The sequence below is a fragment of the Zalophus californianus genome, chromosome 7 (genome assembly GCF_009762305.2).
Source record: "Zalophus californianus isolate mZalCal1 chromosome 7, mZalCal1.pri.v2, whole genome shotgun sequence".
Classification (NCBI taxonomy): Eukaryota; Metazoa; Chordata; class Mammalia; order Carnivora; family Otariidae; genus Zalophus; species Zalophus californianus.
The window spans coordinates 122,379,145-122,523,323 of record NC_045601.1 but is presented as its reverse complement, the minus strand read 5'-3'; the positions used below and the strand labels follow the sequence as shown (position 1 = coordinate 122,523,323).

The following is a 144,179-nucleotide window of genomic DNA, read 5'->3' as shown; positions in this document are numbered from 1 at the left end:
TGTATCACGTTGATTGATTTGCGGATGTTGAACCAGCCTTGCAGCCCAGGGATAAATCCCACTTGGTCGTGGTGAATAATCCTTTTAATGTACTGTTGGATCCTATTGGCTAGTATTTTGGTGAGAATTTTTGCATCTATGTTCATCAAGGATATTGGTCTGTAATTCTCCTTTTTGATGGGGTCTTTGTCTGGTTTTGGGATCAAGGTAATGGTGGCCTCATAAAATGAATTTGGAAGTTTTCCTTCCATTTCTATTTTTTGGAACAGTTTCAGGAGAATAGGTATTAATTCTTCTTTAAATGTCTGATTGAATTCCCCTGGGAAGCCATCTGGCCCTGGGATTTTCTTTCTTGGGAGATTTTTGATGACTGCTTCAATTTCCTTAGTGGTTATAGGTCTGTTCAGGTTTTCTATTTCTTCCTGGTTCAGTTTTGGTAGTTGATACATCTCTAGGAATGCACCCATTTCTTCCAGGTTATCTAATTTGCTGGCATAGAGTTGCTCATAATATGTTCTTAGAATTGTGTGTATTTCTTTGGTGTTGGTTGTGATCTCTCCTTTTCATTCATGATTTTGTTGATTTGGGTCATTTCTCTTTTCTTTTTGATCAGTCTGGCCAGGGGTTTATCAATCTTGTTAATTCTTTCAAAGAACCAGCTCCTAGTTTCGTTGATCTGTTCTACTGTTCTTTTGGTTTCTATTTCATTGATTTCTGCTCTGATCTTTATTATTTCTCTTCTCCTGCTGGGTTTAGGCTTTATTTGCTGTTCTTTCTCCAGCTCCTTTAGGTGTAGGGTTAGATTGTGTATTTGAGACCTTTCTTGTTTCTTGAGAAAGGTTTGTATTGCTATATACTTTCTTCTCAGGACTGCCTTTGCTGTATCCCAAAGATTTTGGACAGTTGTGTTTTCATTTTCATTGGTTTCCATGAATTTTTTTAATTCTTCTTTAATTTCCTGGTTGACCCATTCATTCTTTAGTAGGATGCTCTTTAGCCTCCATGTATTTGAGTTCTTTCCGACTTTCCTCTTGTGATTGAGTTCTAGTTTCAAAGAACTGTGGTCTGAAAATATGCAGGGAATGATCCCAATCTTTTGGTACTGGTTGAGACCTGATTTGTGACCTAGGATGTGATCAATTCTGGAGAATGTTCCATGGGCACTAGAGAAGAATGTGTGTTCCGTTGCTTTGGGATGGAATGTTTTGAATATGTCTGTGAAGTCCATTTGGTCCAGTGTGTCATTTAAAGTCTTTATTTCCTTGTTGATCTTTTGCTTAGATGATCTGTCCAATTCAGTCAGGGGGGTGTTAAAGTCCCCCACTATTATTGTATTGTTGTCAATGTTTTCCTTTGCTTTTGTTATTAATTGCCTTATATAATTGGCTGCTCCCATGTTCGGGGCATAGATATTTACAATTGTTAGATCTTCTTGTTGGATAGACCCTTTAAGTAAGATATAGTGTCCTTCTTCATCTCTTATTACAGTCTTTGTTTTAAAATCTAGTTTGTCTGATATAAGGATTGCCACCTCAGCTTTCTTTTGGTGTCCATTAGCATGGTAAATGGTTTTCCGCCCCCTCACTTTCAATCTGGGGGTGTCTTTGGGTCTAAAATGAGTCTCTTGCAGACAGCATATGGATGGGTCTTGTTTTTTAATCCAATCTGATAGCCTGTGTCTTTTTATTGGGGCATTGAGCCCATTTACATTCAGGGTAACTATTGAAAGGTATGAATTTAGTGCCATTGTATTGCCTGTAAGGTGACTGTTACTGTATGTTGTCTGTGTTCCTTTCTGATCTTTGCTGCTTTTAGGCTCTCTCTTTGCTTAGAGAACCCCTTTCAATATTTCTTGGAGGACTGGTTTCATGTTTGCAAATTCCTTTAGTTTTTGTTTGTTCTGGAAGCTTTTTATCTCTCCTTCTATTTTCAATGACAGCCTAGCTGGATATAGTATTCTTGGCTGCATATTTTTCTCGTTTACTGCTCTGAAGATATCTTGCCAGTCCTTTCTGGCCTGCCAGGTCTCTGTGGATAGGTCTGTTGCCAATCTAATGTTTCTACCATTGTAGGTTACATATCTCTTCTCCCGAGCTGCTTTCAGGATTTTCTTTTTGTCTCTGAGACTCGTAAGTTTTACTATTAGATGTCGGGGTGTTGACCTATTATTATTGATTTTGAGAGGGTTTCTCTGTGCCTCCTGGATTTTGATGCCTGTTTCCTTCCTCACATTAGGGAAGTTCTCTGCTATTATTTGCTCCAATATACCTTCTGCCCCTCTCTCTCTTTCTTCTTCTTCTGGGATCCCAATTATTCTAATGTTGTTTCGTCTTATCGAATCACTTATCTCTCGAATTCTGCCCTCGTGATCCTGTAGTTGTTTCTCTCTCTTTTTCTCAGCCTCTTTACTTTCCATCATTTGGTCTTCTATATCACTGATTCTCTCTTCTGCCTCATTTATCCTAGCAGTTAGTGCCCCCATTTTTGATTGCACCTCATCAATAGCCTTTTTGATTTCGACTTGGTTAGATTTTAGTTCTTTTATTTCTCCAGAAAGGGTTTCTCTAATAACTTCCACGCTTTTTGCAAGCCCAGCTAGTATCTTTAAAGTCATGATTCTGAACTCTAGGTCCGACATCGTACTAAAGTCCGTATTGAGTAGGTCCCTGGCTGACGGTACTACCTCTTGTTCTTTTTGCTGAGGTGATTTTTTTCGTCTTGTCATTTTGTCCAGAGGAGAATAGATGAATGAGAGATCAAAATGCTAACAGGTTTACAACGTCCCCAGCAAATATACTGTATACAAATCAGAAAAGTCCTGAAACCAGGGGAAAAGAAAGGGAAAGAAAGAAAAAATAAAGAGAAAAAATAAAGAAAAAAAAAGAAAAACAAAAACAGAACAATACAAAAAAAGCAGAATGTGATCAAATATGATCAGGCTAGTGCATAGATCAGTGCCACACACTAGATTTTGGGCGTATTTTGGTCTGTTAGAAAAAAGTGCCTCCTAAAATTTTAAAGGAAGAAAGACATATATGTACAAAATAAGGGTTGATACAATGAAGGGATGGAAGATGACTGTAAAGATGAAAATTATAAAAGATTTTATAAAAGGACTTGATAAGATAAGAAGTTGTTTGAAAAAAGAAAGAAGATTTAAAAAAAAAAAGAAAAAAGGGAGAGAATGTGATCAGGCAGGAGACTAGAACAGAACCATACACTAGTGATTTAGGGTGTATTTTTATCTGTTAGAAGAGACTGTATCTCAAAATTTTAAAGAGAGAACAACTTATATATATATGCCAAAAATAAGGGTAACTACTATGAAGGGATAAAATATGACTCTAAAAATGAAAAATAATGTTTTTTTTTAAAAAAAATTGATAAGATGTTGGTTGAAAAAGGGAAAAAGAAAAAGAAAAAAAAAAACAGTTAACAAAAATTAACTTTGATGAACTAATGAATCATGGTAAAAAAAAAGCCATGAATTCTATGTGCAGTATTCCCCTAGAGCTGGAGTTCTCCCGTTCTCCTTGATCGGTAAACTTGGTCTTGGCTTGCTGGCTGTTCGTGCTGATCTTCTGGGGGAGGGGCCTGTTGCTGTGGTTTCCAAATGTCTTTGCCGGAGGCGGAATTGCCCCGCCCTTGTTGGTCCGGGCTAAGCAAGCTGCTCGGGTTTGCTCTCAGGAGCTTTTGTTCCCTGCAAGCTCTCCGTACAGCCTTGGAGGACCAGGGCAAAAATGGTGGCCTCCCAATCTCCACCCAGAGGAGCTGAGAACTCGGGGCCCCGCTCCTCAGTGCGCCCCCAGAGAAAAGCAGTCAATCACTCCCATCTCCCTGGTTTCCGGCCGCACTCCGTGCTCACCCGGCCTGTGACCGAGCGTTTGTATCTCTGGCACCCGACCCCGTGTGGAGTCTCCAAACCCAGCAGATCCCTGCGGTGCGTTCCCGCGCCGCTCCTCCCTGGGAAGGAAGGGGAGTCTCCCCGGATCTGCCGCCTGTTGGGTCCCTGCTGGAGGAGCAGTGGCCCGACTCGGCCGTGGATCACAGTCTATGGCAACCCCAAGCTGAGAGCCCGCGCCTCAGCTCCGTCTCTGCAGCCGGCTTCCCCGCTCTGATCCCTGGGAGCTCTGGCGCACTCAGGCTGTCCCGGTCTTTCTGTGACCCCAAGGGTCCTGAGACCCCACTGTCCCGCGAGGGTTCCACCTCTGCTTAGCCACTGGAGCGACGTCCCTCAGTGGAGCTGACTTCTAAAAGTTCCGATTTTGTGCTCCGCGGCTCTAGCACTTGCCAGAAGCGGCCGGTGGAGGCCCCTCCCCCGCCGTCTATCCTCCCGAATATCGCCTCGGATTCACTTCTCCGCACGTCCTACCTTCCAGTAAGTGGTCGCTTCTCTGTTCAGAGAGTTGTTTCTACTCTCCTCTTTGATCTCCTGTTGAGTTCGTAGGTGTTCAGAATGGTTTGATCCCTATTCAGCTGAATTCCTGAGACCAGACAAAATCCAGGTCTCCTACTCCTCCGCCATCTTGCTCCGCCCGAGTTCTAGCAGTTTTGAGGTGGAGTCCTTTGGGTTTTCCACATACAGTATCATATCATCTGCAAAGAGTGAGAGTTTGACTTCTTCTTTGCCAATTTGGATGCCTTTGATTTCTTTTTGTTGTCTGATTGCTGTGGCTAGGACTTCTAATACTATGTTGAATAGCAGTGGTGATAGTGGACATCCCTGCCGTGTTCCTGACCTTAGGAAAAGCTGAGAGCTTTTCCCCATTGAGAATGATATTCACTGTAGGTTTTTCATAGATGGCTTTTAGGATATTGAGGTATGTATCCTCTATCCCTATACTCTGGAGTTTTGATCAAGAAAGGATGCTGTACTTTGTCAAATGCTTTTTCTGCATCTATTGAGAGGATCATATGGTTCTTGTTCTTTCTTTTATTCATGTATTGTATCACATTGATTGATTTGCGGATGTTGAACCAAACTTGCAACCCAGGGATAAATCCCACGTGATCATGGTGAATAATCCTTTTAATGTACTGTTGCATCCTATTGGCTAGTATTTTGGTGAGAATTTTTGCATCCATGTTCATCAAGGATATTGGTCTGTAATTCTCCTTTTTGATGGGGTCTTTGTCTGGTTTTGGGATCAAGGTAATGGTGGCCTCATAAAATGAGTTTGGAAGTTTTCCTTCCATTTCTATTTTTTTGGAACAGTTTCAGGAGAATAGGTATTAATTCTTCTTTAAATGTCTGATAGAATTCCCCTGGGAAGCCATGTGGCCCTGGGCTTTTGTTTCTTGGGAGATTTTTGATGACTGCTTCAATTTCCTTAGTGGTTATAGGTCTGTTCAGGTTTTCTATTTCTTCCTGGTTCAGTTTTGGTAGTTGATACATCTCTAGGAATGCACCCATTTCTTCCAGGTTATCTAATTTGCTGGCATAGAGTTGCTCATAATATGTTCTTATAATTGTTTGTATTTCTTTGGTGTTGGTTTTGATCTCTCCTCTTTCATTCATGATTTTGTTGATTTGGGTCATTTCTCTTTTCTTTTTGATCAGTCTGGCCAGGGGTTTATCAATCTTGTTAATTCTTTCAAAGAACCAGCTCCTAGGTTTGTTGATCTGTTCTACTGTTCTTTTGGTTTCTATTTCATTGATTTCTGCTCTGATCTTTATTATTTCTCTTCTCCTGCTGGGTTTAGGCTTTCTTTGCTGTTTTTTCTCTAGCTCCTTTAGGTGTAGGGTTAGGTTGTGTATTTGAGACCTTGTTCTTGAGAAAGGATTGTATTGCTATATACTTTCCTCTTAGGACTGCCTTTGCTGTATCCCAAAGATTTTGGACAGTTGTGTTTTCATTTTCATTGGTTTCCATGAATTTTTTTAATTCTTCTTTAATTTCCTGGTTGACCCATTCATTCTTTAGTAGGATGCTCTTTAGCCTCCATGTATTTGAGTTCTTTCCGACTTTCCTCTTGTGATTGAGTTCTAGTTTCAAAGAACTGTGGTCTGAAAATATGCAGGGAATGATCCCAATCTTTTGGTACCGGTTGAGACCTGATTTGTGACCTAGGATGTGATCAATTCTGGAGAATGTTCCATGGGCACTAGAGAAGAATGTGTATTCTGTTGCTTTGAGATGGAGTGTTCTGAATATGTCTGTGAAGTCCATTTGGTCCAGTGTTTCATTTAAAGTCTTTATTTCCTTGTTGATCTTTTGCTTAGATGATCTGTCCATTTCAGTCAGGGGGGTGTTAAAGTCCCCCACTATTATTGTATTGTTGTCAATGTGTTTCTTTGCTTTTGTTATTAATTGCCTTATATAATTGGCTGCTCCCATGTTCGGGGCATAGATATTTACAATTGTTAAATCTTCTTGTTGGATAGACCCTTTAAGTAAGATATAGTGTCCTTCTTCATCTCTTATTACAGTCTTTGTTTTAAAATCTAGTTTGTCTGATATAAGGATTGCCACCTCAGCTTTCTTTTGGTGTCCATTAGCATGGTAAATGGTTTTCCACCCCCTCACTTTCAATCTGGGGGTGCCTTTGGGTCTAAAATGAGTCTCTTGCAGACAGCATATGGATGGGTCTTGTTTTTTAATCCAATCTGATAGCCTGTGTCTTTTGATTGGGGCATTGAGCCCATTTACATTCAGGGTAACTATTGAAAGATAGGAATTTAGTGCCATTGTATTGCCTGTAAGGTGACTGTGACTGTATGTTGTCTGTGTTCCTTTCTGATCTTTGCTGCTTTTAGGCTCTCTCTTTGCTTAGAGGACCCCTTTCAATATTTCTTTTAGGGCTCGTTTTGTGTTTGCAAATTCCTTTAGTTTTTGTTTGTCCTGGAAGCTTTTTACCTCTCCTTCTATTTTCAATGACAGCCTTGCTGGATATAGTATTCTTGGCTGCATATTTTTCTCGTTTGGTGCTCTAAAGATATCATGCCAGTCCTTTCTGGCCTGCCAGGTCTCTGTGGATAGGTCTGTTGCCAATCTAATGTTTCTACCATTGTAGGTTACATATCTCTTCTCCCGAGCTGCTTTCAGGATTTTCTCTTTGTCTCTGAGACTCGTAAGTTTTACTATTAGATGTCGGGGTGTTGACCTATTTTTATTGATTTTGAGAGGGGTTCTCTGTGCCTCCTGGATTTTGATGCCTGTTTCCTTCCCCACATTAGGGAAGTTCTCTGCTATAATTTGCTCCAATATACCTTCTGCCCCTCTCTCTCTTTCTTCTTCTTCTGGGATCCCAATTATTCTAATGTTGTTTCGTTTTATGGTGTCACTTATCTCTCAAATTCTGCCCTCGTGATCCTGTAGTTGTTTCTCTCTCTTTTTCTCAGCCTCTTTATTTTCCATCATTTGGTCTTCTATATCACTGATTCTCTCTTCTGCCTCATTTCTCCTAACAGTTAGTGCCCCCATTTTTGATTGCACCTCATTAATAGCCTTTTTAATTTCATCTTGGTTAGATTTTAGTTCTTTTATTTCTCCAGAAAGGGTTTCTCTAATAACTTCCACGCTTTTTTCAAGCCCAGCTAGTATCTTTAAAGTCATGATTCTGAACTCTAGGTCCGACATCATACTAATGTCCGTATTGAGTAGGTCCCTGGCAGACGGTACTACCTCTTGTTCTTTTTGCTGAGGTGATTTTTTTCGTCTTGTCATTTTGTCCAGAGGAGAACAGATAAATGAGAGAAGAAAATGCTAACAGGTTAACAACGTCCCCAGCAAATACACTCTATACAAATCAGAAAAGACCTGAAACCAGGGGAAAAGAAAGGGAAAGAAAGAAAAAAGAAAGAGAAAAAAAAGAAAAAGAAAAAGATAAAAACAAACAAAAACAGAAGAAAACAAAAAAAACCAGAATATGATCAAATATGATCAAGCTAGTGCATAGATCAGTGCCACACATTAGATTTTGGGTGTATTTTGGTCTGTTAGAAGAAAGTGCCTCCTAAAATTTTAAAGGAAGAAAGACTTATATATGTACAAAATAAGGGTTGATACAATGAAGGGATGGAAGATGACTGTAAAGATGAAACTTTAAAAAGTTTTTATAAACGGAATTGATAAGAAGTTGTTTGAAAGAAGAAAGAAGAAGATTTAAAAAAAAGAAAAAAGAAAAGAAAAAAAATGGGAGAGACTGTGATCAGGCAGGAGACTAGAACAAAGCCATACACTAGTGATTTAGGGTATATTTTGATCTATTAGAAGAAACTGTATATCAAAATTTTAAAGAGAGAACAACCTATATATGTATGCCAAAAATAAGGCTAACTACTATGAAGGGATAAAATATGACTCTAAAAATGAAAAATAACAAATTTTTTTTATAAAAGGGATTGATAGGATGTTGGTTGAAAAAGGGAAAAAGAAAAATTCAAACCCCCCCCCAAAAACAGTTAAAAAAAATTAACTTTGAAAAACTAATGAATTATGGTAAAAAAGCCATGAATTCTATGTGCAGTATTCCCCTAGCGCTGGAGTTCTCCCGTTCTCCTTGATCGGTAAACTTGGTCTTGGCTTGCTGGCTGTTCGTGCTGATCTTCTGGGGGAGGGGCCTCTTGCCGTGTTTCCCAAATGTCTTTGCCGGAGGCGGAATTGCCCCGCCCTTGTCCGTCCGGGCTAAGCAAGCTGCTTGGGTTTGCTCTCAGGAGCTTTTGTTCCCTGAAGCTCTCGGTACAGCTTTGGAGGACCAGGGTGAAAATGGCCTCCCACTCTCTGCCGGGAGGAGCTGAGAACTCGGGGCCCCGCTCCTCAGTGCGCCCCCAGAGAAAAGCAGTCAATCACTCCCATCTCCCTGGTTTCCGGCCGCACTCCGTGCTCACCCGACCTGTGACCGAGCGTTTCTATCTCTGGCACCTGACCCCGTGTGGAGTCTCCAAACCCAGCGGATCCCTGCGGTGCGCTCCTGCGCCGCTCCTCCTGGGGGAGGAAGGGGAGTCTCTCCGGATCTGCCGCTTGTTGAGTTCCTGCTGGAGGCACAGTGGCCCGACTGTGCCACAGATTAGGGTTTATGGCAACCCCGAGCTGAGAGCCCACGCCTCGGCTCCGTCTCTGCAGCCGGCTTCCCCGCTCCGATACCTGGGAGCTCTGGCGCACTCAGGCACCCCCGGTCTTTCTGTGACCCCGAGGGTCCTGAAACTACACTGTCCCGTGAGGGTTCCACCCCCTGCTTAGCCACTGGAGCGACATCCCTCAGCGGAGCCGACTTCTAAAAGTTCCGATTTTGTGCTCCGCGGCTCTAGCACTTGCCAGAAGCGGCCGACGGAGGCCCCCTCTCCCGCCGTCTATTCTCCCGAATATCGCCTCGGATTCACTTCTCCGCACGTCCTACCTTCCAGTAAGTGGTCGCTTCTCTGTTCAGAGAGTTGTTGCTGCTCTCTTCTTTGGTCTCCTGTTGAGTTCGTAGGTGTTCAGAATGGTTTGATCCCTATTCAGCTGAATTCCTGAGACCAGATGAAATCCAGGTCTCCTACTCCTCCGCCATCTTGCTCTGCCCCCCCAATCTTTATTCTTAACAGCAAAAAACAAAACAAAACAACAAAAACCCAAACCAAACCAAAACAAAAAACACGTGGAAACAATGTAAATGAGTAGCTGAAGGAATAAACTGTGGTCTATTCACACAGTGAAATACTACCTTGTAATAGAACAGGATGAACTGCTGATGTATGCAACAACATACAAGATTTTCACAAATATTATGTTGAGTGTAAGAAGCCAGACACAAAACAGCACAGACTATGATTTCATTAATTGGAAGCTCAAGAAAAGGTAAGAGCAGGAAAACTATAGTGTTTGAAATTAGAAGAATGGGGGCGCCTGGATGGCTTAGTTCGTTAAGTGTCTGACTTCATGTGAGCTCAGATCATGATCTCAGGATTGTGAGATTGAGCCCCTCATCCAGCTCCATGCTCAGCAGGGAGTCTGCTTGGGATCCTCTTTCTCTCTCCCTCTGCATCCCCTCTAAAATCAGTAAATAAATCTTTAAAAAAAGGAATTAGAAGGATGGTTGTCTCTGGGGTAATTCCCTGAAAAGGGTTATAATGGAAATATTCTATATCTTGATTAGGATGTTAGTTAATTGGGTATGCACATTTCTCAAAACCCACATAACTGTATAGTATTTTAGATCTGTGCATTTCACCATAAGCAAATCTTATCTTAGCTAAAAAAAATGAATGGGAGAGGCTTCCATTTTCAACAATGGCAGCTGGGAAATTCAGGTCAACACCCCTGCTGAAAACAACTAAAGATGCTGAGTAAAATATTTTAAAAAATCTTTAAAGTATCAAAGGTCTGATAAAATAGGCAAAACTTCAAGGGAAATCCAAATCCAGAGACAAGAGGGACCCGCACACAGTATTTCCTCTTGCCCTGAGGGCTTTTGGCAATTCTGCCAAATGTGGGCTTGGATTTTGGTGACCTCACAGGATAAGGATGACAGTAGTCCAGCTTGGGGTCTACCCTAGTGGAGGGGTCTACTACACCTTCCTCCATTAAGCTCGTGCCCCCCAAAGGGCAATACCCTGATGGTGAGAGTGAACTAGAAGTAAATCCAAAGCCATAACTACTCCCGTAGGACCATGGGGAAGATTGCCTTGGCACTGAGCAATAATGTTAAAAGTGTCTGTCTTTGAACCATGACAGATGATGGACTCTGAAAAACAGACTGAGGGTTCTAGAGGGGAGGCGGGTGGGAGGATGGGTTAGCCTGGTGATGGGTATTAAGGAGGGCACGTTCTGCATGGAGCACTGGGTGTTATATGCAAACAATGAATCATGGAACACTACATCAAAAACGAATGATGTAATGTATGGTGATTAACATAACATTAAAAAAAAAAGTGTCTGTCTTTGAGCAGTGTGGCTGCAGGCTCAGCTCTGTGTGATTTTGCAGCCTTGCGGTTTCCTGAGTTGAGCCTCAAGCCGAAAACTTGTTAGGTCCTGGATTTCTGAGAAGTGTGCCCAGGGTTTGGCAGAGGGACAGGGAGACCCTCTCTAGACCTTTCTCTAGAGAAAGAAACACATTTCGAATAACGCATGAGTCAAAGAAGAAGTCAGAATAGAAATAAGAACATATTTTGAGCTCAATGATACAAACATATTACATTTCAAAACCTGAGAGACATACCTAAAACAATAGTTAGAAATAAATTTGTAATCTTAAATGCACGTATTATAACAGAAAGAAGGCTGAAAACCCCATAAGGACTTCTTTTTTTTTTTAAAGAAAAACTGTGGGCTAATCTTACTCAAGAACCATAGATGGAGAAATCTTAAAAACAAAATATTAATACATCTCAGTAAGTAATATATGAAAGATAATAAGGAATAACCAGGTTGAGTTATTCTAGAAACACAAGTTGATTTTAGATTCAATAATTAGATTCAAAAATTAGAAGATTCAATAATGTAAATAACCACATTAATGGATTAAAGGAGAAAACCATGCAATCATCTCAAAAGAAACACAAAAATAGAAGCACTTAATAAAATTTAACATCCATTCATGATTTAAAAACTCTTAGAAAACTAGGAGTAAAAGGGAAGTTTCTTAATATGAAAATGAGAATCCATGAAAATTTTAGAGCAAATATTAATCTCACTGGTAAATGGTAAAACCTTTCCTTTTAAAATCAGGAAGAGAAGCAGGATGTCTGTGAGCATCATTTCTATCAATGTTACATCTATGTTCATGGTTCATGTACATTTCTAATGTTACATGGTTATTGAGTGAGATTGGCCTTCTCCCTGTTTCCAATCCTTAACGCCCTTTATTTCTTTCTCTGACTTTACACACTACTGTCAAGCACAGTATTTAGATTATTTTAAAAATTATTTAAAAATAATTAAATTTAATTAATTAATAGTAATAAAAGACATGAAAAACGACATGGCAGTAAGAAAAAATGATAGCAAATTTAATAAAAAATTAACAAAGATATATGTTCTTGATAAAAGACAAAGGCCAAATGATACATGAAAATGTTCTCAATTCTTCAGGAGACAGAGAAATGCAATATAGGTTAAAAATGATAAATTATTGTATAGCCACTAGATCAGGAAAAAGTAAAGTATTGTTAAAGATATGGAAAAGCAGGAGCATTCTCACAGTGCTGGTGAGAGTCTATATTGGTATATACATTGAAAATATACATCATGCATGCACAATAATATTCATACAAGTCCCAAGCTGAAAATAGCCAAAATGTTCATCAATAGTAGGGTGCATGCATAACTTTCATAATATTTATAGAATGAAATATTGCACAACAATGCAAAATGACAAAGACAGCTATCTCCAATAATATGATGAATCAAAGACAGTTTTAACTGAAAAAAAGATACAAAATAATGCAAATAGTATGAATACATTTACAAACAAATCCAAAACTAGCAAAATAAAACTGTATATTTAGTGTGCACATTATAAGTGGTAAAACTACAAAGAAAATCAAAGAAATTTTTATTTTTATTTTTATTTATTTTTATTTTTATTTTTTTTTCTTTTTAAAGATTTTATTTATTTATTTGAGAGAGAGAGAATGAGAGATAGAGAGCACGAGAGGGAAGAGGGTCAGAGGGAGAAGCAGACTCCCCGCTGAGCAGGGAGCCCGATGTGGGACTCGATCCCGGGACTCCAGGATCATGACCTGAGCCGAAGGCAGTCGCTTAACCAACGGAGCCACCCAGGCGCCCTCAAAGAAATTTTTATAAAAAATTCAAAATAGTGGTTAATTTAAGGGGGAGGACAAGGGAATGGGATTTTGGGACACTAGCAATATTCTAGTTTTGATAGTGGTTTTATGGGAGTTTACAATTATTTCTTAGCTGTACATACAGTTGTATGTCCTTTCTAAATGTGTGTATTCCAATGAAAGAAAAATATATTTCAAGTTAGCGTGACTTCATTTTGCAGCCATAGGCTGGTGAGGCCCTGATGTACAGTAACAATAAGTGATCTTGCACTGTGGTTAAGAAAATTGAGATACTTGGAAGTATTTTTCCTCCTTAGAATTTAACTTTTAAGTTTTTCAACTGGAATCTTTTATTTTTATGAGATTTGGTAATATTAGCAATAATATTACCAATGATAACCATAAAGGCTGACATTTATCAAGTCCCTTTGATGCATCAGCCATTTTTATCTCATTTCCTATATCTGAATGATCCCATAAGGTAAATGTTATCTTCATTTAACAGATGAAAAAAGCTTAGGCTCAGGAAAATGGAGCAACTTTGCTGAGTTCACACAACAAGTAAATCTCAAATGTAAGCCTAAACTGTTTACAAAGCCCATGCTTTACCCACTAGTCTGTTCTCTTTATTAAGGCACTTGTTATTTTAATGGCATTTTTTTCAGGTTAAGAAGAAAATACATGTTTATTTTAGAAAAACTGGTAATTCTTGAAAAGCACAAACATTAATTCCCATCCCCACTCTAGAGTTAAGCATTGTTAATATTTGGTGTAGCAACCTTATCCATTTTCCTAACTGTGTGTCTATCTGTATTACCATTCATCTATATATCTATAGAGCATCGTTTTTTAGTCAAAATTGGAGTCTTATTGCATATACTATTCTATAATCTGTCCCTTTCCTCCTAACTACCACATTCATCTTCTCTCATGTTGTTAAACATTTTTCTACATGGGACTTAATGGAAACATAATATTCTTTTTATAAAAGTACCATATGTATTCAACCAGCTTATACTTAGGTTCTCTTTCAGTGTTTTAAATACAATAAATAATATCATTATATATGAATTCAAAGATAATATTTTGTGTACAACTCTATTTTGGGGGAGGCAAAATTCTTAGGAATGCACTTGAGGGTCAAAGGGTATGGCTGAATTGCCTTTCATAAAGATTAGAAAAATTTACATTCCAACCAGAAGTGTATGACAGTGTCCATCGCTCTATGCCCAGCCAGACTTCATTTACACTGAGGATGTTTCTGTATAAGGCAACTCTACCAACTCCCGTGGTCCTTTCTGTATAATGCCATTTTGCCAGTTCTTATAGTCCTTTTGCACCAAAAAAATATAATAATAATAATTCAATGCTTTTGAGCATACAGCATAAAGCCTAAGAACTTATTAGGAACCATTACATAATAGCCAGATTTATTTTCTACCTAAAAATACAACTTTTACCTTTAGTAGGGAATAACACATCCCTAAAAGTAGGTGAAGTTTTCATCCATCACCTCATCAGCCACTAATACCCTCTCTACTGCAGTATTTTTCCCTATGGAAAATTTCTCCTCTGAACCTTACCCTCTTGGGAAGAGCAGGCCAACATTTGGTCAGAAGAGCGTGACTTGGGCTTTGCACTTCTGTAATTTCATGCCTTGTTGCTATCATAAGCTTCTTCTAACTCCTGAAATTCACTTCTAATTTAGAAGGCAGAAAAGCATACCCAGAATGTAAACATAAATATACCCTTCCTCCAATTCCAAAAACCAAGAAAATGATGATTCATGCTGTAGAATGGAATTTTTAAAAATTGGACATAAACACTCTTAGACTTTGCTTCATTGTTTGGAATAGGTAGTCACATAGTAGCAGGGATTTCACCTTGTAGCAAGCATTTTATTGTGTTTTAAACATTTTTATGGTTAAATAATTAATGGGAGGGAGATATGTATATGGAATGGGGGAAGGGGAAGAAAGTATCCTATGGTGTTGGGTTGGAATTAAAAATGTACAAGTATGAACTCATGATTTTAAAAAAATTATATTTCCTAGCTTTGTCCAAGAAGGAGCTAGAAGCAATGATCCCCCAGTAGCAAAGAACACTCCTTTTGCCCTTGTCTTAATTTCTAAATACATTCTTCTCTAAAAGGAACCAGGGCTCCTTTGAGAAATGGTAGATTCTAGAAATAGAGCTGGGAAGGTACAACATGAACTTTGAACATCTTGTTATGCCGTAAAGTAAGGAAGTACTCAAAAAATAATGGTGGCATGTCAGAAGTACACAGGAGTGTGCTCAAAACTGCTCCCATGGACCAAATCTGGAACAACTTGAGCATCAGAATGAATAATATAGGGAATGTACATTCATTTAAAAAAATCCACCAGTTCGTGGTGATACTAAAAAGCTAAGGGGACCAAGATGGGGATGGAGAGCTCTTCTCTTAAAGATGAATACCAATTAATAAATGTAGAAGAAATGATAGAATTAGAAAATCACTGCTTAAGAATTGCTGTGGTAATAATTGATTCAGGCAAGAATAGATACTAAAATCATAGGGTGATAGATTGTTGGGGAATGGGATATCCATAAATTCACAGAGCTGCTTATTAATTCCAAAAAGAAGAAGGTTAACTTTGCATTGGAGAAAACTTAATCAGATCACCAAATTTCACATGACTGATCATGCTACAAGCTACACCATGTACCGCCTCTTGTAATGTTCTCAAAGACACAACATCACTTCCATGGTTTTCATACCCAGTGGTTTGCCCAGTTCCAAATATGAAGAAACAAGGACGCGATTCAAAATGAGAGATAGTTTGTGAAAAAATAGGTTTGAAGTCTCCAACGACATCAATGTCATGAAGGGTTAAAAAAAAAAAAAAGACTGGGTTATTATTCCCCAAATATATAGAAGTAGACTAAAAAGACTTGCCAACTAAATGTGCTATGTGATTTGTGATTGGATCTTGTTAGGTGAGAAAGTGTCTTTATTCTCAGGAGACACATGTATTTAGGGATAAAGTTTCATGAAGTTTGTAACTTACTCTCAGAAAAGAGAGACAACAAATATAGGAAATGTTAACATTTGGTGAATCTACTTAAAGGGTATATGGGTACTCATTGTTCTATTCATGTAAATTCTCTGTAGGTTTTAAGTTTTAAGAAATAAGTCAGAAGAGGGGCGCCTGGGTGGCTCAGGTGGTCGAGAGTGGGACTCTTGGTTTTGGCTCAGGTCAAGATCTCGAGGTCTTGAGATCAAGCCCCGTGTGACCTCCTCTCTCAGTGGGGAGTCTGCTTGGGATTCTCTCTCTCTCTCTCCCTCTACCCCCCTACCCTGCTCCTGCTTGCATGCACTCTCTCTACATATAAAATAAATAAAAAATCTTTAAAACAAGAAAGAAGTCAGAGGAAAGGAAAAATATTTAACTTGAAATTATATGAAAGTCATATGAGCTTTGGAAATTTATTTATGAATAGTATTTACACAATGTTCTTTGTTCCAATTGAATATCACATGTATTGTTTAATACACAGCATATTTACTCAGTGACATGCACTTACATTTTATAAGAAAGTAAAAAAGGGTATAACTAGATGAACAAATTGTGAAACCATTACAGAAGTAATGAACTAAAACATTATTTAATTTTTCTGAAGAAGATTAATTTTTAAATCGTCCCATATATATTTTTATCTAGGTTTTTAAACTCTCCTGTTTTTTATGTTCATTTTTTATTACACAGATTTCAGCTACTTACTCAAAGTCGCTTGGAAATATTAAGGGTTTAATGTAAATACATCTGGACTTTCTGTAATGTCATTATCCTCCTTGCTCTAAGAATCCTGGCTTGAGTAGAAAATGAGATAGAATTTAGTTTTAAATTGCCATTAATTTTTCTATTAATTACAAATCATGCATTACATAGTATTCATACCACGAGAAGAGAAGAGTGAGATTTTTGACTTTTCCCTGACTCACTGTTCCCTTCCCCTTTTCTTTGGCCCCAGGTGACCCAACAAGTATGGGTATAATTTATGTCCCCTTGGATCCCAGCCTTGGTCACCTGGAAAAGTTGGCCATAAATGTTTAGTAGGGCTTTGTTCTTTTGTTTTCTTTTAACAAGTTTACTTTTTGTTAATCACATTACTAGATTTTCTTTTTTCTTAATTACTTTATTGAAGTAAATTTACATATGAAATTCACCCATTCTAAGTATACAATCCAGTAATGTTTTAGGAAACTTAATGAGTTGCACACTTATCACGACAGAACAGTTTTTTTTAACATTTCTATCACCCCAAAAAGATTTTATTTATAGTTAATCTCTGTTCCTGCTCTCAGCCCCAAGCAAACACTAATCTACTTTTTGTGTCTGCAGATTTGCCTTTTCTGGACATTTCAAACAAATGGAATTATGTATGTGGTCTTTATTTCTGGCTTTTTTCACTTAGCACAATGTTTTTGTTTATCCAAGTTGTAGCAGGGATCAGTACTACATTCCTTTTTGTTACTGGGTAGTATTCCATTTGAATGGATGTATCACATATCTCTTTTTACCAAGTCAATCGATGGAAATTTGTGTTGTTGCCAATTTTTAGCTATTGTGAATAATGCTGCTATGAACATCCATGTACAAAGCTTTGAGTGTTCATGTTTTCATTTCTCTTGGGTAGATATCTAGAGAAAAATTGTTAGGTCACTTGGGAAATCACTTTTTAAGAAACTGCCAAACTGTTTTCCAAAACCTGTACCATTTTACATTTCTACCAACATGTATGATGAGTGTTCCAGTTAGTCATTCCACATCCTCACCAACATTTACTCTTGTCTGTTCTTTTAATTATAGCTCTTCTAGTGGGTATAAAATGTTATTTCATTGTGATTTTATTTTGCATCTCCCTAATGACTGACTTTGAGCATTTTTTCTTGTGCTTTGTAGCCACTCATTTATATATCTTCTTTGATGAGATGTCTTTCAAATCTGTTGTTCATTTTTAAAAGTTAGGTTGTTATTACACTGGTGATTTGTAAGAGTTGGTTGTATATTCAGGATACAAATCCTTTATCAGATGTGTGATTTCATAGTATTTTCTCCAGGTCTGTAGTTTGTCGTTTCATTTTCTTATGCTGTCTTTTGAAGAGCAAATTTTGAATTTCAGTGAAGTGCAATTTATCATTTTTTGCTTTTATAGCTCATTCTCAATGGTTTTTGAAAGGAAGAAAATTCAATAGTTATGTGGCTAATAGGGGCATCTGATCACCAAAGGCAAATGCTGCTTGGTAATTCTGAGAGTATTACCACACTGATGAGAAGAAAAGGTGAAGGTGATATTTCATCCACTGTTCCCAGTACATCCTCTCCTTACCTGACCTCTGAAATGGAGCCATTGGCCTTGAAAAGCCTGGTGTCTAAAATTAATAGTCTTCCCCATCTGACTAAGAAGGCAACAGCTGAGCAACATGAGATCAAGGACCATATTAGTTTAAACAGGGGCTCAAAGTGGCATTTGAGAGAGAGGATACTTCCTTTCAGAGTGGACACTTGTCTTTTCAGAAGACTTATTCTGACTGAGAGAAAAGACCTTTACCAGAGAATTGTGTAGTCATTTTGAACTCTGTAAAACTTCCTTTTATCTGCTGGAAATTACGCTCTGCACTTGAAGTGGTCCAAACCCTAGGATGTCCTCCTATACGTGGTAATTACTCTATTTTAAATAAATGTTATAACCTCTCACATCTCTTCTTTCTATGTTGCCTTAAATAACTAGTTGTGCCAAACTCCAGGCAGAGCTTAACATTTATTATTTCTTTACAAAATTATTATATCTTGGACCTGTTTTCTTTTTAATTTGTTAATTTTTATGTGGCTTCCTGATCCAATGTGAGTACCATCTGCAACTACATATTGTGTATAAGTCATAGTTTGCCTTAGAAATAGCCATGCATCTGCCTCCTTTTTTTAATAATTTTTTTTCAGGGCAATTTGAAAGAATGCTAGTATTGATCTATAACGTACCATAGTTCTAGAACTCTGGTTTCTATTACTTACATTTCAGTGTGTTTGAAGTAAGGTCTTTGTGTGGCTAAGAAGAATTTTGCAGAGCATTGGATTTTTAATAATTTGGAACTTAAGGTTTATATGAATTTTACTATCTGAGTTGAGAGAATGAAAAATGAAGTTTTGTGGAGATAACTGCAGATGATTTTAAATTTGAGAAAAAGCTGGAAGCCGGGGCACCTGGGTGGCTCAGCTGGTTAAGCGACTGCCTTCGGCTCAGGTTATGATCCTGGAGTCCCAGGATCGAACACTGCATTGGGTTCCCTGCTCAGGGGGGAGTCTGCCTCTCCCTCTGACCCTTCGGCCTCTCATGCTCTCTCTCTCTCTCAAATAATTTTTTTTTTTTTTTTTTTTTTTGGTGTGTGTGCGTAAGCTTTATTTCTACGCTCAAACTCTTACAACTTTGAATAACTTAAAAAAATAAAAAAAAAGCTGGAAGCAATTTTCAGAAAATCTCCAGCAGGGGGCCTCAGCAGTCAGCGGTGGGAACCCGCCGCAAATTCCAATCAATCTCTCTCTCCCCAAGCCCCTATCCCATCAAGTGTGTGGACATAAACTATGTGTAGATCTCTAGTATCAGAGCGGTATTATGTGTATTACTTAATTTGGAATGAAAGTATTTCAAAGAAAGCACAAGGATTTGCACTCCTTGATACCTAGCCGTTCATGACAAATCGAAGAAAGCTATCTGGGTATCTTATCTGCGTGAGAGCGCTGTAAGGAAATTTCTTTTTAAAAATAAACACCAAACATTTCTGGTGTAGGCAGAGAAGGGCTCTGGAAATGGGCCATCTGGTGGAGATTACTCCCCATATGGGGACAAAATTCCCCTGGGGGAAGCATGAGAGACCCCCCTCACACAGGAAGGAGCCCTTCCCACTGGGGATGGGAGGAGCAAAACCTGCAATTCCAATTAACCCCAACAGAATTTTATATTCTATATTTAAATTGGCCACTTGATATACATCTTATTTTATGCATTGAGAGATACAGTCACCCAGGGAAACTGAACGTTGCCTTTTACTGTTCACTTTTGTAGGACAAGGTGGGGGAAAAATCCTTTTTTTCTTTCAAAGTTCTAGCATTTGAAACTTGATATTAACATTAGCATTTCTTTTCCTAATTTTGGATCTTCTTTCCAGTTTAAATAGAAGGGACTTCAAAATTCTCACTGGTCATTTTCTCCAGAAGTCAAATACGTGAGTAAGTGATGAGATCTTTGTCCCCCCCCCCCTTTTTTTTACAGTCAAGAGGAAGGCACGCTCAAAGCTCATGATTGCGTCTTAATTTACAAATCAGGGACAGAGGGAGATGAAAACCACACTCCAGACAGTAACTTAATCGGACTCACCACCAAGATGTTAAAAGTGAAGAGGCTGGAAGAAATCAACACATGTTATAACAGTAACAAACTGGAGGAAATGGCCTTCTTCCAGTGCATGGAAAAGGTTGAGAAAGTGAAATGTTTTCTGGAAGAAAGTTCCAGTGAACAGGAATCAAGATCTGGAAAGAATGAGGTAATTATGTGCTAATTTAGTCTTGTAAAAACTATCAGTTCTACTTTATCTGTTCTTACATGAATCAGTAAATGTAACCATTTATCAGACTCGTCAAATTCTATTTTTGTCGCTTGTGTGAAGAATTAAGGAACGTTTATAGATGAGACATTTTTCATTGTGTTTCACTGAGGATTACGCGTTGTAGATTATACAACCGAGTTTGGTAAGTAATTGAGGGGCTTTAAATGTGCGTCTCTACCAGCAGGCTCCTCCTCATTGTGGTTAGTGGCTTAGATGTTATGAAAGGGAACTTCTGGAAACACACATTTCTTGAGAAGGATCATTTGCAAGGATGGATCTGGGTGTGAAATTCAGAGAAGCGCTAAAGAGGGGCATAATCGTTCTGCAGAAGAGTTTCTAATTTCCTCAGGACTTTGAGTTCCTCACAGTGTAGGTGACATAGCTGTTGGCATTGACTGGTCAGAGACAGGGACCAGCAAGCCTTCCCTGAAGGTTATGCCTGGGTCCTTAGTTGTGCATAATGAAACCCTGAGCCTGATTCTGGCTACTTGATCTTTGGCTACTTAACCTCAGCCAAGATGCTGCCTCATCAGAATAATGGGACGATGGCTGTTGAGGAATTTAAGTGTGATAATGTGTATAAAGCACTTAACACAGTATCTGTTCACCATGGTAAACTGTCATCCAATAGCAATCTTCACTTCTCTCTTGACTTAGTCAGTCCCACTCACGGATCCATGGAAGTGCAGCTCCTGGCCCAGGGTTGGCCTCCCAGCATGTTGCCCGTGCCCTTCTTCTAGCATACACAATTGTTTCGAACGTCTGTCACCTAACTCTCGATAGTGCTCTTCAAGGTCGAGACCTTGAATCACTGTACTTGGACTCCCCTGGTAACCAGCACAGAAGAGGTCCCCAAAATGTCTGTGGAATGAACGGATCTGTAGAAGTGAATTCTGCATTCTGGTTGAAGGCTAGGAATGAGTATTTTTAAAGATCAGAGCAGGTGATTCTTACTAGGCAGGATTGGAAACATCCTTCTTTGTCCAACTGCTGTTCTAAAGAGCACTATACGGACAGGAAGGACATTTCTAACGGTGCCCCAGACAATGAGGCAGGGCTAAGTGACCGTCAGTGAGTATGGAATGATAAAATGTGCTGGAGAAAAGAAATGAATTGGGTTGAAACTTAGGTTTCTTGAGACCTCCACTTTTCCAATGAGTTAATATCTTGTTCAGTATACACCAAAAAGAAACTTCTACAGGTGAAATTGATGTAACATATGAAGGACTTCCTCCTTAGGGCTATTAGGATGCAAATGAATAAACAGAAGGATTCCTTTTTCTGTTCATTAACTTCTCTAGGACAGACAAGACAAAACAGTCTTCTTGGATAACTTTGAAATAACCAGCTACTGGTAATAGTTTATATGAATTTGATTATTTTTCCAGGACTGTTTTTCTCTGGGTTCTGTGATATAATTTTTAGAAGTAGGAATTATCTTTGAAGAGGGAGATGGTGCTAAACTGGAACAGGAACATTTTTAGGAAGAATTGTTTTCATGATAAACTGCACCAGAATATCAGAAATCAACTGATTTGGACATTAAATATTTTTGGATATTTTTGAGGGCAAGACTGAGAATGTTGCACCTCAGAAATCCTAAGAGAGCACCCTTTGCACTTGGTCTGATGTCCCGCATATAACCTGGGCCTTCTGGCCTTGATCCTGCAGTCGATGCTGGGCGGAAGATGGAAAGGAGTGACTGGTGGCTCCATATGTCCCATTCAGCTTCTTTGTAAACGGCGAAGGCCCCAGAGATGTCAGCAATAAATTTCCCTGCCTCTCTCTCTCTGGCCCTCTGGAGGATGGATGGAACATGAAGGGGAGACACAGAGCTCTTCTTCTTTGTGTGGCTGCCAAGGCCATGGTACTGGAGGCCCTGGCCGGCCCAGTCAGCGGGTGCCAGGGTAGGCAGCAGGCCTTGGCCGCAGGTGGGTGGAGAAGGGCATTCCAGTAGCTCAGATGTCAGATGCAGACAGAGCTAGACACATGTCTCCATCTTCTGCTGGGGCCACAGTAAATCTTTACAATATCAGGCGTTACTCTCCAGGGACAGTCTAAAAAATGCTTGCTGTAATTTGTCATAAGTGGAGAAAACTTATTCTCCTTTCTCTTTTTAGTCCTTCTCATTCTGAGAAGATTAGCATTGCTCATCACAGTAGAAAATGTCACAGTGGTGCATTGGAAATAATTTACTCTGAATTTCCGATACTCTAGTGATATGGAAGCTTTGTTTGGAGGGCGTGAAGTGCGATTTCTTTCTAGAAGAGTCTTTACTCCCTAGTCCAGGCTGGTAAAACTCAGGTTCTTTTCCTTTTCTTGCTCTTAACCAGCTTTTTTTATTTCACTTATTGTCTCCCCACTAGATTAATTTTAACTATCTTCTTTCTTTCCCTCCACTTTATTTTTTGCTGAATTTGTTAAATGCCACATATTCTACTTTTCTCCTGTGGTTTGTTCACTTTATTTTTCTACTTCCCTTTTTATTCTGTTTTTTTTTAATGACTTTTCTCATTGTCTTATATTCTAGAGGGTGTCCAAAATCACCTGAATAATGTAGAATTTTAAAAACTTTTAGCAGATATGCCATAATAAACCAGGTCTAAGCCTATATAATGTGGTGTTGAAGTAAAGTAAAACACAGAAAAATTAATCTGCTACATACAAGAGATGAGCTCACTAGTGATTGTGTATATACCGTTAACTCATAAATGGTAAATGACTCTCATCACTATAATTAGTATCATTTTTATAGAATCAAATCCAGGTTTTCTTCTTCAGTTAGTTCTTTGTTACCTATATAAATAGCCCCCTGCTATACTTCTCTTAGATATAATTTACTGTTTAACACACACGCACACACACACACACATGCACACACACTTTATTTGTTTAATAAAAGACAAAAGGGCCAGATAAGCAGAGTTCTACTCTCCCATTTGGTTCTGTCTGCCTCCCTTTGCCTACTCCCACTGATGATACAGATACCTACTTTTTATGCCCAAGGTTGTGACGTGAATATCGACAGGACGTGAATAGCATAGAGTGGGTGGGAGCAAAGCGTGGATCTCCCTGTTTTGATTGCAGTTGGTGCGCTTAATCAGAGATGGCATTTCCTGACTAACCACTGTGAAATTGTACCGCCAGTGGTGCTCACAGTGACTTACTTAGATATCGAAATACCATGGCTGAGGGTGGAGGCTTTGCGATTTTTAAAGTTGCATTTCCCTACCCCCATCTCTTTGCTCCTTTGCTCCTAAGGGCAGGAGGAAGCTCGCTGGCGGTGGCCCAGCCAGCAAGGCAGATGCCAGTTTCTGTGGTGCTAAATCGTCCTTGAACTGGGGACAAGCGCATTCAAGTTGGTGTCGCTTGTCGCCAGCGGGTCTGTCTCTGCCCCTACACCTGTTTCAGATCTGTCACGCAGGCCATCCTATTTTTCCTTTTAAAGAGGCAGATTATCTGTGCATCGTGTAGCTGGAAACACAAATTGCAGGACCCTGCGAGAACCCTCTGCCATGGGGCAACGCCTACTCCTCAGAAGCGGGCATGTAACAAGCATGTGCTGGGAAACATGCTTGTGCTAGATCAGGGGAGGGAAGGAGCATATACGCCAAGTGACTTCTGTAGCCGCTCCCGGAGAATGGACTTAGCACTTAGAAGAAAAGACGTCTGGATTGTAGGTAGCGTGTGCCTTATCTCGTCTTCCTTACTCTGGCGTGTGTTCCGGTCGGTGATGACACGGGGAGGTCACAGACAGGCTCCTGCCCCGGAGGACACGCAGGTAGTAACATCACTTTTAACTAAGACAGATTCATTTTACTGTTCTATTTACTGTTCTATTTCCAACTAGGGAGTGGTGCTTGCCAAAGGAGACGGAATGCATGCCCCGTCTTAATCCTTGCCAGAGACTACCCCCTTAGGAGGGTTTGGGATAATAATAGTGGCATGTGGCTCATTTCAACATTCCAAGCACTTGCACCAACTTTCGGGGAACCTCAAAGCAACCGTTTTTGCTGCATGTTAAAGTCAGCGAGCTATTTTTGTTTTGAGAGCAAAATAATGTCAACATCTCTCCATTCCCCTACTACATACATGACTTAATTATGAAAGTAGAATGGCACAAGAGCAAAACTTCTCTGCCCCTTACCATGTCTACGGCGAAGGCAGCATACAAAGAGTGGCCACCTTCCCTGGGGGAGCCAGCTCGCCCCGCCTATATGCTCTTTGTTTGGAACCGTTGCCGGATCATGCCTTTCATGTGACATGGCAGCTATTCCAGGAATGGAATTCAGTCCGGAGAATAGTCCAATTCTGAAAGAAGAGAAATAATTCGGATTCTAAGGATTTTAGCACTTCCCAAGAGAGGGTATTCGTGTCTGGGAAAACAGCTTTTTCTACAGATTTAATTCTTTTATCACTTAGCAGAAGATACATTATTTTCAAGACAGTATAAAAGCCGTTTGGAAAAGAGGACAGAAAGCAGCCCGAATCCCAGGAAGGGGATGTATAGAAGTGTCCCTCCACTTCGTTTCGTTGCCATCCACTTCCGTCTCAGAGCTTTTAGGCTTTTCTCCCCCTGGTGGAACCCCTCCTGTGAAATCTTAACACCACAGATATACTGTATACCTGCTTACATATTATAGGCATATTTGTGCTTTATACATAAAAGGAATGCTTTTTTTTTTTTTTTTTTTACCCCTCCTGAAGAAACAATTTTACCCCCTTGGGGAGGGTGATACTACCCTCATGGAGAATGCATGATTTATAGTTAAAAAAAATTTGTCCCTATACCGGTATGCAGATGCCTTCTTTATATTTATCCAACAAGCAACCAGCCCCTCAGCATCCTGGTGGTGTTGGTGGACTGAAAGCTCCAGGCGTCAGGCTTTCATAATGGCCCTGAGCCTTTCCACGGGACCCCGACACAATCAGTATTTCGGGGACCATTATGTTCACTTTCAGAGGAATTGCCAAACCTTGGAATGGTTTATTATCTGATCTATCTTAGTTGAGGACAAGGTAAAAGAGATGGAGGAAAGATGGATAGACAGGAACAGACTTTTTTTTTTTTAAGTTAGGTCATAAAACATTCTAAGTCTCTTTAGGTCTGACCTAATGTCACCGTTAGGTCTGTGTTTTCAGACTTGGTCAGTGTTGTCCAAGCATTACTCATTTTTGGCTGCTTAACACATCTCCTATGGGAAATACCATGAGGGAAATACCCTTTTCCTATATGGAAAAGAATGAGTTATCCATCCAAGCTCCCAGAATGTAACCCTCATAGTATCTCCCAGTGACAAAGTCAACAAGATACATGCGCTAATTGGGAATGTTGTGGGAATGTATTTCAAAAAGTTTTTGCAACTTTTTAACTGTAAAGAAAATGTCTCATAAGTCAGATTTTTATAACATAGCCTATTGCTTTTTTCCCCCATTGTTAATGGTTATTTAGAAACATGGACAACCTATTGTCTTAGAAATTTCTGCAAGCACAGAAGTTTTAGGAACTGTTTTTTTCTAAGGGCATCAGAGAATCCTACTTGGGATATTAATGTACTCAGTATCTGTAGAACATAAAGCATAATGCTGGCATACAGGTATAGGGATATCCATAGAACATAAAACAATCGAAAGATTTTTTCCAATACATTGGGTACAAATACTTGCCCATGTAAAGTTCTGGGTGTCCTAGACCAAACACACAGAGGAATCATATTGTTTGTGTCATTTCAGGTTCTCAGAATAATTAAAATTATGAGAGTTGTATGTTATTCGGTGTAATATGAGAAAAAAAATCTTATTTTCTCTGAAAGTTAAAGCAATATAGTAAAAATATAAATATTGCAAATCAGGTCTGGCCAGATAAGAAACTGCTTAACATACTTGATAAGGAAATTCACCTAAAACATTATGGTTGTGAAAAGCATATTGAGCTGTTAGTGTTTCTCAGACTTTAGGTTTTCAGGCCACCTTCATGGGTTTTGCTGTATCTGCATACTACTTTAACCCCTGCCAATTAATATTTTCACATATCAAGTTATTTAAAAAATTTTAGCAAAAGCAATGATAGAGTGAAATCATGGTTTTGATATGCTTATTCTAGATTTTCAAAGACACAGTAACACACACACATTTTAAAAATGGTTTATTAGTGTACAACATAAAATCACCCCGAATCCCTAACGATGAGGTGATCCCACGTCAGTCTCTGGACCCCTAGACTAAGGAGGCTATTTCCGGGTCTTTGCCCTGTGCCACTTGGTATTTTCAACTCTATTTCTCATTTTCTGCTCACCGTATAGTGACAATAACAAGGACCAGGGAAACTGGTGATGAGCAGACAGCCGTGGAGAGAAGAGAAATCCAAAGACTTCCCTCGAGATAGCGGGTACACAGAAAACTGATAATAGGTAATGTCTATGTAGAGCTTCTTATGTTCCTGGACCCGTGTTCTCCCTATTGTCGCTCTTGAGGTCCCATTAGAAGGCAGAGCTGAGACAAAAGCATGTGTGTAGATGGTTTTGGAATTAACTTCAGCAAATAGGAGTGAGGGCCTGGGGAGTGTGAAGTAGAGAAGGAAAGAAGCCCCAGTAAGCTCACATTGCCAGGTTGACCACTGCTGGGTAGGATGACCTCAGAACTGTCCACCCAGAGGACTGGGGAGGGGGCAGCGGCGATGCACTGGGTCATCCCCACTGGTCAAGAGCCGTCCCATCGGGTGACTAACCTCTGGCACTTGCAGTTGCATGTAGCTGATCGTCGGTTCCCAGGGGTGTTCCACGCACTTCAACCTCATTTACAACTTTGACTTCAGGAGGAGTGTCTGATTTGCTAGTCCATTGATTAGGTAGGAATGGTATGTGCTCATTTGGATACTGGCACAAACCTGCAGTATAATCCATGGCTCATGGCTTCGTCCACTCAGGGGTTCTGAAAAGGCCAGGTTAGTGTGGCATTTCCATAACGAATGGGACACTAAAGACCTATACAGGCTCTAACAAGGAAGCTGTGACTCAGAGATTAGGGAGCAAGGCACATAGGAGCCTTGGTGCTTAGCTCATCCAAATCCTTCTTTGAAGGGGACTCAAAGTCCAAGAGAGGTAAACTGGACTTGCCCAAGATTCATTACATGGAAGGACTATTCCTACCTAAAATCAGAATTACCCTCCCAACCGTGTTTTCCAGGTTGCTCTTTACGTGTTTTGTTTTATTAGAGCCAAGCTTTTTCACGGAAGGGGTGGGGGGCACTTTGCGTGGTGGCTATGAAGGTTCTGTGTTGGCCATGGCCCGTGGGAACACAGCACAGCAGGTATCCCGGGCAGGCGCTGGCTCAGCTGGCCGGGAGCAGGGCAGCTTTTCGAGTCCTGCAGGCCTGCCTCGAAGGATGGCTGGCTGGCCATCAGCCAGGCCCACTGGCATCTTGCCTTGGCGCCACCTCTTTCTAGGCAGGAGCATCTTGCTTCTTAACTTTCCTGCGCCTCAGGCTCTCCCTCTATGAACAATTCCCCCAAGGCTTCAACTTGGGAGCTGAGAATCTGAGCAGCAAGGAGCCCAGTTAGAAGGCTCAGGTGGTGACAGAGCAGGCGTAATACTGCTGTCAGTGGCCGGGTGTCAGGAAATTTTAAAGCAAGGCAGTGACCGGGCTAGAATGAGGGGTGTGTGAGCCCAACATCTTGTTTGTCTACTAGACCTTTAGCTTCTAGCGTTGTCATTCCAAATGTAAGCAGTGAACAAGGTTGTAAACTTTTTGTATGGTTTGGGGCTTATCTGAACTAACTGGGATGAGGGGTAAGTATAAAAATGAATTATAGAGACAAGATTTTAATTAATAAATGTATTTTTTTCTTGTGTCCTTGAGAAATGACTCTACCTTCTGTGCAATAGAAATGTTTTATAATAGCATTTCCCCACATCCAGCTGTACAATTCTTTTTTTAAAAAAATATTCATTTATTTGAGAGAGAGAGAGAGAGCAGGGGGAGGGGCAAAGGGGAGAAGGAGAGAGAGAGAGAATCTCTGCTTGAGATTCTGAAGGAGAGAGAGATACTCTGCTGAGCAGGTAGCCCCATGCAAGGCTTGATCCCATGACCCTGAGATCATGACCTGAGATGCAATCAAGAGTCAGATGCCTAACTGACTGAGCTCCCCAGGAGCCCCCAGCTGTACAATTCTACATGGAGTTTTCTCTGCTGTTTCTGGAGTGCCAGCATGCAGGTATACCCATGGAGTTGTTAACTGCAGAGTTCTGATGGGGCATAATAATCAACCTCTGACAAGCATTGCGCTATCACTCTATTCCAGAGCATCCGTCATTCCAGGGGCCCACTTCTAGCTTGGATATCTTTGCCTGTAGCATATATTTGGTCTATAGGTTGGTTTCAGATTCTGAAAGGGGTTTTGAGCTCCCTTGGACACTGGAGGATAAGAGAGGAGGAACTAACAGGAGCTGAATATTTTATTTGGAGCTTCTAAGTCTCCTAGAATCTGCTAGAGGCCTTTGCACGCCCCTGAGTCACTCATGCCCCTTCAGTTCTCTGGAGAGGGCTTTAGATAGTATCATAGTGTGGCCTCAGAAAGTGCTCATCACCCGTTCCAGCCTAAACCCTAAGGAAGGTCCCAGCAGCCTTTGGTGTTTTCCCAAATTGTCCAAGAAAGAGAAACAGGGGGATGGAACAAGCAAGGGGAATGCATGATGAATCTACCTTGTTCAGCATGGTCTTTCACTGTAACATCATTCACTAGGCCAGCAGTTCTCGAAGTGAAATCCCTGGACCCCCCTGGGGCACCCTAGGACACTTTCAGAGGTCTGCAAGTTCAAAACTATTTTCATAATAATTCAAATTATTGGCCTTTTCCACTGCATTGACATTTGCACTGATGAACAGGCAATGGTGGGAAACTGCTAACTCCTCAGCACAAAATAAGGCAGTGGCACCAAAGTGTCCTAGTAATTATAGCATATTTCACCACCAGACCCTCGATGTTTTTGTTGTTTTGTTTTTGAAAGAGACCATCTTCCTTAAAAATGTACTTGATGAAACAGGAATGTAAATGTAGTTAATCAGCCTGTATCAAAGTCATTTAGGTCTTTGTGCCCATGCTCTATATTAATCTACTCAGTAAGGAATTACTGAGCTTCCACTGCACGAAGACACACTGTTGATTCTGCTGGGACTGTCCCATAGTCGTCGCAGGATCCGACTCTGGTTTGGAGGGTAGATACTTGAAACCCAAAGACACAAGCTGTCTCACGTATTGATGCTCACTGATGGTGTCAAAAAGAGGAAGACTCTGATGACACAAGATCATGTATTTAAAGGGTAAACATAGGATATGCATTTAGGTTGCAGATGGCTTTTCTCTGTTTAGTGAGCTCCACGTATTAGAGATGTTTTATGTTAGGGTCTCCCTTAAAACCACTTGGCAATCTGTAGTTATAAATAACTACAGATTGATTATATTATAAATATTGACTATAAATAATCAATTAATAATTATAAATAATCAATATAAATATTGATTATATTATAAATAACTACAGATTGTAGATATAAATAACTACAGAAATTTAAAAATGAACAATGACCGGTGTTAGGTTCTACTTTCTTCCCAACCTTCCAGAATAAGCATGTTGAATTAAATAGGATAATACAAGTAAGTTTCTACATTCTTAAGGCTGTGTTTGCATCTGCCTATTTAGGATTTACGCTTTAACTTGGGTCTATTTATTTATTTACTTATTTTATTTAACAAGCATGTAAGTGGCCCTCATTGTGTGCCAGACCCTGTTCTAAACAATTTACAAATAAGAACTCATTTAAACCTTGTAGGCACTTCCCTGATTGGCTCTATGGCTAATACTAATGATTGCTAACATTTATGTTGTTTATTGTGTCCAAGGCACTGGGTTAAGAACTTTTCATACAGCATCTCAGTTAATTCTCAATGTCCAATAAATTTATACCTCCATTCTATAGATAAGTGAGGCTTAATGACATCCGGTACTTGCCCAGAGTTATACAGCTATATACCGTGATATCTCTTGAATGGGTTAGCTTGCCCCATAACATGAAAAGGAAAACTACATTTATTTGAAGAAAATTTAACTGGAATTTATTTATTTTTTTTAAATTAAGCTTGAAGTATTTGGAAAAACAAATCGTCTCTGTTGGATTTTCTAAGGACAGTTTGTATTATCTGCACATTATCTGAAATATAGTTTCCATTTGATGACTGCTCTGCTTGTTTGTTCTATTTCTCTGTGCAAACACAGCCAGAGTGGCCAGATTGAAAGCGGTCCAGTTTCTTTGGCTTGACGGAGAGGCTCTTTTCTGGAACAGCGATGTAACAGTGACCTCTAGTGGGGAGAAGTTGCAAAAGTTACCGTGGCTGGGCAGTGAAGTCACACCACTTTAGGCTAAGCCTTCTGATTGTAGGACCTGTGTCCTGTGGCTGAAGTCAGCCGTCAGCAGGCGTTGGTTCATGAACACAGCAGAAGCTAGGCGAGAATACATTGGAACTAATGATTCTCTCAAACATATAATAAGGCTGGAAAATGATAGGCTAAATTGGCTTACTTTATTGTAATAATACAGTACATCACATACAAAATATGTGTTAATTGGCTGTTTACATGATCGGTAAGGCTTCTGGTCAACAGTAAGCTGTTGGTAGTTAAGTTTTGGGGGAGTCAAAAGTTATATGTGGATTTTCAACTGTGTAGGGCGTCAGCAGCCCCAACCCCACGTTGTTCAAGGGTCAACTGTATTTAAACAGAGAAGGATTTAGTAACTTGGGCTTGATAGAACATGAGAGAAGGCAGAGCCTATTTATTTTATTGGACACATGTTACTGAATATGCCACAGGAGTCAGGCAATGTGTGGGTCGTTCAAGCCTGACACAGATACTTAAAGATTTATGAACTCTCAAATTATAACAATTACTATCGCCGATATGACAAAAGGGGCAGGAGACTCCACTGGTGTCCTGTCCAGGACCTTCATCTCTTGATATTTCAAATGGCGAATGACTAGACCCGACTTACCTAGCTGTTGGGTACCACAAGAGACGCTGCATCATCTACCTCTCGACTCTCCAACCCTGTTCTCTGAGAACCATCCCTGGTCCCAAGCTCAGGAGGCCACACCCAGTTTACTAACAGAGCTATATATTACAGTGAAGTTACTGGGGGATACAGGGAAGAATGGAAAGTCACCAGGCATAATAGCTAACTCTTAAGAAGATAATGACCTCTAATTGAAGCCTATTTCCAATCATTCTATTTTAATACTGTGTGTTTTCATGATCATATCATCTTATGTGGGATTATTAATATTATTCCCCAACACATAACATTGGGAATTCTCAATGCATATTACAATATTAAAGGCTCTGAGAGGTCCCCTGTTAAAACAGCAACAGAACCATTTTAACCAGGCACATGGGAAGCATTCAATAAACGTTAGCTCATATCTGAAACACTATTAGCATTCTAATTTATCCTAAGAGACTTCAAAATTTATCTGACCACTGAACTCTTCTGTTTCCCGAATCATATTCACGTCTCAGGATGCCATAAGATGTACCTTGTGGAATGCTGGTTTAGAGAGGCTCCATTATTGACTCTGGTATCAAGTAGCCCCAGATTCAAATCCCCGTGGGGCCCCTTACCAGCTGTGTGACCTTAGTCATTTAGCCTGAATCTCTGTCCCTGGTTCATCATAACGGGTCAGAATGCCCACCTTGCAGAATAATTGGGAGGGTTAAATTAGCTAATCTACCTGTTAGCAAGTGGCTTGGTGCCTGGCACAGAGATGTGACCCCCCAAATTTAATATCTGTTCCCACTTCTTTATTTTCACCACACCTTACTGCATTCTTTCTCCTCTTCTATGACTTTTGAAATCCTTCCTGTCCTTCAAGGTCAGATTCAAATCCCACCACTGTTGATTCTAATCTGACATCCCGCCTCCTCCCCCCACACCAAGTTTGCCTTAACTACATCATCCTTTGAGTACACCATTTAAATAACGTATGCCATATGTGTGGGTAGTTTTGGTATCCTTTCTGGTAATAATTATTTCACAGGTTGGGTCTCTGCTCCTAAAAAGCTGGGACTCCTTCCCTGTGGGGATCATTCCCCAGATTTCTTCATATCCCTCTTAGCAACTGTGTTAGGCATGTCCATTTTCATTTGTGCTCTAGTTATTACCAACACATTTTAGGAAAAAAATTCATATTTTAAGTCTTTGAAGTGAAGATAATTATTAATATACTATGTCAAATATTTAAACAAAGCAATGAGTAGAATTCCAAATAGCAGAATATTTGGAATGATATTGGTGTTGGACATTTCCCCAAAAAGTTCCAAGAGGATGTGCTTCAATGAAATTTTAATCATTTCTAGACTGGCAGAATCAATTTTGAGAGATCAGTATGACTTGATACACTCCAGCATTCTTCATTTACCCACAGATCAGAGTGTCTGCAATAAGAGAATACCTATAATTCTGGGTGCTTTCTGGCTCCTTCTGAAGAAGGCAATCTGCTTCCTCTTTCTCTCAAGTTGAAATCCATCAACTTGTACTCTGAAATGGCTCTAATAAAATTGAGTGAAAATTGTTTACAATGATATCCGAGGGACATTGCATAGATTCTGAAGCCCCTTTTTGAATTAATTATTCAATAAAGAGTAGGTTAATTTGAATGTAGTTATTATTTTTTTGTTCCTTTTATATAGTCTGATCCTTAACAGTTGCTATTTATGTGTGATGAAGATGGTCATTCGCCACAAACCAGAATCTTATTGTTCAGAGTGTGGCCTGTGACTTGTCAGCATCTCCTGGGAACTTGTTAGAGATACAAACTCTTAGGTCCCACCCAGATCTACTAAATAGGAATGCATTTTAATAAGGTCTCTGGATGATTCACATGCATATGTAAGTCTGAGAAGCACTAGAATATTCGTTACTCCCGCAACTCAAAAACGAAGGGTTAAAGTTTACTGCAAAAAATTGCTGAAAGGAAAATAAATATTTCCTACTGCACTTAAGAATATATGCTTACCTAAGTAATACATATGTATATTACATGTATACACACACCTATATATTCAAGACATAAATGTATACGTGTGTATCCTCCAAAGGGTCTCTCTGCCTGTTTCTTGGGAACCAGGCAACATCCTTTCTTGAACATTTTATGAGAATATTTTCCTTGATAAAATAAATATGTCTAATAATAGTTCTTTCCATTAGATTTCCCAGGCAGACAAAATACGAAGCTTGCATTCCGGCCAGTGAGATTAACTGGGTGAGAGAACTTGTGAAGTGCCAGGAATGGCCTGCTTTCCCTTCGAAGGTCACACTGATCCTCTCAGAGATGGGTGTGGATATCAAGTTCCTGGCCCATTTGAGAGTTTGTAGCCCTCTGATGAGGCTCTGCGTCATGGAAATCCCTTGGTCGGCTTTTGCTGGCAAAGCAACAGGCGGTTTAATTGAAAGCCACGTATGTGCTGAGTAAAGGACTAATCCCTGAGATTCTACCTGGTCCCGGAGTTACTTCTTCTACAGGTGCTTCCTAGCACGTAAGCATCAGCACTTGTGGTGTGAAGGAGCTGGACCCATCGCCTTCCCCTGGCGCCGGTTCTAGGATGGCTTTTGGTTCAGAAGCTCTCAAGGGTCAAGTGGAAAGATCATTGGTATCCGGAGTCTGTGGGTCCATCTGGCCTTTGCCACTCACATTAGATAAGTGACCTTGACTACTTTATGTAACTCTCTGAGAATTTGTTTATCTGGGATGAGAAACACTGTTTGAAGGCAGCATGTCTCAAACTCTCTTGAGGATCACCTAGGGGGCTTGGGGAGTGTACAGATCCCCAGCCACTCGAAAGACAGTGAAGCAGAATCTCCATGAGTGGAGCTTGGGAATCTGTGTTTCTAATCACCTTTCAGGGGATTCTTACGAGAAGTGTGGTTAGCAATGTTCAAGGGAAACCATTTGATTGATAGCCAGCTCACGTCCCTTCTTCTATCCCTAAACTTATTCATATCGGCAGATGCCAATTGGCAACTAAGAAGGTGATGTTGTGTCATTGCTGCAGGTTGGTTAGACTATAAAAATATATGAAACTTTGAACTATCTGGCCTGAGTACTCATCGTCCCTACCTCTTATAGTGAAATTAGTCCTGTGACCACTTGAGTTTCCTTATCTATAGAATGAGCTGGTAATAATACACACAGATGAGATGATTTTTGTTCTGAGTCCATGCTGCATAACTGTCAGTTGATATTATAGAACTTCTTGACCCTGCTGTTGCTTTTTGGTCTCTGCGGATTATGAAAATTGTGGGAAACTATAGTTTTTACATATATATTTCCATTTCCACCATAACTCTTCTTTCTTCATGTCAGCTGCATCAAGACTAAAAGGAGAAATATTTCGTAAGATTAAAAATTTGGTTCTCTCATACCCAGTGAGAGAAGAGAGAATGTTGGCTTCTTTACAGTTGGGTAGAAGATACACTTGCAAGAGAGGATTCACCCAGGATAACACCAACAGATTAAAAATAATCTGAAAAGAAGAAAGATATAATACAAAGATTTAAAGAAGAATTGAGAATCATTTTGCGCGACATGCAAGTAGGTAGGAGGACCTGTCCCTGTTTGAATAATTATAATAAAGTAAGCCTTCCTTGAATGTGTTTGAGACACTGAATAAAATCCAACCCCAGTGTTCTTAGCTCTGAACATATCCACAAATAGATCGAGAGAGCAGTTGGGGACAGAGGGTCAAGGAAGGTTGTCAATGAAAGAATGTTTGGGAGGAACAGCCAAGGTCAGGTGGAGTGAAGCCCGCACCTTCTTCAGTGTGAGGTCACTCTCAGCAGAAATGAAGCACGGTGCAGTCCCTTTGGCCATTACGGCAAAGCCCTCTAGATTTTCAGTTTTACGGCATTGGCAAAAGATTCCACTAGCCTCCCAGAATGTTGAGTTCACCTCATCCCAAGACTCCAGCAGCTTCAGGGTTCACTCCGCATGGCCTGGCACAGAATGGCATTCCCTAGGGTCACTGCGGAGCTGGCCAATGAACTCCGTCAAGACCAGGGTCCAGCTCAGATGGACTCTGGCTGTGTGGGTGGGCCCAGGTGGGACTACTGTCTCCAGAAATGTAAGGAATTGTACTGTCCTGCTCAGGCCAACTGGAAAAGATTTATGAAATGCTTCCCAAGTGCCCAGATACCTGCTAGGATCTATAGAGGAGGCCAAAGAAATGGGATTTACAGTGCCCGTCGTGATTGGCTGTTGGACCTATGTCAATTTCTGTAGCTTGCTGAGTAGGTATTTGAAATATGGCGTTAATAATACTGCTTTCATGCTGGCTGCTGTGCAGAATACATAGACACTGTGTATAAAGCCCTTAGCACTCTGCCTGATACATACTGAGAACTCAGTAAATGGTAGCTCACATTAATATTATTGTTACTGTTGCTCAAGAGGCTTATCATTTAGTCAAGGTTGAAAGGTCTGACTATATGAATCGGGAAGAAAACCAGGCTGGGCCAATTCAAGCGTGGTTCTTGGGGACTGTAATTCTCCAAGTGAAGCCGGCAGGCCAGTCCAGGCCGACCTCCTGCGGGACGGGCCTGCAGACCACTATTGTTTGGGGCTTTCTCTCCTCCCGCTTAGGTTTATGCAGAAATGGAGTCACCTACTCAGATTGCCTGCTGACAACCTCACTACCATGTAGAAGAGAGTACGTCATGGCCATCTACTGTTATGAGTAACCTCTCCTTGCTGCCACTTTCTCTTCTTTACCAATCCCCTTAAAACTCCAATTTCGGAGCCGAATCTCCAAGTTCTTTCGGAATAAAAGATGAACCAGATAAAACGGGCCTGTGAAACCGGAATCGTGGTGTTTGGAGTTAATTCATTTTGCCAGTCTTCACTGGGCACCCCAATGGGTGGGTGCCCGGTGGGTTGGTGAGGGGGTGTGGATGCAGCTGTGAGTGAAAGAAACCATCTCCCCTCCGCCCGCACCACCTCCCAGAGAAGTCAGGCCATTGAAAAGAGCGCTGAGTGCGAAAAGAAGCACAGAGGCTGGGGGGGACTTGACCTAATCTGCAGGTAGCTCATGAAGGCCTCTTTGAGCACATGGTGCTTCAGTTTGCCTCCGCGGGATGAGCAAGAATAGATAGAGCCAGGCAGCATATAGGAGGTGCTCAATAAAGGTGGATCAAATAGGTGAACTAAAGAAGGAGGCGCAGCAGAGAGACATGGAGGGGAGGGGCTGAGTGCCCCTCCAGACCTGCCTAAGCAGAGTCTGGAGAGAGAGGAACCTCGTAGCGTAGCTGGCTCCGGAGTGGAGAGAGCAAAGGGCAGCCTGTTTCCATGCATGTGACAACTACAATTTCCTGCTAGTATTCCTACGATTATTTTGTCGCCCTGAAAAGTCAATTCTGGCAATTCCAGGGCTCATTCCTGGGACTTCTTAGAAATGAAATTATACTTGGTGCCATTTCCCTTCCTTCTGAAATTACTATTGCTATATTTTTAGTATGTTTTAGGGGACTAAAAAGCATTACTTACCTCTAGTTTTCCATATAACCACTTCTGATGACTGCCCCTTTTAAGTACTTTTTTTTTTTTCCAGGCCATTCAGCCTGAATTAACTTTTCTTTAAGAAAAGGTCTTTCGTGGTTTATAAATTTTAATGCAAGATGCTAACTGCCAGGATATTTTTGGACCACAACCAAGGATTTAACCAGCCTCGCTTAACAGATGAAACGAGGCAAGCCTGTATGCACCTGGACACAGTGGCTCTTTCATCGTTCACTTTCAAAGTCATTACACCTCCTGGTTTTAACCTAAGGACGTCAGGAATTTTCTTTTAAAACCTGTTTCCTGGAAATTGGTCTTTGCTGTGCTAATGGATAATTTTTCACTTCATATTTTTTTTTAAGGTGAATAAATTCTATTTTTTTCCTCTTGCAAATAAAAAAAAAAAAAAAAAAACCCCACCAGGGTACGGAGGGGCATGGTAAGAGTCTCTTCTGTATTAAATAGTACAGGCCATCCCTGTCCTGGATTTTTAAATATTTCATTAGCAACAAGGGATTCTTACACTGCCCTATTCATTCCCTATCCCTCCTCAGACACTGGACTGATTATTTTGATTAAAAGTGCTGAGTAAGAGAATGTGGGCTGAAAATTAGCCTCTTCAGCAAACGCCAGAGCCTTTAACCACATAAGGACCTGTTCCTGTGGCTCTTTGGTGTCCTTGGTTTGATGTTGTAATTAAGGAAAACTCTGTTTGTGACACTTACCTCCTCTCGATGTTTCCTCATCCTTTCTCCCCCTGTGCTGGGCAACTCTCCTGGAACAGAGGGTCACTCTGAGCCGGAAAAGTACCTTTGTGCAACATTTTGAAAAGCGTTCCCTCTAAGGCATAGATTTGCGGGAACATCCTTCTACGTGCCCCATGGGCTGACGTCTTGGTCAGCTGACATAACTTATGGGAGAAGAAAAAGGCATCCGTTCCTTAGGCTTAGCCGCGGGAACACACTGGCTTTCAGGCCATTTGCCTCCTGGAAGAGCTTCCTTGTTCAGTGTGTGGATGACTCTCCTGTACCGAGAACTTGCTCTTGGTCTGCTCCCCATTTGTTCTTGTTGAACTGCTAAGAGTTCATTCTTAAGAATGTAAATAATGCATTTGCAAAATCTCAGTGGGTTTCCTGGGAAGGCAGTGCTTTAGGGAGAAGAAAAGCTAGCATTTGCCAAATGCATCTCCATCCGGATGGAGGTAAAAAGTTGTCTTGGGCCCAGTGGTCTTGCGGGGAGAAATTGCTTGAGTAACCCTTCTGGGTTATGTAAATAAGAAAATCATAGAAACCACTGCCTCCCAGATAGGTTTCAACGGGTTCCTTTGTAGTTGGGCAAAAACTCCTCTCCCAATGGTCTTGGTGGGTAAATGCTGAAAAATGCCCCCGAGGAGGAGCCTCCTAGAAAGAAACAAAATGAGACCTTCGCTTTTGTCCCCAAAGTTATTAAAACACATCTGATGAACTAAAGTCTCCAGTCTGGAAAGGATCCAAGGAGGCCTAAAGAGAAACTCCCCTTGGCGGGTGTCTGGCCCACTGCTGTAGTCAGGGGCTAGGGTAGGGTTGCCAAATAAAGTTCAGGACCCCCAGTGAAATTTGAATTTCAGATAAACAGTGCATCATTTTTAGTGTAAGTCTGTTCATGTAACATTTGAGACATACATAAATAACCCTAAATTTACTCATTGCTTATCTGAAATTCAAATTTCTCTGGGCTTCCTGCAGTTTTATTTGCACAGCAATGGGGCGTGGCTCACAAGTAAGGCTGCACAGGACGTGTTTTGTGACGGGGGTTGGGAGCTAAAGACCAGGAACCTCCGGTGTGATTGCAGCTGGTGGACTGGAACGCAGGAGGGAGTGGGAGCACCCAGGACCCATGGCTCCAGGGCGCCCACGGGGACCAGCAAGCAACACCTTCATTGTCGTGCTGGGCACTGTGATGGCTCAGTGGGGACGCAGCGACCGAAGGCAGAGCTGCAGAAACTTGAAACTACGGGCGCCGGGAATGTTTGCCAGCTTCTCCCTCATGGGACTCGGGTGGGGATGGGTGGAGGAGGCCAGAGAGTCCGCTGATTGGGAGGTGGGGGCTTGACAAATTGATTGGAAGATCAAGAAAACGCAGGTGTGAATTTCCAGGTTTTCCAAGCTGTGAAGAGAAGCCCTCTAGCACAGAGGACTTTCGGTTCACAGTGATAACCAGAACAGAAGAGAAATACATCCTGTGATGCCCCAATCCGTTCCCAACCTCAGCCCCAGCGGGAGTCCCAACCTAGCCGGGCATGATGGGAACGGGGCGGGGCAGCGGGGCTTGGGGCAGTGAGCAACATCACAGCTGGAAGAAAATGCGTTGTTGAGCAGGGCCCAGCATGCAGATGGGTAAAACGGGAAGTGGCCCCAGCTAACATGGGAAAATAGGTGGGCTTCAGCCTCGGAGAGCCTGATAGAGGAGCTTGAATCTCCCGAAGGCTGGGCATTATAAAACTCTTATTTTTTTTATTTTTGTTTTAAGATTTTTATTTATCTGACACAGAGAGAGAGAGAGAGAGAGAGAGAGAGCACAAGCAAGGGGAACACCAGAGGGAGAGGGAGAAGCAGACTCCCCGCTGAGCAGGGAGCCCCACGTGGGGCTCGATCCTAGGACCCTGGGATCATGACCTGAGCCCAAGGCAGACGCTTAACAAACTGAGCCACCCAGGCACCCCCAAATTCTTTTATTTTTAAGCTCTTTCTTCAAACATTACATGATTAGATAAGACAGAAACAGCCCCTCCGGAGGTCAAGGCAAACCTTCCACTGTGCAACAAACAGGCAGGTGTCATTGTACCCCATGTGTCTTACGTCCGAAAAATACTTTAAGAAAAACAGGAAGAAACAAAGCATGCATGCTGCCCCGAGACTTGTCCCCCACTGTCTGATGCTACTTGTGAGGATTTTGTGGCACCTGGGTTACCTTTAAAAATCGAGATAGCAGCCCTGCTAATTACTACTCACGCGGTCTTGGAGTCATTACCTCACTCTTCTGTGCCTCGGCTTACTTGTGTGTGGAATGGAAGAAAAATGAGCATTTACAAGGTTGAGGTGGCTTAAATAAGAGCAGGGCCAGGCCATTATGAAGTCCTCAGTAAATGCTAGCTAATAATAGTAATAATTACAAGAAGAAATAAAAGGAGAAGATATGAACCAACCAGGTTACTCTCTCTCTCTTTTTTTTTTTTTTTTAAATTTCTGAGCTCTACCCCAGACCCATAAAATCAGAATTTCTGATCCTTATGTTTAGGAACCACCCCTAGTAATTCGTAGGTATTCTAAACTTTTGAAAACACTATCTTTTGTTGCCTATGAAAAAATGCCTGTCTGTTGGGGGCTTCCCACCCACTTATGGGGGAGGTTGTGTCCCTGAGACTCCGGAGGAGAAGGGGAGCTTTCTAGTGCCTCCCTGTCACCAGCTCTGGGGCAGCCTCTTCCCCTGGCATGCTCCCCACTCTTCTCAATTTCCATTTACCTTTTACCCTGAAAGCCTCCTGGGGCTTCCCTGTGTCTTGCTCCTGCCTTTTGTTCAGACTCTTAGATATAGAATCCCAAGTTTTTGTGTTTGAGGCAGAACGGTGGACCCACTGTATTTGTTTTAAAGGGTAGTAGCAATTGACTTAGATTTAGTTAACAGAGCCAGTTCCCTAAGATTAATAAAGATTGCCAAAGAGACCAGAAACAGCCAATTCTCCAGGCCCTTGGGGTTCCACCCATCTGCCTGTGCCTACGCTCTCTGAAACCACACAGTGGACTTTACTAGGGCCACATTTCAGGTAACGGTATCTGACACATATTTATAATTCCAAAGTATTATATACCACAAAATTGGTCTTTCCTGCTGTAAGGTAATAATCCCGTCTTAAGATATTTACATAGATATTTGTTTCAGCTTGAGTTACCATTTGGTTAATTATATAGTAAAAAAAGCCAAGGGTGTGAGGGCTGCTTTGGTCTGGGGTTCCTTTGAGCCGCTCCTACTTTTCACTAGCTTTCTCATCTCTTGTAATGGCCCTACAACTCTGGGCAGGGCTTCTGTGTCCTCTAAGTTGGAGTGAGTAACTTTCTCAATGGCTAGGGGAGTGCACCAAGGATGGAATTTACTTAAGTGGACACCTAACATTGAGATCTGGTTTCACGAAAACCACTCACCTACAGTCTCCAAACACTTACAACTATTTCCTGGCAAATGGCTATGGCTTTGTGTGCCCAGAGCTCCTTCCTTTCTCTCACCTCCTCCATCTTCTCTGCTTTTTTATTACATCTGTCTGTAACTTGAAACATTGTACTTTTTTGCAATTCTATAGTTGCAGAGTCTCAGTACCATTTTTGGACTTCAACAAGCATTATACATTTCCTAAATACATTGGAGATGCTGATTATTTCTTAGTCTTTTTAGAAATGCTTTAGCGCCTCTCAACTCTGTGAGGCATTTGATAGTATGTACAACCGATAAGGAGAGAAGTCAGCCAAGAGAAAACAGCCCAGCACCAACTTGCTCCTGGGTAAATTCAATGTCAATGTCTTGAAAATGAGACCGGGAATGCTGACCTTGGTATATAAGAATGAACCTTCCAAACACTGAGGTCATTCCATATTGGAACACGATCATGAAGTCATGAGCTTGTAGCTGGATAACTATTTGTCGGGGATATTATAAAAGGGGTTTGAATGAGACACATTCATGTGCCCCTCCAGAATGTAGGATTCTTTGATTGTTTTAATATATTGAATCCTGAGATATGCTGAATTCTGATTTATATTCCCCCCAGATACATAAGATTATTTTAAAAAGTGCTCTGCACGCCAAGATTTAATTCAAAAGATGCTAGGTCTAGCATCCTGCTTAGCTACACAATATATTCTTAATTTTATATATAGTTTTAGTAAGCTTGAGTTGTTTGTGTCATGAGCTTGAACTTAAAAAATTATGTTTCTTAATAGAATATGAGGATTCTTCATGAGGGTTTCCCTGCCAGTCTTAATCATCATCATCAAGACATGAACTAATTTTTCATTTGTCTGCTGCTGTGTTACATACAGTGTTTAGAAAATTAGACCACATTGTGCTTTATATGTTCACCCCATGGTGATGAAATGGATTCCCTGAAGATCTCCAGTAAATAATGAACTGTTGAATAGATTCAAATGTCTTGGATTATTTAGGTCTAATGTCTTGGCCATAAAGGTGTAATGGATGAACTTCTGTAGTGTGAGTTTACTTGGCAAAAGAAAAAAGAGGCTTTCTTCTTTCCTCCACGATTTCCCTTATGGTTCTCAGTGACCCTTCTCACTTTGGTTTCTCAGCACAGGGTGACTAAGATCTTTAGATGCCTTTCTGCTTGGTTTCTTCTCAGCCAGTTCAAAGTCAGAGCACCCCTTCACAGCTCCTATAAATCTGAACCCTCTGGGATTCCTGTTGTTTTTCCTTAACAAATCCCTAACCCAGAGTAAACCCCCGCTGGACCCTCGGGAGCAGGAACATTTGGATGATGATGACTAAGCAGCCACCGGAATGTCCTTGACGTGTCTAGCTCACTAGCACAGGTGCTAGGTGAGAAGGAGAAACATCATTCTTGGCTACAGGGGGACTAAAGGAAGACAAAGTAATCTTTAAGAGCCAGTGTAAGGAATATCAGAAACAGTCAATATAACTTTGTGTAGAAGAGCCCAGAAATAGACAGGCTCCCCTGAGAGCTAGCAAAACTAATGAAAGGTATCTGTTTAGCCAGATATGCCTGGAGCTAGAATTACCCACAGCCCAACCACTTCTACCTGAGCCCTTATTGAGGATGTGAAAAGCCCCAACTTTATGAGGTGTTTTGACTAAGCCATGAATGAAGAGGAAATTTGGAGAAGTGATTCTAAATGAAAGAACAAATGCAGACCCTAGGGTGTCAGTGAGAAAGAAAACTTAAGGTAGCCTAGTGTGAGGGCAGTGACCCAGTTTTATTGAAAGATCTTTGCATCTTTTGTACTTTCAAATATTTGAATGCTGAATTGCTTGAGCAAATTTACTTCACTGCAAGCTTTAAAATACACTCTTTTTGATGCTCTACAGGGATGAGAAAGCTTACCTTTAAAACCTTAGTCATCTTAATAATTATCAGACATCACACAACTTATTTTTTTAATTAGAGAAGTAACAATATGAGAAGTTGGTGTATCATTAAAAAATGTGAATTATTAAATGTAAAAGTGAATTATTAAGGTGATATAACAGGGTCTCAAATTTTCTTGCCAAAATTGGGACAGCTCACTCATAATTAAAATAATTTATATATAAGATACATAAAATATTTTTACATAAAAATCTTTGTATTTTTCATCTAAATTTTTATATTCATTTTACATTCACATAATTTAAAGAGTCATAAAGTTCTATAAAATTTTTGGTGGGAAACAGTGGTCCCTACCCTTATTCCCCACTTCCCCCTCATCAGAGGTAAGCATTTTTATTTGTTTTAGCTGATTCTTTTTGTCATTTACCTCCATATGTCTAAATAACATGTATATGTTGTTTTTCCATTTCATATTTAGGCTTCTTTAATTGAATGCTGTCTAGAAAGATAAGGATTAAGTCTCTTTCATCTCCTGCCTCTACCACACACACACACACACACACACACACACACACACACACACACACCCCTTTTATGTCTGCCTACTCCCCTCATTCTCCCAACATAATTGTAATTTTTGGTTAAATAAATTTTCAGTGCTTCAATTATTGTGATTTTGAAAATTCTATTCATGACTGAGAGCAATGTAGAGCTTCATTGTGTATTTTCATTTCTTGCTCAGCCTTTTCTTTTCGCTAGAGTTACTGGTTGCCTTGATTTTAAAAAAATTTGTTTGTTTAAAAAAATTTTGTCATTAATTCAAAACCAAACTATTAACTGTCTAAATCTTTTCTACAAAATTTCAGATATATTAAGTATTCTATCAACTTTATATTCTTGAAGGAATTTCTCCCAGAGACTTCTGATCAGTCTGAACTTTAATTCATTCTATGCTGGTTGCCCTCTAGGCCGGAAGCATGGTTGATATCCTAGGATTTCTACTCCCCATCAGTGTAGAAAGACCCTGTCTCCTGTCTCCTATATTGGGTATCCTCTGGTAGATATGCTTTGTTTTTCTTTCTTGTTTTACTCCTTTCTTTAGATAGGCCACATCTTCTGGTAGTTTCCTGAGAAGTGATGGAGGGATGTAATATTTTGAGATCTTTCATGTCTGAAAATAACTATTTTACATATGCACTTGGATAATGGTTTATCTGGTATATAATTCTAGACTGGAAATAATTTCTTTTCAGGATTTAGAAGGCATTGTAACTTGTCTTCTAGCTTTCATATTACTATGGAAAGTCCAAATAACTTCAGAATTCAGATCCTTTGTATGTGGCATATTATTTTTCTCTCTAGTAGCTATGAGAGACCCTCTATTTGCCCCTGAAATTTGGAAATTTCATAATGATAGGCCTTGTACAGGTGTTTCATCCATCATGCAGGATGTTTTCTGGGCTCTTACATCTTTTAAACTGGGAAACTTTCTTGGACAATCTCATATTTCCTTGTTCTGGAGTTCCTATTATTTGAATGTTGGGTCTCCTAGTCTAGTTTTCTAAATTTCTTATCTTTTCACTTCATTTTTATTTTATATATCTGGTTGCTCTGCTTTCAGTGATGCTTCTTTATTGTGGAAGTTTTCTGTAAATTTCCTTGTCTACTATCATAGTCTTAATTTCCAAGAACTCTTTTTAATTCTCTGAGTGTTTCTTTTTTTATGAATCCTGTTCTTGTTACATAGATTTAATACATTCTCTTATTTCTCTGAGGATAGTGATGAGTTTTTTAAAAAGTTTTCTTTTCTCCACATAATCTCTGTTTCCTCTAACTGCTTTGTTTCATTAGTTTTAAATCTCTGTTTTTCATGTTAGGGCAGGGATCCCAAAATTTGTCTGCATGTTAGAATCGCCTAGGAAATCTGAAAAAAGTCCAAACTCTAGGCCACATGCCAGACCAATTACACTGCAATTTTTGGGAATAGGACTTAGAGATCAGTATATTTGAAGGTTTCCAGGTGATGTTATGGGGTTTTGTGGGACAATTTAAGTTACTTCTCAATATTTTCCTCTGTTGTCTTAGGATTCAGCTCTCCTGCAGTGCCCAATTGATTACCACTTATCCATCTGCCTCCTGCTTCCAAAAGTCTATTACTGTCATCTCCTTTCATTTTTTTTTAACTATGTGTTTGTGTTTTTGTCATCTCACAAATCCCTTTACTGTTATTTTAATGGGGTTTAAAGAAGGAGCAGAGTGTGGAGTTAGGAAAGAGCACATCGAGGAGGTAAGTTTTGAACTGGAAAGGCCCTATTGATACATTTACAAATATATCAGCTGTGATTTTACTTCACTTAATTTATTAAAAAAAAAACCACCCCAACTTTCATTAAATATGAGAGCACTGACATCACAGTCACACAGTAAAACCTCACGTAGTCAAATTTTGCTAACCTATAATTAGTGATAATGGACTTGGTTAAAGTTTACTTTTGTTCAACTTGGCAAGAGAGGATTTGCTTAAGAAAAATTACCTTTGTTCTACTTGGCAGAGGGAGGATTTGATTAAAAAAATTAGTGTAAACAAGATTGTAGATTAGCAACCTAGGTAAGAAAGAAAATATTCAAGGATATTATTACAACTTACACATAGAAAGACAAACTAGTTCTTCTGATTACAAATGCTGCTTGTCGATGTGAATCTGATACGGCATGTACTTGAACCATACTTTATTAGCTATTAATTTGTTTTACAGAATTAAAAGAACTGGATTAAATTTGCACTTCTTTTTAAACAAATTTCATACTTTTTTTTATAGACTTCTCAGGTACCTGAACTTGGAATTGTTAAGAACTTACTCTAATGAAAATAACAGAAAGACAAACTGTGAAATATAACATGTCATTTATAATTAATAAATCACTAAACACAGGCAAGAAATTCAGGGCTATAAAATACCATGCATTTTCACAGTCAATTAATACTAAATTATGTGGCACATTCAATTTTGTAGCTGGGTGGGAAAAATTACTATATTTAATTGCTTTCAAATTCACAATTTTACCTGTGAAACGGTGGCCCTCTTTTCACACTCTAAGGGACTTTTATAAAAGATGGGGAAATTGCACCTCAGCCTTCCAGTTCACAGGAATGTTGTCTGTTCTGCTTCTTTTAAATACTACCCATTGGTCTTTTCTTCCCACCCTCCATTTTTTTTTTCCTTCCTTCCTTCCTTCCTTCCTTCCTTCCTTCCTTCCTTCCTTCCTTCCTTCCTTCCTTCCATCATTCCTCACTGATATAGACATTCAATGTGCTAATCTTTGTGCATAAAATTGACTGGAGTGTTTTCTCCCATGTGGATGGATGTGACTCAAGGATATAACCCAAGATTTAGCTGCACTTCCTGCCCTTTGAAGAGTCTTCTTTGTGAAGAGTGCTGGCTTTCCCTAAGAAGCCCCAAGAATTTTGCTCAAAATTAGCTTCCCATTTTTGCTCACTCTTTGCTAGTATGATCTGTCTGTAATAGCAAGTCCAAAGTGATGCCAGTGGAATGGTGGAAAGAGAACCCCATCATGAATTTAGAGAACTGGACTTAAAAAGTCACTTAAGGATCTAATGAGATTAGTGACTTCCAACCTTATTAATGTAAAAGAAAAAAGTTCACAGACTCCCTTATAATAGCAGTGATACTTCTGTTATTTCCTGTTGGGAAAATACATGACTGAAGGCTATTTATATTCAGCAGTTCTTTAAAGTAAGTCTGAATTTTACTCACCACACCAGTATAAACAAACATTTGAACAATAGTCCCACATTCAGTCTGTGCTATTATTTAACCACTATATCACTTAGGAATTTTATGTAACTTCTAGACAGAGAGCTCTAGCTATGGTGGATTAAACACATAAAGATTTAGACCCTCACAATAAAGAAGCCCGGAGGTGTTGGTTTATAGCCAAGTTCTCTGAAATTCTCTGGTCTTTTCTGCGTGGTCCCAAGGTGGTTGCTGGAGCTCCTGCCACAAAATCTGCTTTTCTTAAAGCTTGAAGAAGGAGGGGCAATGGAAGGGCAAAAACACTTTTATTGAAAGCTTTTTATTCTTTTGTGTTTATATCTCCATGGCTACCCCATTTGCAAAGGAGGTTGAAGGATGTAGCACATTATGTAATGGCACAGGTGTCTGTTAGAAGGGAAGATGGGAGAAGGCTGTCGGATAGGCAATCTATGACACAGTCAGGCTCCAGACAATGCCAAGGCTGCGTCTGGAATCATGGGCAACAACGGGGTTCTCTGTGTATGTGCTGGAGACCACAGGTAGACATCCAGGATTTCTTCCATCTCTAACACTCTCTGATACTGGCATGCTGGGTTTAAGGCATTTCTCAGAGGATGCAGCAGATAGTGAAAAGAGCACTGAATGCAGAATAAGAAGACATGGATACAAATTCTAACTATTGGCCAGGAGCCTGGGCAAATTGCTTAACTTCTCAGAAGCTCAATTCTTCCCCTACAAGAAGGAAATCAGAATGTTTTCCCATGGAGTCCTTGTGAGGATTGATGGAGACTTAGCGTGGTCTCAAACACGTAGGTGTCCACTCAATGTGACTTTGAGTTGAGGAGTGCAAGGTCATGGTCTAAACTCAGATTTGGGGACAACCAGGGGAATGTGATGATGTGCTGGACTCTGCCTTGAATCCCACTTAATGATGCTGAGGCAGGCCCATCAAGAGGCCATTTCCCAATACGAAACAGTGTGTTGCAAATGACTTGACCCCAGAAGCAGGTGTCAATTGGATTGCAGAGGTGTGAGGCCTGCTCCATCCTGCATGTCTGTGCTCTGGAGGTCTGTGTAGGTATCTGCTTTATATTTCAGGATTTTCATTTTTTATACTAGTTCATTTACAGATGTTTGATCAGGTGTGAACTTCTACCAAGAAGACTATAAAAAAGCAATTTAACAAGTGAGTCTGAAATGCCATATGAAGGGTCAGACTTTACACAAATTACGTACTGGACTTTAAAAATGAACAAAGTTGCTCTTTCTTTTTCATTTCCTTGAGACGCTCCTGGAAGGAAAGTTCAGGAGTTCAAACTGCCTCTTTTGGGCTGCTGTCCAGGCAACCACATCTCCCTGCCCTTTCTCACACTGTTCTCTTTCCCTGAAATGTCCTTTCCCTTCTATTCACTGGCCAAAAAATGATTTATCTTTGACGTCCTGGCTCAAGCAGCATCTTCACTTCAAAGCCTTTGATAACCCAAGACCCAGGCAGAAGAAATCCCTCTTTGTCCTGTGCTGGTGTATTACCTATCTCACATCTTTCCCATAATAACATTAGGAGTTTAGTGAGAGCTTCCCATGTGCCTGGCACTATCCTAAGTGCTTTACATTCAATGCTCATAAAAACGTGATGAGGTAGGAGCTACGATTATCCTATCGCAGATGAAAATGGAGGCACAGAAAGAGTAAGTAGTTTGCCCCAAATCACACAGCTAGAAAATGGCCAACTCAGAATTTGAACCCATGTTCTTAAACAATTACAGCACATACATAATTATTTAATAATGTACTCATCAGTTTCTCTTACTAGATTATAAGAAACTCTCCGTCAGGGGCTCTGTCTTATTCCTCTGAGCGTACCCAACATTTTATCTTGAATGAATGAATGTATATATACACATACTAGCCTGGGGTAGCAAATTCAAACTGTACAGAAAACTTCAAAATGGATAGAAATTACTCTGAGATCCTAATTCAAGTTTCTCTCTTCACAGTAAACATTGTTAATAATTTCTTGTGATTTCTTTTAGAAGTTTTTATATGCATATCAACATATATGCGAATGCTTTAAAGGATTTATCCCAATAGGATCACACTTACACACATTCTGCTCCTTGCTAGTATATACAAGTCTATTTTCAACTTAAAAAAAAACAAACAAAAATAAAAGCCAAAGGGATGATTCATGATATTTTGATTATAATACCTTGAAAACTCCATCAACTTAGGGTCCATAAAAATTGTTGTCATTTAAAATTGTTGATCATAGCACCAAATCCAATTTTTAAAATGTTCTAACCACATGGTAGTAACCTCAAATGGGGAAGAGGAAAAGAAATAAGGAAAGAGATAATTACTGAGCTTAACCAATGCACTTATCAACAGTCCATCCTCAGAATCTTTCATTTTGGTATTCTTCTGCATTTACAAACAGGTATTTATTGGTGGTTTTTTTGAGAAAAGGAACTGGGGAACGGAGAGCTTTGAGTGAGGTATGAAGGCTCAAAAATTCATGGTGGCAGCAGTCTTGGGAGCCTGGGCGGTCGGCTTGCGTAACAAACCATGGGCTCCTGCCTAGCACAGAAAAGGTTCCATAAATCTTGGATTTTTCCAAAGAACTTTAGAGTCACACATGCCCTGAGTTCTTCTACTGTGCAAACATTTCATCTCCTTCTCTGGCAGGGAAAACACCTTCATTTTCCATGTGGTGCAAATATGTACCTCTTTCAGAAATGGAAAGAGAACAAGAATTTCTGCAAAGGTGAACCAGAGAAGAACAAGATATTTGTTTGTGATTTTGATCCTCACCTACGGACTGGACACTTGAAGCAGGACCAGCTCGTTCTTGAAAGTCAGCAGAAAGCTTGGACTCAGATGCCATTTAGGGATGTACTTCTTTCTGCCTCAGCAGATAAAATCTCCTGCGCTTAGGCCTTTAATGTAGCCAGGAAACCTTAACATGGCACTTTTCTCTGTCCACAATTGTCTGGTTAGCCTATTTTCTCTCTACTAAGTTCCCAAACAGCATTACATATATCAGCTTCTATGACTTAAAAAAATTATGGTGAAACATAACATAAAATATACCATCTTAACCATCTTTCAGTGTACACCTCTGTGGCTTCTCACGACATTTACACTTCCATGCAACCATCACCTCCATCCATCTCCAGAACTTTTTCATCTTGCAAAACTGAAGCTTTGTACCCATTGAAGACTAACTCCCCATTCTCCCCTCCTCCAGGCTCTGGTAAACATCCTCCTGTTTTCTCTTTCTATGAATTTGACTCTCCTAGGTACCTTGTATATGTGGAATCATAAACTATTGTCCTTTTCTGATGGGCTTATTTCACTGAGCATGTTTTCAAGGTCTATCCATATTGTAGTCTGTGTCAGAACTTCCTTCCTTTTTAACATTGTATGTATATACTACACTTTGTTTATCCATTCATCTGTCAATAGATCCTTGAGTTGCTTCCACCTTTTGGCTCTTATGAATAATGCTGTGAACATGAATATACAAATATCTCTTTGAGTCTTTGCTTTTAATTATTTTGGTATAAACCCAGAATTGGAATTGCTGGATCATATGATAGTTCCATGTCTGTCTGTCTGTCTGTCTGTCTATCTATCTATCTATCTATCTATCTATCATCTCTCTCTCTCTCTCTCTCTCTCTATTTATGAAACTGCTACATTATTTTCCACAGTAGCTGCACCATTTTACATTCCCACCAACAGTGCCCAAGGGTTCCAATTTCTCCACATCCTCACCCACACTGTTTTTTGTTTGTTTTTGTTTTTGTTTTTGATAGTAGCCATCCTGATGGGTGGTATCTCATGGTGGTTTTAGTTTTTGTTACTTTTCACTCAAAAAAAATCATTCTTCATTCTGGGTTCAGGTGGGAGTGGCCACAACTTATTTGTGATTGAAGAGGAGTGAAAAACACAACGTTCTCTACTGAATAGTAGCTGAGGGAACATTGGCCAGCCTATCCCTGGGCCTAAATATGGAATACGACCTTTAAATGGTGCTGGCTGGGAAACTGCACCACCTGGCCGTGCTGGTCCTTAGTGACCTCCCCAGGGGATTCCTGACAGTTAAAGCATGTCCTGACTCTTGGGGTGGGGAACTCCCCCTCTCTCACGTAATACCAGTGGCAGCTTTGTGCGAACTCTTACGTAAAAGGGAGAGTGTTCTTCCAAGCATCAGGGTCACTCATGGACACTCCTTCTATTTCAGCAGTGGTGACAGTCTAGATGTAGAGACACACAGAAACTTCTCCTTGGCAGTAGAGAGAAGATTCAGAGTGAACACTGTGCAGACACTTGAAAATGCTTGTTTGAGGAAGACTAAATTGAACTAGTGTTTTGGTTGCTTTTCTTTTTCTAAAAACACTTCCATATTTGTCCCTGTATCTTAGCCTCCCAGTAATCTTTGGATCTGGTAGAAAGTAAGCCCCTTTGGCAGAGAAAAACATAGTCTTTGCAATAGTAAATGCCTCCCTCAGGGGCACACAGCTGGTAAGCAGAAATGGGACTAGAACCTAGCACACTGGCTATAGACCAATAATCAATTTTGATGGAGATGATCCCATCAGGGAGTTAACGTTTCATGGATTTGAATAGCCTGCTTTCTTCAGGACTTTTTATGACTCGAAGCATGGTACCCTGCTGAGCAGGGCAGAACAGCTTGTATCTGGCCCTTTTGCCATAAAGTCTTGGTGAGAAAGGCATAGGAGTCTGACTCCATGAAGACAGCATACCTCAGGGGGGCCTTCTTCACCTCAATACTCCTTGAAACCCTTCAGAAATTTGGTTTGCTTAATCCTGCTTTAATTAAGTTTAGAAACCACTACTTATGACTTTCATGATCATTAAAGTCAACTTCTCAAAATATGAATATTATAGACTGATTATTCTAGGTTTTTGTTGTTGCTGCTCCGCTTAGCTCAAGTCAGAGATCGCTTGAGATTTTGTATCACTGATGATATTCTTTGAATAATTGGTGGTTTCCTACTGGATTTTAAATGGCCTGAAGTAGACACACAGGCCTGGGCAGAGGTCATCAGGCTATTTGCAAATATGCAAGCCTCTGCATAAATGGTCCATCCTCTGGAATTTGCTAACTTGAGACCTATGAGACCTACGTGTCCTGGAGAGCACATGGGTACTTATGAACACAGCAGGTGAACACCATTGATAGACAAAACGGAACCAGCTGAGACTTATGGCTTCTTTCCACAGAGGTCATCCATCAGCTCAGGTGGCCCCTAATGAATATGAGCCCCAGAACATGATGAAATTGTTGTTACTGGGAGAGTAGTATCAGTGCTTGAGGGTTTTAGATTACAGTGAGTATTAGTGGGAACATGGTGATGGTTTCTTTAAATAAACCACTTAACAGCAGTCCCTCTTCTGCTTTAAAACAAAGGATGAGAAAAACTTACTTCAAATGGCAGACTCTGATATGTGTTCTGATACGTATTCCCCTGCATAATGTATAACTTTTATTTTTATTGTTTATATTGGTATAGAAGCACCTTTAGTCAAGGATACTATGATTGGAGGGAAGAGCATTAGTGACTGTGAGAAACAAGTATCACTTGTATCTTGCTCTCTGGAATGAAATCCTCAGAGCCTACTTTAAAATTATATACCTTAAAATGTGTCTTATTTTTTTGTATAACCAAAGATACCCAACTTTAAGCATTACTGAAAAACTGTTTAATTAGTGGATAATATTACATGCTGAATGCTTGTCTCAGATGCCATTCCAAACCATCCTTACACCTCCTAGTGCCTCAGATAATGCCGCCCTGTTAAAGCTTATTCATACATGATCATGTTCATCCCACGGGGCTGACACCCCATGGAAGAGCTCATGGAAAACAACCAGAAAATTTTCTTCTTGTGTCATACTAAAACACAGCTTGAAAATAAAAAGAGACTCTTCCCCTCATTTTATCTCATCTGTACTGAGCCATTTGCAAGAGAATTTAATGAAAAATTTGGAAGTAACTGGTAGTTAAGAATATTTAGTATATAGCACCATCTGGGAATGAAGGTAGGGGTTTGCTAACATATTAAAACACTAACAAAAATTTGTAGCTTGCATTCATCAAGAAAATGTCATGCTAAACTCATCCCTTTTTCTCCTGGGTTACTAAACCAGCTGATGTGGGAGTACTGTGATTAAAGATTGATTTCTTTTTTTTAAATTTTTTATTGTTATGTTAATCACCATACATTACATCATTAGTTCTTGATGTAGTGTTCCATGATTCATTGTTTGTGCATAACACCCAGTGCTCCACGCAGAACGTGCCCTCTTTAATACCCATCACCAGGCTAACACATCCTCCCACCCCTCTCCCCTCTAGAACCCTCAGTTTGTTTTTCAGAGTCCATAGTCTCTCATGGTTCATCTCCCCCTCCCACTTACTCCCCTTCATTCTTCCCCTCCTGCTATCTTCTTCTTTTTCTTTTTTCTTAACATATATTGCATTATTTGTTTCAGAAGTACAGATCTGTGATTCAACAGTCTTGCACAATTCACAGCGCTCACCATAGCACATACCCTCCCCAATGTCTATCATCCAGCCACCCCATCCCTCCCACCCCCCACCACTCAGCAACACTCAGTTTGTTTCCTGAGATTAAGAATTCCTCATATCAGTGAGATCATATGATACATGTCTTTCTCTGATTGACTTACTTCACTCAGCATAACACCCTCCAGTTCCATCCACGTCGTTGCAAATGGCAAGATCTCATTCCTTTTGATGGCTGCATAATATTCCATTGTGTATATATACCACATTAAAGATTCATTTCTGCAATTGAGTTTCTTACCATGTCTTGTGGGAAATTCAGAGGCATGTAAACTGGATAACAGAAAGCTGAAGTTGTGGGTAATTAAAACACAAGACTCAATATGTGTTCCTGAATGGATCAATAGGAACCTAGAGCTGTGGTTTTCAGCATGTGCCCTACTGTGGCATGCATGGAGGATGATGGTTGCTATCCTAGACTTGTGTATGTAATTGTGTGCAGGGCTGTGCATAGTGCAGCGGACTGGCCACAGGTCCAGCCTATCCATCCCATTCAAGAAAACACACCTGGAGGGGCGCCTGGGTGCCTCAGTCGTTTAAATGTCTGCCTTCGGCTCAGGTCATGCTCTCAGGGTTATGGGATCAAGTCCCGCATCGGGCTCCCTGCTCAGCAGGGAGCCTGATCTCCCTCTGCCTCTGCCCCTCCCCCTGCTTGTGCTCTCTCTCTCTCTGTGTGTCTATCAAATAAATAAATAAAATCTTTAAAAAAACACACCTGGAGATGAGTTAGTGTAAGATACAGTATTATGAAAGTCAACTTACCACTCTGATTTGGAAAATAAAAGGTTTCCACACCTCGGACATTATTAGTAACAAATTATTTGTGATGCTGCATGATATCAGCTGTGATACTGCAGTACTATAAAATACTCAGCCCTTTGTCCCTTGATCTTATCGTGTTCAACATTTTAAACACTAACTTTAAAAAATATTAAAAAGTGTGCTTTGAATCTCCTAAGGAACCACATGGCTTGCGAGCTTCTACCACCACCAAAACTGAAAGTAGCCTGCAAGAGGGAGGCATCATTCAACCCTGGAATTGGCTTTCATTGCCAGAAAACCTATAGATGAAGGAAGCTTTAAACCAATATTTAAAAGTTTATTTTTAAGAAGGTACTTTTGAAAACTATATTTAAAGAGTTGTTTTCCTATAAGTCTTGCTCCAAATGGACTTTTATTAAATAATGACAGAAATGTCAACATGATCATTTATTATTTAGGTAAATATTTAAAAAAATTATTTCTTATTTTAATGGAATATATGTTCAAGTATGGAAGAATTTATTTCACCTCTGTCAAATCTTAACATGTCCTCAACACACACTGATAAAGTTTGGTGAATGAAACCCTAGTTCACCAAATCTGAAAGAGCAGTCTTGAATGTGGCAACAGAATTCACTTTCCACTAAGATGAACTTTGCAAATTCAAGGGATAGCACCCTAGCAAGCTAACCCTAGGGTTATTGTTCCCAACCCTTGACTGCACATTAGAATCACATAGGTTGCCAGAGAAAATATACAAGACATCAGTTAAAATAGAATTTCAGATAAACAATGAGTGATTTTTTTTTAGTCTAAGAATATTATATGGACTATAGTTATGCTAAAAAAGGTATTTGTTTTTTTTTAATTTTTTTTGTTTTGGCATTTTTTTAAAGATTTTATTAATTTATTTGAGAGAATGAGAGAGAGCACAGAGGAAGAGTGAGAGATGGAGAAGCAGACTCCCTGCTGAGCAGAGAGCTCGATGTGGGGCTCCATCCCAGTACTCTGAGATCATGACCTGAGCTGAAGGCAGATGCCTAACCAATTGAGCCACCCAGGTGCCCCAAAGGTATTTGTTTTCTATCTGAAATTTAAATTTAACTGGGCATCCTATGCTTTCATTTGCTAAATATGACAACTACCAACCTTGAGAAAAATACCAAAGTGTGGGCTCCACTCCAGAGTTTCAGTACAATCGGTCTAGAATGAAGACTCCAGGATTGGTAGTTCAAAGACTTTTCAGATGATTCTATCACGCAGCTATGGGTGGAGGGTCACTGCCCTATAATGCATGTTTTGACTTTGAACCTTGTTCCATGACTTCCAAGTGTAAATTTAACCTCCTTTTCAACGTATCTTATGCCTTATTTGCTGTGGCTCCACAGGCTTGGTGCAAAGTAAGAACCGCTAGGCAGCCTTAACCTCTCTGCCATTCCTTAGATAGGGGAGCTTTTATTTTAGGAATTTCTCTCTATTCAAATATTTGGGAAATGAAATGTCTCTGTGCAGATACTGGGCTCCTTTTGGTATCTCAAACCACTGTATGAAGCTTAAGCTGATCCCGGCCTCAACATAGTTCACAAATGTGTAGGTCACCCTTGTGGGTTCCCTGAATTTTCATAATGAGCCTCCTACACCTGAGTCCCTCCACCAAAATACTCCATCTCCCGAGGATGTGTCAGATATTAGGATTAGGCTCTGCCGGTCCCTGTTTAAATCTTTGGTGGTGTGTGCAAGAGCTGAGTCTAGACCTCAAACCTAGAGGCTGAAGCTGTATCATTAGACCTGAACTCAGTACCCAAGACCTTAATAACCATGGGCAGACCTTTCAAAATTTAGTCTTCTTGATTGGAATTCACGGCAATGTTTCTCTGGATTCCCATTTGTTCTGCTGTGTTCACTTGTTGGATTCCTGTTGCCATTCACGTGCTCAAACACTGGAGCCTGCCATGGCCTTGGATTCTAAGGTGGGTGAGCTTATTTTGTGAACTATGCCCAATGGGAGGATGGAAGGTTCTAGTGTAAGGCCCAGATCTGGCCCTGTCTTGCACTGAGTGGGACCCCATGCTTCACTAGAAGATTAACAAATAGGACACAAGTATCATTGCACTATTGACAGAAATTGGAATAACAGGAAGGCAAGCCAATGTGGGGTATAAAGTGTTGAGTTTTGTTTTAGATATTCAGAGTTCAAAATTCTTATAGCATGTTCAGATATTAAGATCTAGTAATCATTGGGATTATGGGAATAAAGATAATTTTGAGATCATTCATATAGAGTTGAGTTGAAAGGATTGGTGATTCTCCAAGAGGAATAAATCTTAGCTCGGTGTTCAAAGATGTCAAATGTACGAGTAGATGAAAACACCGATAGAGTGTTATGATGACCAGAGTAGGAAGAAATGTCACACGGTTATCAGTTTCTGATTATGCATGAGTAATGAGTACCACTAATGGGATAAGTTCTAAGTGGAAGAAACCAAGGGATCTTCTAAGAGAACAGTAACCATCAGAAATCTGATAGGTACATGGCTTACCAAGAGATGTTAAAGTTTTAAGATATTTTTAAAAGTGCCATATGAGAGTTGCTCATTTAGAAAGAAACCAGATAGTGTTTTCAGGGTTATGTGCTAGGTTGGAAAATATACTGAGGTGTTGAAGCCAGAAGGTGAACCCAGGCCTTCCTATAATATAAAGACTTCAGCACTGAGGGAACCATGTAAGGAGGAAACAAGAACTTGTAGGTGTGAGTTGGAGTACAAAGTCACAAGCCAAAAGATTAAGTGGACTGGAACATATAGTCCTGGGTATAAACAAAACAACAACCCTGGTGAGAAGCTGAGAGCTGCCAGAATCCCTAAGTGTGTTAGGAGTAGCCAATTTACTCGTGGATTCCCTAAGGCTAATGAGACTAATGGCTTAAATCAAAGCAAATATATTTTTTGAGATTGGAGAATTCCTTCTGTTTTGTTAGCAGAGGACATGGAAAGGTGAGCCATGATTTTTTTTCCCACAGCCAAAATTTATGACAATGAAACCTACATTGTATGGCAAGTTTGTGAAGTAGAACTTTGTTAAGTAGAGGTCAACTCTTTCATATCCTCTGAAAAATGATCCACAAAACCATTGAAGGAGAATGTACCAAAATATAATGCTTAAAGGCAAATTTTTTAAAAATGGAGTTTTCATCAAAGAATATAAATCGTAAGCACACACTTCTATTATTTCTCAGCACAACTATGCAAGTATATTTATATACTCACTGTCAACTTTTTCAGGTTCTAGTTTGGAGCTAGCGTTCTTTGATTAGAACTTGAACTTAGAAAGGGAACTTATTTTAACATTATTAGTTATTAAAATGAAACATTATTTAGATATTACGTTGGGGTTAATTCTATCAAAATTCTTATTTTTAAATTTTAATAATGATATTAGATCACCTGGGGGAAAGGTTATGTACAGTCTGCAGACATTAATTTGGTTAAATCAGTATCAATGGAGGCAATATTTAATAAAAATATGGATGATCATGAAATGTATATGAATGGTATGCTATTTCATTAAAATATATATCCACATTGTATAAATAAGCTAGCCTTAGTTATTTAATCACTTGAAAAAAATACAGATTTTAGGATTTTGATTTGAGGATTTTTTGCAGCTGGAGTCTCCATTTTATTGAATGTGGATTTTCATAGGAGTTGTAATTCTCATCTGGTTAATTTTCTTTAAAATTCTAAAGAAAAACTGCATTTGACTTTGACATTTATTGTAACAACTTTTAGTAGAGAAAATGTTGCAGTGATTCTAATTATAAGTAGAATCCATAAAATATACTTAACACTATTATAACATCTACCTGGAACTTACTTATTTTTAAATAACACTACTCTATTAGATAGGAAAAGTTGGTGCCAATATGAGTAATTTTGTGGGGATGAAGAGAAAATGAACAACAGCAAAGTAATAGCATGTGAAGAGCTTTTCATGTTCTGAGTTGACCGATATTGCTAGTAAGTTATATAATTGTGTAAGTGTATTCCACCAGTAATGAGGTCAGTTTGAAAAATATATTGCTTATAACTGAATTAAATCAAAATGAAACATTTTACAGTGATTGTTAAATGCCAAATTGAACTGATCTCATTAAATGTGAAATTCAAGTATATTTAGACTATGGCCTAAATTTTAATACATGAACATAATGAGATATGACCAGAATAGTTGGAAAAAGTTACTTATATATTTTTTCTTTTAGCAGTTTCTCGTTTCACAGTTTAGATTTATTTTCTGGAATTTGGTGAGATAGCTTGGCATGCGAGTATGAAGTATGTAGTCCCTTTCAGTAAATGGAGGAAGAACACACATATATTGGCCTATGCTGTCTTCTACAAGTATTTTGCTCATGATAGTTACTTAGGGCTGTTAGCTTTGAGTGTAAGTCAGTGTTCACAAAGAAGAGAAAGTTCATTAAGCACTCTGAGAGGCGCAGCTGCATGTAGTAAACACAGATGGAGCACACTTTTACTGAGGTTCCTAAATGAAAACAGACTTTAATCCTGTTCCTGGAATACCCACAATTGAACTTTCCATCAGTGATTGTGCATTTCTGCTGCAGAGACCAGATGTCACCTCATCATAGGCGTGTATTTATGTCTTGCTATCTGGGTGTAGTCTAGCATAGTCTCCAGGAGGGTAGAAGCCCAAGTCTGCAATTGTTTTTTGCTTCCAATGGAAACACACGGCATGCATGATAGTGCTCTTCTCTTACCTCACAGAGTTCCAAGTGGGGCTCTTCACAAGCCAAGGAAAGTAAGCCAGCCGCTCCCCATTCTCAGGGGATGTCTAACCTAAGACTAAAGATTCTCTTCAGATAGTTACTGCATGTGCTAAATGAGTTTTCTTAATCCTATCCATCATTATGTCTTATTTGAGAAGGATCTGTTTTTCCTCCAAACAAAAATAGGCACTTTAAAGCTTACTTGACCTAACTATGTACTTCCCACAATAGTACCCCATAACCAAAACATATTTTAAGGCTTAGGCTTATGCCAATACCTAACATAATCTATAGCTCCCTACTTCTTTTAAACATCATAGAAAACTGATATATAATAACAAATAAAATGCCGAGAACTATGTGTACAATCAAAAACTGTATTGTGGTGGGTGGATTTTTAATGAGAGGAAATAAAGATCGAGACTGTATGCCACAATGTCTTATTATGTTTTTAAGGATAAAGGTGCTGTGGGAAAAATCACCAGTAATATCAACAGCCTTCCTCTTAGCAGGAACATTTTAAGCATTACTAAAATCTCCTATAATTAGGTGAAATTGGGTAGAATCTCATTTCTCATCTCCAGTTGCTGATTGGGCTACATGCTGTGAATCTTTTCAAAGAGAAAGGTAAGTGATTCAGCCAGCAAAATCTAGTTTATTTGGGAATAGCAGAGGAATTGCAATTCAGGACAGGCAAACTATGGCAAACCATAGGCAAGTCCAGAGAACAAAGGAGGAAAGTGTCTGTTTATAGAGAAAAGGAAGAATTCGGAGGGGTTGTTTTGGATAAAAGTTCATTGGAGAAAAAGGAATTTGAAGTGGTGGTAGATTCTCATTGGTTGCAGGCATTGGAAGTGGTGGTGGCCGTTCATTGGCTGCAGGTAATGCAGCTTCCCGTCAGCAGGGGAGAGGAATTCTTCCTTTCTCTTGCTGGATTTTGCAAGCTGTGACAGGTGCCATGAGCATGAGAACTGCCCCCTTCATGGTCTCCTGGCTCCAATTTTGTGTTAGGTTTCCTTAACACATTTTCACATTTCCCCCTTTTGATAGAGATCTTTCTTCAAAAACATTGCTGATCGAGAATTGGATCATTTATTCCTTATTAGAATCGTTTTTGTCCTTGGGTGCCAGGAAGGACCTTTTCTGGGTGTCATGTCCCACGCCGGAGGGAAAGTACACAGATTGGAAAACACTGAGGCCACATCTGGATAACAAGCAAGGGTGGGGAGGGAGAGCTTCCAGGCATTTCCCACCTGGTCTATATCTTATCAAGGTTGTAAGTGTTGAAGATCATCTTGAAGCATTGAGTCAGCATCACCCTATTGGGTATGTTGTTTTTATAAAGGTTCAACAGGCAACAGGCACAAAGATTTAAAAATGTTTACACAAAATAAGATGAGGAGCAGAATAATGACCCCAGCTTGTATTATAGTGCTAAACCAGGAGCCCAAACCAGCTAGAGATCAAAGGACCATAGATCATCAGGCGGAACTTTTTCTGGCCAATGTGTTTGTTCCCCAAATACTATGTAATTGGGTTTTTACTCCTCTGGAGGAATTTATCCTTGTGAATAGACACAATTTGTTGCATTGGGATTTATGATGGGGAGAAGTCAAAGCAAGGTACAGGAAAACCTGGTTGTTGAGGTTTGACTCAGTGAGAAATATCTGGAGGGGTGCAAGTATAATTAGGGGTCACATTGGAGATGAAGGGAAAATTTGCTATTGGGAAGGCTAAAGGGTCATGTCCGTCACAGCTAGATCGAGGTTTCTGATGACAGGGCCAACAATCAGAAAGGCTTCTTCCTTTTGCAATGGATTGGGAAATGTAAGCAAGAGTATTCTCTCTCCAGGACAGAGAAGGAGAAACAAAGTGAGAAAAAGCAGAAAGGAGAGAATATACAGGCCTGATCCTGTCATCTTGGGAAAGCTGTCTGCTTCAGTTCCTAAAAATCTTTAATTTGAGGTCACCAGTTGGTGTCCAGGTCCAGTCAGGGCTTGGGGCTTTCTTTAGATGAGACACATTGAACTCCTTACAGTGTGGTGACACAAGGATTGGTTAGTAACACTTGATAAGGGCCTTTCCAGCAGGGTTGAAAAGCATCTTTTTGGAGATATCCTTTCCAATTAGCAAAATTCCTAGGTTACAGAGTGTGGTCTTTGATGTCTTTGTCTCCCAGAAGTGTGCTATGAAAAGGTTGCTCTACTAGAGTATGATTATTTTCAAGGGCTGTAATTAGACCTTTGTAACAGTAATGTGTATCTCCTTTATAATGTGTGGGTCAGGAGACGGAGAAGTTAGATGTGTGAGACCCCAGTAATTTTCTCAAAGGATGAGGGTTTAAGAGTTCTAAGGGGATGGATCTGAGATTTAGAAGGGCCAATGGCAATACTTCTGGTCAAGGGATTTGGAAGGTTTCCATAAATTTTTCCAATTGAGTTCAGTTCCTTTGACTATCCTTGAAGACTGAGGATGATAAACACAGTGAAATGCTACCCAGCTGACCAAATGGCACAGACATGCCATAATATTTGACCAATAGAATGGGTTCTTCAGTTGTCATGGAGCTCAAGAGGAGTTCTCCAGGTAGGCATGGTTTTATTCCAATAGGATTTTACCTACTGAAGGATAGTAGCTTGTCTACATGGAAAGGCTTTGGCCCAGTGGGAAAACATACAAATCATTACCAGGACATATTTGATTCCATGACGTGGGGGTAGCTGATAAGGTCCATTTGCCAAAATTTGAATGGCCCATTAGGCAATTTAAAGTGCCCAGGAACAGTGTGGACACGTTTCCTTGGATTGTATTTTAGGCAGGTAGGGAAAGCAAGGTAGATACTTTTTGCAATCTTGTTGATATTTCTCCTCCAGTATTGATTTATAAACATCATTTTATCTATAGACCAATGGTATAATGCATGTACAGTGGTCAATAGTGGGAACTTTAGAATTTCTGGTAGGACTAGGTTTATGCTTGGTCCAAACCAGAGTTTTCTCTTCTTATCATACTAACAACCATTTGATTGCCAATATTGTTTTATTGTTTGGTGTCTGTAGTTAATTTCTCCAAATTATCATCTGGAAGCGAGTTCCTTTGGACCATGACAGAGATTTGACTTCTAGACCCTTTGAGGGCAGCATTTTTAAATGGAAATGTCAGTAAGATGATTTCCTTTGGCTTCCAGAAAGTCAAGCTTATAATGTCCCAGGATTTTAATAAGAGCAGATAAGAGTATGGCATCCAGTAATTCCTGAAAGTAAGGGCTGCTTTTAATTTTATCTCCACTGGAAGTAAGGAAACCACATTGTTTCCCTAACATTCCAAAATTGCAAGCCACTCCAAAGTCATATATCCTGGGTGTAAATGTTGGCAGTTTCACCTTTGGCTAGAATATGGGCCCATGTGTGCTTATAGCTCCTTGTTAGGCTGAAGAAGCCAAAGGCAAGGGTGCTACCTTGCTTGCTTCAAAAGGAGTTAATATTGAATATCCACCACAATATCAAACCTCAGTGAACAATGAAAACTTACTATTATCCAAAGGAGTTTCCTTTAAGTCATCACAGGGATCAGAAGGGGATCTGTTAGTATTAAGAAGTTGTGAGTGGTTTCATTGGTAGAGGAGGGGAGACGAGTAGCGGGGTTAAGGTTGTTATAGCAAGCAAAAGTAGTGTAAGGGGCAGTTCACAGTAGAATTTCATAGGAAGTGAGATGGCTTATTGAAAGATGCTGAGTGTGATGAGAGCTAAGAGGAGCTTTGGCAGCACAGAAGGGGTTCAAGGGGATCCCAAGACTATTTCCTCAGTGGCCTTTACAAAAAAAGCAGTAAGTAGGAGGTAGAGCTCTGAGGCATGGGGGTAGAGGGTATCCCCAGGCTGTGGGATCTAGTTGTTGCAGGATCCTATTGGTGGGTGGTAATCCCCAAGATTTTGTTTGAGTATCCCAAGGGCATTCCCTTCCTTTTTGTATGCAAAAAGGAAGAAAGGGAGCTGATAATTCGGATGTTCAAAGGCAAGGGGCCTTATTAAACCATGACATTGAAAAGTCATGTCATCTGGATCTTCCTAGATGATAGGGTCAGGTTTAATAGTTTTTAACAAGATATATAAAGGTGGGGTCATAAGGAGAATTTTAGGATACAGTTGTAATAATAGTCTGCCAATTCAAGAAAACCTCACAGTTGACATTTGGTTTGGGGCTTTGGGAATTTCAGGATGCCATGAAAACTGTCTCGATCCCAATGCAGTCCTTGTTCTGAGATTAGAAGTCCTAAATATTGAACTTGAGTTTGAACAAATTGTAATATTTCCTTAGAGATGTTATACCTTTTTTTGGCTAGGAGTTTTAGCACATGGATGCTATCTTCTTGTGAGGAGGCTTGGAAAGGGAAGCAAAGAAGTAAGTCATCCATATATTGTATTATTGTGGAGCCTCCAGAGAAGTTGATATCATCTGGGCCAGCCTTTAATGTTTGTGAGCTTTCTGTGAAACCCTGGCATTACTCTCCTGTAGCTTTGCTGTCCTTCCCAAGTAAAAGCAAGAAGATATTGACTACCTCTATCTACTGGGATACTAAAGAAAACACTATATAAATCGATCATGAAAAAAATTTGCTCTCAGTAGTATTGGAGGTAAATAAAGTGGAGGTTGGGAATAATAGAATGGTGGGGGATGACAATATTGTTTATGGCTTGGAAGTCCTGGACAAGCCATTTGGTTTCTTCACAGGTAAAATAGGAATGTCGCAGGGACTGATACAAGGGATGAGGGCGCCCTGGCCCTTACTGTTTTATTATTGGCTTAATGCCTTGAAGGGCCTCTTTATTTACAGGTATTGATTAATTATAGGCAGAGGTTTTGGGGGATCTATTTGGATCTTAATAGGAGGTGCACTGTGGATTCTGCCAATATCAGTTTAGAATTTACCCAAGAGGGTGATCCAACAGGGACAAATGATTAGTGTCCTTGGAGTTAGCTCTAGGGGCCATCAGAAACATAGCAAATAAAAGATGTTGAGGGTCATGAGATTTACCTACTTGGCTATTTTGGTTGCTGTTGTGAAATTCTAGAATTATTTCCCCTTTTCAGGAGAAAGAACTTCCAGCATGATATTTTTCTAGGAAATCTTGGCCCAATAAATCAATAGGGGTAGAGGAACTAAGGAGAAAAGTGTGGGTATCTCTTAGAGGGCCTAAGCAGAAGGGTATCATTAGGCATAGGAACCTGTTGAGCTTAATTAGAGACCTTCACTCTTTCAACTGTTTAGGACTCTGAGGCAGGGGCTGTTTATTGGAAGTGGTGTTGAGCACTAGAGTGTTCCTCCAGTGTCAATCAGGACACAGAGAGATTCATTTCCAGTTGGACAGTGGTTTCTTCAAGTGCATTCCAAGTACAGAGAACAAAGGAGGAAAGTGTCTTTTTACAGAGGAGAGGAGGAAGTGGGAAGGGGTTGTTTTGAACAGAATTTCATTGGCAGGAAATGAGAGTTCATAGTGGTGGTGGCTTCTCATTGGCTGTAGGTAATGGAAGTAGAGGGCCCTCTTATTGGCTTCAGGTGAGGGCAGTTGCCAGGGTGAGAGGAAATCTTCCTTCTTCCTGCTGGACTAAGCAAGCTTCAATGAGTGGTATGTGTGTGACCGCCCTCCTGGCTTGGCTTCCAGCCTCCAATTTTGAGTTAGTTTTCCTTAACCTATTTCACAATGCTTTTTAAGATCTCTCCAGATTCAAAATGGATTTTATAATTTAGTAAGTTTTCTCATTCTTTGTCTTGTTTTGAACCCTTACAATATTGTGGGCTTTTGGGAGTACATTGTGTGGTTGAGAACACAAAAGTTAAGCATCTAACCCACTGGATTGTGAGGCAAACTCCTCCTATTTTCTTAATTTCTTTCTAAAACCTCATTTAAATTTGTGATGTTAAATCTAAGGGGATTTTTCAGATTCCTTCCTGTTCTGCCATAAACCAACATGGAAAATAAATAGCTGGTTTCCACAACAACAACAAAAAAGGCTACCTTTTGCTTTGTTTTGCCTTTGTCTATTGAAATAACAATCTCTAGCCTTTGAGAATAAGAACGTTGTTCCTCTCTGAATCAGCAAATGAGAAGCAGGTTCACTGCCACAGCTGCCTAAGTCCATGAATTTGGAAAGGAACCTGAGTGGCATGTTTTATAAACCCAGCCCCACCTCACTGGTTACTACCTCTGAGCAGTGCTTTAGAAGACACAGTATAAGAATTCTGAAGAACTCAGGGACTACTCCCATCTTCTCCTTGCAGCAAGGGGCAAATCAGAAACATTGTTGATAAAATCTCCAAGAGAACTCCTTCCCTGTTGACAGGGCCTAATGTGGTTGAAGCAAAGTCCTCACCTGCTGAGAAATGGAGACCTAAATAAATAGCACAAACCAAACAAGCACGACTTTTTTCTATGATCTGGCATAAAGACACTTTTACTTAGGCCTCACTTAGGTAAATCATCCCCACAAAGAGATGTCAACAGGCAAGATCCTTGGAAAAGCACCGAGCAGCAATTTCTTGCTGGCGTGGAAAGCTTCAGAGTGTGCTCTGTAAACGTGCCAAGCTTTATTCTCATCCTGTGGCATCACAGAACTCAAGCGCTAAAGGGACGCTGGAGTAATGGGTATGATGTCTGATTTAATCACCATTAGAAATATGGTAGAGGGCTCCGGCAGGAAAATGCAGAGCCATTTATTCAGCACCTATTTTAATGGTGAGTTAGGTGCTATCCAAAGAAGTGTAATCCAACATTTCAGAGGAAATAGGTACTGTTTGCTCTTGTCTTCTGGCAAAATTAAGTTCCACAATGATAACAAGGTGAAATGTGGCAATAACAATATCTATTCTCTTTTCATTTCTATCATCGAAAGTATCCATTAAGCATCTCTTGGGGCACTGGTTGGCTCAGTCAGTGGAGCATACGACTCTTGATCTCGGGGTTGTGAGTTTGAGCCCCAAGTTGGGTGTAGAGATGACTTAAAAATAATAAAATCTTTAAAAAATATATCCATTAAGTGTCACTCTGTGCTAATGTGTTATAACACATTAAAAAAAGTTATGGTTGATGTAGTTACATGAATAATATATCTTAAATACATGCATTAAGCAAATGAATGTTTGTAGCACATGTTCTGATTTTTATTAAGTATAAGACATTTGTTAAGAAGGTGGTCAAATGATAAATTAGGTCAATAACCCACACTGAAGATGGAGTCTCAGATGTGAATTGGTGACACAAGCCTTTAAATTCTTGCAAAGGTCTGAGAAGGCTACGAGCTTTCTCCTAGAGGTTCAGGCCAACAAATTTCTCTACATGAAAGTGGGAACTTCTAGGTGCCACAGGAGCCTAAGGGCGAGACAGCAAAGCCTGATACTGGGGAGGATATAATAAAGGGCATGCTATAGCACCTCTTCTGGAAATTTTATACAGTTGGTTGAGATGCTCATCTCAGTAAATATTGCCCAGCATCAGCCCCCACTGCTACTTTCTAATCAATCAGTGTTATCTGCCATATACCGAGTGAGATGCTAGAGATACCAAGATGTCCAGGCAGAGCCAGGCATGCAAACAAATAATGCCAACATAGTATGATAAGTACACGATGGATGTATTGTCAATAAAGGTGGAAGAAAGACTGACTCCTCTTTTGGTAGAACGATGTGGGACTAGAGTGTTTCAAGGAAGAATTAACAAAAGGAAACTTCTTGAGGTAGGGTCTTAAATAATGAATAAGAATTTCATACATTATCTGGAAGTATGATCCCTGGAGCACTTAAAACAGAACCACTTCCAAAGCTTATGAAAAATGTTCTTGAGCTCCAGCCCAGACCTACTGATTAAGAATCTCTGGGGCAGGAGATTTATAAACTTTGGACCACTGTTCCAAGGTCTAAGGTGGGCAAAGGTATTGCTGATAGAAACTCTCCTACCTCCTCTTTACTCATCAGTCACTGCTTTCTCCTTGAGTGTCAAGGCACACTTTCCAATTCCTACTAATAATTAACTTTCAGGAACAGCACAGATACTATTAAAAGCTTTTATTCCAATATTAAAGATCGCACGGCCATGAGCCTACTCTTGTGGCCAGGTGCACTAATACTCATGTTCGCTGATGCAGAACTGAATATCATAGGCGGGAGTCCACAGTCACTTACCTTTCCGAACAGACTGCACTGGATGGGGACCTAGAGGTCCCAGCCATGCCAGATATTGACCCTCAAGTTATTGGGTCTTATGAGGGTTCGGAAGGTGATTAGGTCAGGAGCTGGGTGGGAGGTCTCAGGACATCCGCTATTTACCAACCAGAATAGAAGTACTTCCCTATTTTAATAACTGGTACAATACCAGGGTACCAACTGCATATTTTCCTGTATTTACCTAATAAAACAAAAAAATGAGATAAGAACACGAAGAGTTCAGTAAGGTATTCCGAATGTTCTCCATAAATTGAGACTTTAAGTACATCTTAGGAGTGAAAGCACAGACAACTAAATGGTATCAGAGTTTATGTACTGTCTGTGTACTTCAAAATTTTTGTTTCATAAGAACTGGGCTAAATAAAATTACTTTTGTTCCTTTTAAGGGGTTGATAATCACCTTTACAGCAACCAAGTTATAGCACTTAAATTAATAATCCTAACTTTATTTGCATTTTGGAACTGATCAGAATATATTCCTGATTCTCTAGAGTTTACCATTGGCACAGTTTCCCTGTACCTGTCTTACTTCAGGTTGTTTTAACAAAATACCATAGACTGGGTGGCTTACACAGCAATTCCTTTCTCACAATTCTGGAGGCTGGAAGGCTGAGATCAGGGTGCCAGCTTGGTCTGGTTCTGATGAGAACGCTTTTCTTGTCTTGCAGACAGTTGCATTATCTCTGTATCCTCCCGTGACAGAGAGATAGAGGAAGGCCCTGGTCTCAGGTCTTATACCTAAAGACGCTAATTTCACCATAGAGACTCTACCCTCATGACATCATCTATACCTAATTATCACTTCAAGGCCCCACCTTCTAATATTGGGGGTTAGGGCTTCAGTATATGAATTTTGGCGGCACACAAACATTCAGCGCATAGCAGAAATTTTACACCTTAATGTTGCTTTTCTCTGAGACCTGTTTGGTAGAGACCCCAGAGATTAGTGGAAAATTCTAGGTACATGACATCAGGTCTTGCGTACCCTTCTGAGTCCTTGCTAGGACTCCTTGGGTCAGTGTCAAAATTCTGGACATTCTTCAAAGCTCACTGATCTTCCACACAGTTCTGGACTTCCCCCGGCCACTGCCCTCGAGGGCAGCCGACATCCAGACCAGTGGAGCATTTGTTGGCTCCTTCCAGCTTTCTCCACAGTCCTCCCTCTAAGCTTAACCAAGTGTGACAATGGCTCTTTGTGGATGGAGGCCAGATTCAAATAAATACAAGCAGCCATGACAGATATTTTGTGAAATATTTCTTCGCACCAAGTCATTATGGATATTATCTGGGTCAATGCTTCCCACATTGTAATGTGCATGGAAATCACCTGGGGAATGGTTAAAGCGCAGATTCCAATTGGATAAGCAGAGGGAGGGGCTGACAGTCTCCACTTCCAACAAGCTCTTGGGTTGCTGTTGTCCACGGACCTACTCTGAGTAGAAGGGACTAGAAGATGAAAGGTTTGGGGATCGTCATGACTGATTATTTCTACTTACTGAGTTTGGATTACATATTCCAAACTCAGAGACTTTTTAAGAGCTTTGCAGCTTCTCAATGATTTTCAGAGATAGCTTTTTAAAGCTACTTTGTAGTGTGCTTGCAAAGTTTGCTGTGCAGGGCAAGATACGGAAAGGCCAAGCATGAGGAGGTTAGATATTTTGCTCAGGGATTGTAAGTTCAGATCTCTGACTCTCCCTGATGCTCCGTGGGACCACACCTCACCTCACCTGAGGAAACACTGAGGAAAAACAGACTCCACTTCCACGAGCCAGCCTGTGGGAAGAGGCTGGGACACAACGCGGACTGCTTCTCAGAGCAGGAGACGGGAGATGGAGTGATAAAAGTGAACTGAAAATAAAAAATTAAAAAGCACACTGAGAACACTCTGTGAAATGAATGCTTGTAAAACTGTCTGCGGCAGGAAGAAACAGAAGAGTTTTATTAGGTGATGAAAAAACACTGTATACTTCATGTGAAAACATTCCAAGTTTGGGTCTTGTGTAGTATAACAGAAGAATCTTACTAAGTAAGACTCAGTTTAACCAAATGAACATCAAGGAGCTATAATCCCATTTGTACCTGCCTTTGAAATTGGTTATTCTCTCCTCTCTCTGTCTCTGTCTCTCTCTCTCACATACATACACACTGTTGTACTTTCTTAGTAATCTTGCTGCACAGTTTTTGAAGTGCTCAGGTGCTTGCTTTTCTGGTGGCAGAATCCCAAGAAGGCAGAGCATGCCACCATTTATGGTTTTCAGATATGCTTTTGTGTAAAGGGCTATAAATAATTCTACACCCTATGAAGTGGTGTTTCTTCACTCAACCTGAGTCTTCCCCTCTTCTGCTCACCTCCATTTTGGTGGAGGAACTGAATCACTTTCAGTTAACTAAGCTTTGACCAGGAAGCAAGGCAGAGGATTTCAGGTGTGATTGGAAATGCTGGCTTTTTTATTGATGCCCCTGAGATCATTTTTGGAGGGGAGGTTTTGTGGTCTCCGGGGAAGTCTACCTGAGGCTCATTTGCACACACGTGTCCCTGGGTGGCCGGCAAGGAAGAGGCAGGGGTGTGCTGGATAATCCATCCTGGAGAGGATCAAAGACCCTTGCTGGTGGGTGAGAGGAACTGGGCATTAGGAGAAACACCACACCTTCAGTGTTATTACTATCATTCAAAACTGTGGCACAGCAGCCTGGGTGGTAAGAAGGACTCAAGGAAAAAAAACACACAACAACAAAACAACCCAGAGTGAGGGGAGCTGAGCAGACAGACAGTGGCTCCCAACCCTTGCAGTACCTTGGAGTTATTGGTGTGTGTGTGTGTGTGTGTGTGTGTATGGTTGTGGGGTGGGGGGAGGGGAGGATATTAGAAAAAACAATAGTGTGCAGACCCCCCCCTTTAGGGGTGGAACCCATGCATCAAATATTTTCAAACATCCTGCCCCCCACCCCTGGTTTTGACCTTGTTAGAACAAAGGAGGGTGGGCCTGGAAGGTGGGGGATAGCATGTGTGGCCAACCAAAGTCACAGGGGTAGTTTGAGTGGGAAAAATGAGTAGTTACTCGTCAGAGGGCTCAGCGTTTTCTGTGTGGGGAGGACAGAGAGGTGATGATGAGAAGGAAATACAAAAATATGAATCCATAGAAGATGTCTGGGGGAAGCTTATCCGTTGGACATAAGATGCGGAAAAAACACAATCTATATGATCAAAGTGCCAGATGTGACTAAATATTTAGGTGAAGATTCTTAACTTGTCCTAACTGCTTCTTCTAAAATCAACAAAGGCAGCCTGGATAGAAGAATGGAAGCGAGCCAATGTTTTTAATGACCTGTAGCTCTCATCCACAGCCTGGCCTGGCCCTTGGGCTGGCGGGGCAGATATTAGGGGTCTGCCATCCCCTGACCCGTTGGTCTTCATCCACTACCTCAGAACTAAACACATGGCCTGCGTGGGCCTGGCCATAGCAAGGAGGTTATTAGAATAAGAAAACCTGAAAGTGTATTTAAAGTAAGAAAAGTCTGGGCGCCTGGGTGGCTCAGATGGTTAAGCGTCTGCCTTCGGCTCAGGTCATGATCCCAGGGTCCTGGGATCGAGTCCCGCATCGGGCTCCTTGTTAAGCAGGGAGTCTGCTTCTCCCTCTCCCTCTGCCTGTCCCCCTGCTTCTTCTCTCTCTGTCTCTCCCGCAAATGAATAAATAAAAATCTTTAAAAAAAAATAAAAAAAAATAAAGTAAGAAAAGTCTGTAAGAAAGTAAAATAAGATAAAATAAGAAAAGTCTGTAGTCAATAAGGAATAACCTGATATAGTGCATTTGACCAGTGCTGTTCCTTATTTAGTCTTTTCCTGCTAGAAGAGACAGTTAAATGTGATAGCACACTCTTTTTTTTTTTAAAATAGTTCTGCTCAATACATCTTAAAATCGAATAAAAGTAAAATTATCATGTATCTTTACTTGACAGATGGTCCAATTAGACTTTCTTGGACCAGCCTTTAATTTCAGGCCTTTTTAATATATATATATATATATATATATATATATATATATCCTTGAGGAATTCTCACTTGCTTTCTGAATGAAGCACTGTCCATGTAACAAAGGATGCATCAAAAGGCTTTAAGTCTCCTGGCAGGGTTATTTTCTCAGGTGACTGTTTGATTATCCTTGACGTTCTTCTCAGCAGCACGGGAGGGTCTGCTTACTGAGTCCTGAGGCCACGGTGAACACTCTCCCTTCCTGGATTCGGTCAGTCAGATCCTGTCCTGCCTTAATCCTTGGCAGTCCCCGTGGACCATGAAACAGGTTATGCTTTGTGAACATTCTTTTTATCAGCCGGGGACTTTCGGGAGTCTTCTTATTTAAAGCAAGAATTTGAGTGTGCCCTGAAGATGAAAAGAAATAGATTTACTTTACAAATGATTTCTCAAATTATCTTCTACACTCAAGCAAGGAAATGTAGTTGGGATATTCTGAAAATTTCTCTTTTTGTATTTCTTTTAGGCTCTGTTTTTTTCTCTCTCCCTCCTGATGAGCCCAATCAAAGTTTAACAAGATCATTATAAATTGTTATCATTTTGTTTTTGTATTTCTAGGCATTAGGTTAAACTTGCCAAACAGTGTTCCTCTTGGTGTCTCCGCAGCAGTGATATGACAAGCCCTCAGCTCAGGGGATGCAGTTAGTATAGTCATGTTCCATCGTGATGGTAAGAAAACAGTTTTCTGTAGCAACCATAATCCCCGAATGCAGGGCTGTAGATATCACTCACCATCAGTTAAGTGATGCAAAGGATATGAGCATCAGCGACAGGGATGCATTTCGGATGGTGCTGGGGGAGTCGGGCTTTTCAGTGACACAGCCTGATTAAAGAATATTGTCAATTATCGTACGGTTTCACTCATATGTGGAACAAAGAGGAATAATGCAGAGGGCCACGGGGGAAGGGAGGGAAAAATGAATGGGAAGAAATAAGAGAGGGAGACAAACCATGAGAAACTCTGGATGTTGGGAACCAAACTGAGGGCTACAGCAGGGAGGGGGTGGAGGGGTGGGGTAACTGGGTGAAGAGTATTAAGGAGGGTGCTTGTGGTGATGTGCACTGGGTGTTATACGCAACTAATGAATCGTTGAACACCACATCAAAAACTAATGATGTACTTACTATATGCTGGCTAATTGAACATAAAAAAAGTAAAAATAAATAAATTATATTTATATATATATGTATTCTAAAAAATGAAAAGGACTATTGTCAGAATGAGGGCACCAGTCCTGCAGGCACTTCTTTTCTTTACTGCACAGGGGTTCACCGAGCATATTGAGCATGTGGTGCTGGGGAACCATAGGTGAAGAGAAGGGTCCTTATCCCGGTGTGGGGACAGGCATGTCAGGTGACCATACAATACCCAGAAGACGATCACTGCGTTGTGGGCGCCCAGAGGAAGCAGTAGCTATTTTGCCTTTCTGTTCTTTAAAAGTTTAAATGCACTTTAGGATGGGTTTTTAAAGTTGATTTTTTATTGCATGGAAATGAAGAGGGATGAGGCAAAGTCGTTCAATGGAACTAATTTGCCTTTTGGTTGCTCTACCATGTTGAGGAGAAGTAGAGTTGTAGTGTAGTACTGGGACAGGCTTGTGGTTCGCGGTGGGAGTGAGCTCCGCACCAGGTAGGTGGGCACACGCTTCTGGATGGATGTTGCCTTTCTGCTCAGCTCTTGTTTCTATGGCAGTCAGTGAAACTGCATGGAGACCAGAGCATAAAGTACATACAAATGGTCTAAATTGTCAAAATAGTCATTAAGCAATGAATCTTGACCTCTTAAAAGCAGTTTGCAAGACATGAGCTGATTGTTCAAATTATGTGCTTGTCCTTGAACCTGCTGATTAGAATGTTTCTTCTCCAAAGCACATAATTCAGAAAATCAGAATGTAAGAAATGGTGTTATTTGGAGGAACGGTCTCCAAATTATTTTGATTTTGCACTGCGATCAGTAAAATGCATTTAAGTAAATCCCAATATGTTTATTCAGAAATTATGCACATTGATAAACAATACATTTTTTATAAATAAATATTTTTATAAATATTTTTTATAAAAAATGTATTTTTATAAATAAATTTAGTATATTACAGATACTTATAAATTATATATCTGTCCAATTTTATTCATACATGTTTTAAACATATATAAAATATAAATTTTAAAAGAATGGAAAACAGATAGAAATGAGTTCTAACATTTCCTTTACACAACCTGAAGACTACTTTAGATACACTCAGGGCACATACTCCCCACTTGGGACACCAGTCTAGAAAACTGTACAGAGTAGAGAGAACAGAACTTGTTTTAAATACTTGGGCATTTGGGTCTCCTTTCTTCTGTATGTCATTCTAAATGCATCGATGGATTATTATAAAAGCAATGAGTAATTGGTCACAGAAGGAATCCATAGGCAAATACAGAAGTATTTATTAAGTGAAGGAATAATGAATGAATTTGAATGAAATGAAACCCTCATGTTCAACTCGGTCATCAGTGTGAATTTAGCAAAGGAACATAGTCTCTGACATGATTTGTATCTATTAACAGAGGGTGATAGTAATCCTTATAGGAACATCATGCTTAACAGTCCGGTCATGTCCTCTCTCATAGGTAGAAAATATGTTCAGTTTTGGACAAGATATATCTACAGACTTGTGCTTATTATTTTAGGAACTTCTACAGATAACATGGAAACACAAAGTAAAAGCTCTTCATACTGAAGTTGCTGTCCAGAAACAGGAAAGGAGAGATACAGCTTCTGTTTTTTGGAAACTCAGTTCAAAGTTCCTCTAGATGTCAGTATTACATAGAGAAATGAAAATACAATAGCCTGTGGCAATGAATAAAGACCTCCTTACACTATTTAAGTGGTAAAACATATGTGATATATAATTGACAAAGAAAAAAACCAGCCTCATTTGGAAGCTGGTTTCTTATATTCCTCAGAATCAGCAGCTTCTCCTGTTGGTCAACTCCAGCTGCTCTACCCAAAGAATGTTAGCACAACTCCTGGACCTTTGCCACCAACACCTGGATGACCTTAGAGGCAAATGCTCATCAATTTGGCACTCTATGGAGTCTTACCACCAAATTCTCAATTTTACCTATTTTGATGAACTGAAATTGATTAAAACGTAACAGTTTTCATTATCAAGTCCACCAATGTATACGTTATCCAGAATAAATCCAGAAGCACACTGTCTGTCCACCAGGAGTTTTCATTTCAAAAGAGAAACACTGAAAGACAAAATTATACAATATCTTAAACACAATGTGTTAAACTATCTTATCTGGCTAATTTGACTTATTTTCAAAATTGGACTTAAATTCTCTCTCTCTTGCCTTTCTTCCATGTTAATTCTAGTTGTTTGGTAAATATTTATTTCTTCACTCTACTAATGCGTTTCCATTTTATACCCTTCTCTCTTAATCTTCTTTCTTATCTCCCGTGGTACTGACTGTGCCATAGATATTCAATAAATACTAACAACATACCTTGCCTGTAATCTTCTATTTTTTCTCTAAGTGACAGTACGATGTAGTAGTTAAGAGCACAGAATGAAGGAGACAGCTAACTAAGAATCCTGGCTCAACCATTTCTCAACTGTATAATGCTTGGAAATTACCTGATTTCATTATAAAGTGTGGCTAACAGTATCTATCCCAAAGGTTGCTATGAGGATCAACTGAGTTAATAACATGCTTAGAAATGTGCCTGGTATGTAGACAGTGCTTAGTGTATATTAGCCATCATCATCATTGACATCATCCCCACCACCACCATCACCCTCATCATCATCACCACCACCACCACCACCATCACCCTCATCATCATCACCACCACCACCACCACCATCACCCTCATCATCATCGTCATCATCACCACCACCATCATCATCACCATTACCATCACCACCACCACCATCATCATCACATTCATCACCACCATCATCACTATATCCTAGTCACTGGGCTAAGTGCCAGAGATTCAAAGATGAATCAGTCTTTCTGCCCAAGGCTAGTGGGAAATTAACAGGAAAAAACGTTTAAGAGTGTTGTCAGTGATGCTGGGGTGGGTGCACATGCTGTGGGCAGAGGAGAGAGCAGCTGAATTTGCCTGAGGAAGTTGAAGAACATTTGTATTGCTCTTTCACCTAGAAGAGGAATTTACAAACTCTGAGGCTATGATGTCTAATTTTGGTTTTCCACAGATTTACTAAACATACCTTTGTGTTTCAATGTCTCTATCTGAAAAATGGAAATGCTCTGAACCTATGAGACTGCCCCTTGGATTATTTAAAAGTACATTAGCATTCTGTCTTGATGCCCCTGAGCTGCACTTATGTGGCGTTTCATGCTTGCAAATCACCCTAAGGCAAATTCCGCTCTCTTTCCAAAGGAAAGAAACTGACTCTTTGGACATCCATACAATTTCATTAATTTATAATGCACAACTTCAGAATTTGTGATAACTTGGGTGGATTGGGCTAATGTTTACTTTTTATGTGGTATTTAAGAAAAGTTGGCTAAGCAAATTCAGAGAAGCCAAATTGTGAGAAGGATGTTTATCTGCCTAGGAAAATGGTCATCTGCTTTAAGCCATGTGAAAACTCATTCAGAAAAGCTTACTTTAGTCTCCTGCTTTCTGGTTTACAAAACCTATTCATATAGATCCTCTCATTTTCATCTGATTAATATGTGAACCATATCAAGACAATATGAACAGAGGTCAGAGGTGACATATACATTATCAATATCTTTTAATCTATTCATGAAGATGGGCCTTCTTTTACAAATAATGCCAGAGTTTAACAGAATTTCCTTTAGAGTAGTGAGTTCATTTGTTTTCAAATGTTGTAGTCTATACAGTTTCATTAATTCAGACTGTCCTGCCCTCTCACTTGCTATTAATTTTAGTGGTTTTTTTTTTTTTCATTTTTGAATCATGTAATACAGTAGTTTTCAATCTGGGATGATTTTGCCCCCTGGGGGACACTTAACAATTTCTGGAGACATTTTGGATGTTACAACTGGGAGGGAAGCTATCATCGTCTTCTTGTGGGTAGAGGACAAAGATGTTGCAAAAATTCTAGAATGCTCATGACATTTTCCACAACAAAGAATTATCCACCCCATGCGTCAGTAGTCCTGAGGTTGAGAAACCCTGATGTAATTAATAAGTAACTTCAGTTATTCAATTGTGTATCCACAGGCTGAGGAGAAGTCATGGTCACACCCTGGTCTGAAGGAAACAGTGCCTGTCAAAGGCAAAAGGACACCGGCCCTCACAGGTAGCATCTTTAGAAGACTAGATATTTATGCATAAAGAAAGCTGTGATGTAAAAGTCCTGTTGCCATTGTTCTTATTCAGAAGGAGTTACATGTTCATAAAGCGCTGTGTTGGGAGAAGTGCTGTTTGAATATCTTTATTTGATTGGCTTTGGGTCCTACTAGTTACAAACTAGAAACTCTTTGGGAACCCAAATGTCAGTCAGTTGGTCATGTTCACGTCTACTTTGCTTTTCAAAATCTTGTATCTTCTGATAAAGAGAAACCTGAATAGAAATGCCATTATGTGAAGCCGAAATTATACTGATCACATGCGTCCTCCATTAAAATATTTTGTGGCTTTTAGAGAGATCTTCCCAGAAGAACCCGCCCTCTTCTGAGAAAAAAAAGGTTAATAAACTCAATGAGAAAAATTCTGAGAAGACCAATGCCTCTCTAGTTCAGAGAAGTTTTGCCACATTTCATACAGAAAGACCACAAGACGAAGTAGAAGATTTTGCTCTAAGAACTTCCATAGAGCCAAGAGAAAATATACACACAAGAGACATTTTGAGTACACAGAGACTGAACAGACAAGAAAGTAATAGTTCTGGAGATGATAAGCAAGCCACTGCGGATAAAAATGAATGTCCAGTGTTCGAAGGAGAGAAAAATGGGCTTCGTTCTAAAGAAGATACTAGTGAAAGTGAACTTGAGACAAAAGGAGGACCAGCAATTGCAAATGAAACAGTGTTGGACAAGTGTTCAAATAAAAAGCAGTGTGTTGATAAGACAAATGGTGATCCATTCTGTGAAAGGTAGGCTTTAAAGCCTTGCACGCCTACAATTGATGTTTTTGGTAGACCTATGAGCCATTGCGATTTAAGGCCATACCAAAAGGAGAAGTGAAGTGAGTTTTTAAAGCAACGGTTTAGAAACCAGTTTCCCAGCTGGTGTGGGTTTTTCTTGGCCCTGTTCTCTTGCCATTACTTTTTCTTCTTGCCTGTGACATTTTCAGGCATTTTTACTGTTTTCTTCTGTCAACTGATAAAGATAATGATTATTATCAATCAGTAATTTTAAAAGATTAAGTATGAAGTTCTTGTTTTTAGCAAAATAAAGCACATGCTTCCTAAGATCAAGAACTGAATAATGAGATCAGATTTATCTCTAAGTTAAGAAACAAATTCTTAAATTATGCATGATAAATTGGCTATTTTCCTAAGGTATTATGAGGATTGAGTAAGAAGTAGATTATTGAAGGACTCTTCCTCAACCGCAAAGTTTCACATATAAATTCAGGTAATGATGTAGCCAACCACAATCAATTACTCTGTGTTGTGATGGGCCACAGACTCTATCTGGAACAGAGTATCCAAATATCTGTGTGTTTTTTACGGAATTAAGATATAATTTTTATTTCATTTATTAATAATGTATTTGAAACCCAATCATGGAGAAGTCTAATTTTTAAAGAATTAAACATAAAGGCTAATGTTTATTAAGAAAGTCCATCATTGCAAAGATCTGCTTAGTAAGGTAAGGAGCTGTTAAAAAACTGAAATTAGTTCAAGTCTTTGACCGATAAAGGTTTACTCTCCCCGCTGTTAATATTCAGAGAGATGATTGCTTCCTTTAGTATACTTTAATTTAGTAATCTCTCTCTTCTATAAGAAAAGGAAGTGAAAAACTGAAGATCAAATTAGCTAGGTATCATAAGATGACTGCTTTTGTAAAGGGTCAGTGGAATAACTTGCGGTCACAATGAGGTCATCAGGGAGAGTCCCTGGGATCCTGTTATCTACACCTGTTCTTGTGCTGCTTCATTTGATGGGGAAGCATACTGCTCCATTTCATCCCAAATGCTGAAACAGCCAACTCCATCATGAAGCTTCACCGAAGCACCATGTTCAGGAAGCGTTAGTGCTAAGACTTTTGATCATCTCAAAGTTATCTCCTTGAAATGTTGAGACCTGCAGGTGGATTTTTTTTTCCAGGTGTCTCAGCAATGTAAAAGCCATTTCCACAACCCGAATCCTGGAAAACCCAGCGCTAGTGCCCACTTTCCAGAATGCTGAGCAAGCAGAACACACTGGCAGCAGCAAGCGGAGGGTGACGGAGGAGTGCTTCACCAAAGAGGACAGCAAAAAGAGCAGAATAGATGTAGCGAGTCCAGGTGAAGAACACACATTTAGAACACAGGAAACCAGACAAGCCCAGGGGGGCTTACAAGGCAAACCCTTGGCGTCTGCTGGAACTAAGACCTCCAGACAGCAAGATCTGGTGGCCCCATTGGGTAGGAAATGGTTTTTGTTTCAGCCTTTTAAAGCTTCTTAACCTTTTCCAGCAAGCATTTCCGACTAAATTTCACTTAGCCTAACAGCCTGAAGGAGACAGAATGCCATACTGATGCCATTTGTGTATGTAATTCAATCACTTTTTTTTTTTTTTTTTTTTGGTCTGAAGAGATGAATGCCACCAAGAGAATTCTTTCATGACTTCTTTCGTTTTCAACATATTTATGGTGTGAGAGATGAATGTCTATATCAAATCAGATTCCCGGAGACTTCTATTATCTAAAAATATTAACATTTGGCAGAGTGCCTAGCACAAGATAAGTGCTCCAGAATTACATGTTGAATACATTTAAAGTTCTGAAAGCAAAGTTATTATCTACTCACCTCCCCTTGTATCCTTGTATGCATGTAAGAAGCTGCATGCAATAGATGCTTAAATATGGAATAAATGGGGAAATGAATAGGCTCATGGAAAGCAAACCATGGAAAAATAAAAAGAATGCTGGAAGAATATTACTGAGTTTGGGTTTTAGAACCAATCATGAGGTGGACTAGAGTTAAAACACTTAGACCGGAGGGTGGGAAGTGGGAGAAATTTGAGAGCTGTAGAATATGTCCTTAGCCAGTTTTACTGGTTGTTTTATTTCCAGCCAGGAAAAATTCATCTTTCTGCCTTAAAAGTGTCTTAAATAAAGGCTAAAATATTTTGCAAAGTAATATAGAATAATAGCAAACATTTCAATGACATGAAGTAACTCTTCATCTTTCTTTGCTTTAATTAAAATAATGGACCTTACCAGTGGTGCTTTTTTTTTTTTTTTTTTTTTTTTTTAATGGATCAAACACTTTCTTATCTTAGAACTTAAATCGTTTCGGGCTTGGGAGAATTATCTGTATGGACTGTTTGGGGGTTGGAGATTTTCAACTATTGTGACATTTCTAAAAGTTGTCCTGAATATGGTATAAACCACAGTTACATGGTCCTGACATTCTTTCTGAAAGATGTCAGGTGTCATCTTCATGAATTACAGACCATAATACGAGATAGAAACATATATTCTCTGGATCACTAGGAATAAAATAGATGGCCCATTTTGTTTTATTCTGAGGCCCAGTCTGGTGCCAGAAAGAGGTCTGACTGCTTCCTCTCACCATCTAGATGATGTCTCGGCTCCTCCTGCCCCGTTTAATCACCGTATCGTGACAGCCAAACAAACAGCCATCAACAGCTTTTATACCGTGAGCAGAACGGAAATTTTAGGAGGGTAAGTAATGCTCAATTTTAACATGCTTTCCACAAAAGAAGAGCATTTTCAAAGAGGCAGATCCTGAGGATTGCATAAATGTTTGCCAGTCTTGACCCGAGAACCAGAAACATCATAAACAAACATTTTAAGAGATTTTAAGCATTTCTGAAAATCGCTACTGATGTCAGAAAGGTTGATGTGGTGACAGTGACTGAAGTCCACGTTTATTATCGGCTTTGCTTCCCATGTTGTAATGTCTGAAAGTGGGAGAAGCCCCAGTGAGTCATCAGAAGGTTTAGAAGCTGTCCAAAACTTGAAAATGGAGACACAAAATGTAGGAATGAGTGAACAACACCGAGTATTTCTTGTGGCATGTGTTAAATCTTTTTTTATCATTGTTGTTGGTTTTCCATTTATGTTGTTACTGTATTAATTACTATTATCCATTTTGAGTGATTGCTTCCGTCCCTGAAGAATTTTTTTGAAGGACGTCTAAATGCACACTCTCTCCCTGAAGAAGGAAGAGTACAGCCCATCAGGGACCGAGTTTATTACTGGGGGATATTCCTTCCTTTTCTATGACAGACACAATCCCCCTTTGATATCTTGTGATTTAAAGTCTAAATTATAAAGTTTACTACTGTCAGCATATCTATGTGAAATAGCAAAAGGAAGCAGAACATTTATACTGCTATACACAAAAGCTACTTACCAACACATGGAAAATATGCATAGCAACTATAGTGCATGTTTCTGCATTTGGTCATTGGGGGTGTGGTCGCTATTTGTGAAGTCCCTTCTTCCTCTTCCTGCCCCATATTTCTTTTGCCTGCACCTCGGGGAACCCCCTGCATGCTTTCCTCCTCAGCCTGCTGATTATAGAGAGCTCCCTTTGAGACTGTGAGAAAGGGCATGAAATGAAAACCTGAAAAATGAAAACCCTGAAACATGAATAGGTGCCCTGGGAGTCTTTAGTATTACTGCACGTAGTAGCTCATTTGGGTCGTCAGGGACTTCAGTGGCAAGCCAGCAACTGTTTCTCGGAAGGAGAATAGTTATTTGCAGAAGACACTTTGAGACAATTCCCAGGGCATTTTCTTTTTTCTTTTCATTTTTTTAAAAGATTTATTTACTTTAGAGAAAGAGAGCACAAGCAGGGGGAGGGGCAGAGGGAGAGGGAGAAGCAGACTCCCTGCTGAGCAGGGAACCTGATGCGGGGCTCCATCTCAGGACCCTGAGATCGTGAACGGAGCCGAAATCGAGAGTGGGACGCTCACCCACTGAGCCACCCAGGCAACCCCAGGGCATTTTCTTCATCAGTAGCCACATGTGAGGTGCCTGGGGCTGTGTTCACGGGCTGGACATGGTGGTTGGAATTAAGGTCCTCCCTTGGCTTATGTTTATGGAAATGTCATTCTCTGAGACCAATCTGTTTGTGCACAGATGTGGCTGAGTTGAGTGGGACCTCAACTCAGTCGGTCACCACCCTGCCTCTGTCAGTTGTGGCCACCATCCTCACCTCTGCAGTCCTCCAGGAATGTGGGGGGGCCTTAGGGTCACAGTGTTGTTCAAGAAGCTTCCCCTTAGCCCCCTGCCATGATAGCCACATCGCATAAGCAAGCACCTGTGTTCTACTTTACTAAATCAGGAATCAAAGCAAGAAGTCACGTTTTAAAATTGTTCACGAGTGTGCATTTTGACATGTGATTACATGTGTAAGAAGCTGTCCTTTAAAGTGTATAAAAATTTATATCCAAGCTAAACCGTCAAAAATCTCATAGGTGATTATGTAATATGTATTTTTTATTTTATGTATCTGTATGTGATATTGTTATTACTTTATTTATATGCAGTTTCCAAAAATAATTTTACATGCCTGATCAACAGACTGTATTGTTCATACGCTTACAAAACCTAACTTATTCCATTCACATGGATTCAGAAAGATTCTATTTTTTTCTATAACAGAAGTTCTTACTCATTCAAACCCCAAAAGAGAAATGCCTGTGACAGGGGCGTCTTCCACTTGGCCCCACCTCACGCTGCACCATGTCCTCTTCTTCGGCAGGGGGCGTTTTGGCCAGGTTCACAGGTGTGAAGAGAAAGCAACAGGTCTGAAGCTGGCGGCCAAGATCATCAAGACCAGAGGCACCAAGGATAAGGTAGAGTCCGTGCAACGTGGATCTGTCCTTGCCATCAGCATCTTCACTTCGCTAAAGCATCTTTCCTTCTTCTCAGGATGAAGTGAAGAACGAGATCAACATCATGAACCAGCTGGATCACGTGAACCTCATTCAGCTCTACGACGCCTTTGAGTCTAAGAATGACATTGTCCTGGTCATGGAGTAGTACGTGTTCTCCCCCTCCCCCACCCCGTACTCCACCCCTCCCCCACCCCGTACTCCACCCCTCCCCTGCACAGCTGCACGCAAGCATGATTACGCTCTGTCCTGCTTCAGAAGCTGGTAGATCCGTGCTTGGTGCACTTCTGACTCTGACCGGCATGTATCAGACAATCACATCAGTTTCAGAAGGAAAATTACCTAGGAATACACATCTTCATGTGTGATTTTACTGAGAAGAAGTAGAATGACACGCTAGACATAGCTTTATATCTAAGCTATTGTGTCAAATAGCCAGCCTAAAGATTATTCCGGTTAACCTGAAGGAAAGTGATTTTTGAACCACATTTTTTTTCAACCTAATCATTAATACACAGTTCGCTTCAAACTCTTAATAACTGGGGCTAAGAAACTTCCATTTAAATTCACTTTTATAAAAAATTAATAAGTAGTGAGAAAGTGAGTAGTTCTCAATAACGCTGAATCAGTATTGTGATTCGGTTCATTCTTTCCCCTGCTTGGGGTTTTGTTTATCATCGTGCAATAGGAATTTGGGATAATAAAAAGCCTAGTATCAGAAGCACATAGGAGCACTTTCACACTGAAAGTAGTCTGAGAAGACCCCGTTTGACCATCGCTTGGTATTTGGGATTCCTCTCCCTGCCTTTGTAGGATCCTCTTTATCTTCCATATATGTTAGGAAATGGCAGATGTGGACTCATTCCAGAACTGCAGCCATGAGATGACTGGGACCTTGAGGTGTTCCGGTTGTGAAATTGATGGTAGTTAAAAGAAGGGCCTTCAACCTAAGCATCATGTAGCTGAGATAGCGACGGAGGTGGAGAAGTCACTGGGCACACACACCTGCTGGAAGAGTTAGAGGAGCTTAAACACGTGGCTGCTACTCCAGGAAGTAGCCGTGTTCACGAAGGAGTCATACTCAGGACTTGACACCTCTTCTCTCTGCAGCGTGGACGGAGGGGAGCTGTTTGAGCGCATCATCGATGACAACTACAATCTGACCGAGTTTGACACCATCCTGTTCATCAAGCAGATATGTGAGGGCATAAGACACATGCATCAGATGTATATTCTCCATTTGGATCTGAAGGTACAGCGTGTTCTGTTTGGTATGAAACCCCTTCCACCCTCCCCTCCTGTGGATCAGTGGGCCCCATCAGATACTATATGCCAGCTTGGGGAATTTATGCTGTTATGAGGTACATATTCGGGAATTAATGAAAACCTGGATTCTTAGCGTCATCTCCCCATTCCTGGCTTCCGCCACCCCCTAATATTTGCATAGCTCCACCTTCAGAGACTACTATTCAGATTCTTGTAACTTGCCTGTGTGAAAGGGATCCACATGGGAGATGCTTTCTCTAAAAGTTTAGAATTAAAACCACCACCACCACCACCACCACCACTACCACCACCACCACCACCACCACCACCACCACTACCACCACCACCACCACCACCACCACCACTACCACCACCACCACCACCACCACCACCACTACCACCACCATGGTATCCTTGCTGTGTCCCTCTCATAAAATCCTCCCCCACCTTAGGGAGGATTTTAGCTAACTCAGAATTCGCTCGTGGTAGCCAAGTTTTCCAGCTCTCCCGGCATCCCTAGCAGTCTCAAACTCTTTTAGGAGGTGCTGGACTTTAGGGATTTGTTTTTCTGTGGGCATGTTAGAACACTGAGTAGAAACCTATGGCAGAATGGGATACAGGGCAGCCAGAAGGTCGGTGCTAAAATGCTTAGGAGCTGAGACGGGTGGTGGGGGTGGGGCTGGCACCACTCTGGGCTTGGTGGAGAACCTATGTGAGCAGTGGGGAGCCAAGCCACCTGCCTTTCTCCTCCTATTTAATGACCCTTCCCTTTTGATCTCTCTCCCATTATGAAGTGCCTAGAATTGGACTATACCTAGTTAGAACCAGTGAAAGACCCAAGCTCAATAAGTCTGATTCAGCTCTAATATCAGGACTAAGTATCATAAATTGCCTCTTCTTGTGTGGCACAATCATTTTCTCATTTCCCTGTTTGCACAGCATGACCGTGAGATAAAATATATATTCTCTATAACATACCCTCTATTGTAAGTCATCGGGGATTATAGAGCTAAATAAATTTAACTTCCTTAAATTGGTTTCCATGGTCCTCTCTTCTTGTAACTTAGCTTCCCTCACTGCCTTGATTTATGTGTGCTACCTCTCCCATCCATGGGGCAGGAGGAAGTGGTATATAAAAGACAAAGTCAGAAGTTGAAAATCATTAGCAAAGCCCTTGGCTTCGGAACTGAGTTTGATAATGTGTATTTCCATGGAGCATTTTCCTTGAGTGTAGATATTCTGCAGATATCCCTAAAGGGATTTGATTGGCAACTAAAACTAGGACCTGACCTATCGTAAGTAAAACAGCTCTGTATGTGGCTTCATAACATTGACTGAGGACTTGCAATGGGCAATTTTAGTTATGGTTTGTAGGTAAAGATAATAGTAATTGTGGCAGCTGGATGGGTCATTAAGGACCACTCATCCCTTGCAGAAAGCTCCTTGGAAGGAAAAGGGCCAAAAATATTAAGAGTGCTTGTCACCATGGAGGGGAGATTATAGGTGACTTAAAAATGAAAAATGGTCTTCTTTATATTTTTCTGTGTTTTGAAAATCTTATTGAAGAATATGCTTTCATTTCATAGTTAGAAAAAAATTAACTTTTTAAAGTGCCCTCAAAGCTGTAAACACATTTTTATGTCATAGTAGTCTTTGAGAATCAGACAGCTTTATTCATATCGATCAGTTATTTAAGCATGAAACCACATATTCTTATAGAACATCCACTTTATCAATAGCTTTTACTCATAGACACCAATTTTAGAGATATTTTAGAAAAGGGCTTCCAAAGACCTTATGCCAACCAAATGGTCCATTGAATGTTGGTAAGGAGACTCTACATCATTTCATCCATTATTTCTTAGTTTCTGATCTCATTTGAACCTCCTCTCCACCCACAGGCAGGGGAGGGACAGCTGTGATCCCACATAAATGATGGGACATGAGATCCTGAGGATTCAGCAACTCGGCTAAATGCACCCCAGCTCTGAGGGATGATTTGGCACAAGAGCTTGAGAGTTCCAAGCAATTCTTTGAAAACTTTATTTCTCTTTTATGGATGACCTAGACTTTAAATCAAATTTCCTATTTTTCTCAGACCTCAGTTTTTCTGACTAACAAATACAGGCACACTTGTAAGACATTCCATAAATACTGAGTTGCAATGCTACTATCCACGTTTTCTCCCTCTACACTCCCCCCAAGTCTGTCACCTTGACAGAGAGCAAAGTCTTAACCAGAGTCAAACTCCAAGGGAACACTTAGTCAAGGGTTTGGGCACTGAGAACAAACTCAGTAAAACTTTGGAATTACTGAGAATGAAGAATGAACGAGAGGGAAGTCTTCCTTTTACACATGACTTTCTCATAGGTTAAGTGCAAAGGGAAAATCTGGAGGTCAGGAGCGTTCATGTTATATTGCATACTTGGTGTGACTGTTTAAAGGAATCAGGCCATTTCTCCTGGAACTCATAAATCTTTGGGAAAGACATTCCTCCAAGAAGGGGAAATTCATACTTAATAATTTTAGAGGGGCAGATGTCAAGTCTGAGACAGCCTCCACCAGTCCGTTTGGAAGGTACTGAAGCAGGCTCCTTGTCTTCCCTCAAAGAGGCCCCTGCCTGAACTCACACATTATGGTAAACTGCAGAACCAGGGAGAGGGACAGGCAGGGTAATGCAAGGTTGGCAGGGTACCCACAACCTCATCCACCACAAAATTAAAGGAGAAAATACCCACACAGACAAGCCAGACCCAAAGTGAAAGGCCTGATATGTTTTTCCTGAGCATCGTTGTATTTTTAGTTGTGGTTCGAGGACAATTTGAGTGAATGATGGTTGTTTTCATTGCTAATGTGTCTCTTTCTCCTGGCAGCCTGAGAATATCCTGTGTGTGAATCGGGATGCTAAACAAATAAAAATTATTGATTTTGGATTGGCCAGAAGGTATGTGTATTTGGACATAGGTATATGAACGGAGGTAGTGAGCATGATGGTGCTTTTCTTTGCAAAGATAAATCTGATATACCTCTTGGTTTTAGACTCTCTTTTAGAATTAACTTGACAAAAATTATATCCCAGCCTTACCTTGCTGACTTTGGAATTGGAATGTTTAGAGGTTTCTACAGTGTATCCAAGAAAAAAATAAGAAAACTTAAAAATCTCATACAGTGAAGTTATTAAATTTGAAGACATTAATTTAGAATTTATAAGTTTGTCTTAGTCTTTTATATGTGTTCTATCTGTAAAGAGAAGGTTTACTTTAAAATTGAGTAGTGTAAATGAAATTGCAAAGGGCTCTGGTACATATAAGCTTCTTAAGTGAACAAAGAGTTTATATGTGGACTTCAGTACATTAATGGTGAATATAAAAGGGATACAAATAATTGCATTTCATTTATTCATTAATATGGGCTTACTCAAGCCATTGGCATGTCAAGGATTGTATCAGTTTTCTTTTCGTTGTGTTCTAGAATTCACGTGTTCTAATTATTCTCACTGGCTTTCCCCACCACTGTTTCAGATTATTAAGGTTTTATAGTATGAATTATGGCTCTTAAATGCCTGGAAGTTTTTTTTTTTTTTACAAGTTTTTAACACTATTTCCTAAATACACAATTTCCTTTAAAGCCTGTGTATTCAAAATTTGCTGTGTGGCTGAAGTTATTTTGTCTTATAGACTGCATCTTTTCAGTTTCTACGATTGTTGATGTTTGATTGACCCTCTCCATCCCTCCACTTTGTCTCCTGAATTCCAGATACAAACCCAGAGAGAAGCTGAAGGTGAACTTTGGAACTCCGGAATTTCTTGCCCCTGAAGTTGTGAACTATGATTTTGTTTCCTTTCCCACTGACATGTGGAGTGTGGGCGTCATTGCCTATATGCTGTAAGCAGATCTCCAGTCTCTCTGACACTTACACACAGGCATAATAGCCCAATTTAGGTCTTTTAACAAATAAATAACACCGTGCCATGTTGAGTCATTTTCTAGGCTCTGTGAATCCTGTGGGTGAAAGGAGTAAATTCTTTTCCTGTGCATCACCTGAAAAAGTAAATGTATGACTACTTGTAATCGCTTTAACTGTTAGGACACCACCGAATGCCCTAAGAGTAATTAAAAAGCAACTTGTGTCCTGATCTCCTAAAAGACGAAGGCTAGCCTTACTCCTCAGGGTGACCCTTTGGTGTTGGCCATCTGAGTGTGTGGCAGACTTTAGCAGCTATAAACGCTTTAAAAAGGAAGTTGTGCTCTCCTTAGAGATTTCATATTTTAGGGGGGCTGCTGACTCCATGGCGGCAGGTGTTTCATTAGGGGCCGGGGTGGGGGAGCAAAGAATTTTCCTGATTGCAAAAATATATTATAAAATTACGTTTAATTATCAGGTTATTTGACTTCTCTCAGTTTTAAATGACAGAACCGAGAAAAAGCAACCTCTCTGTAAAGGGTTTGAAGCTATTTAAATGAGACTCACTCTGGCTCCTGTGTCTTACAGACTGAGTGGTTTGTCTCCCTTCCTGGGTGACAATGACGCTGAGACCCTGAACAACATCCTGGCCTGTAGGTGGGACTTGGAGGATGAAGAATTTCAGGACATCTCGGAGGAGGCCAGGGAGTTTATCTCCAAGCTTCTGATTAAGGAGAAGAGGTGACCCAAGTTGGTTATGGGCTCTGGAAGAAGGAGGGATAATAGGGAAGCATAGGCTAACCACAATTCATGGAAATAATTCCCGAATTCTCTTTTTGATATCTCCAATGCCCATGCAAATTTGTAAATGGAAGGAGTGTGATGCTCTTGACCTTGTTTACTAAGATCGTGGACTGGTTTGGTCAAGAGGCTTGAAAGGGGCTACAAAAACTTCCCTGTTTCTGCCTTTTGTAATAAGGCTCTAGAAATTAGGGGCTCTTGCTGGGCCTCAAAATGAAGGGTTTGGGATAAGTTATTTCCATAACCCCTTTCATATCTACAAAGCACATATCCGGTTCTGTGCAGCTGAACACTTAACTATCATTTCTTTTGAGAGCCTACTGTGGACCAGACAGTGCCAAGTGCCTTATAGACCTATCTTTTAACCCCCATCCATCTCCAAGAGGTGGGAATTATCATTACTATTTTATGGATGAGAGTCTAAATAGTTTTCCCAAGATCATATGGCCAGTCAGTGGAACTGAGCGTCAAACACGTCAACCTCCCCCTAAGGCTGCCCACTTAACTGTTACATATTACACGGCCTTCTATTTTCTGTCATGCTAAAACCACGTTAGTTCAAAATTCAGCAGATGGAGGCGCCTGCATGGCTCAGGCTGTTAAAAGTCTGCCTTCGGCTCAGGTCGTGATTCCAGGATTCTGGGATTGAGCCTCACGTTGGGCTCCCTGCCCCCTCCCTCTGCCCCTCTCCCTCTGCTGATCACCCTGCTTATACTCAGTCTCTCTCTCAAATAAATACATAAAATCTCTAAAAAAATTCAGCAGATGAAAAAGAGTGACCTTGAAACATAAGGGCTTGCATTTTAGAATTACAGGCCGGGGAAGGACATTGTGATTTAGTCAAAAACCGTTTCAGATGGTTTTATACCTAAAATGTAAAATGGTAAATGGTGTTTAAGATTTTCAAGGCCAACCATACTGAGCCTTGCTTCATTGTTGTATTATCTTTATGGCTTTTAAGTTATTAATAAACGTGACCGTGAACAGATGGGAGGGTGTATTTAGGGGGAGGGGATTAAAGAAGCAACATGGGTCTGGAGCAGTACCTGACACCAAGGAGGTGCTTTATCGACAGTCTGCCAGGAAATGTGTCTGGGGCATTGAGAACACATGTGTAAAGTCCAGACCCTGCCTTTAGGTAACCCATGATCTAAGAGAAGAGGTACGTATTTTTTAAAAAGATAGAATACAATGCAGTTAATGCAAAGATAGAGTTTATTGAAAAGGGTCAGTCAGGACTGCATCCTAGAGGGTAAGGAGGACTTAGCCAGGCAGGGGGTGTCAGTGTGAGGAGAGGGCACTGCCCAGACATGGGTTTTATCTTTAATGGAAAGGCACAACAGCTGATGTTACTATTATTATTATTATTATTATTATTATTATTATTATTTGTACACCACTGAACACCAGATGGAAAATGTCAACTCTATCACATCTTTGGTGGGTGAGATCTACATTTACTGAGAATCTATTCGACAGATACACTTTTATGTGTTATCTGATTTAATACTCTGGATTAAATGAAGAAACAGAGGCTGAGAGCAGTCAAGCAGTCATGTGGTTAGCATGGGGCAGAGTCCTAGCCATGCTTGGTAGCCTCCAGCGCCATGCCCTGCCCACTCCTTTGGTCTGAGGGCTTCACTAATATGATCATGGAGTAAATTTCTGGGTACAAAAATAAACTCGAAATTCCATTAAAAATTAATTATTAGTACTATGTTATTGTTAACTTTTTAATAGTCAGCTTTCAGAAGTTTGCATTACAGTGAAGAAATAATTTTTTGGCACGGTCAGCTTTTGGAATGCTTCTGGGAATCCAGTACTGAAAATTCATGATATTCAACAAAACAGCACTTCCATCTGAAGTTGGTGGAGGTCAAGAGTTTTAAAAAAATTATATCTGCCTGTTTAAGGTCCTACTAATGGTGATGTTGTCACCAAGTTACTAGACTTTCCTACGTGGATTAAAGTAAAGGGTTATCATCTCTTCAAATCTTATACTTAAATGTTTATATCTGATGAAACAATTTTACTGACTCAGTCTACAGACTGAAGCTCCATGACCGTTGGAAACTACTTTCTTGATACTGTTTCAGAAGTAGACTCCAGATTGTTGCACTCACTTATAGTTTTTATTTTGAAAGGTTATTTGGTTTAATGTGATAAATGTTAGAACACAAGACAAAGTTATAAAACTTGGAATTAGAATATAATAAAATCTTTATAATTCTTTCCCATGTTATTTTTTTAAATTGTATAAATGTTTGCTAGCTCAAAAGGATATAGTTTCTTTGTAAAGGTATCTAATGAACTCTCTCTCAGTACTTATATTAACTTTTCATCTATTTAAGTCTTCAAAACCTTTTTTTTTTTTTTAAGATTTATTTATTTAATTTGAGAAAGAGAACAAGCGGGAGGGGGAAAGGGAGAGGGGAAGAGAATCCCAAGCAGACTCTGCGCAGAGGGTGGTGGAGCCTGATGTGGGGCTCAATCTCACGACCCTGAGATCATGACCAAGAGTTGGTTGCTTAACTGACTGTGCCACCCAGGAGCCCCCCAAATTTCTTAATTCAAAAGTTAGTGATACATATTATTCAAGAGTTTTAATATATAAATCACTTTTGCAATTATCAAGAATCATTTAGCATTTGGCTCTTGCAATAGTTAAGTGTGCATTTATTTCTCCACTGACTAATAGAAGTTCAATTCATGAAGCTCAAACATTGCATGAAAAATGGTTACTTGTATTGGAAAGTAGATGTTCAATTATGAACAAGAATTTTGAATTATTTGCCTCACTTGTCTTACTGCTGTTGTTACCCTGACTGGATTTGCTGGTAACCTATAATCATCAATGATAGTTCCAGAGAAGATAGAATTGCCTGTGAATTTGACATTTGGCCATCTGGTCTCCCAAAGGCAATGGCCAGAGCTCAGGTGAATGACAGATTCAGGCCTCCTTGGTGTGTCTCTGCTAACAGCCTTTCAAATTTCCCTTTAGTTGGAGAATAAGTGCAAGTGAAGCTCTTAAGCACCCTTGGCTGTCAGACCACAAGCTCCACTCCAGACTCACCACACAGGTAACTGAAGCTTGTTGCTTTTCCTCTCCTTTTCTAGCCAAACTTTGTCTTCTGATGATCAGAGGCTAGAAGCATTTTAGCCTCATATGGGGTTCTAATTCCATCTCTCACAGCCTTGCAATCTTGTGCTAGTGTTGAATTGCTTAAAATGCTTTTATTGAGCAGTTTGTAGGTTTTTTTTTTTAATAAATGCTTCTTATGTTGTTTAGGAGATATTATTTTCAGCATAACTATTTATTATGTTTATTATTCAATCATTGTACTCATTATAAAATAAATTACATCACTGTACTCTGTGCACACACTTACACACATATATAGTCTAGGATATATAAATATACAACATTTTGGAGAATATAGGTTAGTGTACATTCAGGATAAATACGTCTCCTTAAAACAGAACTTGGGATGTAATGTATGGTGATTAACATAACAATAAGAAAAAAATTTAAAGAAAACAGAACTTGGAATTTTAACATTTATGCTTACCTGGTTCAGTCTGCTCTGGCACCAAAAAACTGTAATACTAAGGTTGATCCAGATAGTATTATAAATATATGTGAAGGAGACTCTTACCAAAGACAGAATGAAGATGACCTAAATACTTGTGGTTTTTTTAATCTTTTTTTTTCAAGTTTCTATTTGAATTCAAGTTAGTTAACATATGGTGTAATATTAATTTCAGGTGCAGAATTTAGTGATTCATCACTTATATTCGATACCCAGTGCTCATCACAACGAGTGCCCTCCTTAATCCCCATCCCCCATCTAGCCTATCCGCCTGCCCACCTCCCTCCGTCAATGCTCAGTTTGTTCTCTATCATCAAGAGTCTGTTTCCTGGCTTGCCTCTCTCTCTCTTTTCCTTTTTTCCTGAGTACTTGTTGACAATAATTGAGCCCACACTCTGCGTTAACTTCGTACAATAAAATCCCTAATCTACTCTATTGCCTTACTTGCCATTTATGTTCTGACAGCCGTCTGTCCCTTCGGCACAGATTCCTTTCCTAAGCTTCAGATCCATATATCCCCCTGTGTACTTGACATTTCCATTTGGATCTTCTCAGTCCTAAACTGAACTCATCTTCCCCACCAACCCTCGTCCTCCACCATCCTCCCAGAACAGCCCTCACTGAGTGGCCTCAAACAGACCTCCGGTCTTTGCTGTTTCCTTCCTCCCCTCCATCCTCCCATCTCATATTTAATTTATCTCCAAGTTCTGTACATTATTTTCCCTAATTATTTCTAGAATCTGTCTAACCTTCTCCAACCCCTTGGTTATCCTGACGCATGACACCCCTCATCTGAATTACTATAACAGCCTCCTCCAGACTTTCTCCACCCACATCCCTATGGATTATACAGATAACACAGAATCAAAAGTGTAACATTTAAGTCACTCAACTAAACATTTAGGATGTTTAACTGGCCAAGATATATAGAGAGGCAATAAGCAATCTCTGCCTTCAGGCCTCGTTGGGGAAGGTCTGACATGAGCATCCATTAAGATGGCGGCTGTCATGCCCAGGAGTCGTATGCGTTTGATACACTTTCATTTCCTCCATCTCTGCTCTCCATCCTCCCTCCTCCCCAGGGTTTTGGAATGGAGCTTTTTCACTGACCAACAAACCTTGGAATGACTATGCTTCAGGTACTCATTTTTTCCACATCCAGTTTTTATTGAAATTAGCTTTACTTCTAAATTCAGCATCAGTACTAAGTTTTATTTGTGTCTGAATATACCTTTCCTTGATAATTGGTACTGATGTCAAGTAAAAATAGACTTTTTACCTAGTTGGTACCTCACCCAGACTACATAAACTGCTTATTAGGGTTACCAACATATTTTGGGCCAATTTTCCACCAGTGTATTTTTATCCAAACTTATTGGTGTCCAAATACACTTTGATGTGGTAGGACAATATGGAAACCATGGCAGATAAATAATGACATTATACTCTTTAAAAAGTGCTTAAAATATTTTTAAAACCACATAACAACAACAAAAATCACCTTTTTGTTATTCTATCCAACTGTTGGTAGCTAGGTGAATAGATATTTCACAAATATCTATGAATGAAAAAAAACAAATTGCATTGTAGAAATCTAGTTAGTTATCATTAAAGTTATAATTATATGACACTGTGCCAGGAACTGTTCCAACTGCTTTATAAAAATTAATTCATTTAATCCACATACCAATTCTCTGAAACAGATACTGTTATTCTCTTCATATAGATGAGGAAACAGAGGATAGGGGTTAAGTACTTGTACAGGATCCCGCCAGGCAAAAATTATGGAGGTAGCATCTCAGTGTGGACAGGCAGGCTCTGGAGTCTGGGTGGAGTTTCATCACTCTGCTATCCTGCTGGATAATGGACAAAGGGGGCCTGATGATATTTCCAGAACTCTTTATGTACTGTAACTTTTTTGGTGTTACTGAAAGCCAGTATTCAAGCTTAATGTATTTTATTTTTCAATGAAATATTAAGACTGGATTCTTCCAGAAGATTCATTTTTGGTATGATCTTTTTTCCAATATGTTCTATAAAATCAGAATTTAACTTTATGTTGAGAATTTAAGTCTTATCCAAAACTATTTACTATTTAAATCGAATTTCTATTTTAAAAGTCTTTTCTGAACTTTTATTTATCTCTTTTAATTGTTTCATGCTTAAAAGTACTTACCATTTCTTAACCACTAAGCCTGCCTATAACCAGTCAGTAAATTTAAGGATTTTTTTCCCCCAGGAATTAAAGCCTGTAGCTCTCTGCCTTCTGTATTATGCTCTTACATTTCTAACCATCCATATATAACCCATCTTCCATCAGAAACAGCTCTCAGCTGGAGTGGAACAAAGCATTCCAAAATTACAAATCTGTTAGAACTCATCAAGCACTTACTGCAGACTTAATAAATGCTTTGGGCCTGGACGAAGGAAAACTGAACAACTATGACACTGTTTCTTTTCTGCCAGAACTAATAAGCCTCTACCTTTCCTTCCCGTTCCCAGTTTTATGACCTTAGATCATGCCCTTTTTCCAATTTACTGAACTAATAAAATACCTTAGAACATGATATTCCACCTCTGTCCGTCTGTTCTCTAATTCACCAAATCATTACTTCATTAATGTTAACTCTGATCATCTTACTCCTTCACCAAAAATTCTTCAAGCATTCCCCATCGTGCACACCAAACAAACCCACCCAGCAGTCCAGGCCTGCTCTGACATGCCCTGGTCTCAGGTGTCTGGTCCTGTCTCTGCTACTGCTTCTAGATCAGCCCAAATCCTAGCAAGTGCCTGAGACCTATTTTAAATGTCACCTCCTCTAAGATGGCCCTTCTCAATCCCCGAACTGGAGGTGCTTTCTCCATCTTCTTGGACTTCCCTTGTGGCACTTACGTACTCTTGGAAACTTTTGGAAGAAGCGACATCTTTGTCTCAGTCTTGACTCTCATGCTTTGTCAACATGAATGTTTGTGGAAATGAGTTTTGACAAAACACACACGTGTAAAAATGAAGTGTCATCAGATGCCAAGCTCTCTGTTTCTGACCTGAGAGGAAAGGTAGTGATGACAAGGGAAAGTGGGAACATGCTCGAATTGGACCCTGAAGGTGGGTCAGTGTATCTGTTAGAGGGTCTTGAACAATGTAGGCTTCTAGAATATCTAAGAGCATTTTCTACTCAGTAGCAAGTTATTGACTCTTTAGGTGTTCTCATATCAGAAGTTAGGAATGAAATGATAAAAAAAAAGTTCTAATCCTTCTCCAAATGTCTTCTGGTTTCCCTAGAAGAAGAATTGTTGCTCTAACGCAAAGAACCTTGTGACCAAATAGTCCATGGAAGGCACCCATTTGAAAGGTTGGTCTTGGGTCTTTTCCTAAAGAGTTGTTTTTGCAAGCCTTCAGAGAGAAAAGCAAGAAATAAGTCAAATATGTGTTGCACTATGTGGGAAGCAGGGTGGTGTTTCTGCTGAGAGGGAGGGCCCTGATTTTAGACTGCTGTGTGTGCAGCCTGGATCTGCCATTTTCTAGCAGAAAGACCTGTTGCCTGATTTGTGGGTTGGGAATAGTCTTACTTCCTATGCTCGTTGAGTGGCTCCAACGAGATAATCCAAGCAAAGCCTGGAGACCAGGGCCTGGCACTTAGAAGGTGCTCGATAATTAGCTCAGGAGGTACCAATAACTGAACAGGACAGTCTCCAGTAGTCCTCACAGTTGTGTGGGATCAGAGGAAGTATTTGTGTTTTTTTGTATTGTTGGGGAAACTGATCTCAGAGACTCCAAGACTAAATAACTCCCCCAAAGCTGTGTTGCTAGTAAATGGTAGAATGTGACATCTCAGGTGTCTCTGAATTTAAAGCTCATGCTTAGTTCTCTTCCCTGAACTGCCTACTCTTGGACCTGGAGAAACCACCACTTCATACAAAGCCTCTACCCTGCTTAGAATTTTGTCAGAATTCTTAAGATATAGTTTTACACATGAATACCTTTGATTATATCAATAAGCTAGCTTACTTTATGTTCTAAAGGAGAAGCCTAAAGCAGTGCCCTTGTTACAGAGGACTTTTAGAAATCCCAATATTTGTGTCCTTGTTGGGGGCCCATTTACCCTCCAGCAAGTCAGTTCTCTAATTTGGGGTGATAAGTCCATGGCCACTGTTGCAACTCAATTTTAACAAATGTGTAAGACTTATGAATCTGTATTCTTGCTGCCCACTGGTCTTTTTTATTCTGACTGGTATTTATTCTGGTCCTGAAGTTTTTCTTTGTCTGTCTTGTAAGCTGCCTTGAATCTTTCATAGGATAAGATCAGGCAAAAATAAATCAGTAAATCAGAACCAAAGTCACAGACCAGAGTTAGGAAAACATTCAGCCTTTGGTGCATGGGTCACTTACTTAGAAGTCTATCATTTATCTGGAAATCTATGAAACATCAACAGAAAGCCTTTGGCTTCCTACTTACAATGACCATTCTCATGTGTCAAAGTAAAGTTTTGGGGAAAGTAGAAGATAGCTTTACGTCTTGTGACAATGCAGAGAAGGAAAGGGCTCTCCGTGCTCCCAGGCCTGGATTGTTGGGCTCGCTGAGGTGCAGCCCAGCCTTCCCTCTGAGTGGTGGGCACCAGAGTCTGCAGGCGGCTCTCCCTGCCAGTTTCATCCACAGTGACCACAGACCTCAAGGGTTCGCCACAAACTGCATTCCCACATGAGCACTGAAGTCACTTTTGAGGCCTGGTAGGGATGAAGGCACTGGGGGACAGGAGGTCGCATTGCAACCTGTGGCCAGGGTCTGGCAGGGAAAGGATGAAGAGGGAATGACAGTGGGAGGGGGTAGAGTCCTTCCATGTCATGTTGGCGCTTTGAACCGAACACGATGGAGGATGGCGGCAGCCCAAGCAGTGACAGTTACGCAGAGGACAGAGACATGCGAGCCGGTCGCACTGGTGCTGTTGGATACCGTCTTGGTTGGAATTACTTAATGCGACCTTTCTCTGAGCGTGGCCAGGCCCGCCTCCGGATGGTCACTTGGGCTGGCTGACTTCCACTCTTCCGTCCCTCCGGCTCCAGCTGGCCACAGAAATTCACCTTGGTTGCACTGCAGGCGGGGAAAGAGCTTGTTTCAGGTCCATGGGATGTGGGCGCTTCCTAGTTTCCTTTTTTTTTTTTTTTCAAATTAAAATGTAAGCTTAAGATATTAACTCCTGAGAGCAGCCTCATTTGAGAAGAATTTTTTTTCAAATCATTTTTTATAGTATTTCTTGCCAGGATAAGATGGGGTTTTTGGCAGGCTCTGTTAGGAGTAAAACCAACTTTGTGATAATATTGATTTTTAAAATCTGGTGGTTGAAGATTATTCCTGTGGAAAAAGAATGACTTCCAGGCCCTATGAATAAGGCAGGATCCACAATGTAAATTGAGGCATATAAATCTCCTGCAATTTGTTAGAGGTTTTTTGATGTGTTGAGGAAACACTCTTAAAAATCCACCCGGGGCATTTCGTTCCATCTTCTGCCCACCTGTGAAAAAGAAGTTGCGGATACCTCCTCAGTTGCGCAGGAGTGATGTAGGGCCGCAAACAGCATGCGGGCCCGTGTCACCCATGGTCATAACGCAAAGGAAAACATTCCCACGCCTGCTCTGCGATGTCACTCTGATGCAGGGTCACCGACAGGACGGATGGTGTGGCGGAAAGCTCGGGGGCTGGCTCTGCTTCACATGAAACAAAGCGGCCTTGTCCTTGGTTTTGCAAATAGTATGAAAATATCTTGCATAAACTTGAAAAAAAAAAAAAACCCAACTCTGGTAAGCGTGGAATCCTGCAAGGGGTTTCTTTTCTTTTTTTTTTTTCCCTCTCACACACACACATGCATTATAAAAAATCATGTGTGGTTTTCCTAAGGGGCACAACCAACTAATTACAATTTTAAAAGCCCTGCTGAATTAACAAGAGTCATATTTTGTTTGCTTTGCAGGAAAACTGCTGCGGTTGCTGCTGCTTTGGGAAGATTTCTGGAAAAATCAGCAGTTCTGATGCCTTGACCCCGAGGATGACGGGTGGCCGTGGGGGGTGGGGGAGCCGCCGCACTTGAACTCGGAGCGCCCAGTTAAGGCGGATGCCTAGTGCTGTGGTCCTGGGAGTGCAGAAAAGCCCCACATCCCTTTCCTCACACCCCCACACCCCATGGCAGTACACAATTGGGAAGATGTTTCCCTGACATCTTGAGTTTTCAATGTTTATTTTTTTATTTTAGTCTCTGGGATAAGGGGTACCTGATTTCTGCTCTTTCTCAGCTTACTAGAGCAATCAGACTGGAGATTTATTTGAGACATTTAAACCTGGAGGATACATCGAGAGGGAGAAAACTGCTTCCAGTCCTTAAACTATGCCTTTCAAAGGGGTGATCATATCACCGGAAGAAAATTCTGTCTTTCACACCCTTGATCACTAGGTTTCTCAGACTTTGTTATTTTGATTTGGTCTGAAATCAGGTGAATCCAATTGATAAATAATTTGCTTTCTGGAACTTGAGCTGTCTTGGAATCCTGAGGCAAGAGGCATCAGACATCGTGTTTTCTGTTTCTTCTGAACTTTTGTCCCAGCTCATCAGTTTCTTCCGAGTAGTGATTCTACTTTCAAATGAGTGACGTGCATTTCACAAGGCACTACCCGCTCTCTTCTGACTGAGCATTCACACGCGTGAAATGCACTAGTTTTCACCAGTGGAGCAAGAATTACAACCTTTGGAAAAACCGTAACAGTTACGAGAGCTTTCCTCATGCTGCCATTGTCAATGAGAGAAGGGTCGTGTGCATCCCAAGGAAGGACGGTGCTTTGCTTCTAATGTTGAAATGACTTCGGAAGTAGCTCTCCAGGTTTCTGGGTAAATTCCAACATTTCTGAAGACCAATGATCTCACCTACGCAGAATCTCGCATGGTTCAGTGGTTGTGAAGAAAGAACATTCAGAAATCAAAGTGAGGGGAACATTCCTGCTCACTCTTTGGATATGAGAATGATTTCCAGTTGGAAGCTTCTTCTTGTTCTTGAACTTATGTGCCATTTCATTATGGATTTTTAATAATGGAAGTGAGCCCTACCGTATATAGCACAGAAAGGCACAGGGCCTCTGAAGAGTGAAACGTGGGTGCCATTTCTTTATGAAGAAGAGGCCATGCAGAGCCACAAGAAACTCATCACACAGCTAGCACCACGCTCACCATTCGTCTTCTTAAGCTGTCCTCATATTTCCCATGTCCTGATAACTCCTGTGATGAGATCAGCTATAAGGATGCATTTTTAGCTGTAAATGGTTCTAGGCTCCGATAGTCACCGTAGTCACCATAGCAATGGCCATATTAGTGAGGGCAGTTTTAATTGGCACTGGCTTTTCTCCGTTATTGCTTGTATCCACCTAGTGGGTCCTTCTAGCATGCCCGTGAATAACTGTATGTGCAATGTTCTTATTCTCATGTGCAAGGTAAAGGGGAAGTAAAGACAGAAGAAAATGTGTAATTTAGTTAAGACCACATGCCCATTTAGTGGTCGTGCTAGTTATAAAACTGACTCCTTTCTAACTTTGCTTTTACATTATGATGCATTTCTTTTTTCCTTTGGCGTATGCGTTTATTCAAGGTTGGTTTTCTCCTGGTCCTGTTATGTGACTATGCTTAAAATGTTTAACTTGGTTTCCTTAAAACACACACACACACACACACACACACACACACACACACACACACACAAAAAAAAAAAAACAACAACAAAACCCTGTGACTGAAGTGTTATATTACTGTGCTATCTTTAGCTGATGGTATTCACCGAGTCTGGAAAAATACAAGCCAGTGCATGCATTAATACTCAGACCGCAGAGAGCTGGCATTCTCTCAAATGCTAAATAAGACGCAAGGGTCTGATTTGAAACCCCTCATGGAAGGGTGTTTTCTGTCCTGTGGTGTGGACTCTCTACCGGATAGAGCAGGAGGTCTCTTGCATTCAGCTCCCATTCTGACTCACGTTGGCGGAGAAACTTTCACCGGACCCCAACGCACATGGGAGAGGCAGCTTAGGCCAAATAAAGGAATGATTTCTTTGTCAAATTAACCCACTAATGACCCTGCAGTCAGTGGGCGTGATTTTTTTTTTAAAGAGGTTTAGAAAGGAGACTCTACTTTAAAAATGGATCCCCTTTGAATTTGGAGTTAAATTTCCACATTTGGATGGGGAGACATCCCCCCGCCAGCAGGGTGCCTTTTATATGAGAGCTGAGGATAGTTTGCATTGCAGAGTTGATTATTACAGTTTAGAGTTACAGTGAAATGGGAGAATTTCCGTCTCCTGCTCATCCTGTTCCCTCCTTCCACGCCCCTGTGCGGCTGCCCCAGCAAGGACTGCTAACTTGGTAGATTGCCACTCTGATGGGAAAGGGGGCTTTGCACAGCGGAGAAATCAAACCAGATGCGCAAGCATGGACCAGAGAAGCTGAGTCTGGCGAGACTGGGGCTATTGTGATCAATTTTTTCCAAGAAGTCATTAGGATTTGACAGCCTGTATTGCTTCTCTGCCCTCCTAATGGACGTTATGGCTTCAGTCCTTGCATTAGGCAGTAGCCTTTTCTTTGGAAAAAGGCGGAAATTCAGCACTGATGTGGCATTTCCCACTGCCTGGAGAGAAATAAACCTCACAAAGGATTCAAGAAAAAGCATGCCCCCATTTGTCATTTGTAAGATACCAACACTTCCCCAGAACCTGTTGCTATTTACAAATCAGGGAGAAAAGAGCTCATGTCCCAGTCGGTGACATAAAAACATCTGAAATTGGATTCTGACCTGAACTACCTTGGGGAAAGTTTCCTAGGTTGAAATGGGGGTAATTCTCATGTTTGTTTCTAGTCTGACTTGCTATTATTTTGCTTTCTTTCCTCGAAAATGTAAATAGGCATGCTGCTATTGTTGTGGCATGCTTTGATGTGAAAGTGTTTTGAAAGATGTGTGAATGATTACATTGTCACCATTTTTATGGAATTTAGCATAGAATTTTTTTCTCGTTTTAAAATCAAAATACGTATTTGATATTAGGGAAATGAGGGTCTTATTCTTTATTTCATTCCTTTTTTTCTTCCTTCTGCTCCCACTACCCCTACTCTGGGCATGAGGCAAATGGTGTCAGGATGCATACATGCACTAGTCCAGTTTGGATGACGGACCAGCTGAGGGAACCTTATTTGGAAGGTCCATCTGTGCGAGTGTAGCAAGAGGGTGAGGCAGGTGTCTGTTCCAGGGCAATTTCAGCATGGGTGTAGGCTGCGCCCTCGCTGTGGCTCACTTCTCAAAAGCCATGATGCTCCCTACCTTGCTTTTGCTTTAGCTTTTTTGCCTTTTTTTTTTTTTTTTACTTCTTTCTCTTTTTCTTCAGTTAGAATCAAAGTCCATCTTCTTATCTATCACAGTGCTCCCGTAAAGCCTTTTTGGGATAAAAATGATATTTCCAAAAGGCAAATTGCTTGCTGTCCTAAAGGAAACTTGAAGCTGGATTATTAGACGATCAGATGTTCGAGTCCTGGATGAAGGTGACTTCCTTGCCTAGCATGAAGTCAATGGCTTCTCCCACTAGAAGTTCCACATATGTCTCTGAGCTCCATTTTTGTTAGGAGTGCTTTCCATAAGTGATCTTGATGTGGGTAGTTTCACCTTCCATGAAGGCTTATAACTCAACTACTACTTATTCAAAAGAGCAGAAAACATCGAATACCTGAGTGTTCCTATCTTGAATTGTATGTATTTTGTAGTTGTCTCAGCTGACGGATGGCAGTGAGTCGTTTCGATGAGGTTAAGTAGTGTAGGTAAGAAATAAGAATGGATTCGTAATGTGGTGATTGCACATGTCATGTATATTTTTTATTTCTGAACATAGTTTCATTCAGCTGTATTTCTTTACCTTATAAAGATGTATAACAGTCATATATATGTATTATATTGAAGAATAAACATGGACCTTATTTATCCTTTGGTTAATGAGTTAAATTATTCAAAGAAGTGGACTTGGTAAATGCAATACAAACTCTGTCCTTTATGATAAGTTCTGACGTGTTAAAAATCCTGTGACATTTAGAACCCAATACCTTAAGAATAAGGTTTTTTTTTTTTAAGATTTTATTTATTTGAGAGAGAGAGAGTGCATGAGCAGGGAGAGGGGCAGAGGGAGAAGCAGACTCTCTGCTGAGCAGGGAGCCTGACCCCAGGACCCTGAGATCATGACCTGAGCCAAAGGCAGACGCTTAACTGACTGAGCCACCCAGGTGCCCCAGAACCAGATACCTTAAAAGAATGATGCCACACTACTTATTTGGGGCTCCAAAGGCGTTCACATACTGGCTGGTCCCACAGTGGAAAAACAACTCTCCCACTTGAAAACAATGGTGGTTGCGATGTACCCGCACAGATTTAGGATTTTTTCTCCTATTAATAGAAAATATGGACTGAGATATATGTAAAGTGTGTAGTGCCAGAACAGTGTTTAATTAATTATTAAGGCAATTAGCAATTCAATCCCTTTAATATATCTTAGCGATTATTCCTCAGACAGGTGTCAGTAAGGTGTCTGTTTCAGGAAATCTGCTATTGAAACATTTCAATATACAATGGCCCCCAGTCATCAGCTGCCACGTTGCTTTCTGGGGTCAGCATTGGCTGGAAACGCTGCCAGCACTGCTCAGGTCCCAGCGTGCATGTGTGCCTGAGGATGACATGCACTACCATGCCAATGGTCACATGTTAGCCCAGCAGTGACTGACCTTGACTCAGGGTCAACAAACCGCCCCTCCTCCCTCCTCCCCCCCTGCCCCCGCCCCCCACCCCGCCTGGCTTGAGACAGCCCCACCAAATTTTCTATTGTCTCCTACAAAGGTATGCTATCCCTCTCTTTGGAACTCCAGTTGTTTCCCACTAGGACCACTAGGTGAGACATTGTGACTTCTTCCCCAAAATGAGGAGAACTCATGGATCATCTGTGATACTGTGATATTTTAAAAACTATATATTTGGGGGCGCCTGGGTGACTCAGTCGGTTAAGCGGCTGCCTTCAGCTCAGGTCATGATCCTGGAGTCCTGGGACTGAGCCCCAAGTTGGGCTCCCTGCTGGGCAGGGAGTCTGCTTCTCCCTCTGACCCTCTCCCCTCTCATGCGCACTCCCTCTCTCTGTAATAAATAAATTTTTAAAAATCTTTAAAAAAATAAAAATAAAAACTCTATATTTGGTCGCATCCCTGGTTCCTGGTGCAGAGCTCCCAAACCCTTGGAATTTCCTGAGTGGTAGGGTGAGTGGGGTATCTTTTGTCATTCATGATCAGCCCCTTCCAGCCATACCTGAGTTTATGCTACTGAGGTGATTCTTGGAGGATGGGGCTGGTTGCCTGAGGAAGCAACCACGTGATTTGAGGGTTGGAACTTTCAGACTCACCCCTCCACCTCCAGGGAGGGGAAAGGAGCTGGGGACTGAATTAATCACCCACGGCCAGTGATTTTATCTGTCATGCCTATGCAATGGAACCTCTATAAAAACTCCACACAAAGCGGTTTGGAGAGTTTCTGGGCTGGTAAACAAGAACCTCAATGTGCCAGGGGAGTGGCTTACCCCAAACTCCACAGGGACACAAGTTCCTGTGCTTAGGACCCTTCTAGACCTTGCCCTATGTACCTTATCTGGCTGTTCATGAGAATCCTTTATTATGCCCTTTATAATAAAGTAGTAATAGTGAGTAAAGTTTTCCCGTGGATTCTATGAGCCATGGTAGCAAATTACTGAGCCTTAGGAAGGAGTCATGGGAAGCTTCTATCTGTAGTCATGTCAGACAGAAGTGTGGGTAACCTGGGCACCCACCACTTGTGACTGGTGTCTGAAGTAGGGGCAGTCTTGTGGGACTGAGCTCTTAACCTGTGAGGTCCGTGAGAACTCCAAGTAGTTCATGCCAGAATTGTTTAATACAAGGGAATAATCCACACATTGTGTCAGAAATGTTATGAGAAACAGTTTTCCTTTACCCTCCAATATTGGCACAATATAGGTCCCAATGGACAGCTCCACCCTTTAACAGAAATAAATCTTCAACGTTGGAGTTTCAGGGCCTGGAACTCAGAGATAAGAACCAACCATCTTCCTACCCTTCTCCTTGCTCTGCCCTGAAGTAAAGTGAGTGGGGCAATCTCCCTCACCACCCCTACAAAGGGAGGACACTGAAACCCACTTCCTCACTTCCTCGAACCACTCCTTGCTCTGAAAGAGGATGCCAACCCCCCCTCATGATCCACACCCACCAGGAAGATAAGTGGTTCCTGATGCTCCTCCTTCAGTAACTTATTCCAACTGCTCCTCATATAGTGCTTCTCCAAGTGCTTATAATTTATGTTCCCCAGACATTTCTGTGGGTACAAGTAGGGTCTCATAAAAGGCACTAATCTGTAGTTAGCTGGCTCATGGCCTCACCTGCAGAGCTTAGAGCCTCTGAGCCACTTCCAAGCTCACCCAGTTATATTTACACGAGTTTAGGAGCCAGCATGTCAGGGAGAGAAGCTTCTCCTGGCAGGACACCATCTGAGGGCACCTCCCTGCTGCTGTTCCAGCCTACCCGGAAATAGTTGCCCCTGCCAAGCGCGGCCTCCTGTCTTCCTTCAAGAGGCCAGCACTCGAAGATGTATTTTCTGGAGTCCCCATCACACTAACACTGGGTGCACAGTGTCACGAAAGGGCAGAGAATGCTCACTGCCCTGTCAGCCTCATTCTTGGTGCTGGGACAGACCGAAGCCACCACAACTATTGTTAGAAGCTTCCAAGAGGTAGAGATAAGTGAAGGCAGTAATCACCTCTTCCATGAGCCAACTACTAGGTGGTTCCTCGACCTAGCTCCTGCCCAGAGAAGTCTGAGAATTCAAAGGCCCCTTTCCTCTCTGTGCTCTCTTTTCCCATTTTAGTCCAAGCTGGTGGTGCACCTGGTGACATGAATCTTTTAAAAACTTTATAGGTCGTCTGTGAATTTTATTGGGATTGACTCTATTAGAAAAGACCACCCCCACAGATCTCTTCAAGATACATTCTCTACCTTGGACTTCAGCTGAGCCTATCGAGGGACAATACCTTCAAGTTCTTAGAAGCCCTATTATTTGACTGAGTGATTCTCTGATGCACTCACTGTCTTGGATATTTTGGAGGTCTTAACAAAGAATTTGAAACTCTTGGCTTCATGATTGGACCATGTTTTCTTCGGAGTGCCCTGGGTTTGACCTTTACCTGGTATCCATTTTTCCTTTGTTTTCTTTTCCTTTCCTTTCTTTCCTTTTTTCTTAAGATTTTATTTTTTTAAGTAATCTCCACACCCCACGTGGGGCTTGAACTCAAACCCCCGAGATCATGAGTCCCATGCTTTACTGACTGAGCCAGCCAGGGGCCCCAACCATTTCTTAGTACTATCTATTTGTTATCTGGAGAGTCTGGAATTTTTAACTCCCTCTATGTGTAGGAGGACCACAAAGTTTAACTTCTCTTTTCTCACATTTTATTAAAAGCAGCAAGAAACCAAGAAGTACTTTCAGTGGTATCTGGAAATTTCCTTAGCTAGATCACACAGTTCATTTGGTAAGTTTTCTACTTTCCTCACTATCAAGTGACAGTGTTGCTAAATTTCTGCCACTATATGACAAAGATCATTTTCCTCCAGTTTCAGATAACATCTTCTTCACCCTCCTCCTCAAGCTGTCACTCACAACCTCCTCAAAGGTCATTAGGATTTCATGAAACTCTCTTCCAGGCTCTTCAAGCTTTCAAATTAACACCCTTTCCAAAGTCTTCCCAGCTTCTTCCCACAGCCTGTTTCCAAAGCCTCTCCCACCTTTCAGGTATTTGTAATGGTGCTGCCCTAGAGTGTCTGATGGTGCCCACACGAGAGGCTTGCTTTAAATTCTGCAGCTTCATACACCCCTTCTCTCTGTCTGAAATGTTTGCCTCTAATGTTGACTACCTGATAAACACCCCAATCCCACCAGCCTTCCCCCTCTAGGGCAACGTCCTTATCACATCTTCTGTGTTTCTCATGGGGATTGTCACATTGTTTTCCAACCTTCTGCTTTTCTGGTCCAGCTTCCCTCCTCCTGTAAGCTCCTTGAGTGTAGGACTTGGGTCTTATTTTTGGCATATTCTTTCCTTTCCAAGTTTCAACAGAGATACCCTTTGCATGAATCCTTATTTTGCTGGATTTGGGAGAACATTTCAACAATATCAGCGAGATTTATTGAATAAACTCTTAAAAATATTTATAATATTTTTCTTTTGGTTTAGACTCATTTTTGTTTTTCTTCCATGTGCCATCAAGTGATTAAAGGCAAAAGTATAGAATATTATGAAAAGTAAGAGCTTATTTTCCATGTGTATTCATAATTTAAAAAAATATTTCCTCCATAATGTGCTTAAAAATATGCCAACTCGAGAGAAAACAATTCAACAAGGATATTCATAATTCTTGTTAATTAATGTCTGAACTTCTTTTGCCCTCAATTACTTCACACACCTGTTCACTGTAAATTTCCTGAGCAATTTTTATACCATGTTAATGTCGCCTAGAACTTGGATGCACACCTGAGGTTTTTCTGAATTTTAATTATTTTCAAATTAATTTTAACATTCTGGATAATTTCAAACTTACCCACATGTTTAATAAAATTGAACTTTACGTTTCAAAAATTATGAAGTTTTCCCAAGGTTTCAAAAGACAGTGTATAGTCTGCTTTTAAAAATACTTTAAAATAGTTTTTAAAAAATCCTTTCACCATAAAGCTTCTTCTTTGTCCCATATCTTATCATGTAAAATTAACTTGGCAGCTTTTGTGGTGTGCAGTACCTCACAGCTTTCCAAAGTGAAACATGGTTATGCTCCTCTGCCAAGCCTACCTTCCAAGTTGCTTCTAATCAGATCCCATGGTTCTGCTCAGTTTTTCTGCAACAGCTTTCACTTTCCTTATGTCCCTCTCAGCAGTGCTATCTTACAGATTTGCCTAACAACCAGATGTTTCTTAAAACATCGAATGCTTGGTTAAGGTACCTTACAATACATTACTAATAGCATAAAGAGAACAAATCAGATAATAATTGTTTCTGGTGTGGCAATCTACTGGGACTTGTAATTTTTAAAATAATAGCCTTTAACATATAGGATAAGGGGATATCTTGTTCATATCAGCAAAATGAGGTTTCCATTTTCTCGTAGTAAGCTGTAAACAGTGTTTACTGTTCAGTCTTTATATGGTAGTTTATACTGCATATAACTTAATAGCCATTTTTATTAGTTATTGGTAGTTATTATGTGGCATTGGGTATCCTATGGAGACAGCTAGGGAAATAGAAAAAAATTAGGCTTAGATGGGTATATGCAGCACACAGACTTTCTGACTTTAAAAACAAGTCTATTGTGTTTTGTATGGGCATATACACACATGTACACATTTCCCCAGACTTATGAACAGGTGTTCAGTTGTCAAAACAATGGAAAAATCAAATTAAGATCAAATAGAAACTCATTTAGTCAATATAAACTTAACTTAGAAGACCAAAATCCTAGGCCAATATTTGCCTAGTCACCATTTCCAGTTTCTCTTGGAAACAAACAAAATGGGCAGATATAATGATAACCACCTGGAGATGGTAGGATACACGGAGTAAGGAGGCATTGAAGATACTTTAGAAACGTGCCTAAAATATACATTTAAATGACTGTTGTACTCAATATAGTCATCTTCTTTGGCTATACATTTATTCCAATTTTTTTTTTTTTTTTTTTTTTTTTACTTCATGCATGTTTGGAATTCCTCTTCAGGAATGGCCCACTGTCTTGTTTGGAAAATGCCTCCTCCATCAGATCAGTATCACTTCTTTAGGCAACAGTGAAATCGTTGAGCCTCACCACTCACTTTATGCACTAATGTGGCTCCAAATGACGCCTGTTTTCAAAAATTCTGTAAAACCTTTAAATTTAAAGAATTGCTATCACTGAAGCTTTTTTAAAAACTATAATGGATACCCTAAAAATTATTCCTTAAAAGTTCTAAAAGGGTTTTGAGATATGTTGGTACAATTGAATAGGTATAACTCTCAAGTTACTTCCATGATGGTAATCACATCCATCTCTAATACAAATGTTAACAGTTATATAAATTAGGTATAAGCACTGCTTTCCCTGCATCCCCTACGTTTTGATATGTTGTGTTTTAATTTCATTCATCTTAAAGTATTTTCTAATTTTATTTGTGACTTCTTCTTGACTTACTGGTTATTTAGGAGTGTGTTTCTTAATTTCCACATATTTGTTGAGTTTCCTTCCATTACTGATTTCTAACTTCATACCATTGTGATCAGAGAACATACTTTGTATAGTTCAACTTCTTACAAATTTATTGAGGCCTTGTTTTATGACCTAATCTATGGTCCATCCTGGAGAATGTTCTTCATGCCCTTGAGAAAAAAGTATATTCTACTACGGTTGAGTGTGAAGCAGAGCAGAGACTGGACTCAGGTCCCCTCAATTCTAACTGCAAAATCCAGCATTCCTTAGCTGTCTCCATAACAAGAAAAGCTAAACCTCTGTGCCTCTTAAGTAGTACATCTTGCAGGAATGCAGAAGTGGAAGGGACTTACTGAAAGGAGGGACTCGGCTATGAAGACTGGAGACAGGACCAAACCCCCATCTGTGCCAAGGTGGACCCCAGCATTGACCTTTCACTGACATGTCCCTTTGATATAATACTAAAGATCACACCCAAGGGTGGAGATTAACATGCCAATTAGACATGCAATACATGAAGAAGCATGACCTTTAAGTGCACAGGAGCCAAGAAATCTCCACCTCTACATGCTTAAACGTCACCCTTTTCCCATCTGGGCCTCTTTAAAGCTCTCCCGCACCTCTCCTCAGGGGCCAGCCTGAAGGACTTTTCCTCGTGCTGTCTCCCTTGTGCTTGAGCATAAGCCCCAATAAAGCCTCGCTTGGAACTCCTGTTTGGCGTCTTGTCAATTTCCATTGTTTGGAGAGCCCAAGGGCTCAGTTCAGTAACAGGTGTTCTATACACGTTTGTTAGGTGCAGTTGGTTCACACATTCTCAATTCTTCTCTTTCCATGTCGATCTTCTGCCTAGTTGTTCTATTCATTATTAAAAGTAGGATATTGAGCTCTCCAACTGTTACAGTGAATTATCTACCTTTCCTTTCAATTCTCTAAGTTTATGCTTCATGCCTTCTGGGGCTCTGTTGTTAGGCACGTATGTTTATAATTTTTGACTTCTTGATGAATTGTCTCTTTTATCATTTAAACAGTGTCCTTCTTTGTTGCTAGTAACAAATTTTGTCTTAAAGTCTATATTATCTGATGTTAGTATAGCCACTCCAGCTGTCTTTTGGGTTACTGTTTGCATTGTATATCTTTTTCCACGCAAACTAACTTTGAGTTCAGCATTTGTCACTTCTAGTACCATGTAGTTAGATTGTGGCTTTTTAAAAAAGTTAATTCTGCCAATATCTGCCTTTTAATTAGAATATTTAACCCAATTTCATTTAATGTAATTATTGATCAAGTTTTGTTTTCTATATGTCATATCTTTTTGCCCCTCTATTCTTCTATCACTTTTATTTTGTGTTAAACAGTATTTTCTAGTGTATCATTTTAAATCTCTTTTTTTTTTACTATGTTTTTTGAGTTATTTTCTTAGAGATTTTCCTGGGGATTATAATTAGCATGTTAAGTTAAAACAATCTGCTTTGCATTAATACCAACTTAATTTAAATAACATATAAAACTTTGCTACAAACTATCTCTATTCTTATCTCTCCTTTGTGCTCTTATATAAATTATATATTTATATATTATCATCCCATCAATGTAGTTTTATAATTATTGCTCTATGCAGTGTCTTTCAGATCAGATAAAAGATGTTATATCTACCTGTGTACTTTTATTGGTGCTCTTTCTCTCTTCATATGGATTTAAGTTACTATCTGTTGTCCTTTATGTTAGCCTGAATGATTCATATTATTATTATTATTATTTAAAGACTTTATTTATTGGAGAGAGAGAGAGAGCACAAGCAGGGGGAGCAGCAGAGGGAGAGGGAGAAGCAGGCTCCCTGCTGAGCAGAGAGTCCGATGCAGGGCTCGATCCCAGGACCCTGAGATCATGACCTGAGCTGAAGGCAGATGCTTAAGCTAATGAGCGACCCAGGCGCCCCCTGAATGATTCATATTATTTAAACCACTTTACTGAGGTATTTATTTTACTTCATTGGCATACAAATGGTTTTCTTTTACTATTTCTTGTAGGGAAGGTTGGATATCAATGCATTCTCTCAATTTCTGTTTATCTTGGAATTGCTTTTCCTTTATTTTTGAAGTATAGTTTACTATATATAGAATTCTTGACTGACAGTATTTTTCCTTCAGCACTTTGAATACACCATTCCACTGCTCCCTGGTCTCTATGGTTTTTGACAAGAAGTCAACTGTTAACCTTATTGAGGATCACTTGTACATGATAAGTTGTTTTCTCTTGCTATTGTCAAGATTGTCTTCTGGCAGTTTGACTATGAGGTTGCTAGGTGTGGACCCCTTTTAGTTTATTCTACCTGAAGTCTGTTGATCATCTTGATGTTTTTCATCAAATTTGGGAAGTGTTTGGTCATTATTCCTTCAAATATATTTCTCTTTACCCCCCCCAACTTTTCTTCTGGGACTCCCACTAAGTATATGATGGCATGCTTGATGGTGTCCCACAGCTGTCTGAGGCTCTGCTTATTTTTCTTCATTCTTTTTTTTTTCTTGCCTCAGACTGGATAATTAACTTAATCTATTTTCACATTAACTGATTCTTACCTCTACAAATTAAATCTGCTATTGAGCCCCTCTAGTGAAATGTTCAATTCAGTTGTAACTTTTTAACCATAGAATTACTAATTTTTATTTTTATTTATTTATTTAAAAAATTTTTTTTATTTATTTGACAGAGAGAGAGCAAGAGAGGGAACATAAGCAGAGGGAGTGGGAGAGGGAGAAGCAGGCTTCCCATGGAGCAGGGAGCCTGATGCGGGGCTTGATCTCAGGACCCCGGGACCACGACCTGAGCCGAAGCAGACGCTTAATGACTGAGCCAGCCAGGTGCCCCAGAATTACTAATTTTTAAAAATAATTTCCATCCCTATCGATATCTCATGTTTTTTTTTTTGTTGTTGAGAGAGAGAGAGAAAGAGCACAAGTGGGGGGAGGGGCAGAGGGAGAGAGAATCTTAAGCATCTCTGCACTGAGTGTGGAGCTCAGTCTCACGACCCTGCAATCATGACCTGAGTTGAAATAAAAAGTTGGAAGGTTAATCGACTAAACCACCCAGGCGTCCTTCTATCTGTATCTCTTATTGATATTTTCTGTTTGGTGAGACACTATTTTCATATGTTCCTTTAATTCTTTAGACATGATTTCCTTTAGTTTTTTGCATAAATTTGTAATAGCTATGTATTTATTTATTTATTTATTTAAAGATTTTATTTATTTATTTGAGAGAGAGAGAATGAGAGACAGAGAGCACGAGAGGGAAGAGGGCCAGAGGGAGAAGCAGACTCCCTGCTGAGCAGGGAGCCCGATGTGGGACTCGATCCAGGGACTCCAGGATCATGACCTGAGCCGAAGGCAGTCGCTTAACCAACTGAGCCACCCAGGCGCCCTAGCTATGTATTTATTTATTATTCTTATTTTTTTTAAAAAAGATTTTATTTATTTATTTGAGAGAGAGAGAGAGAGAGAGCAGAGGGGAGCAGAGGGAGAGGGAGAAAGAATCTGAAGCAGACTCCACACTGAGCACAGAGCCCCATGTGGGGCTTGATCCCATGACCTCAAGATCATGACCTGAGCTAAAGCCAAGAGCTGGCATTTAACCAACTGAGGCACCCATGTGCTATTTAAAAGTATTTTTAGTAAGTCCCCAAGTTTGGCTTTTTCGTGGATGATTTCTATTGATTACTTTTATTCCTTTCTATGTACCATACTTCCTTTTTATTTCAGTGTCTCATATTTTTTATTGTTGAAAATTGGACATTTTAAATAATATGGTTACTCTAGAAATCAAATTCTTCTCTCCCTATGGTTTGCCATTGTTGCTCTTTTGTTGTTTTTGTTGTTGTTGTTGATGATGATGATCTTGTTTAATCACATTCTTGGACTAATTTTGTAAAATCTGTATTCCCTTCCATGAAGTGGCCACTGAAGTCTCTACTCAGTGTAAGTTTAGTCATGAATTCATAATTAGACAGTGATTTTTATAAATGCTTTAAACATTTATGTTTAACACCTTTTGCTGAGGGACTGTCTCTAAGTATTAGGGCACTTCTTCAATGCAACAGCATCTTAGAGCTCTGCCTTAGCCTTCACTTCCTGCTTGCACAGGGCCTCAAGGTCCGTCAGAGGTGATAGATTAGGGTCTTTTCAGTTTTTTCCTAGCCATGTACATAGCCCTGTACATGTGCATGGCTTTCTAAATCCCCTAAAATATGTCAGAGTTTTTCCAAATCCCCTATGAATATCTCATTCTCCTGATCTTTCTTCTAAGTTTTTGGTCAGTCTCATTACCCCAACTGGTAATGCCAACTGAGGCAGCTAAGATGTTAAACAATTGTCATTGGTCATTTTTGACAATTGCCCTGGGGATAAGGCCTCTCCCACTGAACAAGATCTAAGTCAGGTCAAATAACAGCAAGCCCTGAAAATGGGGATTTCTCAGGAAGCCACCAGACAGGTATAATACTGACAATGCTCTCAGGATGAAACTCTTTGAGGCATTTCAAATGCACCATACATCCCCTCATGACTGCTAAGCTGCTGTTTTTCAAGACTACCGCAGAGCTGGGGAGGAGGGAATGAGAATAGGGCAAGTTAAAATGCTGCAAAACTGACTGTACTTAAGATATTCAAATATTCCTCAGATTGTTGCAAGCCTTTGATTAATTTCTAGAGTTCTAAAAATGTTGGTTTGGATATTTTTTGCCAGTTTGTTTTGTTTTATTGTTTGTTTTTTAATGGAGCCGTGGATATTCAGAGGTCCTTACTCCACCCTCTGGGCCACACCCATTTTGATATGTGTGACCTCAGATGTGATAAAAGTTGGTTGCTCCTCTTTTCTTTCCCAGACTCTCTTACGGCCAGGGCATGACATTGTGATCCAATCCTGATTAATAGAGAGGAATTATGTGAGAATAGTGTCTCTCAATCTACAGGTCAAAAACACCAGGTGTTTTGGATTGTTTGTTTTAATTTTCAATCCATTTCAAACTGATACTAGTACAATGAAAAATTACTAACAAAATAAAATAGAAAAGAAGACATTAAAAATACAGACCCTGATTTTTCATTAGACCCAAGAGATGTAAAATTAGACTTTAATAAATATAAGCTGAATAAAAAGAAGAGAGTTACAAAAATCTATATGCATTCTTCATTGAAAGGTGCATATAGGCAATTTATATAGAAAATAGTTAATATACTCATTTTAGTAGCTTCATTTACATAATTGACGTACAATAAATTTCATAAACTTAAAGCCTATACTTTGATAAGTTTTGACATATGTATATACCTGTGAAACTATCACAATACCATTAGTGCTAATAATTAGTGCTAATAATTTCCCTAAACACTGTTTTAGCTGTAAACCCAAAGAAGTTTGTGATACAAACTGGAAACTTCTCAGCTTGTGTCATAAAATAAAATATTCACTCGTATCCTAATAACACTGTATATGGGATCCATTCCGTGGGATATTCTTGCAGGCAAAACTACACGAACTCACTTATGGCTGTACTCCCCTGGATATAACCCATGGAATATTAGTGTTATTAAATTTTATGCTTTCATGTACCATTTTAAAATGAAGTTCCAATGTGCTGCCCAAAGAAGTAGACTGGCCCCACGACGGAGGCAAATCAAGGAGGGATTCAAGCATTGGTGCTTATGTGCATAAAAAGTTATCTGGCATACCATGTTCATAGTTATTATCATCAACTGAGTGGATATTTTGTGCCTAGCACTATGCTAAGAGATTTACCCTCATTATCTAATTTAATCTCCATAATAGTCTGTGTGAAATGTTGTGTCCTTCTATAATACCAATTTTCCATATAGGAAATGGAGTCTTCTATAGCTAGGTAACTTGTCGAAGGTCATTCAGTGGCCAAGTTGGGGTATACACTAAACCAAAAGCCACAATGAAACAGTCTATCACACTGCCTCTAATGCCTGTTCACAGGCATGTCCTGACTACCTGGGTTATTAGTCTGGTAAGGATGGCACTAAATCATTGGGTTAGGGTAGAAACACGTAAAGGAGCCCATTTGAAAAAAGCTTGAAATTCTCTCCCTTGTGAAAAATGCATCTTCTCATTAGGGGTTACTGAGGAGATGTTCCTTTGACCCATAGGATTGCAGCAATGGTAGCTGTGGTCATAAAGGAAGTTAGCACATATGTGGCACTTACGATATCATAAAGAAACTCTCCTTATGCTTATGCTCACTGGTATTATTTCCTATTCTCTATGAATTCATACACACCTACACACACACACACAGACACACACACACAGACACACACACTTAGAGCTTCCCACATGCTGCTTTGCAGCACCTGCCATGAAAGGACATAAATCGAAGTGGAAGACAAGGAAGCACATTTTGGATAATCTGATATCCCAGCCTTCTTCTTAGGCTAGGTCAGTATTTACCAGATAATTATTCATTGTAAACATGTCTATGAGCTTGAATCACTAGATGCTCTTATCTACCATCTTTGTTTTAGAGTCAGTCTGGCCATTCAAAATGAAAATGCTCCATTACATTTTTACTCTTTAGTCTAAAGCTTTGTTCATATTTGTCAGCCATTCTGGAATTGTTTAAATTAGTGCAGTTTTTTTATTGAGTGTCAAATACACTCTGGGGATAGGCTGGTCTCTCAGTTACCCAAAGTGTTTAGCCAGGTCCTGGAAATTTGCGATGCAGGGAAACAGCATTGCCAATAAAAGTTTTCATTATTAAGAGCTTATCTGAAATCCCTCCTCTTGCCTTCTGATTTCCCATCTGTGAATTGCTTGGGGATTGGGTCTCTTCTTTTGGGAGGACAAGAGTTTTGTTCCAAGATGTGAGCTTTTTTGAGAATTAGAGACATTTTCTCAAAGCTTCAGGGTGAAGTGACCTCCATAGAACAGGCTGGGCACATTCAGCTGATATTTCAAAAATGGTAGAAACCTGCCGATCATCCCTTGTCTCCAAAGAAAAGTTCAAAAAGCACAGATAATCCCCCAGGCCATTTGGAAAGTATCTGGTCACCTCTGGAGCTCATTTTACACATGTGCATATTCTGTCCACCTACCCCAGGAATAAGGCTAGGGTATCAGATTATCCCCAATGCATCTTGTCTTCCATTTAGGTCTGGAGCCTTCATTGCAAGTGCAAGGCACCGGGTAGGAAGTGAGCCCTCGGCTTGCCTTGAAGGAATTAGATGCCATTAAAGTGAAACCATTAAACCTTCCCACATATTTGTGTGATGGCTTAGTCTGAGTTTTAGGATGAGGGCTGCGCGCCAACAATCTCCCATCTCCGATTCTTCCAGTCAGGGAGACCCACACCATTTATTGGGCGATCGGAAGGCCAGTGGCAGCTTGGGAAGCTCTCCAAATTCACCTTCTCGCCTCTGAGCAACACTGAAGTGGCACCCAACGCATCTCACAGAGTGAACTGCCTACCCCACTCTTTTACTCTCTGGCACCACACCCCTCAACTCACCTAAGTTCAGTGCAGCTGCAGTGGGTTGTTCCAAGTCCGTGCAAATGTGTGCTCCAGCTGGCTTGCTCCTTTTCAGCTGCAGGACTCTCCCTAACCCAGAGAAAGCTGCTGTGTCTGGGCACAGCCCTGGAGTAAAACCCCCTTGGGGACCCTCAACCTATGGGAATTGGAAGTCAATGAGAAATCCCCAACTTCCTGTCCTCCGGAGAGAGGATGTTGGGACACATTCTTCACAGTTCCTCAGAATCCGCAAAGGAGCCAAGCCCAGTTGCCTGCTGCGTTAGCCAACAACACAAACTTGTGGACTTTTCTTCCCTTTTGGTCTTCCTCTCTCCATTCTTCACTCTGCTTTCTGGGATTACTTTCTCTATAAACTACCTGCATTCAAACTCGTGTCTCAGGCTCTGCTTTCAAAATAACTCAAACTAAAACAGATGCCATCCCAACATCCTTAAGGTTGAGTATCCTTGGGAACAAAGTGACCAATTGGCTAGGTCATTACAGCTGATTCTCCACTACTCAATAAAGTGAAAGAGAAGCTCCGTTTATTTAAATAAATACCCACTTGGTTATTTGAATGAATTGATGGCCCTGTATTTGGTTTACACACTATGGGGGCCTGAATGTTGCTTCTTATGAATGTTTTGCCCTACTACATGTTCTTGCACTGGATTTGAGACCTCCTCCAGGATTCTTTCTTACCCAGGACCTGCCCTTCAGTGCAGCCTGCACCATCTCTCTCTGTAAGGCTCCACCACCCTATGTAGAGGTCAGGGCTTCCTGAGAATAGCAAGGCGTATCTGGAAGCCTCTCTGCCACCAGCCTCTGTTCCCCAAGCTCTGTCCCAAAGGATGGCATAATTTACTTCTGCACTTGTTTGCCTCTCCTGCTGAAAACAGAAACTTCTCACATTGCAATTGCCCTGTGGGCCAATGAAAGAAACAGTTGTCCCTTTAGAATGTGCAGGGGTGGTAGAGTTGAACCGAGGCTGATCCCTAAACTCGGCCAACAGCTCCATAAGTGGGTGATACTGGCCGTGGTGGGAACCAGCAGACACTTGCCTGCCCTAAGGATAATGCCATAATGATAGTATTAAAATGGATGTTGCATGGGGAACTTAATTTTTTTTAGCTTTAATGAGGCATTATTTACATACAATAAAATTTGGGCATTTTTAAGTGTCCACACTGTATACATCATACACACGGTAGAGTACAGTGTGATGAATTTTGGTAATTTGATATAGCAGCCATCACCACAATAAAGATATGGAACTTTCCCATTCACCCTAAAATTGTCCTTTTGTCCCTTTACATTTATTCCCCTCTCCTGATCCCAACCCCTGACAACTACTGATACCTTTATGTCACTATAGTTTTGCCTTTTGTGTACTTTTATATACACGGAATCAACCGATATGTAGTTTTTTGTGAAGGAAGTCAACTTCCTTCACTTAGCAGAACATTTTGAGCTCCCTTCATGTTGCTGCTTGTGTTAATATTTTGTTCCTTTCAAAAAAAATATTTAGTTCCTTTCTATTGCCCAGCAGTTTTTATCTTATGAATATTCTGGACATTCTTTATTCATTTAGCAACTGAAGGGCATTTGTTTCCAGGTCTTTGTTATCTGAATAATGCTGCCATGGATGTTGGCATTTGGGTCTTTGTGTGGACATATGGTTCATCTCCTTGGGTAAATACTCAGGCATGGGATTGCTGGGTCATATGTAAGTACCATACTGCACATGGGATTCCAGAGTGGTTGTACCATTTGGCATCCCCACCAGTAGTGCATAAGAGTTCTAGCTGCTCCCATCCTCACTAACATGTGGTCAGCCTTGTTTGTTTCAGCCATTCCAGCAGCAGTGTAGTGTCACCTCCAAGTGGTTTCCATTTGCATTTCCCTGGTGAATAGCAATGTTGAACTCCTTTTTATGTGCTTATTGTCCAAATACTATTGCTGCTAAACAACACGCTCAAATGTTCTTAGGGGACACACCGAGCCTAGGCAGATGTTATTACCAGGAATTTATAAGTAAAGATCTGAGGTCTTGAGTGGCTGCATGACTGATCTAAGTTACTTCCGGCAGAACTGGGAGCAAGGCTTCCTAGAACAGTGCATTCTTCACTAGGCCACAGGCTCTCAAGTGCCTGGCACAACTGTTATTAAAGGGCCTTGCAGATAAATTAGTAACCTGAAGTTTTGACAAGCTGGTGGCACATTTTGACATTAATATTTGTCATATTTTGACATGAATAGCTGACATCCGCTATTCAGCATTTGTCAAATATTTTGTCTTTTTAGCTGTTGCACCTCTAACCATTTCTACTAGATCTAATAAATGGCAATGTCACATGCTTAATTAGTAAGTGCTGAAAGTTATTTTGCTCTGAAGTATTCCCCTCCACTAACTTGGCCCATTTGGGGTTTTGCAAGAAGGAAGCCTTCCATTTATCTTCCCACGTTCTGGGGAGCAGGTCTTAAAGACCCCATGTCCCTCAATTTTCCCTCCCCCGTTCCTTGATGCCCCAAATACTTTCTCCCCTGGTAGAGATGGTCTTTGAACTTAGGGCTTAGAGCCTGGTGGGAGTAAATGCCTAATATATGTCAGCTGGCAGAGATGCTAAAAAGGGGGTCTAGTGACAGGAGTCCTTCAGGACTGAGTGAGGAGTGTTGGAGGGGGATGGGGTGTATATTTTACTCCCAGGAATAAAAGCAAAGACACGAAGCTCTTGGGTTTCCCCAGCCAGCCACTGGGAAAAACAGATAGAAGCCAGAGGTAGGAGAATGTTTCAGATCTCCTACAAAAGGCAATTAGGAGTGTTGGAACCATGGTTCCAGAATTTTCTGCATTTTTAAAATTCTGTTACCGTCTTCGCTTGTTATTTCTATAACCTTGTCTACTTCGCTCTTTTTAAAAATGAAATTCTCTAAAACCGAAAAGACTTAGAGATTTATTTTTAGGACAAGTGTAGGCGAAGGGCCCTGGGAATTAGCAAAACTTAGGGAAAGAGGTTTTTAAAAGGCAAAAGAACTCCCTGATCTTCTAAGATTTGAAGAAAGACGGAGATTTATAAAGTAGTGATTAGTGCGCATGTGTGGGCACGTGTATGTAAGCATGTGTGTGTGCATACGCTTGTATGCGTGTGGGCATGTGAGCTCGCGTGTTTGTGTGGGTGTGGATGGGCATGCGCGCCTGTGTGTTGGGGTCGTGGGGAAGAAGGATCAAGTTCAAGGGCTCCAGCCAACGGCATCACTTTGGTTCTCTGTGGTCATTTACTCTTTGGAGCAAATTAATTAAATCCATACACTGAGAGGATTTTTTAAAATTTAATTTAATTTTTTTTTTATTTGAGAGAGAGCACACAAGCAAAGGGAGGGGCAGAGGGAGAGGGAGAAGCACAATCCCCGCTGAGCAAGGACCCCAGGGATCATGACCCCAGCTGAAGGCAGACGCCTAACCGACTGAGCCACCCAGGTGCCCCAAGAGGATTTTTTAAATGAGGATGGAGGAGGGAAGTATTTGGGTGAAGGGGGCTCACAAGTCTCCACTCTGTATTGGTGTCGGGTCTTTGCTGTGCTTTTCTTTACTTGCAAACTGTCTAAAAAGTCACGATTCTCTCAGAGGTCAGCTCCTCACTGCCCCAAATCAAAGAATCTTTGGTCCATTATTTCCTTTTGAAATGTGTTGTGGCTGCAGTTCCCCACCTGCACAATCATATCGGCTCTGGAATGCTGCGGGACCACCCATTTGCCAGGCAGTGGTCATGCACCTCGTGTGCCCCTGAGAATCAGCTAACTTCTGCTGCCCGGGCTCCATCCTGAGCACACCCATCGTTTCCAGTGTGTCTGGGGTGCAGCCCGGGCACTGGGCTCTTCAAAATCTCCCCAGGAGATTCTCTGAGGTAGCAAGGTTGGGGACTGCTCACTGCCTGAAGGAATGGGATTGTTTCTTTCTTTTTTTTTTTTTTACTGAGTAACTTGGTCTTTTACTGAGTAACATTACTCAGTTTATTACTCAGCGGTTTTTACTGAGTCCACTCTTATGGTTTACAGATGGGGCAGCTCTAACCACATCTGGAATTCCACACTGTCCCTAAGAAGACAGTTCCCATGCCTACAGGATCCTTGGTCCTGGAGTTCCCATTGACAGGCCCTTGAAAGGGGTCCATAACTGAGGTTTGTATTTGTCACTCTGCGTGAATTAGGAGTTAAGATGGACTTTTCAGTAGGAAACTGAGTAAGGAAGATGAATGTTGAGATGTGAAAAGAGAGGTGATCCCTTCAAATTATTTTTATCTTGTTTTAAATATTCAAACACCAAAATAGGCTCAACACCAAATTAAGCTTTCTCTTGAAATGCTTGTCTGTGCCTGTCTTCTAACCACAGCAATAGTCTGGGGTTATAATTCTCTGCTACCTACAGTAAAGTTATTTCAAGTACAAATAAAAAGCCAGTGATAAAAGTGACCTAAACAGAACAGTTGCACTACAGTCACCAACCGTCACACAAGCAGCGCCCGAGGAAGTCAGATCATTGGCTAGAAACAGGCTATATTTAGATGACTTTCCATCCCAACTCATTCCCAGACCTGGTCAGGGCCACAGTGGCTTCCCGCTTGGTCATTTTTGTCTATCAGGGTCTTGTTCCCTTATAATCTGGGGTCCCTCCCTTTTCCCAGGCTCCCTTGGAAACCACCGTGTGGTTGCCCGTCAGCTTACAGCCCCAGCCAACCAGGCGGCCACTGGACACCGGACCTCAAGACTAATGAGTTTAGTGTGTCTGGGCCATGCGAGGCGGCTGTGAGGTTTAGTCTGGTTGTTGCTGCCCTCCGGATGCCACCCAGGCATTGGGTCACATGGGCTCCAAGATTCCTCACGTCCTGAGTATCCTTCCTCCCTCCCTCCCCCAATTCTCAATGTACCGTTAGGTGGGGAGGGAGAGGAGGTGGGGGAGGGCGGGGCAGGAGAAATGGAGAAGCCCCATGAGGGTAAGTTCCAGCATAAATCTGAGTAGATCTTGGCTAACTACATCCCCTAAATAACTTTCTTGTCTAAGAATGAGAAGAAGTCACCTTTCTGTAAGACTCCCAGGGAGTGTCATGATCACATTAATCACAAGAAAGCAGCTCTACCACTTAACATTCCTCAGGACGGCTTCTGTCAAAAAACCAGAAAAGCGTATTGGTGAGGATGTGGAGAATGGTGGGAATGTATAATGGTGCAACTGTTATGGAAAATAGGGTGATGTCTCCTCAAAAAAATTAAATCTACTCTTACTATAGAATCCAGCAATTCCACTTTTGGGTATCCACCTGAAAGAATTGAAAGCAAGGACTTGATGGGATATTTGTATCCCACGTTCACAGCAACATTATTCACAATAACCAATAAGTGGAAGCATCCCAAGGGTCCACTGGCAAAGGAATGGATAAACAAAATGGGGTGCCTACGTATATATGGAATATTCCTCAGGCTTAAAAAGATAATTCTGACACATGCCAGACAATGGATGAATTTCGAGGACATGATGCTCAGTGAAACAAGCCCAGTCACAAAAGGACAAAAACTAGATGATCCCACTCATATGGAGTCCCTAGAGGAGTCACATTCATAGAGATGGAAAGTAGAATGGGGGCTGCCAGGGGCTGGGGGCGGGTGGGAATGAAGAGTTACTGTTTAATGGGTACAGAGTTTCAGTTTTGCAAGATTAAAAGGATCCTGTGGTTGGACGGTGGTCGCACAACCATTGGGCTGTACACCTAAACATGGTTAAGATGATAGATCTTATGTCGGTGTATTTTCTACCGTTTTTTAAAAAAGAAGGCAGCTCTAAAGTCAGTGGAAAATGAGCTCTCTCAATGTGGAGATCATTTCCCTCTTCATTTGGGGACCCCGCCACTGTGCAAATGCTTCACGGAGTCACTCCAACCTCCAGTCACGGTCATTGATCTCTCCTCCATACTGGCGGGGCCTCGCTAGGATCCATGGTGGGAATGGCACCCACTTCACACAGCACAGTTTGGGCCTTTGCTTAATTCTTTTTGTGTTTGTTTGGGTTTTAGTTTTCCTAACTGTGATCTTATAACTCTATTAGAAAACACAACACTTTCTTCAGCCAATATTTCTATTTATCAGGCACTCAAGCACCATAAAATAAATATATACAAGACCACTTTCATGTTTCCCTGAAGTTTGTATCTTTTTGGGTGGGGTAGATTTGATCTACGATGTTCTGAGAACTTCCAACTTCAGAGCATCATATATAAATGTGAGTCTATTCTTTTCTACTTTACTGAAGGTAATGTCCCTTGGAAGAAGCTCAAAGTGCTTTATAAAAATACATCTTATTCATCTCTTTCTCACACACTTATGGCAGTAGAATGAAAACACTAGGATCTTCCAGTTATGAAGAAATAGAGTCCAGGCTTCGAGATTGCACACCTAGGGGCTGGAGATGCCAAGAGGAAGATGCCTTCTTGGGCTACGCTACTCCATCCTGATTTCCACGCATGCTCCAACAGCTCCCTCAGTCTAGACTGGACACATTTACAGCAAGTGGTTGAAACTTTAACGAAATGCGCTGTTAAAGACAAACTTCATCAAAGTTGGCGTAGACGTTCAACTTCAAACACGCCATTCTCAAGGGGTGTGTGGATGAGTGCAGAAGCCAGATTTCTGGCTTGGGGAGAACCAAAATTCTGCGTTTGTATATGACGTTCAGAATCTGGGCACATTAAACATGAAAACTGGCATTTTTACTTAATGCAAAAGAAGCACAAACTTTCATTCCTTTCAGAGAGTTTCACAAGAATTTTTGGCCAATAGTAACGCTCAATAACAGGATGGCAATGGCTTAAATATTTTGTTTATGAAAAGCAACATTGTAAAATACCCTAGAAAGTCTGGGCTTCTTTGGTGAGCCCTGAACTATTCAGAAATTCGGCTCACTATCTGGGGACCAAAAAAAATAAAATTCAAACCATACAAAAATGAGATTTTTCTACTGTGCTTCCTCCTGGATTTAATGCTTCCCAGGGAATTCTATTCATTGCCCGATTATGGTTTAGTTTCTATGGGATTAGTGGGAAAGCTCATCTGCATTGTGTAGAAACCCAAAGCTGCCTGTTCCGGGGCTTGCGGCCTTTCTGGGCTCTGGCTAAGGATGGCCACCAGAGGGCAGTGTCGTCATTCACTAGCCGCGCGCCCCGTTTTTCCCTCACCCTTTGGGGTTGCAGACCTTTTCCAGCCTGCAGTGCTTAGCGTACACTCCATTATTATTTTTTGATTTATAAAGCGCCATTCCTCCGCAGATTCCACCCCTCCCCCCGCCCCCAGCTGCTTCAGAGAAGGCTCTCAGAAGCATTAACGAGCAAGGAGAGCAACCCCTGCGAAGTGTAAGGTGGTCTGATGGAAGAACGCAGGTGGACATCTGGAAAGAAATCTGCTGAGAGTAGGGCCCTGGTGGCAAAGGTACCGGCCAGGGCTGGGGGGGTGGGGGTCAGCAGCAGGGCGACACGTGTCCACAGCAAGCAGGGAAAACAGCTCTATCCAGTGGGGCGCATGCATGAATTTGTTCCCATAAAAGATAGAGGGAAGACCAACTTTGGACACTAGCAATCAAAACATTCCAAGCCAAGACCTGCTGGGCCTGAATCAGTCCTTGTTCTCGGTCCAGCACTGTGACTGGCAACGGAAGGCCTGGCTCAGTTTGCCTCAATCTACAGGGAGCTGAATGAGCTCCTCATTGTTTAGGGAACTGATGCAAATGAGCCCCTGAGCAGGGACTGGGGACGCTGGGGCAGACACTGTGAACCCTGAGACCTGAGAGAGGGCCCTGAACAGGGTGGAGGTTAAGGAGATGGAGCCTTTTTATAAGGACAGCTGAAAGAAATGATAACATATGGTGTACCAGGACACCGGGAAAGGGGTAAATCATTAATGGGGCAAATCAGACAGGAGCATGTTGGTAAGATAGCAATAAAAATAAAGATGCCTGATAAAAATGACACAGTTCTTGGAGTCCAAGGGAAACAATGAGCCGGGGGAGTCAGCAGGTGCTCTGCTCCTGGTTCATCAAACATGCTGGTTAGTACCGCATTTATTTTAGACGGTTCTTCCACCATTCTAGCAATGTAGGCGTTGTGTTCACCGCTGTACAGAGGAAGAAACTGAAGGTCAGGTGTTCAGGGTTACATGCCCAATGAGATGCCTACAAGAGCTGGAGCGAAGCCCCGCAGCCCTCCAACACCAGGTCCCGTTGCTATACTTTGCTGGCTTCCTGAGAAAAACCAGATGAGTGTGCACCTGGAGAAGTGAGCGTGCATGTCCACACAACCTCGAAAGGATGTCGCCTTTATCCCACAAGTGTTCCTGCCAGCTGAGAGGGGAGAGGCGTCCAGAGCAGCGAGGCCTGTCTGCCCTTCTCCTTGCAATTCAGAGCGGAGCAGGCTGTGGCCTCAGGCTGCAGGTAAGATGCTGGGCCAGGAAGGTCTCCTCGGCTTATTCTTCACCTCGCTATAGCACCCTGTATGCGGGAGCGGAGGGAGGTTTGAGAAGTCAGGGCCTGGAGGGGCAGGCAGGAGACCCTTTTTGAGCACACATTCAGGAGCCTTAGAGGAAGGCCACAAACCACTGTCATGAAGGCCACAACAGTGTGCACATTTGGCTAAGGAAAGGGGCAAATTAGAAATAAGAGAAATGCTTCTCTAGACACATGAGTGCCCTGGGCCAAATAGCTTTAGAATTACTTATTTTTTCAGTTTATTGTTATTGTTATTTTATTTTTTTAAAGATTTTATTTGTTTATTTGAGAGAGAGAGACAGAGACAGCAAGAGAGAGCACAAGCGGGGAGGAGAGGGAGAAGCAGGCTCCCCGCTGAGCAGGGAGCCCGATGCGGGGCTCGATCCCAGGACCCTGGGATCATGACCTGAGCTGAAGGCAGACGCTTAACTGATTGAGCCACCCAGGCGCCCCTTTAAAAACAAGACCATCATTCTACCTCGGAGAGAAAATCCCTCTCTGCTACAAAATTGCAAGTCCTGGGAAAAGTCCCCGAGAATGGTTGATGTCACAATAAAACAACTGCATGCTCATTGCAGTGGTAAACAGTGAGCAGAGGATTAAAACAAGGAGAGAAAGATGGAGACCCTGGGAGGAAGGAGATCTGGAGCCCCTGGGGCATCCGGGTCTGTTCTCGGCTTCGCTGAGCAGGGGAAGGAGGCGAGGATGATCAGGAAGGATTTGCTGATGAAGTTATTGATGAGCCGAGACTGGATTACCAGCCCTCACGAGAAATCTAACCTAAAGATGGAAAAGACAGAAAAGCTGGCCAGCGGGATTTGTCTCCAGCTAACCTGCCAACTTTTGGAAAAAGATGGATTGCCACGGATGGAAAGAGGGGCAGGAGGAGAGGAGACACTGTAAGGTGGAGGGTCCTGGGCTGAGCCCGAGCTCCTGGTCTCCGCTCTCCCTGACGTCATCCCTCAACAACGAGCCCCTAGCAGAGCTGGGTATTGCCCGCCTATTTTTGTCACACACATTGGTGTGATCTGTTCAAAAGCTCCAGGATGCCAAGTTAAAAGAGAGATGGGTTTGAGTCCCTGCTGCCTCTGGCTTGGGGCCTCTGCAGGCAGTATGGCCAGTGCTGGGGTGGGGTCGCCTGCGTGGGGGTCTGCAGAGTGGCTGTCGCTTCACATACCTTCTCTGGGAGATGAATCTCAGTTTGGCTGGGATGACTGCAATCTGAGTGGGTGGACGCTGACATTAGCCTCTGATTTCCACAGCTGTGCTTTCCACAGTCCCTTCCCCTACTCCTTCCTCTCCCTGCCAGTGTCTTGGAGGCCTTAGGAGATGAGGTAGAAAGTTCCCCATCTCTGATTTTCCTGGGGAAACCTGTGATGGAGGGGATGGTCAGTCTCCAATAAAGTCAACATCTTCCATGAGAAATGACTTACCCCAACAAGTTGTTTCAGGGGGTTAGAAATTTACCACTTTCTGAGCCCTAGTCTAGATGTTTTGCATACCATAAGTTATCCATTTTAAGCTTCAAATAATCCTAGGAGGGAGCTACTATTATCCCCACCCTGCAGATGTGGAAACTGAGGCCCGCAGTGGTTCTCTGTGACTCACTCAGGGCCCCAGGTAGTGGTGGTAGATTTGGGATTTGAAGTCAGTTCTCTGACTTAGAGCCCTGGGTAGCTCCTCTGCATTTTCACTATTTTTGTTGTTGTTGTTCTCGGTGAAAATGGCTTTATAGGTTTTGTAAAATAAAGTGTGAAAAGTCACCTCAAGACCCACCATTCAGGGATAAGCAGAAACATTTTAATGAATATCCTTCAAGACATCTGTATTTTGCTTTCATTTTAAGACAAGCTTGTTAATACCAGGTTATTCCTACTTGAAAACTGGTCACAGCACATTGAATTGAGTCGAAGCGGTGGCTTTTGGTCTTCAGATTTGTCTAACTGGGTGTGCCTCTGTTTCGTGTGAGGAGAAGTGCCTTCCTGACGGCAGAGTTTCCGCACTCCCAACCCATAGTGTCTGCTACTCCACCTCTGTAAAGGCTTGGTTCTAATTTCTGTGCCTCATCAGCTCTTCCTAAACGGTCCTCAATCTACCCCCATGTCAACTTGATCAGTTTCCAAGTCAGGGAATATTACGCCTTCTGCCTCTAGGGGGCAGGATTCCATGGATGTGGTGGAGGAGAGCCATGAGCGTATCCTGCATTCTTTCTTGATCTCGGAGGCAAGGGACCTTTGGGAATTTCCTGCCGGTCATTAGGACCACAGTAAGAGCTACCATTCAAACTGGGCTTAGACTGGACAAGCTTTCTGTTAAGGATTTTTAATACTCATGACATGCTACAAGGCAATACTATTAGCCCATTTTCTACGTGAGGAAATCAAGAAGTTCAGTGAGTTCTTCAAGCACACACAACTGGTAAATGTCAGGATTTGAGCCCAGGTCTTCTGAGCTTCAAAGTCTGTGGCACATCTCTATCCCATGTGAGATGTCTTGTGTGAGAGAAGTCTATAGAAAAAAGCCAATTTTTGGCCAGGGAAAATTAAGACTAAGCAAGGCTTAATGGTAACAAACAAACACAGGCACACATACACACCTTGTATCAGCACACGGCCTATCCCCCTCTTTTTGAAAAGTGTCTAAATAAACAAACCTGTGCCAGTCAGAACTCAAAGTTGAGTGGCTTAACCACACTGGATATCCAGCACAATCCATAAACCTGCTTTGTTTTTATTATTGTGCAAAGAGTGTTCTAATCACAATATGCTTTTCTGAGTCGGATGAGGGGGGTAAACTATTCGGCCATTAAGTGGTTTTTGTGAAATCCCAGTGGAAGAGACTATACGTTGATTTTGATGCATATTTACTAGTGGTTCAATAATCCTAAAGAGAACTAACTGAGCTATAATAATTAACGGAACTATGGTGATGGAAGGATCTGTAAATGCTGATGTTCAAGGAGGTCAATGGCTAAATAATGAGACTGATGCTTCTGGGTCTTGTATCTGTCAGGAGAACAGCTCATGCTGCAGAAACAACCGCAGAGTCTACTTTGTGCTTATCAAAATCCAGATCAAGCAGCTTTTGGGTCAGCTCTCTTCCCAAAGGTGTGCAGGGATCCAGGCTTCCATCTTGTAGCTATGCCATCTGGAGCATGTGACTTCCGAGATTACCAGGGTGAGGAAGAGAGGGCCGGGGGCAGGTGGGAAGCTTTTGAGACTGTATTCTAATGCCAAAATTAGAGTCTTGTTCCACACCAAGAAGGACAAGAATTGGTTAGGTGCCACTGTAAAAATCAGATCTAATCTTCATACTTTTGTTGATGTCTTCATTCTCTCTCGGATATATCAACATATTTTTGGATGATAGTTCCAGAATTTTGGAAGTAGAATTGAAGTCTGTGATGGTAAGAACTTGTCGTTGGATTTAGGGCCCACCCTAATCCAGGATGATCTCATCTCAAGATCTTTAACTCAACTGCATCTGCAAAGACTCTCTTTCCAAATAATGTCACATTGACAGGTTCTGGGTGAATGTCTGTTTTTCTTTGGGGGTGGTTGCATAATTCAACCCTCTCCAAGCACCATCTAGAAAGAACACATGTTAACATCTTTTCATATGCTCCAGGTAATTTTTTATTAAAAAAGTAACATTACTGATAAAACAGAAGTCGACTTTGTGCCCCTTCTTAGTCCCATTACTTATGCTCTGCCTTCCCTCATTCTCTCCCTCCACAGACCCACAACTCTGACTAATTTACTATATATCCTTCCAGATGACATTTTTATATTTTCATTACACTTATATTTTCCACAATGAAAGGATAGTATTGTTTTATATTTTTCAAAAAATTTACATAAGTGGCATCTTGTTGTATACATTAAGACTATTTTGTATGTTCAACATTTTGTTTCCAAGAGCTGTTCAAGTGGAAAGACATAAACATAATTATTCATTTTAATGAATATTTTAAATTCCATTATATGAATGTGGTGCTTTTAACTTGTTGGCACCGATAATGTTGGGAATTTAAATTGTCTTCAAATTTTTTTTCTTACAAACTAGTGAGTGTTAGAGTTCTTCAGAGAAACAGAACCAATAGGATGTATTTGTGTTTGTGTGTGTGTGTAATGTAATTCTCTCACTATCTATACCTGTATATATATCCATAGTTATTTAGAAATATATCTATTACATAGAAATATATATTGGGGCTGGATAATCTTCTGCTATGGGAACTGTCCTGTGCATTGTCCGATGTTTAGCAGTCTCCCTGGCCTCTACCCACTAGATATGCCAGTAGCACAAACCTCCCCAGTTGTGACAACCAAAAATGTCTCCAGACCTTGCCAAATGTCCCCTGTGGGCAAAATCACCCACAGTTGAGAACCACTGATTTAACTGAAAAACCAAAATAAAATACCTGTAGCAGATCCTTTCAGAGATAGTACTCACTCATCCACCCAGCAAACACTGAAGCAGAAAGGAAATAAGGATTTGAAAACATCACCTCCCCACCTGATTTATCCTTTCCGGGATTGCCTGATTCCTGGTGGCTCTAAATTTGTAGTTTCTGGCCAAAGTTTATTTCTCTGCTTACTATATTTAGGAGGAATAATTTCCTAAGTAAAAATGTATGGTCGAGACAAACGGAGAGCAATATAGGAAGAATCTGTCTTTTATTTCTATGGCAGGAAACGATAATAACCTACAAGGGAGTTTTGCTTAAATTTTTCTGTCTCCTTAATTGAATTTTCTCTTTTGCTTTCACAGTGGGGACTAGGCTTCCAGATGTTATTATTGCATTTTGCCTTTTGATGTGAAGGGGAGCTTCAGGCAACCAAGATTCACAAGAATCAGAGTCTTCCCTTACTTACAGGTCAGATATATGCCAATCACACAATCCAAGACAAAGTTAAGAACCTGAAAGAAGCAAAAATGTTTTCCAAAGCACAAAAATACACACCATGAGGTCCATTCACAGGATGTGTACGTGGTAGTTACCAAGTGTGATTATTGGCTTTCCCTGCCCTATGTTAGGAAAGAGCAGACACAAGCGAATGGTTGCTCGCACCCCCAGTGGCAAAAGACGAGGAACAACAAAAACAAACGCAATTAGAAATGCTATCTCAAGACTTCAATATCTTAGCAGCCGGAGGTTGTCTAATATATGGGGTACACAGCCCTAAACACTGTGTTTGTCCCCATGAGTAATATCACAACACCACATAATGCTGGATATTTATAATGACATCAGAGTCATGAAAGCAAGGTTCGTGTATATTAAAAATAATCGGTTCTTCTGGGCGGTGGTGATGGTTCCCTAGCCATTTGAATGTATTGAACACCATTTAAATAATGTACACTTAGAAGTGAACTGCTCTTAAAACGACTAGAATGGTAAATTATACGTTGTGTATATTTTACCGCCATTTAAAAAATCAGTTATTAAGAGGGCTGGGAAGTTTGTGATATGTTTTGGGGGAAAAATGTAACTAAAATGGTTATGGATTAAAAACAAAAATGTTCTGCTTAAAAAGATAAGCGAAAGCTGTCTTGATGATTCACTCATGAATAGTCTCTTTTATCAAAGAAGCTTGATATACATGATGTCACTGGAATTCGTTTAAAAATAGCAAGCAACCACGTTCTAATAGAATTGAGTGTTGTGATTTTGGGGGACTAGCTTTTATTTTTAACTCTGACAATGAAATATGATTACAAATCTTGTGGTATGATAATGGAACTTTAAAAAAACAAACAAAAAACTCATATTCTATGGCCCAAGCCCAGCCTGCCTCCTCTGATGAGTGTTGGTTTAGGGCCTTACACATGAGCATCTGGGGTTGACGGACGAATACATTTACTGTCTGCATTGATAACAACGAATAGATTCCTGGTGGCCAACCCTGCACACACATAACCCTCATGGGCCTCTGGGAGTAACTGCTTTTATTCAGAGACACCACCATTTAAAGTTAATTGTAGGGGCACCTGGGTGAATCAGTCGTTAAGCGTCTGCCTTCGGCTCAGGTCATGATCCCAGGGTCTTGGGATCGAGCCCCGCGTCGGGCTCCCTGCTCATCGGGAAGCCTGCTTCTCCCTCTCCCACTCCCCCTACTTGTGTTCCTTCTCTCGCTGTCTCTCTCTCTGTCAAATAAATAAAATCTTAAAAAAAATAAAGTTAATTGTAGCCATAATGGCCTTGGCATTAAGAGCTCACTCACACAAACCCACACTGTCATGTCCCCCAGACCACCCCAGGTACATTATAAGGCGCTTTGTCGTGTCAAATGAGAAGGCTGGACATTGCCCGCTTCCTGCTGCTGGTCCTTAGCAATCTATTTTACTTGACATTTCTGCTTTTTTACATTAAAATGGGAGATATTTGAGCCCACGTTAAAATAAGAGGGCTACAGATGAGTGGCCAAGAGGTGGCGCTGTGTTTGGAAACTCAGTTGTTTTGTACTGACCACTCACCCTCCCTGAAACTGTTTTTTGCGACAGGCAGCTTCAAATCTCTTTTGGGGAAATGAGATGCAGAGTTTGCACTGAAACGCATATCCTTTGTTTTTTTGTTTTTTGGGGTTTTTCTTGTATAGTGAAAACCCCAATATTCCGCAAATGAGTCTTAAATGGATATTCCTGGATGAGGGCCAGTAGATTCACTCAAAATTCTTCATTTCCATCACATTTGCAAATCATAAAGCCTGTTTCTCAGTCAAAATACGGGGTGTTACAAGAATAGCTGGAAGCATCCTCCACTCAATGGCTAAATAGAATTAGGACAAGAGTTTGAAAATATCAGCCATCAGTCCACCGGAGAGCTCTGGGCAGCCAACTGGAATGGAATTCTCCGAGGAAAGAAAGGATTTTTCTGAATCATTTCCTTAGGAGAGAAATAACCACACCAATTTTAGTCTCAAACTTTCTAAGTTATTTCTCAAAATCTTTGGAGACTTTTCAAACCAGTTCTAAAAGTTTTTATAAAGTCAAAATGGCTCTGAAATATCCTGTCCAAACGCAGAGACTCTTGCTGAATGGATAGGGTGTGATGTGGTTTTCTGAAAGCTTGTTTAGATTTCAGGAAGTGAACAGATAAGCTGAATGGCCTTTTCCTGCTCTGACGCTTAAAAAAAAAAAAAAAAAAGTCTTGCCCAAAGATGCTTGAAAGAAACCGCTGACATTTCCTAACTTCAAAAGAGCAGAAAATCTAACTGGGAAAAAAGAAAGTCAAATTAGAGGCTCAGGATGCAGCAAAGACATATCAAACAGTAATGCAAATCTTGACAAATTTTAGAATAAACACAGAGCTCGTAAGTTTGCATTTTTATTTGCATTTTGTTTTGTTTGTTTTGTATGAACTTTCCTGTTAAAAGGCTGAACTAGGAACACACCTGTACAGTCTGAAACGCTTCCCTTTTCCTTCTATTTGCTCCTTTTCTTGCACCAGAAATAATCTTGGTGGTGAGAGATGTGCTGTTTTAGAGATTGTCTCAGAGACGTTCTATGTTGATGGAATAGGTTGGAGTTGAAATTTGTTTTTGCTACTTTTTTCTTTTTTATCAAACAGAAAGGCAGCATGGTGTATTTCCAATTGCATTTCTTGCTTCAAAATGAGTAGACTTTCCGGGGGAAAGACTTCCACAGCTGCCTCCTGGGTGTGAGTTTTCACCTTGAGAAAATGTGAATACATCATATTCACCTTGTCAGAGGGGTCTAATTTTACAGCTGCCTTGGGACCCCCACCCCAGCCCTAAGCCACCTGGCAAAATCAGGGAAGTGGCACTCAGCCTTTCTTTGGGGAAAAGGAAAGAAGGATCTGCCTTGGCCAGGCCTTGGACAGAGACCAAGGGGGTCCCAAATCCCTCATTCAACAAGCCCCCCATGGCCCCATGAGATGACAGGTGACCTGTTCCTACTGCACCATTCCCTGCCATGAAAACCTGTGATCGGGCCACTGGGGTGGGAGTCCAAGTCTTGGGGGAAATCTCCTAACCTCTCTGAATCTCATGTAAAAACATGTGTCCCCTCTCTCTGCCCGTGGCTGGGAGCACGAGGGAGCTCGGTGAGCAGGGGGGAGCATTCCGCCTGTTGGATTGGATCATGTGGACCCACCCGGTACTTCCCAAGGTGGGGAGGTTGCATAGGCAGCTATGGATCCTTGAGGCCCTCACTCTCTTTCAAGGAAGAGCCACTTGGATCCCAGAATGACCCTTTCTGGGAAAGTAACAATAAAGCCTAACTTTCACTTTTAACTTTATCCCACACAGGCTAGCAAAATGCATAGCATAAGATATTCCATTTCTCAGAAGGAATTCTTGGGACTACTGGGGATGACTGCATAGTCTGACTTGACTTCATTCATGAAGCACTCATGTCCCTTTAACTCCTGAGGGTACACGCAACCCTCAGCTCTGCAAAACCCAGCTCTCCAGGGGCCCCTGGGCACAGTGAGAAGAGCAGGAGCTGTTTGACTTTGAAAGTGCCCTACAGTCTCTGAGAACCCGTGTGCTTATCAGTGAAATCACAGAATGAATCCTCTCTCTGCAGCAGGTGTGAGGTCAATGTAGGGAACATAGTGAAATGCCCAAGCACAGGGATCTGGCCCTCACAGACACACCAGCCTGCCTTTTCCTTTTCCACAGGGAACTTGCCTCTGAGCACCAGCCTCCAATATCTTCCACCTATAGTGAAGGGTGTGGATTTTGTTCTCCCAGGGCAAGATTCACGGGAGTTGTGAAGAGACGCAAGATGTTCAGCTATTACTTTGATAAATCTTTAAAAATTAAAGTAGCTTCTGCTCTAGAAGCTAAGAGCTATTTCCAGGAGATTAACAAGGACAATTCTTTATATTCCTTTTTAAACTAGCATCTTCATAATGGCAGAGGAGAATAAACAAGATAGTAGTAAGTGCTTCTTTTCTGTGAGCTCATGGATTTCCCTTTATCTGTTCCAGAACATTCTCTTCTCTTCTGGGAGTGGGACAGAATGCCTTTTGATCTTTTGGGGAGAACAGAACGTTTGATGGCCTGGAACAGACTGATTTGCCAGGAACCAGGCAGCGCTCGGACAGGGACTGTGTCCAGAAGGGCCTCTGAGTAGCTTTGAGGCTGGTCTTTCCCTGATCCTGCCCTGCCCAACACCTAAGTTTCTCCTCTACTGCAATGGCTGTCAGGCCTTGATCTATTCTGGAACATTCTATTCAGAAATCAACAGCGGCCAAGTCACTTCCTGGCACCTGAGAAGCCTAGAGGCCGCCTTCCATCAGAGGTATATCAGGAATGGCACGTTCTGATGGCCTTCCTGGACGGGGCTCAAAAGCAACTTCATCTTTTCTTCCCACTCCCTGCAGTGAGCTCTCGGACGCGTCTGGAGACGCGTTGCCCAGTGAGTCACACACCACTCAGGCGCGGCGGGCTCATGGCCCCCTCCCAGGAGGGCTCACCCCGAGCCCTCATTTAAGGAGGGACGAGCATCTGCTGCGCCTGCAGCCTCTCCACCCCAACCTCACAGCCCCCTTTGGGTGGGGAGAGGGCTTGTGAGGGGACATACTTTGCCTTTTCCCCAATCACGAAGTAATTCTCTCGTTGCTGAAAGCACTTTCCTGCTGAAATTCAGGAAGAGGTTATTTTGAAGTCACGCCAGTAAAAGCGCTGGAAACAGTGATGGGAGCTTGAGCTGGAAGCTGGGGACATATGCTCCATGCTGATTCTTCATCCCTCTTATTTATTTGCAGGATCTGAACTAATTTCTCAGCTGTAATCTACACCACCCACCACCTAGGAACTTCCCAGAAATGTCCGGCAGGAGAGGGGGCGGGCCAGCAGCAACGCTCTGACTCTTGGCAGGGCCTGCTCAGCTGCCGACTCGATTACCAGTGTGTTCTGGCTTCATAATTCACTTAGACGATCTTCTCGAAATAAGCAAACAATATCGGCTGCAAATGGTTGAGTGAAAATGGCCCAGTTTTACGAGAGGACAGAATGCATTCCGTGATCAGCCCGCAGAGGGAGTGGGAGCGTGAAGATGGTTGTGGTGGCCACGAGCCACTTGGTCTTTACATTTTGATATTTCGTTCATCCTGGATTTTTTTCTTTGCATTAGTTTTGTTCTTTAAAAAAGCTTGCAGTAGGAAACTTAAATGCATGTTACCAAGTGACAGACACCGGTCTGAAAATACTACGCGCTGTATGATTCCACCCCTGTGACATTCTGGAAAAGGCAAAACCACGGAGGCAGTCAAGAGATGCATTTTTGCCAGGGACTAGAGCGGAAGGAGGAGTAGGGAGGCAGAGCACAGAGGGGTTTTAGGGCAGTGACACTACCCTGTGACACTACATTGATGGATACAGGCCATTATACATTTGTCTAAACTGAAAGAAGGTACAACAACAAGAGTGAGCCCTAATGTCAGCCATGGATTTGGGGTGACCATGGTGTGTCTGTAGAACCATGGATTATGACAACTATACCCTTGGTGGGGACCTTGATAATGGGGAAGTCTATGCATGCGTAGGGGCTGGGGCATATGGGAAATCTCTGTTCTTTCCTCTTCATTTTGCCGTGAAACTAAAACTGCTCTAAAAAATGAAGTCTAGCGAAAAATATCGCATTAAAATGTTTTTATCTGGGAAGTTACTATCATATGGGTGTAGAGTTACAGTCTGCAAAATGAAACACGTTCTGGCGATGGATAGTGGCGATGGTCGCGCATGGACTTGTCATTGAACCACAAACTTAAACACGATTAAGAGGTAAATTTTATGTTATGTGTGTTTCACTACAGCTAAACATGTTACCCATCTCAATGACTGACGTTTCTGGCACTGCTGTAAATTTTTCCCCTGAGATGCTCTCCTTCATACTGGCCCTGCTTTTGCTACTCAGAGAAGCTGAGGGCTGCTGGGGGCCATAGGGGAGAAGTAGCAAGCTACATCGCTGGGATGACCTGTCCATGTTTTATGCGGTTGACAAGCTGTTTTGTTTTCCTTAAGACAAAACCTTAAATGCCAAAATCTTGTTACCGAAATATTCCTTCCACATTAAACATACAAAGAACCTCCCCTCTTAGACCCAGGCAGAGAGTGTCATTCTCACTGGTCGGGCCCACCTTTTATTTTATGTATGTGAATGGAGAATGAGAGTAAGTAAGACAGAAGGAGACAGGCAAAAACAGAAAGATACAAAGGGGGCTGTATGGATTTTCTATCGTGGAATAACAACACAAACTGAGTGACTTAAAGCAACACACACTTATTATCTCATGGTTTCTGTGGATCAGAAGTCCAGCATGACCTGGCTGGCTTCTCTACTCAGGGGAAGGCTCAAGTCAAGGTGTGGGCCTGTCTAATTTCATGTCTGGAGGTTCTGTAGAAAAACGTTTCCAAGCTCATTCCCACTGTTGGCAGAATTCAGTTCCCACAGCTGTAGGGCCGAGGTCCCGTTTCCCTCTAGCTGTCAGCAGGGGCTACTCTCAGCTCTAAGAGTTCACCTGCCCTCTTTGCTATGTTGCCCCTTCATCTTCAAGTCAGTGATGGTGCTTCAAATCCTTTTCATGTTTAAATCTCTGACCTCTCTATCCAAACTCCAAAAGCTCATGTGATTAGGTCAGGCCCACTGGGTAAATCTCTCAATCTTAAGGTCAACTGATTTGGGAGCTTAATTACATCTGTAAAACCCCTTCACAGCAGTATCTAGATTAGTCTTTAACTGAATGACTAAGAGAAGGTGTCTGTGCATCAGAGGATGGAAATCCTGGGGCCCTCTTGGAATTCTGCCTACTATTGTGGTCTTTCAAATGTATTGGGCTTTTAAGGTGAATGTCCTTTGTGTCTTCATGTCTGTGCTCACCTCACATACAATTAGCATGCCTTTCACACTTTGCTAAATATGGAGAGCCCTGGAGCTACAATAACCATGCTCCCAAGAGCAAGAAACAGAAGGGGATTCTTTCTCCGTTCCTGGTCAGTTTGAACCTGGGCCAAGACCACCAGCGTAGGGGATAATTGTGACAATTTTTTGGAGATCAGATTACTATTGACCTTATCTCCTCCTGTCATATTAGGCCCCCCACCCTTCTCAGATGGAAATAATTTTCAGAACTTGAATAACAGTGCTCTAGAGGCAAAACCCTTACTAGCTAGTGACACGTACCATTTGGCATCAATTCGGTCACATTCTCAAAGCATATAGTATATCTAAGTGACATTTGTGACTATTGCTCTACAATACAGGTCATAGGCGCGTATCTTCCTAACAGAAACATTACAAAGAGAAAGAAAAGCATATAGATGACCAGACTTGCGATTTGGGTTGGAAGCATTAAGTAAAGTTTATTTTTGTTCTCCTCAAGGATAAAGGCTATGCTAATAGTGCACCTATGGTAGAATATTCTGTCTGCTTATTAGCAATAAAATGTTCTAAACAATTGAAAACCATTTGTAGGTGTTCATGTACTAAATACAAACTTTTTACTTACTTTTTAAAAGATTTTATTTATTTATTTGAGAAAGAGAGAGAATGAGAGATAGAGAGCACAAGAGGGAAGAGGGTCAGAGGGAGAAGCAGACTCCCCGCTGAGCGGGGAGCCGGATGTGGGACTCGATCCCGGGATTCCAGGATCATGACCTGAGCCGAAGGCAGTCGCTTAACCAACTGAGCCACCCAGGCACCCAAACTTTTTACTTATTAAATAAGGTTCTTGCAGCTGCCTGACTGCTCAGGTACCAGGAAGTTGGGCTCATCCATGTTGGATGAGTAGTTTGCATAAGAAGAGGTTTCCTTTCCAAAAACAGGGCCTAGGGTGTGATTTCTGGCGACTCTCACTGTATTGAGTCCATTGTAACAGGCAGGGAGCCACTGTCACTATTTGATGTGAATGACCTGAGCTTTGCTGAGCTGTGCTTGGTCTCATGTCAATCAATCAGCAGGGCCGAGTCACCCCTGTTACTTACCTTCCCGCTAACTTGTCTTGTAACCCCAACCACTGAAATCCCAGCCCTTTCGTCAGGGTTCTCTGTGTACTCCTGGCCCCTCTAACCCAGAGAAAGGAGGCTCCTTTTGGACTGGACCTTACTTCGTACTGTCTAGCTCATGTCAAAATATTTGCCTGAATTCTTCCAGCTGCTACGTATAGCACCTGGCTATCTTTCTGCCCTCTTCTGCCTCCTATCCTCTCCTTCTCTGCCTCTTCTCTTCTTCTGTCTCCACCTCCTCCCTCTTTCCCTCTCCCCATCCTCCTCTTGAGAGTCCCTCAGCACATTTGTCAGTTCTGAAATGAGCTCTATTTTGAACAGCACATTCATTCTGCTTCTCCTCCAACCCTGTGGTTTCATTATTTCTCTAATCAATGGACTTTCTCAGCCCCAGTTCATCCTCACTTGTCTTTTTTTCATGATGCTGAATTTCACCAGATGTTCCAAACCACTCCAAGTCTTTACCACTCTGCTGGGTTTGTATATGGTTTAGAAAAGGAGCATATCCATCCCGTATGGTCTGTTCACTCAGTCCAGACTCCCTAAGAGAATATTCCCAGAGTTTGGAAACAATGGGCTTCTCTTATGGCCATGACTTCTCGTATAGTCCTGACTCGTTGTGGCTTTCTCGCTACAGAACTGTGTGTGGAAGTGTGACTTTCTTGACCTATTAACCTATAGGTTTCTCCCCTCTGGCATTTGTGTTTTTCTCTTTTCCTTAACTCTAGCAGTTATCTGTCTGGGTGTCTTCACTGCTTTGGAGGAGACAATGCCAGATGAGAAAGAAAAATCATCCAGGAATACCTCTGGATTTTGTGCACCAAAAAATGTAAGTCATTAGAGAAGAAAGGATTGAGGAGATGAGCAAATGTGCTGGCCCAAAGCCGGAGGGTAAGACTAGAAGAAAGAATCCTTAAGGCTGGGGGTACAAAGGGGAGGGCAATGGGCAGGCTTCCCAGGGGAGCCACCAGGGAGGTGGCTGATCTGGGAATGATGATGATCTGCCAGAGTGGAATGGTGCACTTCGGCCTCCAAGCCATTGGCACCTCACCAAGACTCCTGGGCCCTTTATTGTGACTGGGAGAACTGGAACTATTCTCCAGTCCTGAAGGCCACGGGAGATTTTTATGGGACTTCCCAGTGGTTTTTATGGGACTGACATTTGCTGTAGAATTTAAGGACTCAATAAGAAATACTGTTCTCCTATGTCTAATGGCTGCCTTTGGTCAAAAATAATAATATTGCATTTTTATGAGACTGTAATTCAGAATTTTCATTAATTTAAACCACCTTCCTGTTAATTATTTGGAAACAAGGCAATATTCCTCTAGTTTTTTAGCAACTGAATTTTCTGAACACATTGACCAACCTTTGTTTTGTACATTGTGTGTCTGGGTTACGGCAGGGGTCCTTAAATATTATTTTAGACTTTTTACAAAGCATTCTGGGGAATCTGCCTCGTTCAGATTTGTGCATGGAAACTTTTTGCCTTCTTTTAAATTAGAGTTATCTTATTTGCTAAAGACATGAACCAACTTGCTATAGTCAATTAAAGATGGCCATAAACTCTTTGCCCTCCCCTGGATTAAGAAGGGAAACTATATGGTCTTAGAAAATCAGCTTCCACTAAGTTTCGGGGCAGTTTTTGTTATTATTATTAATAGACTTCATTTTTTTTAGAGACATAAAACATATTTTTTTTATTATGTTATGTTAATCGCCATACATTACATCATTAGTTTTTGATGTAGTGTTCCATGATTCATTGTTTGTGTATAACACCCAGTGCTCCATGCAGAATGTGCATGGATTGAAACCCATCACCAGGCTAACCCGTCCCCCGACCCCCTCCCCTCTAGAACGCTCAGTTTGTTTTTCAGAGTCAATAGTCTCTCATGGTTCGTCTCCCCCTCCGATTTCCCCCCTTCATTCTTCCCCTCCTGCTATCTTCTTCTTTTTTTAAAAACATATAATGTGTTATTTGTTTCAGAGGTACAGGTCTGTGATTCAACAGTCTTACACAATTCACAGCGCTCACCATAGCACATACCCTCCCCAATGTCTATCACCCAGCCACCCCATCCCTCCCACCCCCCACCACTCCAGCAACCCTCAGTTTGTTTCCTGAGATTAAGAATTCCTCATATCAGTGAGGTCATATGATACATGTCTTTCTCTGATTGACTTATTTCACTCAGCATAACACCCTCCAGTTCCATCCACATCATTGCAAATGGCAAGATTTCATCCCTTTTGATGGCTGCATAATATTCCATTGTGTATATATACCACTTCCTCTTTATCCATTCATCTGTCGATGGACATCTTGGCTCTTTCCACAGTTTGGCTATTGCGGACATTGCTGCTCTAAACATCGGGGTGCACGTACCCCTTTGGGTCCCTACATTTGTATCTTTGGGGTAAATACCCAGTAGTGCAATTGCTGGATCGTATGGTAGCTCTATTTTCAACAGTTTGAGGAACCCCCATACTGTTTTCCAGAGTGGTTGCACCAGCTTGCATTCCCACCAACAGTGTAGGAGCGTTCCCCTTTCTCCACATCCTCGCCAACATCTGTCGTTTCCTGACTTGTTAATTCTAGCCATTCTGACTGGTGTGAGGTGGTATCTCATTGAGGTTTTGATTTGAATTTCCCTGATGCCGAGCGATGTTGAGCACTTTTTCATGTGTCTGTTGGCCATTTGAATGGCTTCTCTGGAAAAATGTCTGTTCATGTCTTCTGCCCATTTCTTGATTGGATCATTTGTTCTTTGGGTGTTGAGTTTAAGAAGTTCTTTTTTTTTTTTTTTTTGCCTGTCACAATAAAGTTTATTATGAAAACAGGCTGGTGTGGGGACAAGGGGACAGACGAGTACATTTAGGTTGGGTGGCTCAGGTGAAGTAGTGCGGCTTCTTCACATTGATGCCATACTCGCTGAGGGCGGGGGTCAAGTCCTCCATGGTTAGAGTGTACTTGCGGTCCTTGCTTTTGCTTCGGGAGCTGCCAGAAGCTGTGCCCTTCATTTTGCAGTGCTGTAGGGCATCGTTGGCAATATCTGAGATAAATTTCTGGGCAGCTAGAGAGATGAGCCGAATTATGCGTGGGTCCGAGGCCTCAAAGCCAGCACGGTTCAGGTAGTAACCAGTCACTGCGTCTGGGATCGTAGGTATGTAATTCTCCAGCTGCATCAGGAAATTCACCAGAGGCGTGCTGGACACCACCGGCCTCACGTCTCCGTTGGCCACGCTAGGCAGTACATAAACCCCGTTAGACATGGCCCCCTCCGGGGGCGACGCGCCTCCTGCCGACAGCGGAGCCGCCCCACACCAATCGGCCGGCTCCCCGGCCCGCGCTGCCGCGGGTCCCGTGCCCCCTGCCACAGCTCCATCCGCAGGTCCCCCTGCTGTCCCCATGGGGCTGACCTTATTCCCCGCAGGGGTGCCGCAGGGCACCCCTGCGGGGGCCGAGACCGCGGGCGGCGGAGCCGGGCACCACCTCGGGGTCCGCGCCGGAGCCTCTGCAGCTCATTGGGTCGGTGGGAGAGGCGGCGAACTGAGTTTAAGAAGTTCTTTATAGATTTAGGGTACTAGTCCTTTATCTGATATGTCATTTGCAAATATCTTCTCCCATTCTTTTGGTTGTCTTTTGGTTTTGTTGACTGTTTCTTTTTCCTGTGCAAAAGCTTTTTATCTTGATGAAGTCCCAGTAGTTCATTTTTGCCCTTGCTTCCCTTGCCTTTGGCAATGTTTCTAGGAAGAAGTTGCTGCAGCTGAGGTGGAAGAGATTGCTGCCTGTGTTCTCTTTTAGGATTTTGATGGACCCTTTCTCACATTTAGGTCTTTCAACCATTTGGAGTCTATTTTTGTGTGTGGTGTAAGGAAATGGTCCAGTTTCATTCTTATGCATGTGGCTGTCCAATTTTCCCAACACCATTTGTTGAAGAGACTGTCTTTTTTCCATTGGACATTCTTGCCTGCTTTGTCGAAGATGAGTTGACCATAGAGTTGAGGGTCCATTTCTGGGCTCTCTATTCTGTTCTGTTGATTTATGTGTCTGTTTTTGTGCCAATACCATACTGTCTTGATGATGACAGCTTTGTAATAGAGCTTGAAGTCCAGAAATATGATGCCGCCAGCTTTGCTTTTCTTTTTCAATATTCCTCTGGCTATTCGGGGTCTTTTCTGGTTCCATACAAATTTTAGGATTATTTGTTCCATTTCTTTGAAAAAAGTGGATGGTATTTTGATAGGTATTGCACTGAGTGTGTAGATTGCTCTAGGTAACACTGACATCTTCACAATATTTGTTCTTCCAATCCATGATCATGGAACATTTTTCCATTTCTTTGTGTCTTCCTCAATTTATTTCATGAGTATTTTATAGTTTTCTGAGTACAAATTCTTTGCCTCTTTGGTTAGATTTATTCCTAGGTATCTTATGGTTTTGGGTGCGATTGTAAATGGGATCGACTCCTTAATTTCTCTCTCTTCTGTCTTGTTGGTGTATAGGAATGCCACTGATTTTTGTGCATTGATTTTATATCCTGCCACTTTACTGAATTCCTGTATGAGTTCTAGCAGTTTTGGGGTGGAGCCTTTTGGGTTTTCCACATAAAGTATCATATCATCTGCAAAGAGTGAGAGTTTGATTTCTTCTTTGCTGATTTGGTTGCCTTTTATTTCTTTTTGTTGTCTGATTGCTGTGGCTAGGACTTCTAGTACTATGTTGAATAGCAGTGGTGATAGTGGACATCCCTGCCATCTTCCTGACCTTAGGGGGGAAAGCTCTCAGTTTTTCCCCGTTGAGAATGATATTCGCTGTAGGTTTTTCAGAGATGGCTTTTAGGATATTGAGGTATGTACCCTCTATGCCTATACTCTGAAGAGTTTTGATCAAGAAAGGATGCTGTACTTTGTCATATGCTTTTTCTGCATCTATTGAGAGGATCATATGGTTCTTGTTCTTTCTTTGATTAATGTATTGTATCACATTGATTGATTTGCGGATGTTGAACCAACCTTGCAGCCCAGGGATAAATCCCACTTGGTCATGGTGAATAATCCTTTTAATGTACTGTTGGATCCTATTGGCTAGTATTTTGGTGAGAATTTTTGCATCCATGTTCATCAAGGATATTGGTCTGTAATTCTCCTTTTTGATGGGGTCTTTGTCTGGTTTGGGGATCAAGGTAATGGTGGCCTCATAAAATGAGTTTGGAAGTTTTCCTTCCATTTCTATTTTTTGGAACAGTTTCAGAGGGATAGGTATTAATTCTTCTTTAAATGTTTGATAGAATTCCCCTGGGAAGCCATCTGGCCCTGGGCTTTTGTTTTTGGGAGATTTTTGATGACTGCTTCAAATTCCTTAGTGGTTATAGGTCTGTTCAGGTTTTCTATTTCTTCCTGGTTCAGTTTTGGTAGTTGATACATCTCTAGGAAAGCCTCCATTTCTTCCCAATTATCTAATTTGCTGGCATAGAGTTGCTCATATTATGTTCTTAGAATTGTTTGTATTTCTTTGGTGTTGGTTGTGATCTCTCCTCTTTCATTCATGATTTTATTTATTTGGGTCATTTCTCTTTTCTTTTTGATAAGTCTGGCCGGGGTTTATCAATCTTGCTAATTCTTTCAAAGAACCAGCTCCTAGTTTCATTGATCTGTTCTTCCTTTGGTTTCTATTTCATTGATTTCTGCTCTGATCTTTATTATTTCCCTTCTTCTGCTGGGTTTAGGCTTTATTTGCTGTTTTTTCTCTAGCTCCTTTAGGTGTAGGGTTAGGTTGTGTATTTGAGAAAATACACAACCTTGTGTATTTTTCTTATTTCTTGAGAAAGGCTTGTATTGCTATGTACTTTCCTTGTTTCTTGAGAAAGGCTTGTACTGCTATGTACTTTCCTCTTAGGACTGCCTTTGCTGCATCTCAAAGATTTCGAACAGTTGTGTTTTCATTTTCATTGGTTTCCATGAATTTTTTTTATTTCTTCTTTAATTTCCTGGTTGACCCATTCATTCTTTAGTAGGATGCTCTTTAGCTTCCATGCATTTGAGTTCTTTCTGACTTTCCTCTTGTGATTGAGTTCTAGTTTCAAAGCATTGTGGTCCAAAAATATGCAGGGAATGATCCCAATCTTTTGGTACCATTTGAGACCGGATTTGTGACCTAGGATGTGATCTATTCTGGAGAATGTTCCATGGGCACTAGAGAAGAATGTGTATTCTGTTGCTTTGGGATGGAATGTTCTGGATATATCTGTGAAGTCCATTTGGTCCAGTGTGTCCTTTAAAGTGTTTATTTCCTTGTTGATCTTTTGCTTAGATGATCTGTCCATTTCAGCCAGGGGGTTGTTAAAGTCCCCCACTATTATTGTATTGTTGTCAATCTGTTTCTTTGCTTTTGTTATTAATTGCATTATATAATTGGCTGCTCCCATGTTAGGGGTATAGATATTTACAATTGCTGGATCTTTTTGTTGGATAGACTAATAGACTTCATTTTTTAAAAGCAGTTTAGCTTTACTGAAAAATTGATCAGAGAAGAGTTCTCACATACCTGCACACAGTTTCCTCTATTATTTACATTTTGTATTAGTGTAGTACATTTGTTACATTTGATGGATCAATCTAGGTAATTATTATTAACAAAGGTCCTTAGTTTACATTAGGACTCACTTTTGGTGTTGTGCATTTTATGGGTTTTCACAAATGCATAGTGTCATGTATCCACCATTACAGTATCATATGGAATAATTTTATTCCCTAAAAATCCTCTCTGCTCCACCTATTCATCCTTCCCAACCCCCATCCTTCTACCCCGGGCAACCACTGAACTTTTTACATCTCTATGGTTTTGCCTTTTCCAGAGAATCATATGGTTGGGATTATACATTATGTAGCCTTTTCAGATTGGTTTCTTTCACATAGTAATAAGCATTTAAGGTTTAGGGGCAGTATTAAAAAATTACTACTCACTACTATTGAGTACTCACTACTCACTACTAATTCACTACTCACACCATTCCGTTAACTGAAGCAAATTAACTGCAACC

General features: G+C 41.0%; 1 protein-coding gene and 1 pseudogene across 1 annotated transcript; one reads left to right on the top strand and one right to left on the bottom strand.

Moving 5' to 3' along the window:
• The first annotated feature begins 23,735 nt into the window (after positions 1–23,735).
• MYLK4 (myosin light chain kinase family member 4) lies at positions 23,736–101,692 on the top strand. Its single transcript, XM_027600943.2, has 12 exons — positions 23,736–24,132; positions 76,439–76,517; positions 79,951–80,056; positions 82,107–82,200; positions 82,277–82,386; positions 83,350–83,491; positions 86,379–86,449; positions 87,262–87,390; positions 87,998–88,150; positions 91,212–91,290; positions 95,084–95,153; positions 97,768–101,692. The coding sequence occupies exons 1-11, from the start codon at positions 23,923–23,925 to the stop codon at positions 95,126–95,128; spliced, it is 1,218 nt and encodes a 405-aa protein (XP_027456744.1). The 5' UTR covers positions 23,736–23,922; the 3' UTR covers positions 95,129–95,153; positions 97,768–101,692.
• Positions 101,693–139,945: 38,253 nt separating this feature from the next.
• Positions 139,946–140,662, bottom strand: LOC113927697 (annotated as a pseudogene).
• Between the last annotated feature and the right edge of the window lie 3,517 nt (positions 140,663–144,179).

Coding starts and splice junctions, on each gene's coding strand:
- MYLK4 (XM_027600943.2), top strand. CDS start 23,923: ATGCTTGTGCTAGATCAGGGGAGGGAAGGAGCATATACGCCAAGTGAC. Junction 82,387..83,349: donor ATTGTCCTGGTCATGGAGTA/GTACGTGTTCTC, acceptor TTCTCTCTGCAG/CGTGGACGGAGGGGAGCTGT. Junction 87,391..87,997: donor GGCGTCATTGCCTATATGCT/GTAAGCAGATCT, acceptor TGTGTCTTACAG/ACTGAGTGGTTTGTCTCCCT.